We start from the raw sequence: 144,179 nt of genomic DNA, 5'->3' as shown, positions 1-144,179 counted from the left end.
AAAACAAACTCTTTACAGACGAGAACATAGGAATGCAGCGGCACAGCACGGAGTCGTAGAAAGCATTCTCATGTGCTCCACGCTGCTCAGGAAGACCAGCATTTAACGTCACACAGAAGAGGTGACTACAGCGGGCGCGCAGGTTTGGATCCGGCAAGGACGAGAAGGAATCGAGCTGTGTATTTTGAAAACCTAAATATGGATGGGCGGGCTAACCTCGCGTATTCTGAATAAAACAATCTGCCTATTTTCCCCGCTGGCCAGGAAGCTCCTTCCGTGATTCACAGAAAAGTACAGTGTCGCGATCAAATTATAAACGAGAGCAAGCGTTATATCTCAGATGAACTTTGCCCCCATTATCTCTTTGTCAAAGCCACGACAGACATAACAGTGCCTAAAACCTCCTAGCGCTCGTTATACTTTCCACACGTTTGGATGAGATTTCTACTGACAAGTTTTCAGTTAGTTTTTAACGGTTAAGTTGTATCCGTTTATTTCTCCTCTAAAATATTAATTCCAAATTTGACGCTAGGATAATGAGATTCAAACGTTTGCTGAGTGATAGGAGAAAGGTAGCAAGTGGGAAACACCTTTTATTGGTCATCTTGAAAATTTGTGGCATGCAAAGAAAATGCGAGCGCCTACGAAGGAGCACACAACCCAGGGGATGGAACACCCTCAGGGAGACGTTAGGGGTTAGGCCTAGTTTCTGCCGTTTGGGATGTCCATCGATTTCTGTGGTCGTATCGAGTTCTGACAAATAAGAACTGTGCGAACATCCGCCGTACCATGATCATGTTGATAGAACGATATTATCTGAGGAAAGTTTTCATAATAGCAGTTTACCGGTTTATACCAAGTACAGTAGGAAAGTAACGTGACTCATCTCTGCCGCGACTTAATGACTCTTACAGATAATGTAACTGGTTGCTGTTTCAACACCTAGTTATTCCCAGGGATACGTGTAATGTGTGACTGACGAGGTTATGAAACTTCCGGGCAGATTAAAACTGTGTGCCAGACCGAGACTCGAACTCGGGACCTTTGCCTTTCGCGGGCAAGTGCTCTACCAACTGAGCTACCCAAGCACGACTCACGGCCCCTCCTCAAAGCTTTACTTCTGCCAGTACCTCGTCTCCTACTTTCCAAACTTTACAGAAGCTCTCCTGCGAACCTGCAGAACTAGCACTCCTGAAAGAAAGGATATTGCGGAGACATGGCTTAGCCACAGCCTGGGGGATGTTTCCAGAATGAGATTTTCACTCTGCAGCGGAGTGTGCGCTGATATGAAACTTACTGGCAGATTAAAACTGTGTGCCAGACCATGAAGTTTCATATCAGCGCACACTCCGCTGCAGAGTGAAAATCTCATTCTGGAAACATCCCCCAGGCTGTGGCTAAGCCATGCCTCCGCAATATCTTTTCTTTCTAGAGTGCTAGTTCTGCAGGTTCGCAGGAGAGCTTCTGTAAAGTTTGGAAAGTAGGAGACGAGGTACTGGCAGAAGTAAAGCTTTGAGGAGGGGCCGTGAGTCGTGCTTGGGTAGCTCTGTTGGTAGAGCACTTGCCCGCGAAAGGCAAAGGTCCCGAGTTCGAGTCTCGGTCTGGCACACAGCTTTAATCTGCCAGGAAGTTTCATATCAGCGCACACTCCACTGCAGAGGGAAAATCTCATTCTGGAAACGAGGTTATGTTCATTTCAGAAATGCTGTCTGCGATGCATAATCATTGTGTGTGCCTCTTTAGTATTAATAAATGGAAATGAATTTATAGATTTAGCATCAACCGATAAGACATATCTTGCCTCACTTTATGCCATTTGACCGGTTTGTTGACTTCATTTTAATTGATCCACATATCCATTTGAGGGCTATATATATGACGTAATGTCTTTGCCGCCCATGAAAGAATTAAAGAGGTCTTCGGATAAGAGAGAAGCAGGTGTATGAATATCAAGAACTCAGGCGGTCCTACGCAAAAAGGGAAAGCTGTAAGGTGGAAGGAGTATATAGAGGATCTGTACAAGGCAGATGAACTTGAAGCCAATATTATAGAAAGGGAAGTGGACGTAGATGAAGATGAGATGGGAGATATGATACTGATCTAAGTCGAAACAAGGCCCCAGAAGTAGACGACATTCCATCAGAAAAACTGAGCTAGCCATGACAAAAATCTTCCATCTGGTGTGCACTATATATCACACATGCGAAATACCCTCACTCTTCAAGAAGAATGTAATAATTGCAAATCCAACGAAAGTAGTTGCTGACAGATGTGAAAATTACCGAACTATCAGTTTCATAAGTGATGGCTGCTAAATACTAAGACGAAATCTTCACAGAAGAATGGAAAAACTAGTAGAAGCCGACCTCGGGGAAGGTTAGTTTGGATCCCGGAAAAATATAGGAAAACGCGAGGCAATATTCATCCCACGTATTATCTTAGAAAATAGATTAAGGAAAGGCAAACCAACGTTCGAAGCATTTGTAGAGTTAGAGAATACTCCCTTTGAAATTCTGAAAGTTGCAGGGTTCAAAAACAGGGAGCGAAAGGCTATTTACAACTTGTACAGAAACCAGACGGCAGTTATAAGTCGAGAGGTACGAAAGGGAAGCAGTGGTTGAGAAGGGAGTGAGACAGGGTTGTAGCCTCTCCAAGATGTTATTCAATCAGTATATTGAGCAAGCAGTAAAGAAAAATTTGGAGTATAAATTACAGTCCAGGGAGAAGAAATAAAACTTTGAGTTTTGCCACTGACATTGTAGTCCTGCCAGAGACAGCTAAGGACTTGAAAGAGCAGTTGAACGGAATGGGCATCGTCTTGCCAGGAGCATACAAGATGAACACCAACAAAAGCAAAACAGGGATAATGGAATTTAGTCTAATTAGATCCGTTAATGCTGAGGATTAGGAAACGAGACACTTAAAGCAGTGGGCGAGTTATGCTATTTGGGCACCAAAATAACTGATGATGGCCGAAGTAGAGAGGGTATGTATGTTGACTGGGAATCACAAGAATAGCATTTCTTAAAAAGAGAAATTTGTTAACATCGAGTGTAGACTTAAGTGTTAGGAAGACTCTTCTGAAAGAATTTGTATGGAGTGTACCCATGATTGGAAGTGAAGCATGGACGATAAACAGTCGAGACAGGAAGGGAATAGAGGCTTTTTAAATGTGGTGCTGCAGAAGAAGTATACGAAAATAGAAATTATAAGTGCTTTACATTAGAATAACTTGTTTTACCAAGACACTGATCTGAATATGTAAAAAGATTATAAATACAGAATATGGTTGTGACTGTGGTATCCATACTTAAACACTAATTAAAGCAACAACTCATTACACTTCAGTTGGTAAATTCGCTGAAATTAGGGAACCTATTGCTGCCTTTTCTTTCTTTGAAAGTGAGAACCTGCCAACTCATACTCGTTATTTACATATGTATTACGAAAAGTATTAACAAGAAGTCGCGGCTCCCCTGCCCCCCCCCCCCCTCCCAATGTTAAAGATGTGCCGTTTGTGTGAAGCACGTTCTAATTTGTTCTAAAATGATAGTGCAGATGTCACTGCTGATTAGGCAGCTAGTAAGAAGTAATAATGCTGAAACCAACAGCTCTCCTCCTGGGTAACTGAGCGAGGTTGTGCAGGAAGGAGCCGGCCGTTGTGGCCGAGCGGTTCTAGGCGCTTCAGTCTGAAACCGCACGACCTCTACAGTCGCAGGTTCGAATCCTGCCTCGGGCATGGATGTGTGTGATGCCCTCAGGTTAGTTAGGTTGAAGTAGTTCTAAGTTCTAGGGGACTGATGACCTCAGAAGTTAAGTCGCTTAGTTGGTTGGTTGGTTGTTTTGGGGAAGGAGACCAGACAGCGAGGTCATCGGTCTCATCGGATTAGGGAAGGATGGGGAAGGATGGGGAAGGAACTCGGCCGTGCCCTTTGAAAGGAACCATCCTGGCATTTGCCTGGAGCGATTTAGGGAAATCACGGAAAACCTAAATCAGGATGGCCAGACGCGGGATTGAACCAGTCGCTTAGTGCTCAGAGCCATTTGAACCTTTTTTTTTTTTTTTTTTTTTTTTTTTTTTTTTTTTTTTTTTTTTTTTTTTTTTTTTTTTCAGGAAGGAGTCAGGTTGGGTTCCCCTTCTCTCATCCAGATGGTGGTTTCGCTAAAGCAGTTAAGGTAGACGCGTTTGCTGCAGTGGAAAGGATAACAGCGACCTACTTCTCCGTGCTATAGTTGGAGTCAGTGGTGTCCTTTGCGCTCTGCTCTGAATACTGTAGCTAATGCGGGCATTAAACGTTAATCGTAGCGAGTTGTTTAGTGAACGTTTATTGCATTTGTTGCGACTTATCATGGCTGATGGTGGTGGTATGTGATACTGTCCGCATAAGCGAGCGAGAGACATTTTAATGTGCAGCACATATGCTTTTTTCAAGCGGAAAGCATGTACATACTGCAACGGTCGCTTGGAATCGGCAACAACGCAATACTCGTCGGTGCCCCGACGTGCGCCAACCACCATCGTTCGTGAATCGGACTTCAGACCATTCCGAGTCTGCGCTCCGTATCTAACGACCCCGCCGTCGACAGAGCGTAAGAACCCTCCTCACAGCCGGCCAGTGTGGCCGAGCGGTTCTAGGCGCTTCTGTCTGGAACCGCGCGTCCGATACGGCCGCAGGTTCGAATCCTGCCTCGGGCATGGATGTGTGTAATTCAAAATGGTTCAAATGGCTCTGAGCACTATGGGACTTAACATCTGTGGTCATCAGTCCCCTAGAACTTAGAACTACTTAAACCTAACTAACCTAAGGACATCACACACATCCATGCCCGAGGCAGGATTCGAACCTGCGACCGTAGCAGTCGCGCGGTTGATGTGTGTAATGTCCTTAGGTTAGTTAGGTTTAAGTAGTTCTAGGGGACTGATGACCTCAGATGTTAAGTCCCATAGTGCTCAGAGCCATTTGAACCATTTGAACCCTCCTCACATCTGCGGTAGCCACTGACTGAAGCACCCCTACCCACAGCGGCGTGTCATGATCCCAGCGAATGTCCCAGTGTGCAACAAACGTGAGCACCATAAATGCTCTTCGTTGTCACTGCACGTACTCTGGGACGGACTAAAGGCTTGCGTCCGGTTCCTGGGGGCGCAGTGTTGGCCTGGTCTTCATTAACAGCGCTGCCGGCCTTGGCTCGCACTTCCCTTTATTCCTCACGTCGAACAACGGTTAGCCAGTGCACGGGGCACGCGCTGACGCGGAGGTATAAATCACCATCAGCCACGCCGGCTGCGGCTGGCGGCGACAGCGGCAATTGACCCGCCGCGGAGGCGACTGGACTGTCGGAACAGTGATGCCGCTCCTCATAATAGACTGGCGACGTCAACACGGCGGGCCAGCGCCGCGTCCGCCACACAAGCGAATCCTCTGCAGCACGACGAAACCAGGCGTGGTCAGATTGGACATCTTTCTCCAAAAATAAAGCAAGCTGACCAGCAAATTACGCTCATGCCCAGAAAAAAAAATTGAATACCTTGAACGACTAGAGATAGGACGTTCATGTTCTGCAGAAACGATTAGCATCTCAGTCACTTCGGTTCAGCAAATGTCCTATTGGCTAGTAAGCACAGCGTCCCCCATGGGCTCTGATAACTTGTTTCATGTGTGATGGCGCCGACGCGTATAAGGCGCGAATGGCGTCCTGTGGCATAGCCAACGATGCTGCATTCTCCTGTTTCCAAAGCTCATCTGTGGTGGTTGTCATTGTATCATGGCAGTGCTCCCGTCGTTTCATCATACCCCACACATTTTCGATTGGGGCACGTCTGGTGATCTCGCGGGCGCTGACATCCTGTGACACCAAGAAGGCACGTGTTGGTGCAGCAACATGTGGGCGTGCATTGTCTTGCTGAAAAATGGCGTCCAGGGTGTTGTGCAGAAAGGGTATGGCTATTGGTCGCAGGATGTGATTCACGTACGTCAAACTGATCACAGCGTCCTGGACATGCACCAGCTGTGATTTGTGGTTGTACCCAATAGCACTCCACACCATGCGGCCTTTAGTTGGCGCCGCATGTCTTGTGCGAATGCAGTGACTGTGATGCCGCTCCCACTGTCTACGGCGAACCAAAATGCGGCCATCATTTTCAAACAAACACGACCTGGATTCATCCGAAAATAACACCTGATGCCATTCCTTTCCCCGGTGACATTGTTCCATACACCACTGCCGGTTAGCATGTTTCTGCACATTCGTCAAAGGTAGGCGGAGAAGTGGACGACGCGCATGTAACCCATGCCGGAAAAAACGGCGACGGTTTGTCACCCTTGGTAGTGTACGAAGTTGTAGACTGTTCCACTGTCGCGACAGAGCGGAGGAGGACGCAGATCTGTCCTGGAATCCCATTCGGATGAGGTATCGATCTACTCGGGGATGTTGCGACCCGACCCAATCTCGTCGTGTTCTACGGCCTCCCGTGAACCATTCTGCACTGTCGAAACACTTCGTCCCACACGAGCAGGAATTTCCCGGATAGATGCAACACATTCTCTTGTGCCAAAAATGCGCCCTCTTTCAAGCTCACTGATTTGAAGGTACGGTTCGCACATACGTCTACGAGGCATCCCGCAAGTTTGCTCAAGTCACATTGATCCATTACCTTCGGTTTATAGCGACAACGAGAGACACAGGCTCATTTTCCCAGTAGGTGCTGTTGCGCCCAGAGATAGATGCTGACCTTGAACCCGCGGGGCGACGTGGTTTCAGATGCTAATCATTTCTGCAGAACTCACTAATGTACATGTCCTGTGAACATTAACGTCCTATTTATAGTCGTTCAAGGTATTCTGCTTTTTCTGGACATGAGTGTACGATAGAACGAAATACGAGAAACTTAAGGACGAAAGTAACTTCGGCAGGATGTGTCACTGCCAAGTAACCTAGCTCGACGAAACTTGGACCACACATAGGAAGAACTGTTACAATATAGCGCAGAAGATAACTGAAAGAAATACGCAGAGAGACGCACATACCTGACATATTTATTCAAAGATAGTACAAAGGGCATTCAAAAGGTTTTGCACACTCGTCTCTGAGTTTTCTATTTTTTCTAGGAGGAGAATGAAAATTTTTGTGAACATACTTGGAACATTTAGCTATACATTGAGCCTACTCAATGTAGCATCCACCAGCTGTGACGCACCTGGCCCAACGTTCTTTCCATGATGTAAATGCACTTCGGTATGTTTACGCAATTACATAGTTGGATAACTTCACACTTATGAAACTGTATTTTGTATGCACTTTGTGAACTCTTCATACTTTTTCAGAACCATTGTGATACTATGAGAGCTTTGAATGATGTATTTGGTATGAGATCATGATTTTTAAAGTATGTTTGAGGTAGATGACACTATTGAAATGAGCAGAGAATATTTTTTAGGGTTTGAAATTATTGCAGAAAGCTACGACGTTTTTGAGATTTGGCTGAGGTTTTATGATATTATTACGATGACAATGTCTATTATGCTGTTGAGGTATGTTTATGATCAATAAGCTGATGCTATATGAGGAATTCGATTATGCTATGTATTTATTATGATGAAATATTGAAGTATCGACGAATATGCATATAGGTAATAAGGTAAGAAATAATGAGTAGTGGTTAGGCACTCTGATTTGAGAAAAAGGATGTTGGAAACCAAGAATCGTACTTTAACAGTTATGAAATGTGTGTAAATGCGTGAATGTATCACAATGCCGGCGAAAATTTTTTGGACACTGTTATATTTATAGGATTTTGTTTCTACACATCTCTACTGTAATTTCTCGACTTGTGAAATTTTATTTGTATCAAACTGTCACTGTAGCGGAAACTTCTGTTGTAAATTTCCGTAAGAAAGCTAAGTGACCTCGACGTAATGCGTCGTTGACGCCCAGCTGTGCGTTGCCTGGAGAAAAAGCCATTAGGTGGAGAAAAAAGAGCCCATTAACCTCGATATTGACAGTTCTTTGTAGAAAGGATCGCAAATACGACACGCTCAAACTTGAAAACATGATTACACTGTAGAGTTCTTAATTTATGATATTTACTGAAATGAAATGATGAAAAACATTTCACGTCTATTGCCTTGCTAGTTGAAAGATTGCTTACTGCATTATGAAATGCCATATGGCTAGTGAATGACGTTTCACGCCTTGCTTTGCCTATTTTGTTTAATATCTAGTTTCTAGCTGCACTGCAGCATTGGTTAAAATAAAATTTTATAAATGTACTAATATAAATATTTTATGCCTACAGATCCAGTAAATAATAACTTTATGATCTGCTTAAAAAAAAAAAGAAGGAGCACAAAAAGACATTTCCCTTCACAGGAACTGCATACAGAATTTTCTTTTCAAGTACTTGGTAATTTGATTTGTAGAATAAGTTGTGGTGCACCACTTTAATTACATAGACATTAAGATGTGAATATACATTTCCCTAATCTGCATTGTTGCCTTTAGTGTAATATTTTTTCTGCTTGAGCTTTGTCATGTTTAGGTACAAGTTATAGCATTTGCTGCTGCTGTTTGCCAGGCATAGTGTTGCTGGATTTGGCTTTGTATTACTCTGTTAAGCCAGTTTTACTACAGATTTATTTTTCTTGTTTGCTGCACATTGCCTTATGTTAGTTGTAATATTGCAATTGCTTTGCTAATTTATATATACTGCTGCTTGCTTTGCCAATCTCCATTTTTTTGTCATTGCTGTTTGTGTTAATTTGTTATGTGCTGCTGCATTGCCTCGTCCCTTGGTATATATATCTGAGCTCAGTAGATTTAAGTTAGCTTAAGAGGGGGTAGGCTATATAAGAAACTAACTATGATGAATTGGAAGAAATGCATTGAGAAGCTATAAGCAAATGGTTTGGCCAAAAAAGTAGTGTACAGTGGAGAAGAACTATTTTTGAAAGAGGATGTGAACAGAATACAGAAAGCATGCTTGGATAGTTTTTTTTTTGGTGGAAACAAATGTTGAAATAAGAGAAAAGATCTACAGAATGAAGTTTTGGGTTGGACTGCAGTACCAAATGTCACACTGAAAACAAACCCTGTCCTGTACTTTTGTGTTATTACACCATATGAATTTGTGTTTTTCTTGTCTTTATGTGTTTAGCTAATAAGATTTATGTTGTAGAATTTTTCTTATAATATGTTATTTACTTTGTAAAGATGCTTAGACATTATTTATTCTGTTTTGTTTTAATGCTGATGTGTGAAGTTGATGTTTCAAAAGTTATTCTGATCTTTTATGTATGTACTAATGTCATAATTCTTGTAACACTGATGTACTTGTTTATTTCTATTCTTTTGTAAAGTCTGTTTTACTACAAATGTTATCTGTATTGTTATGTTCTTTAATGATGTATTTTGTACCTTTGTTATTGTATTCTTATGTTATAAAATTGTAATTGACACCAGTTCATCAAATTAAGTAACTTGTAAGTTACATTTCACTGCACACGTTTCTGTTGGTCATAGTACATGGACAATATGTGAGAAGTAGGGACTGCTAGTGTTTGCACGTGTGTTGATAATTCACCAAGGGACTGGTTAACAGCATTGCTGGTTCTAAGGATAATTCCAAAAACTTTGTGAGTGCACAAGTGGTGGTTTATGGACTTGCTATATAGTACAAGACTCTTCGATGGTGATTGTGCACCTGCACAGTCGCAACAGATGGCTGCTGGCCATCTCTACAAGGACTGAAGTGGGTCTGCACCTTTGATGATCCACCAATACCATTATTTCTACAAGGACTGCAGTGGGTCTGCATCTCTGGTGGCCCACCAGTACCATACTCTCTACCAAGACTATAGTGGGTCTGCTCTGTGATGACCTACCTACCAATATTCTTCAAAACTTCGAATGACTCTGCTGTGGGTTTGCTCTGTTGTGGCCCATTACCTGTCTGCATGTCAAGAGTCAGCACTGTCTTTCCATTGGAAGGACAACGCTACTTCTTCAAGACTGCATGGAAATCCACTACTTCCGTGTGCATTTTCTTTTACTGCTCAGACTTTGAGAAAAACACTGCAATTTTACTGTGATGAACGATCAGAACTGTCTTTATGGACTGTGAGAAAGTTTTAGCTTTTGACGAAATTGTATCGATAAGTGTGTGCATTTGATTTCTTTGTTATAGTAATTACGAAAAAAATTTTCAAATCTGTATTGGCCACTGCCAAAACAATTTGTAAAATTTTTTGTGGGGAGCATGGGGGCTATGTAAGTAGGCTGTTTAGGTTTTTATATTGGTAACGCCACGTAGCGCTCTGCATGAAAATCACTGGCTGTACTGTGTGCAGTCTGTGGCTAGTTTGCATTGTTGTTGGCTATTGTAGTGTTGGGCAGTTGGCTGTTAACAGCGCGTAGCATTGCGCAGTTGGAGGTGAGCCGCCAGCAGTGGTGGATGTGGGGAGTGAGATGGCGGTGTTTTGAGAACGGATGATCTGGACAGAGACAGTAAATTTGTAAGACTGGATATCATGAACTGATATATACATATATATTATGACTTTTGAACACTATTAAGGTAAATACATTGTTTGTTCTCTATCAAAATCTTTCATTTGCTAACTATGCCTATCAGTAGTTAGTGCCTTCAGTAGTTTGAATCTTTTATTTAGCTGGCGGTAGTGGCGCTCGCTGTATTGCAGTAGCTTGAGTAACGAAGATTTTTGTGAGGTAAGTGATTTGTGAAAGGTATACGTTAATGTTAGTCAGGGTCATTCTTTTGTAGGGATGATTGAAAGTCATATTCCGTTGCGCTAAAAGTATTGTGTGTCAGTTTAAGCACAGTCATGTATAATTTTTCTAAGGGGACGTTTCATTATTACAAGGGCCGTTCAGAAAGTAACCTCTGGTTGATTTAAAAAATACATCAAGTTAAATAAAAATATTTTAATATATACATCTTACAACTACATCTTTGCACTATTTTTCTACATAGTCTCCATAGCGATTGAGGCACTTATCGTATCTCTTCACAAGCTTTGAAATTCCTTCTGCATAAAAATCACCCGCTTGTGCCTGGAGCCAGCCTGTGACCGCATCTTTGAGCTCTTCGTCGTCATCAAACCGCTGTGACCCGAGCCATTTCTTCAAATGCATGAAGAGGTGATAATCACTTGGCGCCAGGTCTGGGCTGTAAGGTGGATGGTTGATAACGTCCCACTTGAAGGACTCAAGAAGGGCCGTTGTTCTGCGAGCAGAGTGAGGACGGGCGTTATCGTGCAAAAAAACGATATCGGAAGTCAGCATACCACGGCGTTTGTTCTGTATAGCCCGTCGTAACTTTTTTATTGTTTCACAGTACACGTCTTGATTAATGGTCGTACCACGTTCCATGAATTCAACCAACAACACCCCTTTGGCATCCCAAAACACCGTTGCCATCAGTTTTCTGGCAGAAAAATCTTGTGAGGCTTTTCTTGGTTTGGTAGGCGAATTTCAATGTGCCCACATCTTTGATTGTTCTTTTGTCTCAGGGTTCACGTACTTAATCCAGGTTTCGTCACCGGTCACGATTCTGTTTAACAATGGTTCTCCTTCGTCCTCATAACGTGACAGAAAGTCTAATGCAGAGGCCATTCTTTGAGTTTTGTGGTGGTCGGTAAGAATTTTGGGCACCCATCGTGCACAGAACTTACGGTAACCCAATCTTGCTGTCACTATCTCGTACAAGAGAGTCTTAGAAATCTGTGGAAAACCAGTAGACAACTCCGACATTGAGAAACGTCGATTTTCACGAACTTTTGCATCAACTGTCTGAACGAGTTCGTCAGTCACCGATGATGGTCTACCACTCCTCTCTTCATCATGAACGTTTTCTCGTCCACTTTTAAATAAACGTACCCATTCACGGACAACTCCTTCACTCATAACTCTTGGTCCGTACACGGCACAAAGCTCACGATGAATAGCTGCTGCAGAATATCCTTTGGCTGTAAAAAACCTTATGACAGCACACACTTCACATTTGGCGGGGTTTTCTATTGCAGCACACATTTCAAACTGCCACAAAAACTAAACTAGCGCAGGTACGACGTTCACTCGACCACGGCTTGATGCCGACTGACCTGTTGAGTGCGTGAACGCACAGATGGCGTCGCTACTCCCCCCACAACCCGCACTGTGACCAATCGGATGTCACTTTCTGAACCGCCCTCGTACATATTCGTGTAGTACGTAAAGGAATATGAATGTTTTAGTTGTACCATTTTTTTCGCTTTGTGATAGATGGCGCTGTAATAGTCACAAACATAGAAGTACGTGGTATCACGTAACATTGGCTCAAATGGTTCAAATGGCTCTGAGCACTATGGGACTTAACATCTGTGGTCATCAGTCCCCTAGAACTTAAACTACTTAAACCTAACCAACCTAAGGAATCACACCCATCCATGCCCAAGGCAGGATTCGAACCTGCGACCGTAGCAGTCGCGCGGTTCCGGACTGCGCGCCTAGAACCGCTAGACCACCGCGGCCGGCCACGTAACATTCCCCAGTGCTTCGTGATACATTACCCATGTTAAAATGGACCGTTTACCAACTGCGGAAAAGGTCGATATCGTGTTGATATATGGCTATTGTGATCAAAATGCCTAAACGGCGTGTGCTAAGTATGCTGCTCGGTATCCTGGACAATATCATCCCAGTGTCCGGACCGTTCGCCGGATAGTTACGTTATTTAAGGAAACAGGAAGTGTTGAGCCACATATGAAATGTCAACCATGACCTGCAACAAATGATGATGCCCAAGTAGGCGTTTTAGCTGCTGTCGCGGCTAATCCGCACATCAGTAGCAGACAAATTGCGCGAGAATCGGGAATCTCAAAAATGTCGGTGTTGAGAATGCTACATCAACATCGATTGCAGCCGTACCATATTTCTATGCACCACGAATAGCATGGCGACGACTTTGAACGTCGTGTACAGTTCTGCCAATGGGCACAAGAGAAATTACGGGACGATGACAGATTTTTTGCACGCGTTCTATTTAGCGACGAAGCGTCATTCACCAACAGCGGTAACGTAAACCGGCGTAATATTCACTATTGGGCAACGGAAAATCCACGATGGCTGCGACAAGTGGAAAATCAGCGACGTTGGCGGGTTAATGTATGGTGCGGCATTATGGGAGGAAGGCTAATTGGCCCCCATTTTTATCGATGGCAATCTAAATGGTGCAATGTATGGTATTGTCGTATGTAATGTTCTACCGATGTTACTACATGATGTTTCACTGCATGACAGAATGGCGATGTACTTCCAACATGATGGATGTCCGGCACATAACTCGCGTGCGGTTGAAGCGGTATTGAATAGCATATTTCATGACCGGTGGATTGGTCGTCGAAGCACCATACCATGGGTCGCACGTTCACCTGATCTGACGTCCCCAGATTTCTTTCTGTGAGGAATGTTGAACGATATTTGTTATCGTGATCTACCGGCAACGCCCGACAACATGCGTCAATGCATGTGCGAACATTACGGAAGGCGAACTACTCGCTGTTGAGAGGAATGTCGTTACAAGCTTTGCCAAATGCATTGAGGTTGACGGACATCATTTTGAGCATTTATTGCATTAATGTGGTATTTACAGGTAATCACGCTGTAACAGCATGCGTTCTCAGAAATGATAAGTTCACAACGGTACATGTATCACATTGGAACAACCGATATAAAATGTTCAAACGTACCTACGTTCTGTATTTTAATTTAAAAAACCGACCTGTTACCAACTGTTCGTCTAAAATTGTGAGCCATATGTTTGTGACTGTTACAGCGCCATCTATCACAAAGCAAAAAAAGTGGTCCAACTAAAACATTCATATTTCTTTACGTACTACACGAATATGTAATAAAAATGGGGGTTCCTATTTAAAAAAACGCAGTTGATATCCGTTTGACCTATGGCAGCGCCATCTAGCGGGCCAGCCATAGCGCCATCTGGTTTCCCCCTTCAAGCTAGACAAGTTTCGTTGGTTGTAGTTGTTTCGTTTGACGCTTATTTCGTGAGATATTTGGCCCGGTCACGATCAATGGACCACCCTGTATAAGACAAGTGTCTGACGCAGTTGTTGGATCGGTTACTGCTGCTACAATGGCAGGTTATCAAGATTGAAGTGAGTTTGAACGTGGTGTTATAGTCGGCGTACGAGCTATGGGACACACCATCTCCGAGGTGGAGATGAAATTTTCTTGGTAATTTGTGGTAAGGTCTTATGGGACCAAACTGCTGAGGTCATCGGTCCTAAGCCTACACACTACTTAACCTAACTTAAACTATCTTACGCTATGGACAACACACAAGCCGGCCGTTGTGGCCGAGCGGTTCTATGCGCTTCAGTCCGGAACTGCGCTGCTGCTACAGTCGCAGGTTCGAATCCTGCCTCGGGCATTGATGTGTGTGATGTCCTTAGGTTAGTTAGGTTTAAGTAGTTCTAAGTCTAGGGGACTGATGACCTCAGATGTTAAGTCCCATAGTGCTCAGAGCCATTTGCACCATTTGACAACACACACACCCATGCCAAAGAGAGGACTCGAACCTCGGACGGGGGCAGCCGCACGGACCGTGACAAGACGCCCCTGACCGCGTGGCTACCCCGCGTGGCGGTTGAGATGAAATGTGTATTTTCCCGTAGTGTATTTTCCCGTACGACCATTTCACGAGCGTACCGTGAATGTCACGAATACGGTAAAACATCAAATCTCTGACATCGCTGCGGCCGGAAAAAGATCCTGCAAGAACGGGACCAACGACGACTGAAGAGAATCATTCAAGGTGACAACAGTGCAACTCTTCTGCAGATTTCAATTCTGGGCCTCCAACAAGTGACAGTGTGCGAATCAATCGACGGAAAATCATCGATACGGGCTTTCAGAGCCGAAGGTCCCCTCGTGTGCCCTTGATCACTCCAAGACAATAAGCTTTACGCCTCGCCTGGTCCCATCGACGCCGACATTGGACTGTTGATGACTGGAAACATGTTGGTCGTTGGACGAGTCTCGTTTCAAATTGTATCAAGCAGTTTGATGTGTACGGGTATGGAGACAACCTCACGAATCCATGAACCCTGTATGTCAGCAGAGGACTGCTCAAGCTGGTGGAGGCTCTGTAATAGCGTTGGGCGTGTGCAGTCGGAGTGATATGGGACCCCTGATACGTCTAGATACGACTCTGACAAGTGACATGTACGCACGCCTCCTGTCTGATCGCCTGCATCCATTCATGTCGATAGTATATTCTGACGGACTTGGGCTATTCCAGCAGGACAATGCGACACCCCACACGTCCAGAACTGCTACAGAGTGGCTCCAGGAACACTCTTCCGAGCTTACACACTTCCGCTGGCCACCACACTCCCCAGACATGAACATTATTGAGCATATCTGGGATGCCTTGCAACGTGCTGTTCAGGAGATCTTCACGCTCTCATACTCTTACGGATTTATGGACAGCCCTGTAGGACTCATGGTGTCAGTTTCCTCCAGCACTACTTCAGACAGTAGTCGAGTCCATGTCAAGTCGTGTTGCGGCACTTCTGCGAGCGGTCTCGTGGTTCTAGGCGCGCAGTCCGGAACCGTGCAACTGCTACGGTCGCAGGTTCGAATCCTGCCTCGGGCATGGATGTGTGTGATGTCCTTAGGTTAGTTAGGTTTAAGTAGTTCTAAGTTCTAGGGGACTTATGACCACAGCAGTTGAGTCCCATAGTGCTCAGAGCCATTTTTTGAACTTCTGCGAGCTCGCCGGGGCCCTACACGATATTAAGCAGGTGTACCAGTTTCCTTGACTCTCGAGCGTATTTTCTATCCAGTTTTAAAAGGACGCTAACTTCATTTTCTTTTTCATTTCTCAACTAGAATTTTGAAATGTTTCTGGGACTTTAAGACAAATATTTTTCTAATGGCCTTTTGTCTGCTATTCATCTTTTTTATTTTACACGTCTAGTTCCTCAGAAGCAAATCTTCATTGTCACGGGACAAACCAGTTCATGTAATTAACATAGATAAAATAAAACGTACACACGAATCCCATGCAGATGACAAGCTGTGAGTATATGTAACCACAATCAACAATATGACACAGAGATTAGTTTTTTTTTTGTTTTTTTTTTTTTTTTTCAGGAACTCCCCGATAGAACAAGTGTGGTGTTTCACGAGGAAATTCTTTAGTTTAGAATTGAATGTGCAAGGATTACTGCTAAGATATTTTAATTCTTGTGGTAGCTTATCGAAAATGGGTGCAACATAATACTGTACGCCTTTCTGGACATTAGTCAAGGAGGTGCGATCCAAATACAGGCGGGATTTTTGCTTAGTATTAACTGAGTGAAAGCTGCTAATTTTTGGGAATAGACTCATTACTGTTAACAACAAACGCCATTATAGGAAATATACAAGTGTACCAAAACGAACCATCCGATTAAAACAAATCGTAACTATTACGTTATCTGAGATATGCGCGTGAACAACGTACTGTTGCAAAGGGAAAATTCTCGAGTTTTACATGGTTCCCGCTGTGTAGCAGCAGTGTGCGCCCACTTCAGTTCTAGTAAAAATGGTGTCGGAACAACAGAAAGCGTTTTGTATTTTACTTTTCACGTAGTGCGGGTTATAATAACTGTTCAGCGTGACTTTCGTACTAGATATGGTGTGGATCCTCCTACAGCACAAAGCATTAGACGATGACATGAACAATTCTGAGAAACCGATTGTTTGTGTAAAGGCAAATCGCCTGGCAGTCCCCGAGTGTCTGACACAGACGTCGAACGTATCCGCCATTGTTTCACAAGAAGTCCGCAGAAATCTGTTCGCCGTCCAGCTCGACAGCTCAACATGCAGCCGATGTCCATCTAGCGAGTGTTGTGTCGACGTCTACACATGAAACCATACAAAGTTCAGCTACTACAAGCTCTTCGTCAGGGTGGCAAACAACAACGTGTGGAGTTCTGTAATTTCGTTCTTGGCAAGATGGAAGATGGCAGTTGTCTTCCACGCTTGATGTATAGTGACGAGGCAGCATTCCACTTAAATGGAAAGGTGAACCGTCATAATGTGAAAATATGGGGTACGGAAAAACCACATAAAGTTGTACAATACGAGAGGGATTCTCCAAAATTTAATGTGTTTTGTGCAGTGTATGGTCCATTTTTCTTTGCCGAGAACACTGTAACAGGAAGCGCAGATCTCTAAATGCTCGGGAACTTCCTTTTCCCACCGTTGGAGTCTGATCCGAACGACTTCATTTACCAACAGGATGGGACAATGCCACACTGACATCTGCATGTGTGGGAATTTTTAATTCAGTGGATTATTTAACGATGGAGCGGTCGCACTCGACCAAATGATTCGGCCTTACATTACTGGCCTCCAATGTCACCGGTCCTGACTGTATGTTATTATTTTGTGTGGGTTAGTGAAAGACTCTGTTTATGTGCCTCGGTTAGCAACAACAATGAATGAACTGAGACATCACATAACAGCAGCTGTGGAAGCTGCAGTGTGGGAACAATTTGAATACCACATTACAAATGCTGTGCATCTCAAGGGGGGCATATTGAACACCTATGAAAAGGTATTCAGGTGATACTGGCGAAAACTTCCTGAGCTCTGGTATTTAAGGCCCCTCCGGCGTGGCGAATTCACTTGGTGTTGCGCGTGCGCTACTTGAGCGCGTTCGATTCTGCTGCGCCGCGCGCCCTCCGTGGTGAACACTCGCCGCATCGATGTCAATTCGCTTGTCTTCCCGCGGTTCCATCACAGAACTACGCGAAGTGAATCCACCACGCATGTGCCGGAGGGGCCTTAAATACCAGACCGCAGGAAGTTTTCGCCAGTATCACCTGAAGATGACCAGAAGACTCTGCGCCGAAACATTGGGGCAGGAAGTTGCAAACATTGATTTATATGTTTATTAGTTTCAGAAAGATATATGTACCAAGTCGGATGATTCGCTTTGGTATATTCTGTATACTGAGAAGCCAATGTCGGAACTCCCAGACTCCTGAACAAAGGATCGACGAGAGGCGCGAACTTACATCCCATATTGCTCGAAATGCCTGTTTATGAGCCAAAAATCCTTAAGTCCGTCTCCGTAGCGCAGCGGTAGCCTTACCACCTACCACGCAAGGGGGCCCGGGTTCGATTCCCTGCAGGGGACCGGATGTTGTGTGTCCTTCATCATTATAGACACGCATACGCCGAAGTGGCGTCAACTAAAAAGACTTGCAATGTGGTGGCCGAACCCCGAAGGGGATATTCCGGCCAATGAATGCCACACGATGATTTTTTTTATCTTCCTGAACACATAGAGGTATTAATTGTAGGGACTCAATATTCATATGTCCATTCTGTGTAATCAAAATGTCGGGTTTAGTCGAATTGCATGTCAGAAACTGTAAAAAATGTGTTTTATTCTGATTCAGCATCAATTTGTTTTATACAGGATACAAATTTATTCCATAAATACCTGTATTTGACTCATTGTCAGTGTTGCACTCAATATTCTTCTGTACCAAATTAGTGTCATCAGCAAAAAGAAATATTTTAGGATCATCTCTCATACTAGAAGGCATATCATTTACATATATAAGGGACAGTAGTGGTCCCAGCACTGGCCCTGGGGCATCACACCACCCCTGACCCTACTTACCCGTGCCGCAATCACACGCCAACACATAGCCATTCTCATTACTGTGGAGAATGACCTTTTGCTGTCTGTTCTTAATGTATGAGAAGAACCAATCGTGATCTACTTCTCTAGTTCCATAATGGTGCACCTTCTGCAGTAACATTTTGCGATCAAGACAATAACAAAATTTTAGTATACACGTATGAACCGTGGCACCTTATTTTACTTCCCTTGGATAATTTCTGGCGCCACTGACTCGAGTTTTCTATCGATTTACTATTTGTTCAGTAAGCATCTGTGGTCGAAGTCGGCCTAGGTGGAAGTGCTGAGGGTGTGGTGTGTCTCTGGGTGGGAAGACAGTTGATCTGAGACAGTGAAGTTGCACGGTTACAGCCGAGTTGTTTGTGACATCGGGTTCCTGTGTGAGAGCTGAGCTGGGCTGTTTGAGCCAAGTTGGTCTGCGAAAGCCGCATCCGTCCGACACAGGAAACTGGCTGCTGGACGAGTGGTGTGTGGAGCGTGCCCGTCGGTTGGTGGGGTCTGCCTTCCTCGCGTCCGCCAGCTAGTGCGGGCTTCCGGCTGTGGAAAGTGGCAACTTTGTGGCCGCCCGATCGTTGGTTACGAACACCGCAATTAATCGGGTTGTATGGATTGGTTCGTCTGCTTCACCCTGGACCGATCTACCGAATACGCCATCCGACTGTTTGTTTAAAAATTACCATCTCAAGGCACCTCCTGCATCCATGCAGCGCCGACACCTTACACAAGATGAGTATTAAGTGTGGCCTCGTTTGACTACAGTAGTCTGAAAAGAGTAACTTTGTGGTGATATTTCTCCAAACTGTGGCCTTAATATTTAAATTGAAGTATTTATTTCTTTGATTTTAAGTTAAATTGTAACGTATCAGTAAACTGTTAATTGCATGAAATAATAACCAGTTGGCCGGCCGATGTGGCCGAGCGGTTCTATGCGCTACAGTCTGGAACCGCGCGACCGCTACGGTCGCAGGTTCGAATCCTGCCTCAGGCATGGATGTGTGTGATGTCCTTAGGTTAGTTACGTGTAAGTAGTTCTAAGTTCTAGGGGACTGATGACCTCAGAAGTTAAGTCCCATAGTGCTCAGAGCCTTAATAACCAGTTGATTGCGGGCCAGGTCTTTCCCGTTTTCCTTAACTCACGATTGTTCGGTTCAACGTATATACTAAAATATATGTAAACGTAAATTTTTTTATTGCTGTTGTTTACAGTAGTTGTAATTGTAGGTGAAACATTACTTTTCTTCCGACGCTGAAAATGTGTATCTGTTCAATGAAATTGTAAGATCAGAAATGTCCATGTAGCGACACACTCAGGAAATAGGTGTAGGGGAGCAGATGCAGGAATAATATATCGTCTTTCTAGGCGAGCTGCTTGTGGAGATGGTTTGTCACTGCCTTCATTCGACCTGTTATGAAGTGTCAAACGTGTAGGCTATATGTGTCGTGAGGATGCGTGCGATGTGTAGTGTCGGGTTTGTGTTGTTACGCACGAAGGGAAGGGAGAAGGTGCAACTCAGTGTCGGCACATAGGCGCCTACTCATGGAAGCCGACGAGCTTAACGTCCCTAGCCGACAGATGGACCATCACCGACAGCTTAAAGCGCCCTGACTTCGTGAGACACTACGCAGATGTTTGGAATTAAATGAAGGACTCTGGCGCAGAGACTGGCGGTCAGCAGCTTCACGCCACCATCTCTCCTCCGCTTGCTGGCCAAATATTGGTAGTGAAAATTTCATCCACCACCGGGATTCGAACCGGCTTACCTCCGAGTCGGGCGCCACCGTCCTCGCGTACGAAGCTAGATTGAAACTGTAAGTTAGATCGTTCCACCAAAAACAGTTTTTTCTAAACAAACCGATTCTGTAAAAAAGGATTCAGGTGTTCATACAGGTGTGCTAGGATCGGAGACAAACTGGAAGGACTACAGCAACTGACCACACGGTAAAGCAAACGGAAAGTATGACTTATGTATACGTAGCTATACTGAAATTCTGCTTCAGCCATGAACAGTGCAAATGTTTCACATCTAAACACTACAACTGTCACCGTTCCCAGAGCGATCCACATATTTTTATTATACAGCCTAATTCGACGAGGTGTAGGTTACTTAATCCGAGGCAGACAAAAAAGAAAAGGAGACACACTTTGTACTGTATTGTATTGTATGTTAATCGGGGACCTAGAAACGTCCCCGCCGCAGCCGCAGAGGTCCACAACCCCACCACGACTACCGCAGTCCACTTCACCCCTCCGCCGCCCCACACCGAACCCAGGGTTATTGTGCGGTTCGGTCCCCGGTGGACAGCCCAGGGAACGTCTCACACCAGACAAGTGTAACCCCTATGTTTGCGTGGTAGAGTAATGGTGGTGTACGCGTACGTGGAGAACTTGTTTGCGCAGCAATCGCCGGCGTAGTGTAACTGAGGCGGAATAAGGGGAACCAGCACGCATTCGCCGAGGCAGATGGAAAACCACCTAAAAACCATCCACACACAGACTGGCCGGTTCACCGGACCTCGACACAAATCCGCGGGTCGGATTCGTGCCGGGGACCAGGCGCTCCTTCCGCCCGGAAAGCCAACCGCGCGGGCTAGACATACTTTACAAAGAAATGAAGCACATCTAGATAAGAGTTGGCATGCTTTGCGCTTCCTGTTATACCGTGTTTAACATAACTGCTGGTGTCCGCTGCGGTACCACTATAGTGCTGAAATGGCTAAATAATAATAGGGAACTACGTGCTGGCACCTTGCCGAGTACGAATATGGCGGCTGCTGTTGGTAAATATGTATGAAACAAACATAGTAGCGACGCATTTTCGCAAAACAGTTTCAAACGGGTTCCTGGAACACAAACGCCGCAGCAGGGAAACAGGAATGTTAAGTGTGAAGGGTGTTTGCAAGCTCGGTGATGAGAGAGCGTGGTTGCGGCTGGAGCAAACACAAGATCCTGAGCACCGCAAAGGTTGCGCTTCCCCGCTGACTCACGATAAGAACTCTCGTCGCTGCCTCAACAAAGGAATGGCAGATAAATAACCAGCCCTCGCAGTCTAACTGGGTCGCGTTCCCTGCGCCGTCCTTCCGTTGTTATCCAGGAAAACAGCACAGGCAGTCATGTGCACCAGTAAACAAACTGTGGCAACTAAGTATGTAGACTGGTATAAAAATTGCGATTTTTTAAAAAAAAAAACGTCAGCACGCAATTTTGTTTCTTCTCCTCTGTTTCCACACAGTTGCATACAAGTCTTTCACTGTTCAAGTCAATGCTATAGCTCATTACATAGCGACCATTGCAGTAACACGTGTGCCATTGTTGTTGTCAGCGCTTCCACAGACGGAAAATCTGTTTCCTTTAACGCAGTTTCCATTTGGTGGTGAGTAGATAGAGGCTGCCTGCGGACAAGATCTGGCGAATATTGTGAGTGCCCATGAAGAGAAAGACACTTGGTTCTTAAGGCCTGCTTCTCAAATAGAAATGTCTGCACTAGTGTGTTCTTCAAAGATTGAGCACACATTCGAGAGAAACACATCTTTTAAATCTCGTTACTTTTTCACACACACACTCTCTTGCAAATAGTCTATGCAAGTAAACAGGTAAATACCGTGATCTATAATTACCGGGGGACGAGCGACACTACAACATTATCTACTGATAATCAATCATACGAAGTATCTTTACAAATATTTGAATTTCTCGACCAATTTTTGACTAATGGTGGGTTATACTGGACGGTGAATGTAAACAGAAATGAAAGTAACATCCAGTGAACCTCAAGTGTTAATAATAACACTTCATATATTTTCAATGTAAATAAAAGATTTATCAGACAAGGTCTACAACGCCTCGATTGTTTGACGACAATGCTATTTACTTTTATTTACTTTATTTATTAATTTAACATGATCAAATTAAGACCCTCAGGCCCTCTCTTACGTAGGACCAGAGTTTCACACATACAGTTACCTAAGAAATAACAATAAATTTTATGCGACAAATAGTAGTAAAATAGCATTAATCGAATTGAAAATGATTTCAGTGCATGTAAAAATGTGTGTGAATTCCTAATGGACCCAACTACTGAGGTCATCGGTACCTAGACTCCCACACTACTTAAACTAACTTATGCTAAGAAGGACACACACCCCCATCGAACCTCCGACGGGAGGGGCCAGGCAATCCGTCACATGGCGCCTCAAACCGCGCGGCCATTCCGCGCGGCGGTGCATGTGGAGACAATGTGACTAAACAGTACTGTCTAAGAACAAATGAAGTTAATACTGGCAGTACTTCCACCACAGCTATTGCTGTCACTAATAATAGTGATAGTGGTAGATACAAAAAGTATTTATACGTGTAGAAAACTGATATTATCTGATGTAGCAAATTCTGAGGGAGTGAACTTTAAATTGACTGCACCAGGTACGAGCACTGGGAAATGGGGAAGATCTGATTGTGAAGGGGGAAACAAGTGCGTACAAAGACAATGGTAGACATTGTTGTTGCTTCACTAGATACGTCAGTAATGCCTTTTGCAGCTGGAGATGATGTTCAGTTCTCTGGTGTAAAGATGGACGTTATTCCAGAGTCACCTTCCTGCTGCTGAAAAGCACTTCGAGAGAGTGGTTGAGTGATTGCACGGCACGGAGGATTTTGCTCTGATGGGAACGAGGATTTCTGCCACGTTGTTCGGGCAACGCGTCAAGATCGCGGAGAGATACACAATGTGATCAAAAGTATCCGTACACCCACAAAAACATACGTTTTTCATATTAGGTGCATTGTGCTTCCACCTACTGCCAGGTACTCCATATCAGCGACCTCAGTAGTCATAAGACATCATGAGAGAGCGGAATGGGGCGCTCCGCAGAACTCACGGGCTTCGAACGTGGTCAGATGATTGGGTGTCACTTGTGTCATACGTCTGTACGCGAGATTTCCACACTCCTAAACATCCCTAGGTCCACTGGTACCGACGTGATAGTGAAGTGGAAACGTGAAGGGACACGTACAGCACAAAAGCGTACTGGCCGACCTCGTCTGTTGACTGACAGAGACCGCCGACAGTTGAAGAGGATCGTAATGTGTAATAGCCAGACATCTATCGAGACCATCACACAGGAATTCCAAACTGCATCAGGATCCACTGCAAGTACTATGACAGTTAGGCGGGAAGTGAGAAAACTTGGATTTCGTGGTCAAGCGGTTGCTCGTCAGCCACACATCACGCTTGTAAATGCCAAAAGACGCCTCGCTTGGTGTAAGGAGCAAAACATTGGACGATTCAACAGTGGAAAAACGTTGTATGGAGTGACGAATCACGGAACACAATGTGGCGAAACAGTAAAATTCGGAGGCGGTGGTGTTATGGTGTGGTCGTGTTTGTCATGGAGGGGGCTTACATCCTTTATTGTTTTGCGTCGCACTATCACAGCAGAGGCCTACACTTATGTTTTAAGTACCTTCTTGCTTCTCACTGTTGAAGAGAAATTCGGAAATGGCGATTGCATCTTTCAACACGATCGAGCACATGTTCATAACGCACACCCTGTAATGGACTGGCCTGCATAGAGTCCTGACCTGAATCCTATAGAACATTTTTGCGATGTTTTGGAACTCCAACTTCGTGCCAAGCCTCACCGACCGATATCGACACCTCTCCTCAGTGTAGCACTCTGTTAAGAATGGGTTGCCATTTCCTACAAAACCTTCCAGCACCTGATTGAACGCATGCCTATGACAGTGGAAGCTGTCATCAAGGCTACGGGTGGGTCAACACCATATTGAATTCCAGCATTACCGAAGGAGGGCGCCGTTTCCAGGACGACAATGCGACAGCACCGGCCCCTATGTGAAGAGGATACAAGCGCCACAACCGACTGGTGACGCTTGAGTTCAATAGCAGCTTCAAGATAAGCCACTTGGATAGCAGCGTCAACGTTAGGCAGTCCGACGGCACTTATGGAAAGACTTTTGTCAATTAGCGATCAGAAGTCACTGCAAAGACTGATTATTTCGTATGTCACCCTTTGCTTGCGACACAGCTGTGTGATTGCCAAAGTTAAGTATGTGTAATTTTCTTATGTAATGAAACTCATTAATACGACTTGTTTGATTTTTTTGTCTAGCGAACCGAGTAATGCACGATTCCTAGGTACAACACTAATTTTGGCGAGAGGAAGGGGGATGGGGTAGTAGGTAACATCTGCTTGCACTCAGGGATAATGATCGCAGAAATGTTGGAAACCACTGGTCTACAAGCTGGGTAACGCGCAATCATGCTCCACTGTTGCTCTTTGTTGACAATATTTCTCTGTCTAGCTCATTTCAGTCTTGTAATGGCTTTATTAATTGTAATTTTGTAACTTTTACTTCGTTGCTCATAACCTGTGAGCTTGATATTGAATACTTCTCGATACTGAACATTCTTTCCTCCCGATTTCAGTGCTTAATATTCGCTTTGTTACCTTGCAAACCTTGAATGCAATATATGTCGCAATTTTGGAGTCGAATTGGGGTATTCCCTTTGTTATGACTGTGATACCGTCCTTCCTGTTCACCTACATCCCCATGATTAGCTACGATTAATCGGTAGCCCGGAACTGAACATCCAAAACTCTCAACAACGAAATTCTGCTCAAACTGTCGCACTGTCCCTCACTCCCCTCAACGTAAGGAACACTTCTCGACGATTTAAAATCCGAAACAGATCATTTACTGCTGCGCCACTCCTACAGATTCGAAAGTGTTTAAAACTTATTAATGTTAGGGTCGTGTTCTTGGAAATAAAGATGTAGTCTCGGAATAAAAACTCTCCTATCTTTCTTCACTCAAAGTAGGTCACTGTAAGAAAATGTGGTGCGTACCCTCTCCTCCCTTAAAAAGTATCGACTGTTTTTTCCATAACATACGATAAGTGTAATGCCTATTTTGTGGCGTCAGTGGACGCTACAGTCTATTCAAAACTGTTGTCAGTGACGCTTCACGCGTGAAATGGGGACGTTGTCACGACAAATACAGCACCCAGCCAGTTGTCACATCTCTCCCATCTCAGCGGCGATGAGTTAAGTGGGGCTTACTGGCAAAACAACCTGAGGTCTTCGGATCTGCAGACTGGCACTTAGCCGGGAACCCAAACTGCACATCACGGCATTAGTTTCTCATCAGGTACAGCGTCTTATGCACTGAATGAGAGATTCTGTTTGCGATGTGTGTACGTCCACTACTGAAATCGTAGCACGACAGCTCTATTAGTAACGAGACTGTGCCTTTTTTTCCTGCTACAAACAAACAAATTGCACAACGCAACGTTGACAAATCTTTGACAAGTAGTACATAGACCGAAATGTCACACACATTACAAATGGTATATGACAGCAAGAAAGAATTTAAAAAAAAATGTCGCCTTCACAATTCCCACCTCCCCAGTTAACTTTCGCTGGCCGCTGTTGGCGACGTTCTGTATTTCTTGCAAATAATAGCATCGTAAAGCAACATTATATTCGATTTTTACAGTCAGTACCGGAACAAACTGGCACTGCACTTGATTGACATTAAAAATTACGTAAGTCATATCAGTTTCGTTCAATCAAGATCTAGTCTACAAAAATTGATATGGAAGTTTATTGTGAAAATTATCGCCACAGATCCGATTTATAATACGAAACTTATAGCTACAGTGAGTCCAAAAAGTATTCGTTTGGTTGTAATTTTTTTAAAGAATTAAGTATATGTCACGTGAAAGGAAGGAAACATAAAATGTGAACATCCAGCCATATGCAATGAACCTTGGTAAGTCATTTTCATTGATGGACAAGGAAATAAATATATCCATAGCAATTACAAATTTGACAAAATGGACAATTTATTCAAGGGCTACTTCAAAAAGTATTCGTCAGCTCATATTTTTTTAAATTTTCAATCTGAAAATATGTTTTCAGTTACAAAAATTAATATTTTGTGGGGTTTCCCTCTGCAGCTATTACTGCTTGAAGTCGTCTGGGCATCGACTTGATCAAGTTTGCCGTCAGAGAGGCTGGAATTTTGTCCCAGTTGTCTTTTAGGTCTCTCTTGTTAGAAATGTGTCTTCTCCTGATGCTATCTTCCAGTAGATGTTCAGTAGGATTAATGTCTGGGCTCTGAGGAGGGGTGTTAAGTTGTACAGGAGCCACAGCCTTGTATTTAGAGCCGTGTGCTTTGGGTCGTTATCTTGTTGAAAAATTTAATTTCCTTGCAGACCTAATTTTTCGGCGCTAGGATTCAGATTGTCCTTTAAGATGTTGATATACATATGGTGATCCATTGTACCTTCTATGAAATGTAATTTTCGAACACCTTCAGCATTCATACAGCTCCACACCATCAGGGAGCCACCACTGTGTTTAACCGTTGGCAAGATTGCGTGGCAACATCTCCGCATTCTTCTTACACCACACCATTCGCCTGCCATCCGACCCGAATACGTTATATTTACTCTCATCAGAAAATATTACTCTGTTCCAGAAGTCTTCCTTTTTTAATCCATGTTCCATCGCAAAATGAAAACGTTCCTTTTGTATTCTGTTCACTGACCCAAAATTTCTTTGCATGCTACCCGGCCGTAATACCCATACGTTTTTAAGATATTTCTGATTGTGTTGGCACACACCTTCTTTCCCCTAGGCTCTAACTCCTCAGCCAACTTAAGGGCGCTGATTTTAGGTTTCTTCTTCATTTCCCACTAGATAAATCTCTATGTCTGCATCAGTCAAAGTGTGAGGGCGTGCGGTACGTGGTTCGTTTCTTAATGATTTTGTTGCTCAAAATCGATCTAGAATCGACTGAACCGTCGATCTAGGTCTACCGACTACTTTAGCAGTCCCTTAAGAAGATTTGCACTCATTATGTAAGCGCAGAATAAGTTTCCTTTCGATCAGCGTCGTCTCACTACCCTTAGGCCCATGGCGCTAATTGCACTGTATCGGAGCCGTTCAGAAACACAACTGGCGATAGAATGGGGCCGCGCACGGTTGACTCTAGTGTGTGCCGTGGGTCAGCGTTATATTTAATCACTGCGTGCAGAATTTCGGCCTGTTCACATGCTGGACGAATACTTTATGAACTGGCTCTTGTATTACATTTTCTATTTTGTTAACCTTGCTGTCGATTTGGATGTATTTCTTTCCATGCTTTTCAACAAAAATGTCTTACCGAGGTACTTCTTACACGACTGGCTCTTTAGATTTTGTATACATTTCTTTTCATTTTACACAGACTTTGGTTTCTAAATGATATGCAGCTAGACGAATACTTTTTGGACTCACTGTATGTTAAATTACGTATAATGGACAGACGAAGGATACGCAAAGGTACATCAAGAAATGCCTCGTTTCAACCTGCAAATAATTACCCGCCGGAACAGCCACTGGAAACGCTAAAAAGGTCTGAAATAGCACAGCAGTCACCAAATAGGGAACAAAACCTGCGTCTTGATCTCTGAACGTCGTGGGCCCTGCAAGTCCTGGGTTCCATCACCGATAGGAGCGGGCGACTTTTCCTCTTTCCAGTCCTACAGGACGGCCCCAGGTCCATTCATTCTCCTCTCAGATCAGTACCGCCGATCTATCCACGGGTGAGCGGTGGGGGGCAAGGTTGGGAGGGGGGTGGGGGGGGGGGGGGGCACGGTAGCGGAGCGATGGTCCCCAACCCTCCCGCTCCTAGTGTCGCTGTGAAACAAGACTGCATTCTTCTCGCAGTTCAAAAATGGTTCAAATGGCTCTGAGCACTATGGGACTTAACTGCTGAGGTCATCAGTCCCCTAGAACTTAGAACTGCTTGCACCTAACTAACCTAAGGACATCACACACATCCATGCCCGAGGCACGATTCGAACCTGCGGCCGTAGCGGTCGCGCGGTTCCAGACTGTAGCGCCTAGAACCGCTCGGCCACTCCGGCCGGCTTCTTCTCGCAGTCTAGCAAACAGTCCGGTCACGGGCTTGCAGCACAGACTTAAGTTTTTTGTTTTACGTACATGGCGTCCCATTTATCTTTTCCACCCTAAATAACTTTTTCTCCAGGAGCAAAATAAAGAAAAAAAGTATGAAGAAAATGTTGTATAGCTACCACAACAACGTTAACCAGCATCATTTCATTGCTTGTAACTTGGTTCGTGCGTTGATATGAACAGCAGTAAGTGTTTTTTAAATAGCATCCTACATTTTTATTCAGTTATTCATTCTGTGCATTGAAGAAGCAATGAAAGGTTCAGGAGTGGAATTAAAAGTCAAGGTCAAAGGATATCAGTGATACCATCCGCTGATGACATAGCTATCCTGAGTGAAAGTGAAGGAGAATTACATGATCTGCTAAATGGAATAGACAGTCTAATGAGTACAGAATATGGATTGAGAGTAAATCCAAGAAAGACGAAAGTAATGAGATGTAAAAGAAATGAGAACAGCGAGAAACTTAACATCAGGATCGATGGTTCAAATGGTTCAAATGGCTCTGAGCACTATGGGACTTAACTGCTGAGGTCATCAGTCCCCTAGAACTTAGAACTACTTAAACCTAACTAACCTAAGGACATCACACACATCCATGCCCGAGGCAGGATTCGAACCTGCGACCGTAGCAGCAGCGCAGTTCCAGACTGAATCGCCTAGAACCGCTCGGCCACAGCGGCCGGCCAGGATCGATGGTCACGAAGTACATGAAAATAAGGAATTGTGCTACCTAGGCAGCAAAGTAACCAATGACGGGCGGAGAAAGGAGGACTCAACAGCGAACTAGTGCTGGCAAAAAGGGAATTTTTTGGAAATTTGTGGTAAGGTCTTACGGAACCAAACTGCTGAGGTCATCGGTCCCTAAGCTTACGCACTACTTAATCTAACTTAAACTAACTTATGCTAAGGACAACACTCACACCCAGGCCCGAGGGAGGACTCGAACCTCCGACGGGAGCAGACGCGCTGACCGTGACAATGCGCCCCAGACAGCGCGGCGGCAAAAAGGGCATTCCTGGCCAAGAGAAGTCTACTAGTATCACAAATAGGCCTCAATTTGAGGAAGAAATTTCTGAGAACGTACGTTTGGAGCATAGCATTGTGAAACATGGACGGTGGGAAAACCGCAACAGAAGAGAATGGAAGCATTTTGAGACGTGGTGCCACAGACGAATGTTGAAAATTAGGTTGACTAATAAGGTAAGGAATGAGGAGGTTCTGTGCAGAATCGCAGAGGAAAGGAATATGTGGAAAACACTTACAACGAGGAGGGACAGGATGATAGGATATCTGTTATCAGAGAATGATTTCCACGATACGAGAGGGAGCTGCAGAGGAAAACAGAGATTTGGATACATCCAGCAAATAATCGACGATGTAGGTTGCAAGTGTTACTCTGAGATGAAGAGGTTGACATAGGTAAGGAATTCGTGGCGAGCCGCGTCAAACCAATTAGGAGTCACATCATTAAAAAAAATTATTCCCTCTCCTCAAGATCGTTCAGATGTGTATCACAGTCTGCCATTTATGTAAATATGACGTTATTAAAAACGTAACACAAAACTGACTATGGCTCTCGTGTACTAGCGTATACTGACGGTCCCAGGGTAACGTAACTCGTCCACTTGCTTGAGTTTGTAAATAAATTGAAACACAATTTTGACCACCCAAAATGAATAGCATTTCTACCTTCTCTTCTTTGGTGTACATTATCCTGACACGGAGCTTCAACTAAAGATGGTTGACAGGATGGCCGGTGAGCAGTGTTTCGATTTCTATTTTCTAAGGCAGAGATTGGAAACCAGCCCAGCGTTTGCCTAAGCGAGCGTGGAACACAGCCTAAAAACTACATTCAGGCTTACCAGATGTTTCAGAACAACAGTTGTTAATTCGCCGTGTTGATCCGATCCAGGAACAGTCATATCATGATAAGATTTCAAAGTGGTGTAAATATTGTCAACTTGCTTTGAAAGTTAAAAAATGTAAAACTGTGCACTTCACAAAACGAAAAAACGTGGTATTCTACTCCTATAGTATCAACGAGTCACTGTTGGATTGGCCACGTCATTCAAACATCTGGGTGTAACAATGTGTAGGGACCATAGGCTCAGCTGCAGGTAAAGCAGGTGGTAGACGTCCGTTTATTGGTAGAATACTGGAGAAATGCAATCAGTGTAGAAGGAAAGCTGCTTACAAATAACTCGTGTGATCCTTCCCACAATATTGCTCAAATGTGTGGGACCCATACCGAAGGGTACTAACATGGAATATTGAATGTATACAGAGGAGGGCAGCATGACTGGTCACAGGTTTGTTTGAGCCATGGGAGAGTGTAACAGATACGCTGAAGGAAACTGAATTTGCGGACGCTTGAAGATAGACGTAAGGTACCCTGAGAAAGGCTATTGACTAAGGTTCAAGAACTGACTTTAAATGATGATTCTAGGAATATACACTGAAGCGCCAAGGAAATTGTTATAGGCATGTGTATTCAAATACAGAGATATGAAAGCAGGCAGCATACGGCGCTGCGGTTGGCAACGCCTATGTAAGACAAATGTCTGGCGCGGTTGTTGCATAGGTTACTGCTGCTACAATGTCAGGTTATAAAGATTTAAGTGACTTTGAACGTGGTGTTACAGTCGCCGCACAAGCGATGGGACACAGCTTCTCCGAGGTAGCGATGAAGTGGGGATTTTCCCGTACGACCAATTCACAAGTGTACCGTGAATATCAGGAATTCGGTAAAACAACAAATCTTCGATACTGCTGTGGCCGGAAAAAGATCGCGCAAGAACGAGACCAACGACGACTGAAGACAATTGTTCAACGTGATAGAAGTGCAGCCCTTCCACAAATTGCTGCAGATTTTAACGCTGGGCCATTAACAAGTATCAGAGTGTGAACCATTCAACATCACTGATATGGGCTTTCGGAGCCGAAGGCCCGCTCGTGTATCCTTGATGACTGCACGACACAAAGCTTTACGCATCTCCTGGGCCCGTCAACACCTGCATTGCACTGATGACGACTGGAAACATGTTCCCCGGCCGAGCGGATGGACGTGTAGCGGTATGCAGACAACCTCATGAATTCATCGTCCCTGCATGTCAGCAGGGGACTGTTCAAGCTGGTGGAGGCTCTGTAATAGTGTGGGGCATGTGCAGTTGGAATGATATGGGACCCCTGATACGTGTAGATGCGATTCTGACATGTGACACGTACGTAAGCATCCTGTCTGATCACCTGCAACTATTGTCCGCCCCCTTTAGCTGAGTGGTCAGCGCGACAGAATGTGCAGTTGGAATGATATGGGACCCCTGATACGTGTAGATGCGATTCTGACATGTGACAAGTACGTAAGCATCCTGTCTGATCACCTGCAACTATTGTCCGCCCCCTTTAGCTGAGTGGTCAGCGCGACAGAATGTCAATCCTAAGGGCCCCGGTTCGATTCCCGGCTCGGTCGGAGATTTTCTCCGCTGAGGGACTGGGTGTTGTGTTGTCGTAATCATCATCATTTCATCCCCATCGACGCACAAGTTGCCGAAGTGGCGTCAAATTGATAGACTTGCACCCAGCGAACAGTCCACCCGACGGGAGGCCCTAGTCAACTATTCATGTCCGTTGTGCATTCAGACGGACTTGGGCAATTCCAGCAGGACAATGCGACACCCCACACATCCAGAATTCCTACAGAGTGGCTCCATGAACTTTCTTCTGAGTTTAAACACTACCGCTGGCTACCAAACTCCCCAGACTTGAGCATATATGGGATGCCTTGCAACGTGCTGTTCAGAACAGATCTCTATCCACTCTTACGGATTTAGGGACAGCCTTGCGGGATTCGTGATGTCAGTTCCCTCCAGTACTACTTCAGACATTAGTCGAGTCCATGCCACGTCGTGTTGCGGCACATCTGCGTGCTCGCGGGGGCCCTACACGATATAAGCAGGTGTACCAGTTTCTTCGGCTCTTCAGTCTACTACAACGTCCTACGTATCGCTCACATAGGGATCGCGAGGACAAGATTAGATTAATTACAGTACTCACACAGGCATGCAGACAATCATTCTTCCCGCGCTCAGTACGTGTGGACGGGCGGAAACCCTAATAACTGGTATAATGTGACGGTACTTCAGTTGTCTGCAGAGTAAGAATGTACACTACTGGCCATTAAAATTGCTACACCAAGAAGAAATGCAGATGATAAACGGGTATTCATTGGACAAATGTATTATACTAAAACTGACATGTGATTACATTTTCACGCAATTTGGGTACACAGATCCTGAGAAATCAGTACCCAGAACAACCATCTCTGGCCGTAACAACGGCCTTGATACGCTTGGGCATTGAGTCAAACAGCTTAGATGGCGTGTACAGCTACTGCTGCCCATGCAGCTTCAACACAATACCACAGTTCATCAAGAGTAGTGACTGGGGTATTGTGACGAGCCAGTTGCTCGGCCACCATTGACCAGACGTTTTCAATTGGTGAGAGATCTGGAGAATGTGCTGGCCAGGGCAGCAGTCGAACATTTTCTGTATCCAGAAAGGCCCGTATAGGACCTGCAACATGCGGTCGCGCATTATCCTGCTGAAATGTAGGGTTTCGCAGGGATCGAATGATGGGTAGAGCCACGGGTCGTAACACATCTTAAATGTAACGTCCACTGTTCAAAGTGCCGTCAATGCGAACAAGAGGTGACCGAGACGTGTAACCAATGGCACCCCATACCATCACGCCGGGTGATACGCCAGTATGGCGATGACGAATACACGCTTGCAATGTGCGTTCACAGCGATGTCGCCAAACACGGATGCGACCATCATGATGCTGTAAACAGAAGCTAGATTCATCCGAAAAAATGACGTTTTGCCATTCGTGCACCCAGGTTCGTCGTTGAGTACACCATCGCAGGCGCTTCTATCTGTGATGCAGCATCAAGGGTATCCGCAGCCATGGTCTCCGAGCTGATAGTCCATGGTGCTGCAAACGTCGTCGAACTGTTCGTGCAGATGTTTGTTGTCTTGCAAACGTCCCCACCTGTTGACTCAGGAATCGAGACGTGGCTGCACGATCCGTTACAGCCATGCGGATAAGATGCCTGTCATCTCGACTGCTAGTGATACGAGGCCGTTGGGATCCAGCACGGCTTCCGTATTACCCGCCTGAACCCACCGATTCCATATTCTGCTAACAGTGATTGGATCTCGACCAACGCGAGCAGCAATGTCGCGATACGATAAACCGCAATTGCGATAGGCTACAATCCGACCTTTATCAAAGTCGGAAACGTGATGGTACGCATGTCTCCTCCTTACACGAGGCATCACAACAACGTTTCACGAGGCAACACCGGTCAACTGCTGTTTGTGTATGAGAAATCGGTTGGAAGCTTTCCTCATGTCAGCACGTTGTAGGTGTCGCCATCGGCGCCAACCTTGTGTGAATGTTGGGAAAAGCTAATTATTTGCGTAATACAGCATCTTCTTCCTGTGGGTTAAATTTCGCGTCTGTAGCACGTCATCTTCGTAGTGTAGCAATTTTAATGACCAGTAGTGTAGATGCGCATGCCTAACCCTAGTCCCTGTAGCGCAAGCGAGTACGTTGCGCGTCGAGCTACGCGAGCTGGTCGAAATGGAGGGATCAGTTGACTTGGTGTAAAGCTGGCGGCGGTGACAGAGCTGATAAGGAGTTTCGCAGCATCCTCGAGCCGTCGGAGAAGCGAGCGACGCGAAAACTGGGCTACGCTTCTAGAAGGGGCAGAGGTCGGCCGGCAGGGAGGGACGTGTGGGCAGCGCGCGATGGCATCGCGTCCAGCATTCCCGGAGGCGGCGGGGGCGGGAGGGGGGCGGCGGTGGTAGGGGCGGAGGCGGCTGCGGCTGCGGCTGGACCAGCGAGCGGCCGGCGGGCGGGCGGCAGTCGGCGGCTGGAAGCGGCGCGGCCAACACGCGCTATCGTCTCCGTCCCCGTCACAGGTCAGTCCCCGTCTCTCTGCCCTACTAACAGCCCCAGGGGGCTCATCTCGCACTAACAACCACTAAGCGTCCCCACTAGGGACTGCTCTCGCCAGTAAACGCGCAGACCCCTCTAACACTCTTGGCGTCTAACTGGGCAGTTGACACGTAAGCACAGGCATGCACAAGGCGGGGCAATTGTATCACTTGTCATCTACATTTACATCTACATCCATACTCCGAAAGCCACCAGACGGAGTGTGGCGGAGGGTACCTTGAGTATCTCTATCGGTTCTCCCTTCTATTCCAGTCTCGTATTGTTCGTGGGAAGAAGGATTGTCGGTATGCCTCTGTGTGTGCTCTAATCTCTCTGATTTTATTCTCATGGTCTCTTCGCGAGATATACGTAGGAGGGAGCAATATACTGCTTGACTCCTCGTGAAGGTATGTTCTCGAAACTTCAACAAAAGCCCGTACCGAGCTACTGACCGTCTCTCCTGCAGAGTCTTCCACTGGAGTTTATCTATCATCTCCGTAACGCTTTCGCGATTACTAAATGATCCTGTAACGAAGCGCGCTGCTCTCCGTTGGATCTTCTCTATCTCTCCTATCAACACTATCTGGTACGGACCCCACACTGGTGAGCAGTATTCGAGCAGTGGGCGAACAAGCGTACTGTAACCTACTTCCTTTGTTTTCGGATTGCATTTCCTTAAGATTCTTCCAATGAATCTCAGTCTGGCATCTACTTTACCGACGATTAACTTTATATGATTATTCCATTTTAAATCACTCCTAATGCGTACTCCCAGATAATTTATGGAATTAACTGCTTCCAGTTGCTGATCTGCTATATTGTAGCTAAATGATAAGGGATCTTTCTATCTATGTATTCGCAGCACATTACACTTGTCTACATTGAGATTCAATTGCCATTCCCTGCACCATCCGTCAATTCGCTGCAGATCCTCCTGCATTTCAGTACAATTTTCCACTGTTACAACCTCTCGAAATACCACAGCATCATCCGCAAAAAGCCTCACTGAACTTCCCATGTCATCCACAAGGTCATTTACGTATACTGTGATTAGCAAAGGTCCTACGACACTCCCCTGCGACACACCTGAAATCACTCTTATTTCGGAAGACTTCTCTCCATTGAGAATGACATGCTGCGTTCTGTTATCTAGGAACTCTTCAATCCAATCCAGTCACCTGGAAGCTGGGGGTGTACCCTTTTTATTTTTTGCAACACGATCTCGCTTTCGTAGCAATATTTGTATGCCATTCTATTAAACTACAGATTTCGACCTACTCAGCGCTACGGGACATTCTGTGGTTTTAGCAATCACTATACTACTTGGATTTGTTTGGCTATAACGCGGTTCTCCAAATATTAGACCGTTTCCTTGCACGGCGGCAATTTCGTTACTGTGCTGCAGTCAAGGTAGATACTAAACTTTCCAGAAAAGGGCCTGAATAAAAAAAAAAAAAAAAAGAGTTGCCGATCTTTTCTGTGTAACCCCCCCCCCCCCCCCCCCTCCCTTTCCCGTACAGGCCTCATCGAGCTGAAGAGAAGTATCTGTCCAAGATCCGATAAATCCCAGCACTTCATGAACATGGTACCCCCGGCCACCGTCCTTGCCTAGTGCCCACAAGGACGTCCCTCCTCTTGCCGCACTACGTAATCACAACAGTAGTTTACCATTTGTCTGAGGACAAAGGGAACCCGTAAAGGCTTGCTGAACCTGCAGTCTCTATGCGACACAGCCGTTGTTGGAGGCTCCGAAAAACACGTCTATGCTTTCAGTACGTACGTACACTTATACATCCAAGGACCGAAACGAACCACTCGAAAAGACAGCAGAACAATGTTGAATTTCGAGCTCGGAAAAGTGCCTTCTCCAGGAACTGGGACCTTCTCGTAGTCTATCCCGTATAACAAAGCGCAACATCTAGTCACCGACTTACGAATCCTGCAGTCTAGTTGGTAGGGATCCCAAATAATGGTGTCAAACTGGGGGGGGGGGGGGACGACAGGTGCCTTGGTTCAGTCCTAGGCTGTTAGAAGTCGATTGTATTGCCCGATTTCAGGATGATTTTAAGACATTTCTCATGTTTATACAGCCAATGCTGATCCTAGGTTACGGCTTACCCAAAAGACCCGAAAAAAGCACCTTTGAAAAGACATTGGATTCGGCCTTGGCTTAAATCTTAAGAGAATGAAATGTCATATCACTGTATTGTAAATCTGGCATTCATATTCAAGTTCATAATATAAAAAAATGAAGTCAGGAACCTAAGTAACCTACCTTCACAAAAATATTCGTAGGATACAAAAATGGTTGAAATGGCTCTGAGCACCACGGGACTTAGCATTGGAGGTCATCAGTCCCCTAGAACAGCCGGCCGCGGTGGTCTCGCGGTTCTAGGCGCGCAGTCCGGAACCGCGCGACTGCTACGGTCGCAGGTTCGAATCCTGCCTCGGGCATGGATGTGTGTGATGTCCTTAGGTTAGTTAGGTTTAAGTAGTTCTAAGTTCTAGGGGACTGATGACCACAGCTGTTAAGTCCCATAGTGCTCAGAGCCATTTGAACCCCTAGAACTTAGAACTACTTAAACCTAACTAACCTAAGGACATCACACACACCCATGCCCGAGGCAGGATTCGAACCTGCGACCGTAGCGGTCGCGCGGTTCCAGACTGAAGCGCCTAGAACCGCTCGGCCACTCCGGCCGGCCGATAGGATACATATCAGTCGTTTGAAAATTCTAGTGCTCACTAAATAATAAAAGGCATGAAAATAATGTAATAAGTCCATTAAGATGCTCAAATGTGCAGTTGTGTAAGCAAACAGTGTTACATACAGATGGAATCACAGTTGTCTAAGAGTTTCCTTTTTTTTTAAATTTTGTTCCCCATTTCTTTCCTGTGACTACCATTCAGAAGAATTAATGCGGCATTTTTTGATGGTAATTTTTTTTTGTTTTTTTTCCCTGTCTAACAGCATTTCCTCGAGCACTTCGATTTTTTTTCTGTCTCGGATTCGTAATTTTCTATGTTAATCGTAACATAATTAGTTTACAAATAAAAATATTCTTCTGTTACTAACTCCTTGGATACCTTGGATTAAATAAAGAGAATGTAATGTCATGTCACTGTTTTATAAAGATGTCATTCATATTCACGTTTATAATTAAAAAAACAATACCTTCACAAAAAGTTATTGATAGGATACTTATCAGTCGTTTGAAGTATAATAAGATTCGTGAACGTACTGTCAAATTTAGTTCACACGGCAAGACAGGTTCTGAGATTCTCCGAAATACACTGCGCAACAGAATTAAAGCACCACTTTTTGGAATCCTGCTATTGCATCCCATTGAGACGCGTAAGTTTGACATTTGGCTTAAAGGTGCCCACAACCCTCCTCTGTAATGGAGTGTAAAAGCGTGGCGCATTACGACGTCGCCCTTTGGCTCGGCGTCGCTTCAAACAGTAAAGTGCCGACACGTGCGAAAGAAAGGCCAAAGATCGGAAGTTCTTGTGTGCTGTTAGGCGGGTTAATAATATCACATTGGCACCAAATTTCACCATAATTCTGCCCAGTGCCACTATGGACGTCTGAGACCATGGGGACGTCGTCACAGGGCCTCTTACCCACATTTCCCCATTTCTTTTGACGTCTCTGCGAACTGTCAAAAAGCCAATTCAGCCTGGCAGGTGCTCTAGCGTCTGAGGGCAACACCTTCGCCAGCCGTTGTCTGGGGTTTGCCTAGCCTGAAGCGCTAGAGCAGCTGCCCGGCCGAAATGTGTCGAAATTTCTAACAAGTACATTTGTACTGCCTGGGTGGTCTGAGGGTGTTCCCGAACTGGAGAGTCCTAGAAGAACCCTCTGCCATTTCATTCACGCACATTTTAACGTTGCATTCCCGCGTGATCATGCCACAGAAGGAAGGAAAAATAGGGGGCCGAAAAACTATGAGCACCCTTTCCTGCTTCGGATAACGTTCAAATTCGCTAGATGGTTTTGAACGGCCCCTACTCGTTCCAAAGTGTACGACGGTGCCAGCACTGTCAAAGGCTGTCAAGAACATCTACCTGTTGCTCGTCACACTGAGAACTGTTGTTTGCGACCACGAAATGTGTAGGAATCAACGACCCATGGATAGTGGTTGTTCCACTGACACCGATTATACCATCCCCAGAGGCTTTTCACGTACATTCGGTGTGCCTGAAATGCATGATTTCAAAACTAGATGTCGCTGTTGTAAACACCATCGCAAAGACGTCAAAAGAAGGGATGAAATGTGGGTCAGAGGGTCTCTGATGACATTCTCATAGGGTGACGCGTCCACGGTGACGTTGGGCAAAGTTGTGGTGAAGCTTGATGCCAAATTGACAGCATTAGTCGCTTTACAGCTCACGTGAACTTCCAGGCTGTCACTTTTTTTTCGATGTGTCGACATCTTGCTGTTTGAAGCCTTGCCGAGCCAAACGGTTACATCGCATGGCGCCATGTTTTTGCGCCATTACAGAGAAAGGTCGTGGGCGCCTTTGAGCGACATTTGAAACTTAGGCTTCGCAACGGGGGACAATTACGGTATTTCAAAAAAGAGATCCTTTAATTTTGTTGCAGAGTGTAGTTTTACAAAAAATGTCAGTTTTATAATCTTGTCCCCTCTCGAATCACTTTCTGCCGTCGACCCTGTCCGTGAGTTGCATTTTGTTATTCCCATATTCAATTATTTACCTCGGTCGTATTGAAGCCTGTCTTGTCCTCTGTGCTATATCAGACTGGACATCGTATATTTTATAGTGCGGGCATGCATACCGAAAAGACTTTCCGCCCTGGAGCGGAGTGTGCGCTGTTGCGAAACTTCGTGGCAGATTACGAATCAGTATTCGAACCCGGGACGTTGCCTTAACGTCTGACCTACCCGACCGTAAATCACGGTCTGCCGTCACAGCTCCACTCCCGCCAGTACCTCACAGCCTAAACAATGTATGTCATGTACTGGCTACACGCCCACGTGACGCTGCTAAATTTTTAGAACTGACAATGGCTGCTAAACGGAAACCGGTAATCGGTTTCAATAAAGTATTACGTGACTGAGACGCTGAGTTTGTCATATGGATGATACCTGTTTAATTATACTATTTCAGTGGGACTGCGAGCTCGCAACAGGTCAAGGTGGTTGTGGAGGAGAAGATTAGTGTTTAACGCCCCGTCGACAACGAGGTCATTAGAGACGGAGCACATACTTGGATTAGGGAAGGATGGGGAAGGAAATCGACCGTACCGTTTCGAAGGATCTATCCCGGCATTTGCCCGAAGCGATTTAGGAAAATCAGGGATGGCCGGACGCGGGTTTGAACCGTCGTCAGCCGGAATTCGAGTCCAGTGTGCTAACCACTGCGGCACCTCGCTCAGTTTGATGGTTGTATAATACGAAAAATTTTGTGGAAGAGATGGCGATTTACACTATTTTAAGAGCAGGGTTAGTTACAAGTTAGCCGGCCGGTGTGACCGAGCGGTTCTAGGCGCTTCATTCTGGAACTGCGCGACCGCTGCGGTCGCAGTTTCGAATCTTGCCTCGAGCATGGATGTGTGTGATGTCCTTAGGTTAGTTAGGTTTAAGTAGTTCTAAGTTCTAGGGGACTGATGACCACAGATGCTAAGTCCCATAGTGCTCAGAGCCATTTGAACCAGTTACAAGTTAAGCAGAAGAACGGAAAGTACATTAACATGTTAGCTGTTGGTTCCCATTGCAGGAGCCTAGGCTGACGGTCGTTAAGTGGTTTTTCTGACGTTTTACCAGCACGAGTGGCTGGCACTGTCAAAGATTCACCTCCGATTGGTGGTATCTAACATTGGAGCGTGAATCTTTCACATTCTGCTGGCGGAATTTCAAAGAAACCACTGAACGACAGTCGGCCGAAGATCTCGAGACGAGCGCCAGCCAACCACATCAAGAAGTGGCCGTGATAGCGCCAACAGTTTATAAAATGTGCATTACATAAAAATCGCGTACGATTTGTGGCTGTCACGGACGCTTCGGCACTCCATTTTGTAACTTAAGTTTATCTGAGTAATGCTCTCCGCATAACATACCGCACATTGAATGAGACTTTCACTCTGCAGCGGAGTGTGCGCTCATATGAAACTCCCTGGCAGATTAAAACTGTGTGCCGGACCGAGACCCGAACTCGGGACCTTTGCCTTTCGCGGGCAAGTGCTCTACCAATTGAGCTACCCATGCACGACTCACGCCCCGTCCTCACAGCTTTATTTCTGCCAGTACCTCGTCTCCTACTTTCCAGACTTTACAGAAGCTCTCCTGCTAACCTTGCAGAACTAGCACTCCTGGAAGAAAGGAAGTGCTTGGGTAGCTCAATTGGTAGAACACTTGCCCGCGAAAGGCAAAGGTCCTGAGCTCGAGTCTCGGTCCGGCACACAGTTTTAATGTGCCAGGAAGCTTCATACCGCACATCGCTCACTGGCTCTCAAGTCTGCAGTTAGATTACGTGGTACCCTGGGGCTTAGACCGCGCCGCAGCCGCTGCTTTGCGCTGCTGGGGCGTGGCAGCTGGAGCGGCGTTCACTATATCACAGTCACCCGGCGACAGCGACGGCCGTAGCCGCCCACGCAGGCAAGCAGACGTAAAAGGCGCTGTGAGCCCAGGCGAGCAGCTTTCCCCCTCGCAAACACCTGCGCCGCGACGTCCCACGAAACACACAGCGCTTGTACCTGCGCGAGCAAATGTATCTTAATAACGCAACGACGATGATCGCCTAGGGGCGAGTGTTGGCCTATGACTCTACTGCAGATAGATCGTGCCCCATCGTTGACACAAAGACCCATGAGACGCAGCCAAGTCTTGTGCAGAGGCGGTTTGCAGCCGCATGTTAGAAAGTACATCCAGCACTGCGGAAAGTGAACTGTATAACGAGACATTGTTCAAAATCATATGGCTCTGAGCACTATGGGACTTAACATCTGAGGTCATCAGTCCCCTAGAACTTAGAACTACTTAAATCTAACTAACCTAATGACATCACACACATCCATGCCCGAGGCAGGATTCGAACCTGCGATCGTAGCAGTCGCGTGGTTCCGGACTGAAGCGCCTAGAACCTCTCGGCCACACCAGCCGGCCGAGACATTGTAACACGCCACTTCTGTGAGCACATAGACACGTGTTCGGAGCAGAAATTTTTCTGATTTCTTCCCGACTTTTCTCATTATAGTTGGGGCAGTACAATGCGTAATCATAAAGATGTACAAAAGGGTTACTTTTTCGAAACCCCGTAACTGCCTCCCATTGCGATGTACAAGTGTGACATTTGCTTCAAACGTACTTATCTACATCTACATCTACATAGATGCTCCTGGAGAGTACACTGTAGCACTACTAGTCATTTCCTTTCCTCTTCCATTCGAAAATAGAGCGACGGAAAAACGACTATCTGTATGCTTCCGTATGAGCCCTAATTTCTCGTATCTTATCTTCGTGGTCCTTACGCACAATGTATGTTGGCGGCAGCATAATCGTTCGTCAGTCAGCTTCAAATGCCGTTTCTCTACATTTTCTCCAGGTTCTCGAAAAGAACATAGCCTTCCCTCCATGGATTCCCATTTGAGTTTCTTAACATCTCGATAATACTTGCGTGTTTTTCGAACCTACCGGTAACAAATCTAGCAGCCCGCCTCTGAATTGCTTCGATGTCTTCCTTCAATACGAGCTGGTACGGATCCCAAACACTCGAGCAGTACTCAAGAATAGGTCGCACCAGCGTGCTATATGCGGTCTCCTTTACAGGTGAACCACTCTTTCCTATAATTCTCCCAATAAACCGAAGTCGATCATTCGTATTTCCTACCACAGTTCTCTCATGCTCGTTCCATCTCGTATCGCTTTGCAACGTTATGCCCAGACATTTAAACAATTTCAGTGTGTCAAGCAGAACACTAGTAATACCGTGTCTGAACATTACAGGTTTCTTCTTCCTACTCATCGGCGTTAACTTACATTTTTACAAATTTAGCTTTTGCTGCCATTCATCACACCAACTGGAAATTTTGTCTACGTATTGTATCTTCCTACAGTCACTCAACTTCGACACCTTACCGTACACCACGGCGTCATCAGCAAACAACCACAGATTGCCGCCCACCCTGTCGGTCAAATCATTTATGTATACAGAGAACAACAGCGCTGCTATCTCACTTCCCTGGCGGAGGTTCGAGTCTTCCCTCGGGCATGGGTGTGTGTGTTTGTCCTTAGGATAATTATAATTTACGTTAAGTAGTGTGTAAGCTTAGTGACTGATGATCTTAGCAGTTAGTTAAGTCCCATAAGATTTCACACACATTTATTTTCACTTCCCTGGGGCACACTCGAGAATACCCTTGTCTCGGATGACCACCTGCTGTCGAGGACAACATACTGGGTTCTACTACTTAAGAAGTCTTCGAGCCACTCACACGTCTGTGAACTTATTCCATTTGCTCGTACCTTCGTTAACAGCTTGCAATGGGGCACCATCTCAAATGCTTTCCAGAAATCTATAAATATGGAATCTGCTTGTTGCCCTTTATCCGCAGTTCGCAGAGTATCATGTGAGAAAAAGGCAAGCTGAGTTTCCCAAGGGTAATGCTTTCTAAAAACATGCTGATTTTTGGACATATGCTTCTCAGTCTCAAGAAAGGTTATTATGTCCGAAGTCAGAATATGTTAAAGGATTCTGCAGCAAACAGAAGTTAGGGATACTGGTCTGTAATTTTGCAGGTCCGTTCTTTTACCTTTCTTATACACTGGAGTCACCTGCGCCTTTTTCTAGTCGCTTGAGGCTTATTGTTGGGCGACAGATTCACGCTAAATGTAAGCTAGGGAAGGGGCCTCTTCGTATAATTGAACTGGGATTCCATTAGGACCTGGTGATTTATTTTATATTTTATTAATCTTCCTCTACAAAGTACTTTGGTTTCATGCGACTCACCAAATGATATTTTCTTGTATGAAACTCTTCATCTCAGAGTAGCACTTCACTCTACATCCTTGGTTATTCGTTGGATATATTCCAGTATTTTTTTACACTCTACATGTGTCTCTTGTACCACGAAAGTTATTCCCAGACGTCTTAACACATGTCCCTTCACTTGTCAGTCTTTTGCCGCACATTTATTCCGTCGGCGTTTTTCCGTTGAACCCCTTCATGTCTTACCTTATTAGTCTACTTAATTTTCTAAATTCTTCTATTGCACCACATCTACATTTACATGATTACTCTGCAGTTCACATTTAACTGCTTGGCAGAGGGTTCATCGAACCACAGTCATACTATTTCCCTACCATTCCACTCCCGAACAGCGCGCGGGAAAAACGAACACCTAAACCTTTCTGTTCGAGCTCTGATTTCTCTTATTTTATTTTGATGATAATTCCTACCTATGTAGGCTGGGCTCAACAAATATTTTCGCATTCGGAAGAGAAAGTTGGTGACTGAAATTTCGTAAATAGATCTCGCCGCGACGAAAAACGTCTTTGCTTTAATGACTTCCATCCCAACTCGCATATCATATCTGCCACACTCTCTCCACTATTATGTGATAATACAAAACGAGCTGCCCTTTTTTTGCACCCTTTCGATGTCCTCCGTCAATCCCACCTGGTAAGGATCCCACACCGCGCAGCAATATTCTAACAGAGGACGAACGAGTGTAGTGTAAGCTGTCTCTTTAGTGGACTTGTTGCATCTTCTAAGTGTCCTGCCAATGAAACTCAACCTTTGTCTCGCCTTCCCCACAATATTATCTATGTGTTCTTTCCAACTGAAGTTGTTCGTAATTTTAACACCCAGGTACTTAGTTGAATTGACAGCCTTGAGAATTGTACTATTTATCGAGTAATCGAATTCTAACGGATTTCTTTTGGAACTCATGTGGATCACCTCACACTTTTCGTTATTTAGCGTCAACTGCCACCTGCCACACTATACAGCAATCTTTTCTAAATCGCTTTGCAACTGATACTGGTCTTCGGATGACCTTACTAGACGGTAAATTACAGCATCATCTGCGAACAACCTAAGAGAACTGCTCAGATTGTCACCCAGGTCATTTATATAGATCAGGAACAGCAGAGGTCCCAGGACGCTTCCCTGGGGAACACCTGATATCACTTCAGTTTTACTCGATGATTTGCCGTCTATTACTACGAAATGCGACATTCCTGACAGGAAATCACGAATCCAGTCGCACAACTGAGACGATACCCCATAGGCCCGCAGCTTGATTAGTAGTCGCTTGTGAGGAACGGTGTCAAAAGCTTTCCGGAAATCTAGAAAGACGGAATCAACTTGAGATCCCCTGTCGATAGCGGCCATTACTTCCTGCGAATAAAGAGCTTTAAAAGCTTCGATTTCGCCACTGTCATACAATGCTGTGCTCCAGTCGTAAATTCTCAGAAATTTCTTCCTCAATTTAAGGCCTATGTTTGACACCACCAGACTTCTTATGGCCAGGAATGCCCTCTTTGCTGTGCTAGTGTGCATTTTATGTCCCCCTCGCTTCGTCCATCATATGTTATTCTGCTTCTTAGGTATCATGACTCCTTCGTGGTCCTCAATTTTGTTGGTAAGTTTCTCAATAATCTCGTTACTGCTACTCCTTATTACTTCTGTCTTCCTTTGATTATCTCCCAATCCATATTCTGTCCTCAGTACACTGTTCATGCCACTCAGTATGGCCTGCAGTTCTTCTTCACGTTCAGTAAGGATAGCAATGTCATCAGCTAATCTTACCACTGATGTTTTTTAACTATGAATTTTAATCGCACGAATGAACTTATATATTTTAATTCCGTCATTGCTTCTTCGACTCAGAGTTTGAACAGAAGTGGAGCATAACTGCATTCCTCTGTTACACTCTATGCTCCGTCAAATACGACATAAAATGTAACGAAACTGTTGTACGGTTAAGAGATGAGTCGCTTCGACTAAACTATAAGTATACAGAGTTGTGTATCTTTTTTTTAAATTCTGAAACTAATTCCCCTATGATGATACAACAGTGATGTAAGCATTAAAAATAACACTGTATTTCTGCCATCAAGGCGGACCATGAGAATAAGGAGTCCTAGTCCACTGTAGTGAAGCACTTTCCTCGGAAATAATCTTATCAAGCAGGTCTATCTTAGAACGAACTGTAGGAGTTGTCTGCAGCTGTTCGCAGTACGGCGCGTCTTTCTATACCCGAGAGAGCGGCGACTTCGCAACTAGGTCGGCGCAGCACTCTTTCGCCCTCGGGATATCCTGCTTAAGTACTCGCAGTGGAATAGCCGTCTGTGTGCAATTGCCGGGGTCAGCTCTTTACACTAGCAGCCTATTACACGGTAATCAAAAATTGAAGAACTGCCAGCCTGCTTAACAGTGCATGAGAAACACAGAACAATTCACGGCAGAATTCGTGAGGCAAGTGTACGCACAGACGCACTTCCTTACGCACACGCTCACCTCATTGCACCCACGCAAATATCTCAGTTGCTCTCAAAATTCCACAAACGCCTGGCGTGTGCTCTATTTTACCATAGATCAGTTCAAAAATGGCTCCGAGCACTATGGGACTAAACTTCTGAGGTCATCAGTCCCCTAGAACTTAAAACTACTTAAACCTAACTAACCTGAGGACATCACACACATCCATGCCCGAGGCAGGATTCGAACCTGCGACCGTAGCGGTCGCGCGATTCCAGACTGTAGCGCCTAGAACCGCTCGGCCACCCCGGCAGGCAGAGATCTGTGTGTTGTCGTACACCAGAGGAGCAAAGAAGGAAGATTAGGTTTTTACGCCCCGTGGACAACGAGGTGATTAGAGATGGAGCAGTAGCTCATATAGGACATGGATGGCAAAGGAATTGTTCGTTCCATTTTCAAAGGGTACACAAGAATAAGGTGATGGAGCACAGGAATCTGTAGTTATTCCTGCCTCCTAATTCGCGCTCACGGATCGATGTAATTGTCGGTTCTGATGATGACGACTCGTATGATACAGGTTGGAGTGCAATTGTGCGTTGATGTTCGTCGTAAAAATTGTGTTAAATCGTGCTTCTATGAGGAAAAAGCTGTTCAAAGGGTTTCAAGAGCATCTTGTCAGCTAGCTTGCTGTATACTATAAATTATGAAACTGACAAGGGACGTGCTCTATGTCCAACGGCTACAGTCGATCAAAAGTTTTCAAAATACGCAAAAGCGTCAACTGCATCAGACATGAAGGTCATTCAACCGTAAAAAATCTGCGTTTGTGTACAACCGATGTTGAACAGCTCGCAGCATAGAACTCCACAATGCAATGACTTTGAATCAAACAGTCTGGAAACACCGAAAACGATGTAGCATGTCTACATGTTGATGCTTCAAGTATTGCACGTACTCATATATTGTTTCACACACCTGTTTAATTTTCTGATAAAGAAAGCCTCGTTTACGACACTTCTGAAACCGTTGCTCATAATTGTATTTTACACCGAACTGTTTCTTCAGCGACTTGGCTGCGTGTTCTCAAAAATTTCTTCTAGGTTACTTGGAATCTACGATGCGTTCTAGAGCTCATAGCCTAGTTTTTACTTCCGTACAGTCCACAAGAAACAGCCGTAACTTTATAAACATTTAGCATCGAGTCCTTTCGTACTTTTCCCCTAAGCGTTCTTGTAATGGTGGCACTCATGTTATCAATTTCTCTCTCTCTCTCTCTCTCTCCCCTTTCCTCTCTCTCTCCCTCTCTCTCTCTTTCTCTCTCTCTCTCTCTCCCCCTATTATTTTCTTTCTGTGTCAACTTGACATGTCACAGCCCAAGAGTCTGGAGGTGTTAACTTACTCACGGTTTTGTTTTCTAATATGAATGTACATCTTAAAGGTTGCGAGCCCTTGAATGCCATGGACCGTACTTAAATTATTTTCCGTCCCTATTTTATGTAGTTCGTATAGCACTCTCTGTAAATTATCTTCCCTATCTGCAACTAGAATCTGGTCATCAAACATAAGATAAAATTTCTCCATTTGAAGCTGTCCTCTACACTAAATTTCATAACCCATTGTTTCCATTCCCTCACAATGCTGTGTAAATGTAAATTCACAGTAACGGCGAAACAACATTCATGTCTGGCCGCTTTGTTGACATTTCGTTGGCTGATATTCCCAGGTTTAGCTTTACGGTGCGTTCATCTGTTTTCCACTGTATAGTAGATGTAGTGGTATTCGTCTTTCTTCGATAATACTCCACAGTTTTCCTCTTTGAACATTATCAGCAGCTTTACTATAGTCTTTAAAGACTATGTTGTTGTTGTTGTAGTCTTCAGTCCAGAGACTGGTTTGATGCAGCTCTCCATGGTACTCTATGCTGTGCAAGCTTCATCTCCCAGTACCACTGCAACCTACATCTTTCTGAATCTGTTTAGCGTATTCATCTCTTGGTCTCCCTCTACGATTTTTACCCTCCGTGCTGCCCTCCAATACTAAATTGCTGATCCCTTGATGCCTCAGAATATGTCCTACGAACCGATCTTCTAGTCAAGGTGTGCTACAAATTTCTCTTCTCCCCTATTCTATTCAATACCTCCTCATTAGTTATCTGATCTACTCATCTAATCTTCAGCATTCTTCTGTAGCACCACATTTCGAAAGCTTATATTCTCTTCTTGTCCAAACTATTTATCGTCCACGTTTCACTTCCATACATGGCTACACTCCATAAAAATACTTTCAGAAAAGACTTCCTGACACTTACATCTATACTCGATGTTAACAAATTTATCTTCTTCAGAAACTCTTTCCTTGCCATTGCCAGTCTACATTTTATATCCTCTCTACTTCAACCATCATCAGTTATTTTGCTCCCCAAATAGCAAAACTCCTTTACTACTTTAAGTGTCTCATTTCCTAATGTAATTCCCACAGCATCACTCGATTTAATTCGACTACATTTCATAATCCTCGTTTTGCTTTTGTTGATGTTCATCTTATATCCTGCTTTCAAGGCACTGTCCATTCCGTTCACCTGCTCTTCCAGGTCCTTTGCCGTCTCTGACAGAATTACAATGTCATCGGCGAACCTCGAAGTTTTTATTTTTTCTCCATGGATTTTAATGTCTATTCCGAATTTTTCTTTTGTTTCCTTTACTGCTTGCTCAGTATACAGACTGAATAACATCGGGGATAGGCTACAACCCCGTCTCACTCCATTTAAAGACTATAAAGGTTGTTAAACTGTATTATCTTTATTTTTTGTTATTTGCTTTAGTGAGAAAGAGTTGTCTATGCAGGAAACGTTGTATGCACTATGTAGATGGCGTCACTGTTACCTAATCTTCGGCCGGCCGGAGTGGCCGTGCGGTTCTAGGCGGTACAGTCTGGAGCCGAGTGACCGCTGCAGTCGCAGGTTTGAATCCGGCCCCGGGCATGGATATGTGTGATGTCCTTAGGTTACTTAGGTTTAATTAGTTCTAAGTTCTAGGCGACTGATGACCTTAGAAGTTAAGTCGCATAGTGCTCAGAGCCATTTGAACCATTTTGAACATAATCTTCGTGCAGCTGCGCTGAAGCCGCTAATCACTTGTGTATCCAAAAACTCGTAACACATCTCGTGCCAATTTGTCGTTTGTCGCCTCCAACCTTCAAGACCAGTATCTCGAGAGAGGCCGGTATGGGGGGTCCTACTTGCACGCAGTGGGCGGCAAACAGATGTAGCAGGCACTGCCCAGAGCCGGTGGCGCCGGGTGCAATGACCGGCCCAGCTAGGCTATCGCCGCCAGATGTACTGCCTGCTCCCCTTCCTGTGCTTCTCTGTCTCGGCTGCAGCTGCAATACGCAACCTGCTGCAGCTGCCAGTCTCAGCTACCAGCAATTCCGCAACTGAGCGATTAGTCTCTCCGACTGTCATCAGCATGTGCCGGGGTTCCATCTCTCATTCATCCGCCTAGCAAACAGAACACAGCATGTTGTTCTCAATGCAGAGACGTCTACAGATGTTGAAGTAACCTCTGGCGTGCCACAGGGGAGTGTTATGGGACCCTTGCTTTTCACAATATATATAAATGACCTAGTAGATAGTGTCGCAAGTTCCATGCGGCTTTTCGCGGATGATGCTGCAGTATACAGAGAAGTTGCAGCATTAGAAAATTGCAGCGGAATGCAGGAAGATATGCAGCGGATAGGCACTTGGTGCAGCGAGTGGCAACTGACACTTAACATAGACAAATATAATTTATTGCGAATACGTAGAAAGAAAGAACCTTTATTGTATGATTCTATGATAGCGGAAAAAACACTGGTAGCAGTTACTTCTGTAAAATATCTGGGAGTATGCGTACGGAACGATTTGAAGTGCAATGATCATATAAAATTAATTGTTGGTAAGGCGGGTACCAGGTTGAGATTCATTGGGGGAGTCCTTAGAAAATGTAGTCCATCAACAAAGGAGGTGGCTTACAAAACACTCGTTCGACCTATACTTGCGTATTGCTCATCAGTGTGGGATCCGTACCAGGCCGGGTTGACAGAGGAGATAGAGAAGATCCAAAGAAGAGCGGCGCGTTTCGTCACAGGGTTATTTGGTAAGCGTGATGGAGTTACGGAGATGTTTAGCAAACACAAGTGGCAGAGTCTGCAAGAGAGGTGCTCTGCATCGCGGTGCAGCTTGCTCGCCAGGTTTCGAGAGGGTGCGTTTCTGGATGAGGTATCGAATATATTGCTTCCCCCTACTTATACCACCCGAGGAGGTCACGAATGTAAAATCGTAGAGATTCGAGCGCGCACGGAGGCTTTGCGGCAGTCGTTCTTCCCGCGAACCATACGCGACTGGAACAAGAAAGGGACGTAATGACAGTGACACGTAAAGTGCCCTCCGCCACAGACCGTTAGGTGGCTTGTGGAGTATAGATGTAGATGTAGATGTAGAATTGAAACTGAAGACAACAGCGACAGCAAATTCTGCATAAGCGATTGGCTCGAGGATTCTTTAACTACTAGCTGTTACCCGTGGCTACGCTCCCATATCTTATAATTATTGCACGTGCGATAACATCAGCTGCTTTCACGTACCTGTCAGTTTGGGTAAGCGTAGAACGACGCATAAATGCGTCGATCCCTCCCCGCGCCTCCCCTCCAGCTTACACCCCGGAATGACGATGTGGCCCACACATAGCGTTGCAGTTGAGCAGTGCACGCAGTCGGGCGCCGGCAGGTGGGCACATCTATGCATCGTGCTGTTAATGTAGCCATACATGATACAGTGTGTACATTATGCAACAAATTTAATAAATTTTTAACACGGTTTATGTTCACTGAAGTAAAAAAATTATTCCATCTCCAACTTCACACTTTTAAGGGTCGACTTTTGCCTTTTTTTAGATTTTATAAAGTAGTCTACCTTCTTTCTGTCAACGGCCTTCCCGCAGTGGTAACACCGGTTCCCGTCACATCACCAAAGTTAGGCGCTATCTGGCTGGGCTAGCACTTGGATGGGTGACCATCCGGTCTGCCGAGCGCTGTTGGCAAACCTGGGTGCACTCAGCCCTTTTGAGGCAAACTGAGGAGCTACTTGATTGCCTCCATATCCGCATCCAGTGACGCCTGTGGCTGAGGATGACATGGCGGCCGGTCGGTACCGTTGGGCAATCATGCCCTGTTCGGGCTGAGTTTAGCTTAATTTTACCTTCTTCCTACCGGTTTAAGCTATCTCCATATCAAATTTCATCGCAATTGGTTCAGCGGTTCAATCGTGAAAACGTAACAGAGTTACTTTCCCCCAAATGGTCCGGAAGTATAGATTTAACACACCGAGGATTGTATAAGCATTATATTCATTATGCTCAATCTATAATGCAGAACGTATCAATCAATAAAAGCATTTTCACAAATATGATAAAGTTCAAAAGTCAAAGAATAAATAGCATTTTCAAAGAGTAAATATATTTCGCTAATTCGCGTAATATTCTGCAAACCAATAACTATCTTGTACTACACACTTTCTGAAGTAGCCTATTTCTTTCTTGCAACGGCCTTGCCGCAGTGGATATACCGGTTCCCGTCAGATCACCGAAGTTAAGCGCTCTCGGGCGTGGCCGGCACTTGGATGGGTGACCATCCGGGCCGCCATGTGCTGTTGCTATTTTTCGGGGTGCACGCAGCCTCGTGATGCCAACTTAGGATCTACTCGACCGAACAGTATCGGCTCCGGTCACAGAAAACCATCATAACGACCGGGAGAGTGGTGTGCCGACCACACGCCCCTCCTATCCGCATCCTCAGCTGAGGATGACACGGCGGTCGGATGGTCCCGATGGGCCATTTGTGGCCTGAAGACGTTCAATCGATCTCCATAGCAAATTTCATCAAAATCGGTTCAACAATTTAGTCGTGAAAACGTAACAGACACACTTTCGCTTTTATAAAGCTTTACATTACGATATCTTTTTTTTTCTTTTTTTCGTGATCCTATTTTCATGAAATGAAGCCTACGTTTTGCCCAAACCTATGCTCACATTACCTGTGAAAACCCCATGAAAAGTTGTCTATTATTTTTGGAGATTTCGTGTTCAGAGACGATGGTTTTAGATAAAAAATTTTATTACGGTATCTCCTTTCCGTGATACAATTTTGATTAAATAAAGCATATACGTTGCCGCGAGCTACGCTCAAGTCGCCTATGGAAACCCAATCAAAATGTGTCTAGTAGTTTTGGAGGTAGCGTGTTCAAACAGACAAACATGACGGTTTTACATTTTTATTATTAATATAGAATACGTAGAAGACAGAAGAGAAGCCAGTACGTCATACTCACGGCGAATGTTGCACAGAAGTGAACGTAAAATGGGGTGCATCCGAAAGAAGCGTAACACGACCTCTCGTGTTCTTAATACACGAGTAAACGATTTATCAGACAGGATCTGCGGGTGTATAAGACTGTTTGCTGGTGATTGTGAGCAGCTGCAGAAAGACGTCGACAAAATTTCCTCTTGATATAAGGGATGGCAGCTCTCTTTAAATGTAGATAAATGTAAGAAACACTTTTAACAGAGAGCAACAACCCGATGATACCTGATCACATGACCAGCTGTGAGTATCCAAAAAATGTTGAAATGTGTGTGAATTCCTAAGGGACCAAACCGCTTAGGTCATCGGCCCCTAGACTTAGACACTAAACTAAACTAACTTATGCTAAGAGCAACACACACACCCATGCCCGAGGGAGGACTCGAACCTCCGGCGGGAGGGGCCGATAAAGCCAATAAGAAGAAAAATCTAGATAGAGGGAAAGGACACACGCAAAACTACTAAAAGTAATACACCTCCGTCCTCCACAGAGGTGTGACCGCAGCATGCTGCATAATGACATGGAGTGTCCAAGGCCGTGACGGATTGAAATCTCGCCTACGATCAGAGTGGGGTGAGAACGTGTTATCTTTGGAATATCGCCTACTCGTCTTAGCAAGCAAAGTTGCTTATGTGACCGTTCCCAAAGTATTTACTGTTTAACAGTACTGATGGTTCTACTTTGGCTTCCAGTAACACAAGGAAGCTTAGAGATTTATGGTTCAAATGGCTCTGAGCACTATGGGGCTCAACTGCTGAGGTCATTAGTCCCCTAGAACTTAGAACTAGTTAAACCTAACTAACCTAAGGACATCACAAACATTCATGCCCGAGGCAGGATTCAAACCTGCGACCGTAGCGGTCTTGCGGTTCCAGACTGCAGCGCCTTTAACCGCATGGCCACTTCGGCCGGCTTTAGAGATTTAGGCAAGAGCTAACAGATTAGGTTGCGTTTCCGACATCCATGCCTGCAAATGCCATCCCTGCCTCCCTTCTCCAATATAATACTTTGCCTCCTCGGTCGCTGATAAGTTGGTAGGTTATTCTATTAATTGTTTGAATTCACGATGGAAAAACTTGGCAACCAGAACCGTTCTTTCGTAACAGTCTCACAGTGCAGTATAGATCCTAGGATTTATGATCATTTCTCTTCCGCAACAGTCAAGGAACTGAACAATACCTTATTGTTCTCTGTTACTGAGACAGCAGCAGAACTAGCTACACTGAATTCGTATCTTTTGCCACGTCTTTTTACGCGTTGGAAGGATGGGTTCAAAAAAGTGAGTAAAATGCAGGCGGTAAAAACGTAGTTCTTCAGAAACCATTAACAGAATACCAAGAAGGGTAGAATTATGAGTAAGTCACAAAAAATAGAAGCTAGCATTAAAATTTATATTGTTGGTGTTACAGCCGGTCGTAAACTTCAGTGTCACTTGTATGTGAGGAGAATGACAGAATAAAATTAAAACTGGTTGTAAAGAGAAATGAAAGCGTGAAAGAGCAACAAAGGATGCTCAAAAACTGTGGAAAGAAGAGGCTTGGAGCGGGAGAATATACAGGAAGGATGTAACGGAATCCTCGTCAGTTTCTTTTTTTGTGATTTTTGGACTATTCTTTCTAATTGACGCCACTTCGGCGGCTTGTTAGTCGAATCTAACTGTGCGCCAAAGCGACTTGTGACGATAACTGTGGCATAGAAAGTGATTACCACAATTCTCCCTACGTCAATGACGGTTTTCGAAACCGGAGCCAATGCTTCTCCTCCTTATAGTTCTTTAGTTGTACTCGCCAAACTGACAGGATCCCTTTCCACTGCTCCCACCAGGAAAATACCTGGCGGCACTGGAGACAGAACTTGAGCCCTCCGTGTTGCAGTCAGACACTCTGACCACTCAGATAAGGGGGCGAACTCAATTAAACAAATAAATCCATGAATATTATAAAAGTGTATGTGCACTGACGAGCCAGAACATTATGACCACCTGCTTAACAGCTTGTTTGTCCACCTTTGGAATAGAATATGTCACTGATTCTGCGTGTCAGAGATCCGAATGTTTGTTGGTAGGTTTGTAGAGGTATGTGGCATTAGATGTCTACGCACAGGTCAAATAACTCACGTGAATAACGGGCCGCTGATTTGCATACGCAGCGATGGCGCCCACTAGCGACCCAAATGGGTCCCGCAGGATTTACATCAGGCGAATTTGGTCGCTGAGACATCAATGTGAGTTTACTATAATGTCCTTCGAACCACTGTAGCACGGCTCCGGCTCCAAAACAATTACAGTGCTGAAAGATGACAACGCCGTCGGGAAGACATCAAGCACGACGGGTTGCTGGTGGTTCGCAGCTGTCAGCGTGTCTTCGATTACTACCACACATCCCATGCAAGCGCAGGATAATGCCTCCCATAGCATAATACTGTTCCCATCGCCTGCGTCCGCGGCGCGCTGTATGTTTCGAGCCGCCGTTCACCTCCATGATGGCGTTTGTGGACACGACCGTCGACAACCTAGCGTAGCAAAAATGTGATTTACGCGAAAAGCTGACACGTTTCCTCTGATCGAAGGCCAAGTCCCGATGATCCCGTGCCCAATGAAATCGTAATTGACTATATTCTTGGGTCAACACATAGGGGTGGTCTGCTGCAGAGGTGCATGTTCAACAATGTGTGCTCCGAAACACTTGTGCGTGCATCAGCATTGTGCTCTTTAGGCAGAGATGCCACAGACAGCTATGTAACCTACTTTACAGAACAGACAAGCCTCCAAACCCTACATTATGTGAAAAGACGTGGACGCCCAACCACTTAGCGCCACTGTCCTACTGCCTCTTTCCGTAGATGCACGTGAACATTCGACCAGCTTTGCCGTTTTGGAGATACTCGGTTCCGAGGCTCTGCGTAATTATAGTCTGCCCTTTGTCAAAGTCGCTTATCTCAATGGATTTCCCCATTTGCAGCCCATATCTTCACTAGGTTGATCCCCCGTCCGTGTCTGTTCCGATTACATACTTCTGATACCGCATCACTTGGCCGCAACGCCACCAGCGGGCATCCAACGTCGCGGTAGGCAGTGGTCATAATGTTTTGGCTTATCAGCGTATGTATGTGTTAGTCCGTTTTTTACACGTCTCCTCCTAAACCACTGCCCCGGTTTCAACCAAAGTTGGAACAGGCAACAACCACTGTGGTGGTAAGAACCACGTGCCTATCATAATTCATGAGATATGACATCATAAACAATGAGATGCGAGAAAAACTGCCGTCTCATGTATGACTTATAAACTTATTACTTCTGTGCTACTAACTCCATCCGCAATAAATTTCGCAGGCGGTAACCACATATGCCGCTAGAAGCACGTACATCTACATCCATACTCCGCAAGCCACCTGACGGGGTGTGGCGGAGGGTACTTTGAGTATCTCTATCCGTTCTCCCTTCTATTCCAAATTGTCGGTATGCCTCTGTGTGGGGTCTAATCTCTCTGATTTTATCCTCATGGTCTCTTCGCGAGATATACGTAGGAGGGAGCAATATACTGCTCGACTCCTCGGTGAAGGTATGTTCTCGAAACTTCAACAAAAGCCTGTACCGAGCTACTGAGCGTCTCTCCTGGAGAGTCTTCCACTGGAGTTTATCTATCATCTCCGTAACGCTTTCGCGATTACTAAATGATCCTGTAACGAAGCGCGTTGCACTCCGTTGGATCTTCTCTATCTCTTCTATCAACCCTATCCGGTACGGATCCCACACTGGCGAGCAATATCCAAGCAGTGGGCGAACAATATCATGGTACCATACATATTTCAGGAGGTATGACGTCATACACACAGACATGCAAGAAAAACTGCTACATTGTGCATGTCGTTTACATTTATTACTTATTTTGTACTAATTATATTCGCAAGACATTTTGCAGGCAGTATCGACATATTCCGCTGAATATACCTACATCATTAGATCACTGTATGACACATAGATCGGGAGACATGAATTCACAATCGCTGAGGATCGTGAAAAACTGCCACATCCTGCGTGGCGTTTAAATTTATTACTTCTTTGCTAGTATCTCTATTCGCAACATATTTCGCTGGCAGTACCCACATATGCCACTGACTGCACCTAAGAAATATAATCATCATAGTACGACACGTAGTTCAAGATATATGACGTCATGAACGTTGAGATATGTGCAAAACTACCGCGCATCACGCATCCAGTTTTAATACATTTATTCTCTACTGCTAAGACACTCCTACAGCCCGATCGACTTAGGAAAATCCCTAACACCTGGCAGCGCTTTTGACAGCTTTCAACCGCGAAGTGCAAGCGGCTGTGGGCGAAGACGATACCCATCTGTAGAGCTCCGAAGAGGCATTCCCGTAGAGGCGTTTACAAAATCGCGTTCTAGACACGCGAAGCAAAAACTGTGCGGGATTTTTTTAAGGACATCATATTTGTCGTTGACTGAAGAAATTATTTATTTCACAATTGCAAAGATAACAGAGTGTATAACGTTTAACAAGCGATGTCAAGCCAACAAATTATACGAGTCCTATGTTCGAGTCTCGGTCCGGCACACAGTTTTAATCTGCCAGGAAGTTTCATATCAGCGCAAACTCCGCTGCAGAGTGAAAATCTCATTCCGGAAACACCCCCAGGCTGTGGCTAAGCCATGTCTCCGCAATATCCTTTCTTCCAGGAGTGCTAGTTCTGCAAGGTTCGCAGGAGAGCTTCTGTGAAGTTGGAAAGTAGGGGACCAGGTACTGCCGGAAGTAAAGCTGTGAGAAGCGGACGTGAGTCATGCTTGGGTAGCTCAGTTGGTAGAGCACTTGCCCGCGAAAGGCAAAGGTCCCGAGTGCGAGTCTCGGTCCGGCACACAGTTTTAATCCCCCAGGAAGTTTCGTATTAGCGCACACTCCACTGCAGAGTTGAAAATCTCGTTCTGGAAAGTATACGAGTACACTCTGGTTCATTTTTCCATTCTTTCAGCTTTTGCAGCACCACTTCACAATGGCCCAAAAGCCGAAGTTGCAACTGTGAAATGAATAGTTACTGTCAACGGCGAATATGAATTCCTTTAAAAAAAATTCTACATGACTGTGAACCTCGACCGTGAGAAGTTAATTTGTGTGGGATCAAGTTTCTTAATTTGGACACTGTACCTATACATTTGTACATTGTGCATATTTTTCGACACTTTTTTCGATACAAACACAGTCAAATTTTTTGTTTTCGTTTCTAATAGAAAATTGACGAAATGAATAACCGGGCAATGCCGAGTTTGTCAGCTAGTATGAATATAAACCGAAGAGTGGAATATACAGCATTTTGAAGTAGTACTTGGTGTCGTGTGCGAAGATGTTTGTGCTTGTGGTGACAGTAAAAAAATAACACCTTTTGCGAACCGGTCTGGGTAGGCAGGGAGGGCGACGAGCGCAGTGCAGTTTCCGGAGTCCTGTTTCTGCAGCGGCGTGAGGTGGCACGTTCTCGAGTTCTGCAGCGTCTGCTGGCGGCTGCTCCGTGACCGCGAAGGCCACACCACCAAGCTCCTCGCTGTCAGCTCTCCGGTAACGCCGTATCCCACGTGCGTGCTGCGGAATAACACGCAAGCGCCGGCCTCTGGCTTCGTGGAAGGTGCAGCTCTTGGGACCAGGCTGTCTCACTCCACACAATTTGCTTTCACCAACCGTACGTCTACGTCTACACACAAACTCCGCAGGCCACTTTGCCGTGCATGGCGGAGGAAACCTTGTACCAGTACTAATCATCCAGTTTCGTGGTCGACTCGCTAATGGAACCAGATAAAAACATATGTCTTTATGCCTCCCTACGAGCTCTAATTTCTCGTATCTTATCTTCGTGGTCCTTGCGCGGAATGTTAGCAGCAGTGGAATCGTTCTGCAGTCAGATTCAAATGCCACTTCTCTAAATTTTCTCAATAGTGTTCCTCGAAAATAACGTCGACTTCCGGCCAGGAATTTCCATTTGAGTTCCAGATGCACCTCATTAACACTTGCGTGTTGTTCGAACCTACCGCCTCCGAATTGTTTCGATGTCTTCCTTCAGTTCGACCCGATGGGGATCCCAAACACTCGAGCAGTACTCAAGAATGCGTCCCACTAATGTTCTATACGCGGACCACTTTATAGCTGACCTATACTTTTGTAAAATTCTCCCAATGAATCGAAGTCGACCATTCGCCTTCCCTACTACCGTCCTTACGTGCTTGTTCCATTTCATACTGCCTAGACATTCAATCATTGTGACTGTGTCAAGCAGCACACCACCAGGACCAGTACAGTATTCGATCAAGTTTCTCTTACTCATCTCCATTAACTTGCATTTTCCTACAGCTAGCCCTCGCTGTCATTCATCACACCAAATAGAAATTCTGTCCAATAACCCTGTACCCTCCTAGAGTTGCTCAACAACGACACCTCCTGTACAGCATAGAGTCATCAGCGACCAATCTCAGATTGCTGCCCAGCGTATTAGCCAAATAATTTATGTACAAGGGGCGTTTGAAATTTCCGTGCAGAAATAAAAACTACATACATGTTTGCGGTAAACTTTTTTTATTTTTCGATATAGCTTTCTTTTCGACTTAAACACTTCATCCAACGCTGTTCTAATTTGTTGATCACTTCCGAATAATAGGAATTGTCCAAGTCTGCAAAATAGCTATTAGTTGCTGCAATCACCCCCTTGTTTGAATAAAACCTTTGTCTCGCCAGCTATTTCTTCAATTTGGGGAACAAATAATAGTCCGAGGGAGCCAAGTCTGGAGAATAGGGGGGATGTGAAACGAGTTGGAATCCTATTTCCATTAACTTTGCGACCACAACTGCTGAGGTTTGTGCTGGTGCATTGTAGCGATGGAAAAGGACTTTTTTGCGGTCCAATCGCCGGCGTTTTTCTTGCTGCTCGGATTTCAAACGGTCCAATATCGATGAATAATATTCACCTGTAATAGTTTTACCCTTTTCCAGATAGTCGTTGTGGATTATCCCTTGCGAGTGCCAAAAGACTGTCGCCGTAACCTTTCCGGCCGAAGGAATGGTCTTCGCCTTTTTTGGTGCAGATTCTCCCTTGGTAACCCATTATTTAGATTCTTGTTCGGTCTCAGAAGTATAGTAATGTATCCATGTTTCATCCACAATGACGAAACGACGCTTAAAGTCTTGCGGATTCTTCATGAACAGCTGCAAACCATCCTTGCAACACTTCACACGATTCCGTTTTTGGTCAAGCGTGTGCAATCGGGGAACTCATCTTGCGGATAGCTTTCTCATGTAAAAATGTTTATGCAAAATATTATGTACCCGTTCATTCGAGATACCCACAACACTAGCAATCTCACGCACTTTAACTCTTCTGCCGTCCGTCACCATATCATGGATTTATCAATGATTTCTGGAGTCGAAACCTCTACAGAGCGTCCAGGACTAAACTGTTCTAACCGAAGGTGCAGAGTCACCGTAATGTTTATGAAGCTGCTCTTTAGCCTCCTGAGGCGTTTTGCCTTTCATAAAGTAATCTTTAATCACCACACGAAATTCTTTTTCGTTCATTTTTTGACAATCACTCGATTTCCTTGATACACACGAATGCCAAACACAAAGAAATAGACCAATATGGCCTAAACTTGATGTGCATTCTTGCTAAAGAAGCTACTAACTAAACGTGACCTCGATACGCGCCGGCGGTGCCATCTCTCGGACTTTGCACGGACTTTTCAAACGCCCCTTGTGTCTACATCTACATCTACATCCATACTCCGCAAGCCACATGACGGTGTGTGGCGGAGGGTACCTTGAGTACCTCTATCGGCTCTCCCTTCTATTCCAGTCTCGTATTGTTCGTGGAAAGAAGGATTGTCGGTATGCCTCTGTGTGGGCTCTAATCTCTCTGATTTTTTTCCTCATGGTCTCTTCGCGAGATATACGTAGGAGGGAGCAATATACTGCTTGACTCCTCGTTGAAGGTATGTTCTCGAAACTTCAACAAAAGCCCGTACCGAGCCACTGAGCGTCTCTCCTGCAGAGTCTTTCACTGGAGTTTATCTATCATCTCCGAAACGCTTTCACGATTACTAAATGATTCTGTAACGAAGCGCGCTGCTCTCCGTTGGATCTTCTCTATCTCTTCTATCAACCCTGTCTGGTACGGATCCCACACTGCTGAGCAGTATTCAAGCTGTGGGCGAACAAGTCTACTGTAACCTATTTCCTTTGTTTTCGGATTGCATTTAATTAGGATTCTTCGAATGAATCTCAGTCTGGCATCTGCTTTACCGACGATCAACTTTATATGATCATTCCATTTTAAATCACTCCTAATGCGTACTCCCAGATAATTTGTGGAATTAACTGCCTCCAGTTGCTGACCTGCTATATTGTAGCGAAATGATAAGGGATCTTTCTTTCTATGTATTCGCAGCACATTACACTTGTCTACATTGAGATTCAATTGCCATTCCCTGCACCATGCGTCAATTCGCTGCAGATTCTCCTGCATTTCAGTACAATTTTCCATTGTTACAACCTCTCGATATACCACAGCATCATCCGCAAAAAGCCTCAGTGAACTTCCGATGTCATCCACAAGGTCATTTATGTATATTGTGAATAACAACGGTCCTACGACATTCCCCTGCACACCTGAAATCACTCTTACTTCGGATGTCCTCTCCATTGAGAAAAACAGCGGTCCTACCTGACGACACCCTTGTCTCTGACTAACACTCACCGTCGAGGACAACATACTGGGTTCTGTTACTTAAGAAGTCTTCGAGCGGCTCTCATATCTGCGTACCTGTTCCACACGGTCGAACCTTCGTTAACTGTCTAATCTGCGTGTTACCTTCATCCATGGTTCGCATAATATCGTGAGAGAAAAAGGCAATCTCAGTTTCGCAGGAGGGATGCATTCTAAATCCGTGCTGATTTGTGGACAGAAACTTTCGTGCGTCAAGGAAACTTAGAATACGCTAAAGAATTCTGCAGCAAACCACGCCATTCGCATTAGTAGGATGATAGTATTGGAGCTCGCACGTTATCTCTCCCTCCCACATGTGTACTAGTGCGACTATATGGCGATCTGATAGAAATTTGCTTCGCTTGTTGCGACATCTCTTAATGCTTCAACGACAACAACACGTCTGACAGAAAAACCTAATCGGACTCGATTCCGAGTCCGGCAGACAGATGTAAAGAAGATCTGCAGGATGTGTTGGATGGTTCAAATGGCTTTAAGCACTATGAGACTTAACATCTGAGGTCATCAGTCCTCTAGACTTAGAACCACTTAAACCTAACCAACCTAAGGACATCACACACTTCTTTGCCCGAGGCAGGATTCGAACCTGCGACCGTAGCAGCAGCGCGGTTCCAGTCTGAAGCCCCTAGAACCGCTCGGCCACAGCGGCCGGCGCGTTGAATGGAATGAACAGTAATGAGTACAGAATACGGATTGAGAGGAAATCGAAGAAAGACGTAAGTATTGAGAAGTAGCAGAAATGAGAAAAGAGAGAAACTTAACATTAACATTACCGATCACAAACTAGACGAAGTTAAGGAATCTCTGCTACCTAGGCAGCAGGAATAACCTGTGGCGCACGGAGCAAGGAGGGCATCAAAAGCAGACTAGCACTGCCGAAAAAGGTATTCCTGGCCAAGAGAAGGCTATTAGTATCAATCACAAGCCTTATTTTGAGGAAGGAATTTCTGAGAATGTATGTCTGGAGCATAGCATTGTATGGTATTGAATTATGGACTGTAGGAAAACCAGAACAGAAGAGAATCGAGGCCTTCGGGATGTGGTGCTACAGACGAATGTTGAAAATTAGGTAAGGAATGGGGAGGTTTTACACAGAATCGGCGAGGAAAGGAATATACGGAAAACACAGCCAAGAAGAAGGGACAGGATGATAGGACATTTGTGAAGGCATCAGGGAATAACATCCATTGTGATAGAGAGAGCTGTAGGCGGTAAAAACTGTAGACGAGGACAGAGATTGGAATGTATCCAGTAAATAATTGAGGACGTAGGTTATAATTGCCACTCCTCTGAGATGATTAGGTTGGCACAGGAGGGGAATTCGTGACGTGTTGCCATCAAACCAGGCTGATGACTCAAAAAAAAAAAGTGACTGTAGGGGTGCCAAGAAAGTTCATTTCAGTTTACGCTCCGTAGTTTGATTTTCATTTGGAACAACAAGAAGGACGAACTTGTGAATCAACGCTAACATGACACGCAGTTGGTTCCCTTGATCTATAATTTACACTGCAAATTGTGAAAAGAAAGTTCAAATGTGTGTGAAATCTTATGGGACTCAACTGCTAAGGTCATCAGTCCCTAAGCTTACACACTACTTAACCTAAATTATCCTAAGGACAAACACACACACCCATGCCCGAGGGAGGCCTCGAACCTCCGCCGGGAACAGCCGCACAGTCGATGACTGCAGCGCCCTAGACCACTCGCCTAATCCCGGGCGGCGCAAATAGGGAACACAGAGAGACAGATATTCTCGTCTTTGTAATTTCCGAAAGGCATTGCAAGCTGTCAAGTGATAATAAATTTGCGGTGATTTTCTTATTCTTAAAACATATTTACTGTGGAAGGAAATGTTACATGCTTTCACATATCTTTCGGCGCAACCAAACGCTGCACAAGAATTGATCATTGTAATAAAGAAACCTTTACTGAAAATACTGCAACCAAGACAAAAATGAGTTGAGCGATATTCCAAAACTACGGTTGCAGGTTCGAATCCTGCCTCGGGCATGGATGTCTGTGATGTCCTTATGTTAGTTGGGTTTAAGCAGTTCTAAGTTCTAGGGGACTGATGACCTCAGAAGTTAAGTCCCATAGTGCTCAGAGACATTTGATATTCCAAAATTTCTCTGCAACTGGCTGCCGCGACTAGACAGCTGATCCAGATGTTGGTTTCAATTTATTGACGTCATGCGTGGTCTATGTCATCTTTGGTCCGAGGCTTAGAGTTAGAACGTGGCTGTACCTAACCACGTTACAAACTAAGATCCCGTTTCGGTCGCGATACACGGATACATTTTAAGAGTAATGCATGGGTTTTGCGACCTTGCTCACTTGTTAGCTACTGTTCTTTCCTTTAAGTGAACGAACTTCCACCTTTCTGAGTTAGAAGGTTACTTTTTTTATTGCTGTTCTATAGGATACAATTCTATACGAGAACTTCTACGTCTACATCTACATCTACATCCATACTCCGCAAGCCACCTGACGGTGTGTGGCGGAGGGTACCTTGAGTACCCCTATCGGTTCTCCCTTCTATTTCAGTCTCGTATTGTTCGTGGAAAGAAGGATTGTCGGTATGCCTCTGTGTGGGCTCTAATCTCTCTGATTTTATCCTCATGGTCTCTTCGCGAGATATACGTAGGAGGGAGCAATATACTGCTTGACTCCTCGGTGAAGGTATGTTCTCGAAACTTCAACAAAAGCCCGTACCGAGCCACTGAGCGTCTCTCCTGCAGAGTCTTCCACTGGAGTTTATCTATCATCTCCGTAACGCTTTCACGATTACTAAATGATCCTGTAACGAAGCGCGTTGCTCTCCGTTGGATCTTCTCTATATCTTCTATCAACCCTATCTGGTACGGATCCCACACTGCTGAGCAGTATTCAAGCAGTGGGTGAACGAGTGTACTATAACCTACTTCCTTTGTTTTCGGATTGCATTTCCTTCGGATTCTTCCAATGAATCTCAGTCTGGCATCTGCTTTACCGACGATCAAATTTATGTGATCATTCCATTTTAAATCACTCCTAATGCGTACTCCCAGATAATTTATGGAATTAACAGCTTCCAGTTGCTGACCTGCTATATTGTAGCTAAATGATATGGGATCTTTCTTTCTATGTATTCGCAGCACATTACACTTGTCTACATTAAGATTCAATTGCCATTCCCTGCACCATGCGTCAATTCGCTGCAGATCCTCCTACATTTCAGTACAATTTTCCATTGTTACAACCTCTCGATATACCACAGCATTATCCGCACAAAGCCTCAGTGAACTTCCGATGTCATCCACAAGGTCATTTATGTATATTGTGAATAGCAACGGTCTTACGACACTCCCCTGCGGCACACCTGAAATCACTCTTACTTCGGAAGGCTTCTCTCCATTGAGAATGACATGCTGCGTTCTGATATCTAGGAACTCTTCAATCCAATCACACAATTGGTCTGATAGTCCATATGCTCTTACTTTGTTCATTAAACCACTGTGGGGAACTGTATCGAACGCCTTGCGGAAGTCAAGAAACACGGCATCTACCTGGGAACCCGTGTCTATGGCCCTCTGAATCTCGTGGACGAATAGCGCGACCTGGGTTTCACACGATCGCCTTTTTCGAAACCTATGCTGATTCCTATAGAGTAGATTTCTAGTCTCCAGAAAAGTCATTATGCTTGAACATAATACGAGTTCCAAAATTCTACAACTGGTCGACGTTAGAGATATAGGTCTATAGCTCTGCACATCTGTTCGACGTCCCTTCCTGAAAACGGAGATGACCTGTGCCCTTTTCCAATCCTTTGGAACGCTACGCTCTTCTAGAGACCTACGGTACACCGCTGCAAGAAGGGGGGCACAGTTTTATTGTGCAGAATACTGAACTCGCATTTTCTGTTACTCGTTTGCCTCCCAACAGCTGACAGGTCGTATGAGTATTCACCGCAGTCCCAACAGACAGACAATGCACGTTTTAGAAGCCTACTGCAGAGGCTAAGCTGACCCACTCCGTAGGCAGCAGACAGCGCCCAAGCGTGCCCACACACACACATACACACGCGCACAGGCCTGCTAGGGAGCGGCGAGCCAGCTGGAATGTGCGCCGCCGCCTCCACAAAAAAACGAAACCCCTCCGCCTGCCGACTCGCAACGTTTACACAGTTCCATGTGGGACGAAAGCACTTCCTCGGTTCTCAAAGTAACTCGCCGTCGGGAAGCGCATCGTGAGCTCACAGATGGTGAGAGATGAGGCAAGCCGAGTTCACATTTGTTTGGCATTCATTCTCCGGCCGCTTAAGAGGCAGGCACGACCGCGTCTTGTGACTCAGAGAAACCTACTGTGGACAGTTACAGAGCCTGGTATCTCAGTGGTGACATCACTGACAAAACGTATTAAAGTTTGCCTAGTAGAAGCCCATATTCTCTACCGATTGCGCTGTAATAGATTTTATAATCGTCGCAACTAGCGGTGTTACTTGAGATACGAAAGTCACAATACTACTGTCTGCCATTTTACAGGTTGTAATCGCAATGTGAACATCTAACACCCTGTAAAAGGCTGAAGATCCAGAACCAAAGTTCGATAAATTTTTGTAGGCTAAAGAACGAGTATTCTTCTGGATTTTAGCTAATAGTCTTAACTATTGTTGTTGTTGTGGTCTTCAGTCCTGAGACTGGTTTGATGCAAGCTGCTTCATCTCCCAGTACGTACTGCAGCCTACATCCTTCTGAATCTGCTTAGTGTATTCATCTCTTGGTCTCCCTCTACGATTTTTACCCTCCACGCTGCCCTCCAATACGAAATTGGTGATTTCTTGATGCCTCAGAACATGTCCTACCAACCGATCCCTTCTTCTAGTCAAGTCGTGCCACAAACTCCTCTTCTCCCCAATTCTATTCAATACCTCCTCATTAGTTATGTGATCTACCCATCTAATCTTCAGCATTCTTCTGTAGCGCCACATTTCAAAAGCTTCTATTCTCTTCTTGTCCAAACCATTTATCGTCCACGTTTCACTTCCATGCATGGCTACACTCCATACAAATACTTTCAGAAACAACTTCCTGACACTCTATTATTATTATGAAAGTTAATTCCCCGTTATAGAGAGCGCTAAAATACAATTTTCATGGCGTTTTTTTCCCTCTCTGTTTTCTTCCGAAAAACCTCTCACATATTCACTGTGTTTCTTCTTCCTCTCTTCTGTCCACTTCATTTCTGTTTGTTCACTTTGGGCGTTTGCTGAAATTTCTGGTTTCTGATTTTTTCTCTGTATTTTTCCCTGTCTGTCATGTCTTCTGTGGAGATGTTCAGTTTATTGAGGTCTTCCATGGTTTTCTTTATCGAGTTGGTTTTCACTGTATTAATTGTCACTATGTTAAAAATTTTCTTGGGCAGTCTATTTTCGTTCGCCATATGTATGTGTATGTAGAACTTTGATTTTCCTTTTCTGAGTCGTTTGTAATCGTCTCTGTCTGTTCATAAAGTTCTTTTGTCGGTCTCTTTATCCAGATCGCCTTTTTCTAATCTAGCCCGTAGATCTTTCTCAGTATTTTCCTCTCTTGTTTTTCCAGCTCCTTAATTTTCGTCCTTCCCTTGATTGTTGTTGTTTCTGAGACATACTTGGCCCCTGGTAAGTCTACTATACTGTAGTGTCGTAATTTGGCATTGGTGGAAATACTGTTTTCTGTATAATCTCTCCCAGGTATTTGAAACTATCTATTTATGTCAGCTTTCCATACTTTGTTACCAGTGGGTGGATTTTGTATCCGTGTTTTGCGTTTTGTCACACAAGATTTGTAGTGCTGTTTTGGCTGAGATTTCATACAGTATCTCTAGAGCTTCCTTGCATTCTTTTCCGTTATTTGTTATGATGGCTGTATCATCGGCAAAGGCCAGATATTTTATGTTGACGGATATATACTTGTCTCCCCATCTTTACACCATTGACTCCTTTGTCCCATGCCCTGATTATTTTCTCCAAAACCAATTTAAATATAACGGTTGACAGGTCATCGCCCTGCCTCACTCCTGTCTTGATTTCGAATCGTACCGAACTCTCTCCCATAAACTTCACTTTGGATGTTGTATTTGTTCGTGTTTCTGGTTTCGTTGTCCACTTTCATTTCTTCCAGTGTGTGGTAGAGTGTTTCTCCATCCGTGGAGTCGTAGCCCTTGTCGAAGTTGACGAATGTTATTGTGGTGTTCCTTAACTATTATGGTTCAAATGGCTATAAGCACTATGGGACTTAACATCTGAGGTCATCAATCCCCTAGACTTAAACTACTTAAACCTAACTAACCTAAGGACATCACACACATCCATGCCCGAGGCAGGATTCGAACTATTATTATTATTATTTCATTTAGTTCTTTAAAGAGCACATAATAAACCACTAGTTAGTTTCCTTGTTCATTTTATCTTTCCAAAATTTCATCTTATCGCTATGAGCCGTCGTCGTTCAAGTGTCCATTTCTTTTTTTAATTTCAGACTGTTTTCTCAAGGCTGTTTGGGAGTGATGTTTGTCGTAAAAGTCACACACAAACTGCCACACTTTGTAAACAAAGTGACAATTTATATGTGATGTATTGCGACAGAGAAAGGCGCCTGTGGCCAATGGAGATAGTACCACAGGTTACCCCAAATGACTGCTACGGTCGCAGGTTCGAATCCTGCCTCGGGCATGGATGTGTGTGATGTCCTTAGGTTAGGTAGGTTTAAGTAATTCTAAGTTCTAGGGGACTGATGACCACAGATGTTAAGTCCCATAGTACTCAGAGCCATTTGAACCATTTTTTTTACCCCAAATGTTGTTACACAACATACACATGTCATATTAATACGTATAATTCCATTCGATAATGGAGGTTTAAACCATTGAAACGCGTTGTGGAAATAAATTAAAGAGCTCGAGAGTGGTTACCAGCAAACCCAGTGAGAATGACGATGGGCGAGACAGACGTCATTGTGACGGACCACTAATCAGTCGATAAAAGGCCTCATATTTTTAAAACAAATTTCGACAGCTGCTCCGAACTCGTGAAATCTGAAAGTCGGTCACGGACGCTCGTGGAGTGATAAGGGCAGATCCAGAGAGACCAGGATGCAGAGTTTTCATAGTTTCATTTTCGCGCATGCACGTAACATTTGTACGTTAATTTATTCCAAGCTGATATTATTTGGCGCCGGTATTTGTTACGTAGTTTCGTTAAGTGCCGAAGCAAGTGCTGGCTGAAGGAAAGGATTTAGTGAGAATAAGCAATAGACCCATGTATATGGGAAATTTTTATTTTGATTTGCCCCTCGCACCTTCACATCGTTCAGTTCCCATCTTCAGACGATTTTAATTGCGAAGATTTCCGAATACATTGCAAAGCAACAGTCGTAGGTTCAACGGCAATTACGTTTGAAAGCTGGCAACAGCGCTACTAGGTGACCAAGATCTTCTGTCAAACGCAGTATAGGGGTAATTATTAACGGCAGAGGAAGCTGAATCAGTGTGAATTCTTGTACACGGGGAACAAGCTAGTCATTCTGAAGCCCTACTGTTAATTCCTTAACGGGTCTCAAATACGTAAGAAATTTCGAAAGTTGCTAGGAAGTTGAGAAATACGGAATTGTCACGGGCCCTTTTGAGAGAAGGAGGCAGGTCCAGCTAGACGTGAACACGAAATGTTGTTGGTACTCCCGAATTTCGATGCTTCATTTCAGCGCAGATACAAATGATTTTACGGGAGCAGCTGTGCTGAAATAATAAATAATTGGCAGTTGTGTCTTCCAAAGTCGAGTGGCCGTGTTTTTGTTCAAACTGATGCTATTATTCGGCAGTAGTTTTTGTTAATCCATGGATCGAAGAAACGGACTTGGTGAGATATTACCCGTTTGTTTAATGATTTTTCTAATGTTTCGCCAGCAGGAGTGACTTGTTCAGATTCACCCCACATTACTAGTGGCGGACTGGGGTCGAGACCGCGGACGGAGATTATACAAGGTGGTCCGCGACAGTCTGAAAAGCTTGTAACCTCTGGCGTGCCACAGGGAAGTGTTATGGGACCATTGCTTTTCACAATATATATAAATGACCTAGTAGATAAGTGTCGGAAGTTCCATGCGGCTTTTCGCGGATGATGCTGTAGTATACAGAGAAGTTGCAGCATTAGAAAATTGCAGTGAAATGCAGGAAGATCTGCAGCGGAAAGGCACTTTGTGCAGGGAGTGGCAACTGACCCTTAACATAGACAAATGTAACGTATTGCGAATACATAGAAAGAAGGATCCTTTATTGTATGATTATATGATAGCTGAACAAACACTGGTAGCAGTTACTTCTGTAAAATATCTGGGAGTATGCGTGCGGAACGATTTGAAGTGCAATGATCATATAAAATTAATTGTTGGTAAGGCGGGTACCAGGTTGTGATTAATTGGGGGAGTCCTTAGAAAATGTAGTCCATCAACAAAGGAGGTGGCTTACAAAACACTCGTTTGACCTATACTTAAGTATTGCTCATCAGTGTGGGATCCGTACCAGGTCGGGTTGACAGAGGAGATAGAGAAGATCCAAAGAAGAGCGGCGCGTTTCGTCACAGGGTTATTTGGTAAGCGTGATAGCGTTACGGAGATGTTTAGCAAACTCAAGTGGCAGACTCTGCAAGAAAGGCGCTCTGCATCGCGGTGTAGCTTGCTCGCCAGGTTTCGAGAGGGTGCGTTTCTGGATGAGGTATCGAATATATTGCTTCCCCCTAGTTATACCTCCCGAGGAGATCACGAATGTAAAATTAGAGAGATTCGAGCGCTCACGGAGGCTTTCCGGCAATCGTTCTTTCCGCGTACCGTACGCGACTGGAACAGGAAAGGGAGGTAATGACAGTGGCACGTAAAGTGCCCTCCGCCACACACCATTGGGTGGCTTGCGGAGTATAAATGTAGATGTAGATGCAGATGTAAGAGTGTTGCAGGGTAAGTTGTGCTGAGAAGTAATTGTTAAGAAAATAATTCCATACAGTGCACTGTTTCGGAGTTAATTACCATTGAGGTTAGCCAATCAGGCCGCTGCGCGCACAAATTCATGAGACCTATCAGATAAAATTAGTATCAGTTGCTCTCGAAGCGGTAGATGACAGCGCACGAGACTGCTCAGCCTTTGGCTCGGGTTCGATCCTTACTACCGCCCCAGGACCAATTTTCGTATAGCTTTCTTGTTCGTTTTTTAGTGAAGCAAACTAAGAATACGTTTGGAGGCACCGTCTCTGAAGGGGCGCTTGAATTTGCGCTTGCAACGGTCCGATTGGCAAACTTCAATGCTAATTAACTCGGAAGCGGCATAACGTATCGAATTTTTTTCTTAGCAATTATTACTCGGCAGAACTCACCGTGACTGTTCCTGACTACCCCTTCTACAGAGTAAGCCAGAACTCCACCAACAAAAGCTAGCGGGGTAGCGTAGTGGTTAGTACACTGGACTCCCATTCTGGAGGACGACGATTGAAACCAGCGTCCGGCTATCCTGATTTAGGTTTCCTGTGTTTTCCCTAAATCGGTTACGGCGAATTCCGGGATGGCTCCTTGGAAAGGACACGGCTGCTTTCCTTCTCCATCCTTCCCTAATCCGAGCTTATGCTCCGTCTCTAATGACCTCGCTGTTGACGGGATGTTAAACACTAATCTCCTCCTCCTCCACCGCCGACAAACACTCAGAGGTTGTTCAAGAGTACTTTCTGTGCATTTTGGTACAACAGATCCAGGATCTATGGCGGCTGGTTACACAGTTATTGCATTTCGGGTGGTTTCTTGCCCCTATTAGCTTCGTATCTGTATTGCATTGAAAATAGTGCAAAACTGTGCAATTTTCGATGGCACGAGCTACGTGTGTTGTTTCCGTTCGCTCACGGTAATTGCTGTTGACAACAGTAATGCCGTCATTAACTTGTTGCCCGCAAGTTTGCATTCGAAACTGCTCAGTTCTGTCCAGGGTTTTGTTTTCCGGCTGTGCTAGTTGTACGTTGACACCGATACACAGCATTACTGTGGACAGGTTTACTGGTAAAGAGTTTGGCAGATATGCACTTCGTGTATGTGATCACTGAATGCAGAGGAAACCAGCACGACGACGCTGTTCTGTTTTTGTGACTACATCACAGCACCTTAGCGGACGGGAGTTGTTGCATTACTTCCCCCAGCACTACACCTCCACGCCTTCCATGTCCTCACCCAACGAAACTTTAATCGCCTTCCCTTACCCGACCATGAAATCCGCCCTGGTAATTACCCGTCCTACCAGATCTAAGAGATCCCTTATCACCCCCTTCACCCTCCCCTTCTCAGGGCGCCCATCCCCTGCACTCACGTTTTGGTTCGGAGCGTCATCTCTCTCCACTCTTCCCCCATCCTTCCTCCAACATCCACCCACACAAACACCCTCCTATGCCCTACGCTTGGTGATTTCCCTAAATCACTCCAGGCAAATGCCGGGATGGTTCCTCTGAAAGGGCACGGCCGACTTCCTTCCCCATCCTTCCCTAATTCGATGAGACCGATGACCACGCTGTCTGGTCTCCTTCCCCAAACAACCAACCAACCCTACGCTTGAGCGCGAAGTTCCCATGTACCCTTCTCCCTTCCAGCATACATCCACTCACCGCTTCACCCATCTACGTATCCATTTTAAATCAACCAACACAATGGCCTTTTCGTTTCACTTTATGCAAATGTGTATCTGTTTTTATGTATTCGTGTGCAACACTCATTTTCCATTTCATTTGTGTCTATAATCTGATTAATCAACAAATCTGCCTTTTATATTTTTCAACTTATGCAACTGAAGATCTGTGTTTTTATTGCGCAAAAAATTCATTTTCGTCAACCGCCATGTCCAGTTTTTAGACCATGTTTTTAAAATCGTTACTGCCATGTTGCTGAAGAGCGGAAAAGTGTATTCGCTGACAGGCCGAACCCCGCCCCCTGCCCATTTGAGACAAGGGGAATGAAAAAACAATAAAGAAAAAACTGCATTACTCTCTGTTTGTGATGTACGTTTTGATTATTGCATATTATAGGCTTCTCCACTGTCGTTAAGGTATTTTCACAGAAACTAGATGACTGTGGTAACAAACCGAATAAATCACAATTACACTGTTACTCTGTAACGAGCCACCAGTGATTACAGGTCTCTTATACCAAAATACTCAGAAGGTATCCCTGAATAACCCCCGAAACTTTGTCAGCAGAGCTGGGGTTATACCTATCGCACCAACGTCCGAGGATCTCCCCCTGGTCATTACCGCCGTGGTTCTCCCATTCTCCCCTTCTTACGTGCAAAGGTCGTTTGCTGTGGTACGACAATCAAGATTCCGATTACGCTAAGAATTCATTCTTTCTTGTTTGTGAATCTCTACGGCTTTCCTTAGCAAAGGGCGTAGTAGCTCTCCTCCATAGCGACAACCTTCTTGGTGGCGGATTTTGTTATGTGATCGGCTGCACATTCTACATCTACATGGATACTCTGCTAATCACATTTAAGTGCCTGGCAGAGGATTCATCGAACCACCTCCACAATTCTCTATTATTCCAATCTCGTATAGCGCGCGGAAAGAATGAACACTTCCGTACGGGCTCTGATTTCCCATATTTTATCATGGTGATCGTTCCTCCCTATGTAGGTAGGTGTCAACAAAATATTTTCGCATTCGGAGGAGAAAGTTGGTGATTGGAATTTCGTGAGAAGATTCCGTCGCAGCGAAATACGCCTTTCTTTTAATGATGTCCAGCCCAAATCCTGTATCATTTCTTTGACACTCTCTCCCATATTTCGCAATAATACAAAACGTGCTGCCTTTCTTTGAACTTTTTCGATGTACTCCGTTAGTCCTATCTGGCAAGGATCCCACACCGCGCAGCAGTATTCTAAAAGAGGACGGACAAGCATAGTGCAGGCAGTCTCCTTAGTAGGTCTGTTACATTTTCTAAGTGTCCTGCCAGTAAAACACAGCCTTTGGTTAGCCTTCCCCACAACATTTTCTATGTGTTCTTTCCAATTTAAGCTGTTCGTAATTGTAATACCTAGGTATTTAGCTGAATTTACGGCTTTTAGATTAGACTGATTTATCGTGTAACCGAAGTTTATCGGATTCCTTCTAGCACTCATGTGGATGACCTCACACTTTTCGTTATTTACGGTCAACTGCCACTTTTCGCACCATTCAGATATTTTTTCTAAATCGTTTTGCAATTTGTTTTGATCTTCTGATGACTTTATTAGTAAATAAACGACACCGTGGTCTGCAAACAATCGAACACGGCTGCTCAGATTGTCTCCCAAATCGTTTATATAGATAAGGAACAGCATAGGGCCTATAACACTACCTTGGGGAACGCCTGAAATCACTTCTGTTTTACTCGATGACTTTCCGTCAATTACAACGAACTGTGACCTCTCTGACAGGAAATCGCAAATCCAGTCACATAACTGAGACGATATTCCATAATCACGCAATTTTACTGTGGTACAGTGTCAAAAGCCTTCCGGAAGTGCAGGAATACGAAATCGATCTGAAATCCCTTGTCAATAACACTCAGCACTTCATGTGAATAAGGAGCTAGTTGTGTTTCACAGGAACGATGTTTTCTAAACCCATGTTGACTATGTGTCAATAGACCTTTCCTTCGAGGTAATTCATAATGTTCGAACACAATATATGTTCTAAAGCCCTGCTGTATATCGACGTTAAGGATATGGGCCTGTAATTTAGTGGATTACTCCTACTACCTTTCTTGAATATTGGTGTGTGCTGTGCAACTTTCCAGTCTTTGGGCATGGATCTTTCGTCGAGCGAACGGTTGTATATGATTGTTAAGACTGGAGCTAATGCATCAGCATACTCCGAAAGGAACCTAATTGGTATAAAGTCTGGACCAGAAGACTTTTATTAAGTGATTTGAGTTGCTTCACTATTCCGAGGATATTTACTTCTACGTTACTCATGTTGGCAGCTGTTCTCGATTCGACTTCTGGAATATTTACTTCGTCTTCCTTTGTGAAGGCATTTCGGAAGACTGTGTTTAGTAAATCTGCTTTGGCAGCACATTGCACATGCTCCGCGACGACCGAATTCATCACCTGCAGTACTAGCATCACCCAACATAAATGGCGTATATTACTATTCCCGATCCACACTAGACAGTAGGCCCGCTACAACTAGCTGAGAAAGTCAATACAAAGGTCGTGAGAAAGCAAAAAATGTTCAAATGTGTGTGAAATCTTATGGGACTTAACTGCTAAGGTCATCAGTCCCTAAGCTTACACACTACTTAAGCTAAATTATCCTAAGGACAAACACACACGCCCATGCCCGAGGGAGGACTCGAACCTCCGCCGGGACGGAGAAAGCAACTGCATAGCACATTCAATAGGACAATGCCTAGTCAATTGGCAATCTCTGGGTCGGGGACAAGGTCGTGCGCTGGCTTGCGGAGTACAAAGACATATGAACGTGACTGCCTCCCGATGTCTGCCCAATGGGCGAGGTTATCCGTAGATTCAAGGAGGGTATGGAGCAGCTACGTACTGTGCGCCTGCCAGTAGAAGTCGCAGCAGCTTGTCGGAATGTCATGTGGTGTCGAAGATGCAACGTGAACTACATTTTTGTATCAACACATTCACCCACTTAAAATACTTAGAGGGTCCCACACACCAGCGATAAATCGCTGGCAATCTCGGAAGCGACACTGATCGCATTCTAGCCGCCGCGACAGACGAGCGATTTAGCAAGCAGGCAGTATTTCCAGCGCCATGTTCTGCTGCAGAAAATAAACTTTATTGGGCAGCAGATCTAAGCATTTCTCACTTTTAATTTATCGTATGTTCTTTGGAGTTAGTTTTCGATAGTGCTTCCTCTTTTCTGAACAACCAGATACAGTCAAGTGTGAAATCCTTATTCCAGGTGGCCATACTAAATGAACCACCCTACACAATACAACTACATTAACCATTAACGACTGTCAGTTAGTAGAACACAGCCTTGTTTTCAGCACTATTCGCAGACAAATTGTGTAGCATCAGAGATTGGCAGACAAATTGTGTAGCATCAGAGATTGGCAGACAAATTGTGTAACATCAGAGATTGTCAGCTATTGTAAACTGTTCAAAAAAATTAGGACAACATTTTTAGCCATCCTCATTATTTTTGCAGGAACGTTTGAAGTAAAACAGAATTTTTGTTCTGGTAAATCATTTATTTAACAGAAATATATATATATATATATATCCTATTCTCTTCTCATTACACACATCTGTTCTATGACCAGAAATTCAACACACTGTCTGTCGTAAACCAATGTGGAAACTCCTTCACTTAAATCACATAAGGCACAAAAAGAAACATTTCAGTACATGGTAGGCCCTCCATGTGCCCGTACTACTGCCTCACATCTTCGAGGTGTGCTCCTGAGGCGTCCACAAACATTTTGTTGTGGAATTTTTTCCCTCTCCTCAATAAGGACCTCTGCAAGTTATTCAAATCTGAGGTGCAATGGGCATAACTTGACCCAGCAGAATCTCGTTGATGTACCACTGAGCATCAAGTCGGCGTTTGAGCATTTGAAAGTCCGATCAATTGTGATGCCACACCTCACCACGAATGAGCCGCAGTCAAATCTGTCCATTTCCTGGATTGCTGCTTCGTCGTGACGTTCATCGCAGCAATGATATACACGTAGACGTTCGTCACACCATGGTAGACGAAATCAGGATTAGTTTGCTGACAATACATAGCGCCAGTGATGCAGTTGCCAGCGCCTATACTCCGAAGCAAATCGAAGTCGACCTCATATGTGTCGAGCAGTTAATCGAGGGACGTGATGGTGTCTTCTTAGTTATAATCCAGTCTCTCAGAGAGTGTTGCGTATTGTATGGTCACTGGCACTGCAACCAGTTACTGCTCTTACCCAGTCGCAGTGTGCCGGCGGACAGAACAATTACCACATATCGGTCGTCACTGGCCGATGTTTTCCGTTTTAACCCTTGCCCTGGCTTTCTTGTATGTGTACCAGTTTCACGAAATCGTTTCCAGACCCTCCCAACAACGGATGAAGCCACATTGAGGTCTGTAGACGCTCCAATTCGCGCGGAGTGGCCGCGCGGTTAGAGGCGTCATGTCACGGATTGCGCTGCCGCTCCCGCCGGAGGTTCGAGTCCTCCCTCGGGCATGGGTGTGTGTGTGTTGTTCTTAGCGCAAGGTAGTGTAAGTAGTGTGTAAGTCTAGGGACCTACTACCTCAGCAGTTTCGTCCCTTAGGAATTAACACACATTTGAATAATTGAACACTGCGCGAATAGTCTATCGTTCCTACAGTAATGCCACTGCCCCAATGCGTTCTGCCTCAGTCACATGCCTCATGGTGACTGATGAAACCTATAAAGAGAGTATACTTACACACACGAGATGACAGCGTAAGACATTACTCATTCATTTCATTCTTAGGCATAGCACGATATATTTGAATACTGCCACTAAGCCATGACACCCAAACGTATTGTGGAGGATTGTTCTCATTATTAAAACACGTCGGAAGACGAAGGACAATAGTAAATAACTTAATCACAAGTGTGTATATATAGATATACTGGGTGATCAAAAAGTCAGTATAAATTTGAAAACTTAATAAACCACGGAATAACGTAGATAGAGAGGTAAAAATTGACACACATGCTTGGAATGACATGGGGTTTTATTAGAACAAAAAAAAAAAACAAAAAACAAAGAACAAAGTTCACAAAATGTACGACAGATGGCGCTGGACAGCAGGTAACTGCTACCGTGACGAGTGAGAGGTACGCCGATATGTTACAGAATCGCATCATCCCCAGCCTGGCTGATAAACACCTGCTGGAACGTACGATGTTCATGCAGGATGGCGCTCCACCCCGTATTGCTGGATGCGTGAAAGATCTCCTGCGCGCGTCGTTTGGTAATGATCGTGTGCTCAGCCGCCACTTTCGTCTTGTTTGGTTTCCCAGGTCCCCAGACCTCAGTCCGTGCGATTATTAGCTTTGGGGTTACCTGAAGCCGCAAGTGCATCGTGATCGACCGACATCTCTAGGGATGCTGAAAGACAACATCCGACGCCAATGCCTCACCATAACTCCGGACATGCTTGACAGTGCTGTTCACAACATTATTCCTCGACTACAGCTATTGTTGAGGAATGACAGTGGACATATTGAGCATTTCCTGTAAAGGAAAAAAATGGTTCAAATGGCTCTGAGCACTATGCGTTAACTTCTGAGGTCATCAGTCGCCTAGAACTTAGAACTAATTAAACCTAACTAACCTAAGGACATCACACACATCCATGCCCGAGGCAGGATCCGAACCTGCGACCGTAGTGGTCGCTCGGCTCCAGACTAGCGCCTAGAACCGCACAGCCACTCCGACCGGCTCCTGTAAAGAACATCATCTTTGCTTTGTCTTACTTTGTTACGCTAATTATTGCTATCCTGATCAGATGAAGCGCCATCTGTCGGACATTTTTTGAACTTTTGTATTTTTTTGTATTTTTTTTTTTTTTTTTTTTTTTTTTTTTGTTCTAATAAAACCCCATGTCATTCCAATCATGAGTGTCAACTTGTACCTCTCTATCTACATTATTCCGTGATTTATTCAGTTTTCAAATTTATACTGACTTTTTGATCACCCGGTATATTAATCACGCACTACGAACATGGTGCACTAGGGCAAAATCTTGCCCATGTAATTGCTTTGAGCGGCGTTAAACATTTGCATAAGTAAATGGGTCACTGCTACCCAGCGACACTCTGACTATTTGTAGCCGGCGCTTCATCAGATTACTTCGGAATCACGACCGATCAGCATCAGCGCTCCATCGTAGTGATTTGCCCCGACACGTTGCATGGGGGCTTAATTATAAAAATGCAATAATTTTATTCGCTGTGTGTCCGGTTACGAAGTCTCGTAACCGGTTGGCCCTGACTAGTATTAGTACGCAATCTGACTGCATAAAATAACAAGAAAGTCTGAAAGGAAATTTCCGTTAACACAATAGATTAATTAAGTCCCCTGCAACTATAGAAGCTACGAAAGAACAAAGCACAAGTGTAACTGTTCTGTGTGTGGTAGTGTAATTCAACATACATGTATCTGGCACGGTTCTTCCTCAATCCGACAAGATATTTTAAACACCATTTACAATGAACTAATTGAAAAACCAGAAATACTATAATTGCACATAGAAACCAGAATTACAAGTCTAATACATGAACACGAGCCAGATGCTTTGTTGACTGAACCTGTGACCAAGAGGCATTGTCATTAAGGAAATGTGAAATAATTATTTTTTTTACCTCCATTTATATTGACGAAAAATACACTGTGATCATTGCAACATCTTCCATCTATACATTACACCAACCGAGCAGCATCTACTGTCTCGTCCAACAGAACATCAACTCCACACGACATCCTCTGAACTAGTACTGCTCTCGACATCCTCCCAACAAGTACTGCCCACGGCAACCACTGAAATACTACTGCCCCAGTGGAGGCGGCGGAATAAGAATCTTTGGTGCAATCTCTGGCGCTGTGACTCAGTGTAGCCACCTTTCAACGTGCGGGTCTGCTTACTGATCGCAAGACAGATTGCCGCGATTCGTCGCTGGTATTTGGGGACCTTTACAATGAGACGGACTGTTGCGATCTGCCGCTCGTGCGTGCAGCGATACACGAGTTGCGCATGCGCAGAGGACGGGCATTTTTTTCTCAGTCGCGTCCCTCGCCCCTGTGACAGCGGACAACTCGTGGCAAAGGCCCAAGGTACATTGTAGGGAGGTCAGGGCCCGTGCTATGCCGCGGGCAGAAGGAAGCAGAGGCATCGTTCTCAGACGGCAAGGAGTGCGTGCGCGCCTCGATAGGCAGTAATGAGGTTCATGCGGTGATGTCAGCGGCCGGGCCCGGAATAGCGGCGGCGGCAGAGTGAGCTCAGCGTTGCGCAAACCGCCGCCGCCGCCTCCAGGGCGTGACCTCAGCCGCTGACGCCGCCTCCGTCTCCGTGACCACATGGGCCGCGCCCTGCGCTCCAGCCCGCACGCGTCGCCGCAGCAAATCTGAAAAGGTCGCCCCGAGGGGACCGCATCTCAGTTAGCTACACTTCCCAACCCTTCTTCCCAGCGTGTCACGGAAAAGACGCTCTCCACCGTCAACCGTGTGACACGCTGAGGGTAAAACAAAACTGGCTCGGCAAATAATTACAATAAGACTGACGTGGCATTGTCATTTGTTAATCAGTGCCACAGAAGATACCAACGTCGATGCCATCGAGCCCCTCCTGATTCCACATCAAGTAGGCTTCAGACAGGGCAAATGCTGCACGTCACAGGTGCTAAAATTAACGCAACACATAGAGGATGAAACTTCCTGGCAGATTAAAACTGTGTGTCCGACCGAGACTCGAACTCGGGACCTTTGCCTTTCGCGGGCAAGTGCTCTACCATCTGAGCTACCGAAGCACGACTCACGCCCGGTACTCACAGCTTTACTTCTGCCAGTACCTCGTCTCTTACTTTCCAAACTTTACAGAAGCTCTCCTGCGAACCTGCAGAACTAGCACTCCAGAAAGAAAGGAGGATGTTTCCAGAATGAGATTTTCACTCTGCAGCGGAGTGTGCGCTGATATGCACACAGTTTTAATCTGCCAGGAAGTTTCATATCACCGCACACTCCGCTGCAGAGTGAAAATCTCATACATAGAGGATGGGTTCGAGAACAGGTTGATCACCGGGGCTGTCTTCCTAGACCTATCAGCAGCCTACGACACAGTCAACCGCCGACTGCTCCTGGGGAAAATATACGCAATGAGTAGGGACTATAGACTAACCTTACTGATTGGAAACCTACTCCAGAATCGAAGATTCTTCGTGGATTTTCAGTGACAGAGAAGCCGGTGGAGGATACAGAAAAATGGCCTCCCCTAAGGAAGCGTACTGGCCCCAACACTTTTTAATATATATACTAATGACCAGCCCCTACCCCAAGGCGCCGAAAGCTTCATATATGCAGATGATTGCGCCATTAGCGCTCAAGCAGACAGCTTTGAAACTGTTGAACAGAATCTGTCAGAAGCCCTCCAACAGCTTACCACCTACTATAAGGGGAACCATCTCAAACCCAACCCAGGGAAAACCCAATCCTGCGTCTTCCAACCAAAGAACAGACAATGAGCAAGACTACAACTTAACTGGGAAGGAGTGCCCCTGGAACATTGCGAAAACCCAAAATACTTAGGCATCACCTTGGATAGAGCACTCAGCTATAAAAAGCACTGCATGAACACTAAACACAAAGTAGCCGCGAGAAACAACATTGTGCGCAAACTAACGGGCACTACATGGGGGGCACAGCCTGGGATAGTGAGAACCACAGCTCTTGCTTTGTGCTATTCAACAGCGGAGTACGCGTCCCCGGTGTGGTACAATTCTAGCCACGCCAAGCAAGTGGACATACCGCTTAATGAATCCTGCCGCATCATCACAGGCTGTCTGAGACCAACCCCGACTGATAAATTGTACTGCCTGGCAGGCGTGGCCCCACCAGATGTTTGAAGGAAAGTGGCGGCCAGGAAGGAAAAGACAAAGGCGTTGACCTCACCAGCCCACCCGCTGTACAAACACCAGCCAGCCAGCCGTCGACTAAATCTAGAAAAAGCTTCCTGCACACAGCAGAAAACATCGTCGGGACACCGCAGCATGTGAGGCTGGCAATGTGGCGAGAAGAAAACGCGCACCTTGGGGAATGGAGATAGTGCCACAGGTTACCCCGAATGACTGCTACGGTCGCAGCTTCGAATCCTGCCTCGGGCATGGATGTGTGTGATGTCCTTAGGTTAGTTAGGTTTAAGTAATTCTAAGTTCTAGGGGACTGATGACCTTAGAAGTTAAGTCCCATAGTGCTCAGAGCCATTTGAACCATTTTTTGAGAAAACGATGAATTAAAACGGCATGCTTGGTATAAAAATTTTGCCGCGTGAACCACATACATTTATTAATACTCACACTGTTTTTCTTTCCTTTTTATTAATTTTCTTTTTTTGGGAGGTGGAAGTGGGGGGGGGGGGGGGGGGCGCTCGCCAGCGAGAACAAGTGTCGAAAATGTTTGAAATTGTGTGTAAAGTTTGTTGGAAGTCGGTAAGTGGTCTAATTCTCAAATACTACAAGAATATAGTCCGCTGACTCAAGACATACAGACAGTTTCTAACTTTAATACTTGATGCCTTGTTGTTCAAATGTTCAAATGTGTGTGAAATCTTATGGGACTTAACTGCTAAGCTCATCAGTCCCTAAGCTTACACACTACTTAACCTAAACTATCCTAAGGACAAACACACACACCCATGCCCGAGGAGGACTCGAACCTCCGCCGGGACCAGCCGCACAGTCCATGACTGCAGCGCCTAAGACCGCTCGGCTAATCCCGCGCGGCTGATGTCTTGTTGTGTTAAAGCTTTAATGTGAGGTTCTACTTGTTAATGAGAAGATCGTGACGGCGTTTTAAATTTTTAAAATTGGTCAATAATTACGTGAATTATTTAAAATTAAATTTTCTTTGCCCCGGTAGGCGTTAGGTAGGTAACCTGCAACTCTGACTGTGCATCATTTTAGTCTTTTCGTAGTACAGATCCTCCTTCGGATCACATTCGAGCTAATCATTTATTACAGCAGGTGGCTACATTCCGTACGGTTACTCAGCGACGATTTCTTCGTGATGTAGCGTGCAGTGCAGTGCAGTGTGGAGGGCCACTCGGCGACGGAGTGGAGCATTTTGCAGGCAGCGCACGCTGCGCTGTTTGCTTTAACAGGCCTTCCCTCCCGCGCCCCTGCCAGCTTGCCTGCCGCAGTGACGTCATCACGTCAGCCTGTCACAGCAGCTGCAGCTGTGCGCTGCTAGCAGGCCAGGCGTGTGCTGCTGCCACGCTGGCACTCGCGACGTGGCCACTTCACCAAACACTGTATAGCCCACTTCCAAAGCCTTGCACCTCTCAGTTACACTGGACCGGTTGGAGAACGTTTTCTCGCACAATCGCCCTCCCACACCCTCCATCCTCTCAGACATCAGTTGCGTTTCCTTGAGATCTTGGAAAGACCTCTTAAAAATAAATCTAATTCCTGTGATCTTGATAATGGGTTGTTTATTTTCGCTTTTAATATAAGTACTATATAGACATAACTCTGCAACAGAAATAAATTCCTGAATCTCAATCCAGTGCTAAATACTAAAATCCGAAAAAAATTAATTCCTTTTAAGGTAATTCCTGAGATCTTCAAAACCTTGTAGTGAAACCAGAAAGAACAAACCCTATTGTATTGAATAAAAACGTGCTTTCTATTAAACTGAATGAAACGAATAGAAATTTAAGATTTTTGTTATTATTCTACTTTAATTATGAAACATTTTAATTCTATAATTTACGAATTATTTTAAAAAAATGGCTCTGAGCACTATGGGACTTAACTGCTGAGGTCATCAGTCCCCTAGAACTTAGAACTACTTAAACCTAACTAACCTAAGGACATCACATACATCCATGCCCGAGGCAGCATTCGAACCTGCGACCGTAGCGATCGCGCGGTTCCAGACTGTAGCGCCTAGAACCGCTCGGCCACTTCGGTCGGCCGAATTATTTCATTTTCCATCGGGAAATGCCGGTTAGAAATACAAAAAAAATCGCATAATTTTTCTAGCGAGGTGTTAAACGTAACACACTGTTTAACTGCGTACGCTGTGTGTTGGGTATGAAGAATACTCATTAGTTAGTTTAAATGCGAACATTTTAGGTTAGGCTTTACCGTGACTATAATTGTTATCGAATGGAACAACAAGTTTACTGTTTGTTTATATCCACAATGCGTTTCGAAGTTTTAAACCTCCATCATCCAGTGGTTTTACATGTGTTAGTATGACATGTGTGCGTTTTGGAAGGAAGTAAGGAAAGAAAATTGGGTTTAACGTGTCGTCGACATCGAGATAATTAGAGACGCGTATAGCACGTGCTAAAAAATATGCTTACCATTTTGGTATCAAAGTTCAGAAATCGCTCTGAGCACTATGGGACTTAACATCTGAGGTCATCAGTCCCTTAGAACTTAGAACTACTTAAACGTAACTAACCTAAGGACATCACACACATCCATGCCTGAGGCAGGATTCGGAGCTGCGACCGTAGCGGTCACGCGATTCGAGACTGAAGCGCCTAGAACCGCTCGGCCACCACGACCGGCTATTAGAAACGGAGCACAAGCTCGTATTCCGACAAGGATGTGTAAGCAAACTGGCAATGCCCTATCAGAGCAACCGTCTTGGCATTTGCCCGGAGCGATTTAGGGAAATTACGGAAAACCTAAATCTGGATGGCCAGACACGGGTTTGAACCGTCTCCCTCCTGGATGCGAGTCCACTGCGCCACCTTTCTCGGTATGTATGTGTTGTGTTACTATTGGAGTAATACATGACACTGTCTAGTGGAGAAACAAAAACACTATTTCAGAACATGCTTTTGGGTTTCTTTTTTACTAAAAATTGAACGTATAAAGGTGAAAATAAAACAATTAAATAGAATACCTTCAGTGACCACAGGCTCCTTTCTCTGAGGTGACACATCACATGTAAATTGCCACCATCAGTACGTGGTTAAATTTTAGAAAATGTACCGTAGAAGTAGTTGAAAACTCTTAAACATGGTCAAAATTTTATATGTGTGCAACTGTAAAGGAAAACACGTATTTGTGTTTCACGTTGTTGTTGGTGTGGTCTTCAGTCCAGAGACTGACTTGGTGCATTTCTCCATGCTAATTTATCCTGTGCACGCCCCTTCATCCCCGAGTAACTACTGCAGCGTACATCCTTCTGGATCTGCTTGGTCTACCTCGACGATTTTATAACCCCCTCCCCCCCACCGCGCTTCCCGCTTTCCACGAGTACTGAACTGGTGATCCGGTGATCCCTTGATGCCTCAGAATGTGTCCTACCAACGGATCCCTTCTTCTATTCAGGCTGTGCCACAAATTCCTCTTCTCCCCAATTCTATTCAGTACTTACTCATTAGTTACGTGGTCTACCTATCTAATCTTCAGCATTCTTCTGTAGCACCACATTTCAAAAGCTTCTGTTCTCTTCTTGTCTAAACTGTTTATCGTTAGGGTTGCCATACGCCACGGATTTCACGGACAGTCCGCGATTTTAGGGTAAATGAAAACATCCGGGCCGAAAAGGCAAATGTCCGCGATATTTGCTGGATTTGAAGTCAACTTCCGGTAATTTCAAAAATTGCTGTCAAAGAAGCATCAATATGTTATCTCTTTGCCTTCACATTATATAAAATCCAAACAGAACAGAACAGCTCTCGAGATATGGAAACAATGTGCAGTCAGGCTCAGGCGTACGGTACATCCTCTTCGATTTGCGAGATTGCGAGTTGTCGATACAGTGGGCGATCAGTCATCTCTGGCAATGAAGAGTACTATCCTCTTTGATTAGCTTGTTGAATGTTCGCATGGTTTGTTGTGCTTGCGATTTCGTTGTGTTATATTGTATTAAATAGTTGTTATTATTTGCCTGGTGGTTTAATAATGTCAGCTAGACGGAAGCTTAAGTACAGGGAGGAATATACTGAACAGTTTTTAGTGACTCGAAAGTTGCAGTAAACTTCTCCAGCGGCAAAACTAAAACAAAAGCCATCGTTAATAAAGTGATATCACCGTTCATTGAAGACAGAACAAGGAACAGTCTATCGAAGGCCAATTATGACAGTATTAGCACTGATGCTAGCAACCACAAGTATTTGAAAATATTTCCTGTTCTTGTGCAGTACTTTGATTATGACGAAGCTGTCCAAAGTAGATTGTTAAATTTAAATGAATGTGACAGTGAGGATTCTAGTACAATAACTGAGTGTGTATACAGTGCCATTTTACAACATGGGCTTAGTGATAAGGTATCTGCTTTTGGTGGAGATAACACAAATTCTACCTTTGGGGGCGTTGCGAGAAAAGGAGAAAACAATGTGTACAAGAAACTTCAGAAGAAACTGAATAGGGAAATTTTAGGAGTAGGTTGTCCAGCTCATATTTTGCATAATGCAATTCATACTGGTGTAGATGTCCTCTCTTATGATAATGAGAGCATTATCATAAAGGTTTTTAATTATTTCTCCATATATACTGTTCGTGTAGCATCACAAAAAGAATTTTCATAATTTGTTGAAGTGACACATCAGGACCAACCAGGTGGTTCACCATGTTTCCTGCTATAGAGGTTCATCCACATGTTTAAGGCACTTAAGTCTTACTTTCTTTCACTTGATACATGTCCTTCCCTTCTCAAGAAATTCTTTTCTGATTCTGTTGGTGAAATGTATCTGCTCTTCTTGTATGCACAAATGAATCCTTTCCAGAGGGCAGTTAGCAGCATTGAGAGGGAAGACATATCAGTGAATGAGGTAAGACTGGAGCTAGAAAATAGACTGCAAATTTTAGGACAGAGAAAACAGTGTGTTTTCGTTACAGCTAAAGACTGTACCTTCATGGGAAAATGTTGAAAAGACATTCAAGTGGATGCATGAAAACACAAGCTGTAAATTGAATGAGTCCCTTCTCTTTGATCAAGTACTGAAATTAAAGTGTGTTTTGGGGGAGGTCAAAGATGAAAGTTTTGAGAATATGATGTCACTTAAGAAATGGGTGTTCTTCATTCACAATTGTATTTCTAGTGAGCAGTATTCAGAGTTGCTGAAAATTGTGGAATTTTATTTCTCCATTCCCAGTCATAACGCCAATGTAGAGAGAGTCTTTTCCCTCACGAATTCTCAGTGGACAGAAGAAAGGAATAGGTTAACAGTAAAATCAGTTAATGCAATGATGCAAATACAGTACAATATGAAAAATGTAAGTTGCAGTGAATTTCATAAACTGTTTGAGAACCAGATTAAGTTCCTTTCATCTATTCAAGGTTCTGAGAAATACGATTGGTAAAAGAAAAGCTCAGACAATAGAACTTCGTGTACTGAATAATGTTATGCATATTCTTATTTTTTGTAATAAATGCTTTCTTAAAGAAGCAGTCCTTCCTAAACTCTGGATCATTAATTAAATGCACATTTCCCTTAGCTTATGGGCATGAGGACTCCTTATTCCTCTTATTTCCTTCGATCGGCTCCGGTGACCGTAAGTTTTGTCCTGGTTTTGGATTCCGAGATTATGGCAACGATAAATTATCGTCCATGTTTCAATTCCATACATGGCTACATTCCTTAAAAATACTTTCAGAGAGAACTTCCTGACACTTAAATGTATTCTCGATGTTAACAAATTTCTTTTCTTCAAAAACGCGTTTCTTGCCATTGTCAGTTTACATTTTATATCCTCCCTATTTCGACCATCATCAGTTATTTCGCTTCCCAAATAGCAAAATTCATCTTTAAGTGCCTCGTTTCCTAATCTAATTCCTTCAGCATCATCTGATTTAATTCGACCACATTCCATTATCCTCGTTTTGCTTTTGTTGATGTTCATGTTGTATCCTCCTTTCAAGACACTGTAAATTCCGTTAAACTGCTCTTCCAGGTCCTTTGCTGTCTCTGACAGAATTACAATGGCATCGGCAAACCTCAACAACAGCGCTACGAGCTTTCAGGGATCAGGTTACGCTGTCTTTGCAGACCACTGTAAGGACCCAAACTGAGACAATAAAAATATTGACCAGAATATAAATGAAAATTGGTATTAAATTGTAAATTATAAAATAACGGAAGATGTCGTCTCATGTAACTCGTAAACATGTTAGGTATTATCAATACCCAAATCAGTGGAATGCTCGCGTGCCGAGTTAATTGGAAACAGAATTTAGTTTATTCGCAATAACAAGTACACGAGATACTCTCTTTCTGCAGTTTTTTCGATTTCATAGACGTATACAACTGCTGTCGGTACGAATACAACTTCCCTGTAACAGTAAATAGCCCCTCTTACAGCGTAATTGCAGAGGAAGCAATTACTGCCGGCATTCGCTTCCTCGGACACGGGGCGTACTCTACAACCAAGTGCAATGCCGTATATCAACAGCTGCAAAGCCAAGCAGTCGCTGCGATTCCACGAACTCTCGCCAGAAATAGAAATCGTGAGCTGCACCGGTAGTGACTTTACGACTTCCCGAAAAGTGAAAGTTACGTACCCTCCATGCAGCCTAAGATGACTTCTTGCCCACGGTGGCATCCCAGACCTTTTCTTTCTTTCCATCTTTCTGAGAATAATCTGTTAACGACAGTTCAGTTTGACATTTTTAATGGCTCCTCCACTGAGAAAGCAATATACGATCGGACATATGGACTTCTGATAGATTTCCAAGATGTTCGATTGTGCAGAATAGATCATAAAATTCCAGTAGGGAACTTAAAATTGTTTGGGGTTAAAGGCGTTCACCTTACGTGGTTGCGGTCTTAATAAAAAATAGAAAACAGACGGCCACACAGCAAATGAAACGACGGAAATAACACAAAATTGAGTGTGGGGTAACGTTAAATGTGTTCCGCGAAGTTCAGTACTTGGCGCGCTAGTTCTCGATCTAAAAAAGTAATTTATCCGGAATATTGGAAGACTGTTCAAAAAACGATCAACTTTGCTGATGACATAAATATATTCATTAAGCATCACACCCATAAAATACACAGCCAGGCTGGCTTCATCTCAAAATATCGAGCACAGTTAAAGTGTTGCATACAGTAATCTGTACACCACAATCAACTGAGATTGCTGAATGCCCACATCGTGGTTCCTTGAGTTGTTAGTTGTGTTGGAAGGAATGTCGAGATGATTTCATCCCTTTTAATTAGAGGCAGGGCCGTACACCATCGTGTTACAGCTGATTTTCCCGACAGCTGTTGTTTTCTTTCATCTCCTGGCATTCTTCGTCCCATTCAGAAATGACAGGCCTCAACTACAAGATTACAGGACGCTTAACAATAGCAAAAGCAATTAAACACCGTCTGGACAGGTCTTGAAGGCCCAACGATCCGACCGGCCGCCGTGTCATCCTCAAATCTTAGGCGTCACCGGATGCAAATGCGGAGGGACATGTGATCAGCACACCGCTCTTCCGGCAGTTTTCAGTTTTCGTGACCGGTGGCGCTATTTCTCGGTCAAGTAGGTCTTCAATAGGACTCACAAGGGCTGAGTGCACCCCTCTTCCAAGAGCACACCGCGACACTTAACAGCAGCACACCGAGTCCCATTATGCATGACTACTGCCTCTTCAGCTCTGATATCTGCAGCTTCGCCCTCACTGATTCATTCATAACCCTGTTATGTATAATCCGTTCACCATAAGAATAAACCTGATGTAAACATTGCACTATCTATTCTTCCGTGTTTGCTGGAACCTCATTGGACTTTACGTGGGACTGCAGCCAAGCTGTCTCGAGTACTGTCAAGTACGATAATAAGGGTACGTTTTGTGCTGTGCGTTACGCGCACATCGACTTGGCGACAATACGGGACAACACAGCTTTACCGGCGCACATAACTTGGACAGCACTGGCCGGTCAGCCTGCAGTGACGTGGCCAGCTGTAGTTCACACGTAAAAAGCGACGAGCAGAGGAGCAATACAGCTTTAAATGTCATATAGTTTTTAAGCAGAATGAAATAATACACTTTAAATCTCCCACAATACGCTCCTTAGACGACTAGACGAAAACCGCAGCACGGTATCGTTTTTATCTCAAGTACTATTGTAATTAAAAACAAGAATGATGAAAATTGCTGACTTAACCACATGGTAATTTTTCTGCATAAGCTGTGTGTAGCGTAAGAGAGTATTGAAGGACTTCGCCGTATAGTTAAATACTGAAGCCACTGAAGGTATTTCATACAAGCCAATCGTCTGGTAATCTCTTAGTCCTTCCTTATCCGAATCCGAGAAACACATTTCAGTTCTGGAAGTGTTACCTGCTACGTTGATAACGAGCCTATCAACAACAGAATCCATGAAGCCAATCAGGCGCAGCGTTTTCTCTTTTTTTATGACGAGCCGTTCTATATCCCGCCAGCGTTCGGCAGTGCCGTGTGAAAAAGCTGCGTGCGTTAGTTCCAGTACGTCTGGCAGCTTAACAGTCTGGTTACTTCTCGGGTCAAATCCCGCAGCTTGCCTCCAAATCAGTTCTGTTGGGTTCATATTGTAATGGTACAGTAGCAAATGTAAAAATGCAGCATTTGTATAACGTGCTCGATGCTGTAAATATGATTGCTTTTCATGTTTCTACGGTACTTACTCTGCGGTATAAAACGATGAGCATACTCCAAATAAAGAGGATTTAGTTTCTCATTTTTGCCTTAAAAATTAAATTATGTTTTCTTAATTTAAACAACTTTTATGAACAGTCTTTCAAAAAATGGTTCAAATGGCTCTGAGCACTATGGGACTTAACATCTGTGGTCATCAGTCCCCTAGAACTTAGAACTACTTAAACCTAACTAACCTAAGGACATCACACACATCCATGCCCGAGGCAGGATTCGAACCTGCGACCGTAGCAGTCACGCGGTTCCGGACTGCGCGCCTAGAACCGCTAGACCACCGCGGCCGGCAACAGTCTTTCATAAAACATCGATAATTAAGAATGGAAACAGGAATTTCGCGTTCAGTATGTAATTAGAAACAAGAAGACGTGCAATAGTCATAAAAAATTGTGATGAGTTTTATAATTACGAGATATGCGTATTTCAAACTGAACGAGAAAAAAAGTGACACCAGGGAGACTTGTACCCACGCACGAAAAAACTGCAGTTGGTTTGCATGCCATTACGCTAGCGACTACAATCCACATTCAGTACGAATAATTTGTCAACTGTATTGTATACAAGGCTCGGAAAACTTCAAAGCCGAATATCTCCGTACATTTATGAAATACATTAAGAACAACCTATTTCTCGGCACTTTTTAACCGTGTTCCACGCGCGTGTCTCACTACGGAACAGAAAGTAGCCTCAGCCATTTTCATACTGACTATTGACAGCGCGACAATCAGATTACAACCATGCAGAGGCTGTAACTGTGCACGATTTTTGAAATAAAAACTACGTAGCTAAAGCGTGATTAAGAAAAACGTTGATGGCTGTTAATACATTAGAATAGCTTAAAGTTTCATTTAACGTAACTTAGTAATAAGATACCTCTTACATAAGTAGGACCTACTTCCAAGAGCGTAACAACACCAGTGTACCTGTGCTACAGCTTCTGACCAATCATCGCGTTTGTGTTTGTTTACATCAGGTTTATTCTTATGATGAACGGATTACAGTCTACATGCATTCGGCTGTGGCAACTGCTTCTTGCTTCATTCCTACTGACTCTCACATACCCCTGTATCCATCAGAGCGACTCCTTTCTGCAGTACAATTGGAAAAAATGAAATGTGTACTGGGTATCCCAGACACTGCTTTGCCGGCCACAAATGGTGGATAGTCTGTAGACCACTGAATAGAAACAGATGAGGAATTTTTAACTCCTGACCATGCCTCACCAAATTTAAGGCCATTAGATTTCCGTACAAGACGCTAGAAGAGTTGCAACACGGAGAGGTTTACTGTTAAAATTCCTGGAGTGTACTGGACTCAGGCGACGTATTAAGTACTGCCGCGTACATTTCTAAATACCACGACGAGAAAATCAGAGAAATTTGAGCTCACAGGGGGATTCGCCGACAGCTGTTCAACTGTTCAACCCCCTCCCCTCCCCCACCCCCAAACACCATTAGCATTTGGGACAGGCAAGGGCATTGTGGTATCCGAAGTACCTTCTGCCAGACACCGAAATGTAGCCTATAGTACCACACCAACCTAGCACCGGTCGATTGTTATTCCACGTCGAATCTGCATGCATATGTTTTATTTACTGTGCATTACTAGTGATAATGTCTTTCATTATCCAGTGTCCCCACGTCATTCAATGGTCTCTATAGACAATTAGGGTATTTTTAAACTCCGCTTTCTGCGAAACACTATGTATTTCTTTTTGTGTTTACCCACACGTGTATCGACATCTGTGTGTCATCTTCCATGTGTCTCTATTTATTTGTGCAAAATTATACTAAGTCCGTGTTTCTTTTTATTTTCAGCCTAACAATTATCACATGTGCATTTTGCAAACACGAAAAGAACGTGATCTGGAGCTTCCAACCCCACCACGCCGATCATCTCTTGGCGGTGTTGTTGGGCTCTTGTGTTACTCATATACCTAACCAGAACTATTCACAGAAGAGCAATTCAGTTATGTACTGGGATTGTGCAAACAATACGCGCGAGCCGTTTGACTGATAGCTTGAACCGTTACGTGCCCGCATAGGAACGCGAAGAAGCGGTCGGAGGGGAAGGCCGGAAATTTCCTTCGTCTTACCAGTTAACTGCCAAACTGCGTTATAAATAGTTCGCCCTGAGTAAGCACTTCTTGCGGCCGTGCAGCAAAGTTTGCGTTGAGTGAAGCTCTATGAACGTCCCTCCGGATTCTACCTTCGCAGTCCGTACGTCCATGCCCTCCAACGACCAAAGATAAATAAATGATCCGTGGAAGATTTACTGTGTGCTAACTTTGTATTTGTTAACACGGAAACTGTTCTCACAGATATATTCTGGAAAATTTGGGCGTATACACAAAGTGACCACGCTTCCAAAGTACAAACGTGAAAGAAATACAGAAGTAAAACTTTAGCAGAAGCAAGAGAGTATCAAATAATGTAGGTCTACTATAAAGATTTTTATTTCCAATGAGAATGATCATGTTTCACTTTCGTCTCAGATAATCCTTTTCTTTGTTTCGCTATATTATTTCGGTGGGGAGCGGGGGTAGTGATGCTTCGTTGTTCCATTAAATAAAACAGTCGTTATGTTTTGTCTCGTCTGAGAAAGTTTTCAAATGTAATGATTACACTGTCGACCCGAATTCCCAATATCTCGCCAGCTTTTCATCGTACGGAAAAGTGTGTTGTGCCAGGAACGGAGACTGGAAACAAAGTTCAAAACTCAAGGTATACATTGGTAGTAATAAATTATTTTATCCACACTGGGCGAACTCCGTAAGTAATTACACGAAAAAACTGGTAAACAAAAATGTAACCAGGCAGTTTTACGCAATAAATATAAGCACACTGTTTCTAGGCACTACTCCTGTCTAAACTTCTAACGTACTTCCCAGCACGTGTCAATCTTCTAGACCATAAGTTTGCTATTCTGTATATAAATAAGAGTATTTTTCCTACTTCTGTTGAAAATAAAATCATTTTTCACGCAGTAACATCTGCAGCCGACTTTTGCGTGAAGTATAATTAATTTTATTACTATTTCTGAACACCACACATTTCAATTAAGTTTTGCTGCAGGTAAATAATAATATTTTTAAAAGTAACAATGAGGTAAGATGAAGATGTAGGTACCTCTACACAATACAGATTTTCTTTGTTAAATCTAATACAGTGTTAATGAAAATCGCAATATGCCACGTTTTCGCAATGATTATACTTTGCGAAAGTGTACTACCACTTGGAATGTAGAAAAAAGTCAACTTATTTCGTGCACTAAAGAGGCTGATTATGTTGCTTTTGCATTACCGTTGTGATGTGTGCTGGCGCCTGGGTAGTGTTAACACAAGACTAAACTTTGCTGAAAAGATGAGATGGGAATACGGACAAGATGACATAAGGTCAGCCAGATATGGCACTGATATCAATGAAATTCTGTTCATATATGCAGCTCAATAACGTTAAGCAGAGTACTTGGTCAGTGGCTCATTGATAAAAATGCCAGAGTACAGATCCAAAAGTCTCGACTTCGACTCCGATCAGTTCTATGATATTTACAATTCGCCTATCACTTCTTTCACCTCTGTCACTGAAATACCGAGTTGTACCTTGGTTCGGAATCTTACGTTAAACTGATGATCCCACTATAAGTGGGGGGGGGGGGGGGGGGGTAAGTCAGTTGAAAGTTCAGATGAAGGCAACGGCGTGTCACCTGCAGCAGAGATATTCATGCCTACTAAAGCACTGTGGTATTCAAAACAATCTTCGGACTGATGAGCTACAGTACCTGATATGCAGAGCAGCTCTGTTTAAAGGGCTTTAAAATACTTGTGTGAGTTTCATATAAAAACCATATCTTCATAAAATTCTTTCTTTTTGTGATTTTACTGCCAACAAGAATTTATTTGCAGATGTCAAAGGTTTGTTAGGAGTCCGTTATTCATATTCGCTATTTAATTAACAAGGGACTGAATTCAAATGTGACTTGTCTGTTGAGATATTCCGAAGGACGTCCCAAAACTAAAACAATAGATGAAAACATCGAAGAAGTATCCAACAGGGAAATGGACTTAGGGTACTGAAGGTCTACGAAAAATAAAACCATTGGTGCATCAGGAGAAAGAGTACAATACTCCACACAAAACAACTGACTAAGTAAGAACTTTGGTGCTCGATGTGTGCTGACTCAAAGCAAAAGCGAAAATGAATTTCTCAGCGATGTCTGGATCATTTTTAAAAGAATCAGACTTATTTTCAGCTGTGAATCGCCGTTCTGGATGACACACGGGTCCATTTCAGCTCACAGGGAAACGCTAATCAAAACAATGGCTCAAAAATGGTTCAAATGGCTCTGAGCACTATGGGACTTAACATCTGAGGTCATGAGTCGCCTAGAACTTAGAACTACTTAAACCTAACTAACCTAAGGACATCACGCACATCGAGACCCGAGGCAGGATTCGAACCTGCGACCGTAGCGGTCGCGCGGTTCCAGACTGAAGCGCCTAAAACCGCTCGGCCACACCGGCCGGCCTCAAAACAATGGATGGAAGCCATAAAAAGCTTATGGCCGGTGTTTTCTGATATGATCCTTATTTACTGTCTTGCAAAAAGTAAAACAACAAATGGCAGACAATACGACTGTCTTCTAAACGTGCTGCTCGAAAAAACTTGTAAGAAAAAGAAATAAAAATCTTCCATCAAGGCAATCAGCCCACAAAAATGTTTTGGCAATATAAAAAAAGAAATTTGAAATCCTAATTCTGGGTCATTTGTCCTGTCCGCTGGATTTAGCACCCTCTGAGATTCACCTGATCCCTCCTCTAAAGCAATTTGTGGCTGGACATATTTCAATAAGGAGGGCAATTTTACATACTTTCCAGAGACAATTCTTTACATGCTTGTGCAGATAAACAGGAATGTGATACGATATTTAGTGACGATAAATCCGACAGTTTTATCTTTACAGAGTCATGAATAAACACTGGTGTGGATTGTAACTTATCAGCCGAGTCTGATCGCTTGGCGAGATAGCTTGGTGGCTGTTGGTAACTGCTCATGACCACAGATATTTTGTTGAATACTAATGGCGCACCGCTCATCACTGATCGCTTTTTATTTTCCAACTTGAACGAAACTTGAGTAAGTTGTAACTACAATGGCCACTGAATTAGTAATTGTCGTTGTTGCTTTAATGGGATACAAACTTCCGAACAAAAGGAAACAAGCTAAAAGTCTGCATACTTCCCATACTTGGTTGGAGAACTTCAAACATAAGTAAGCAACTCATAGCCCGGCATGCGCGGCTTGTAAATATCAACAGCACTTCCACTCTGTTTCGTCTTTTCAGATTTCTTCATTACGAAACATTTTCCTAAGACTGTGGATCTGTTTTATGTTGTTCACATTACATTCTTTCTCAAATTTGTCCCATATTTGACTTACTTTTCATACGCTACGCGTTTAAAGTTCTTCTTTGTATAGTCCTTGTTTGTAATCAAGCACAAATACGAACACGATCTATTCAATTTAATTAAACCACTCACAAACTTCTGAAGGTGGAAAACGCTATAAAATACATGAGATGGTTACCAGCTATGCGGGACACATTTCTCGCTGTGACTCAGTCAACAATACATAAGTCCGGCGTGTTTTCGCGTTGTTGCAAATGACCTTCATATGTCTCGCCCTTGAAATATTCCACTATTAATTGACGTACATATTTATCAGCCGATAGTGAGTTCACTAATTACAGACTGATCATGTTTGTCCAAGGATTTGTGTATAAGTTGTCATAAAAAATCCGTCTAATTCTGTATAATGAGGAGCACCGTTATCTTAACGCAGAAATGTATCTATTCTATCGATATACAAATTAGGGACATCTGCATGTGGAGTGCACTTGGTACTATTGAGCTGTATTAAGCGAAAACATATTGACAGAACGCTCTCCACAGCCTATATCTTGCCTTGACAACCGAAGCGATTTCTTAAGCAGAGCTGCCACAACCTGTTTCACAGATAAATATTTGATGTGTTATGAATATTATTACAAGCAAAACACGGAAAGATTTGCCATGCGCTGAATTCAACGAACTAGGGAGAGCAGAACTTTGCGCTATTCCCATGTTGCCCTTGGCCGTTAGGTGGAGTTGGCCCGCTCCCCAACTCCCAGTTATTAACGGCTTTTTAAACGCGACAGCGCTAAGGTAGCAGATCGATTCGTTTGCAAAGTGTTTCGGAAGTTTATCAACATGGCAGGCGGTAAAATTTATTTATTTCGATTAGGAAGACAGTTTTAAGCCACTATGAAAACTAAGCAGCGGATATCTCGCAAAGAGAAATTGCGTTGCTCTTATAAGAACTGGGGATTACCGTATTAGACATGAATGTACTGTCGCTCTTTAATAAAACTTGAAAACAAAATCTATAATGTAAATAACATCATTTCAGTGCAAGCGCTATGAAAAAGAAAACTGAATATTTTAAAGGAGCTCTAGAAACTTCGTCACTGCCTGCCGCTTTGCACTACCCCAGCTGTTAAGAGATAAAGCAAGGAGTGCATAATTATGACGCCTTAGCTTCGTGCGCAAGAAGGCATAAAATATAATGTGCTGTAAAATGTATGTATGAAGATGGTCTAATGTTACTTTGTATATTTTCAAATTCTTTCAATATGTGATGGCTAAAAAGTGTGTATGCTAGAGGCCAAAAATAAATTAATAAAACTTAAACCGTCGACAAAGATAAAAAGTTGCAAAGTCTCTTGGATTCCGCCCGCCGACCACTCATTCGCTTGTGTTTTAGTGATATTTTTCTTAGAGCTCGCTCAGTTTGCAGCACATACTGTAGCTTGGAATCCACTATAAACGAGTTCCTCCACACTTTTCGCTTTAAAAGAGTTATATTCGCAGTGTCGTAAAGCTAACAGAGGCTAGAATATGCTCTTTTCGGCTCAGTCGCAGTTAGAAGGGGATCGGAATTTCATCCACTTTACGAACATCGTATTTCTCAGGAAGAAATGGGTCATCAGATACTTTCTTAGTATGTTCACTTGTTTTTCCTGAAGATACTTCAACTTGACGCACTTTCGAATTTAATTGCAACTAAAAGAAATTTAGGTAACAGCTTTCTTTGTTTCTCATGAGGACGAAGTTTCTCGTTGGGGACGAACCCACGGTCATCAATAGCATTCACTGCAGATGTCCACTCGGTATATGCTCACGGAAACTAGGAAACACGATTAGGCCTGGATTGAAAAACCTTTCTTTTGATTCTTTACGTATGATATGTCCTGCATTAGCCGATGAGCTTCGTGCCTAAATCTACGAAGGCACTTGGGAAGCCATGGTATGGCGTCCATTTCTTTTGCTCAACGAAATGGAAAACTGAAACGCAACTAACATAATACAATAACTCATCTAGTAAAATTTTAATAAACACAGCCAATAATGATACTGCAGACATTTCATTCTGAGTGACACGAATCTTCCATTTAAATTGCCAGGAAAACAAGGCTGATAGAGAGACGAAAACTTCAACCTGAAAGAGGCTGAAATCCTAATTCGAGAAAGAGAAGCAACTTCCGTTATGGCTTCACTGTAGAAAATTTTTCTTATATCGACTAGTTTTTAAATTTAATTTTTTTCCGTTTGGTAACCACCAGAGACTAATTTTGTCATATCCCAGGCGCCACAGAGTGGAAGTGGTAAATACGTGTTTTCAGAGTCATACAATATTTTCATGTTAGAAACGCTAAACAAATATTTTAAAGTCGTAAATCCCGAATTAACTGTCGATTTACATAGTACTGTAATTAATGCCATCCATATTTCAGTGCCACGAATGAAAGCTCGTGAACTTTGTAGTTAAAATGAGTGAATTCATGAAGAATTACCCAAACATGAATATGATAATGTTTGAAATCTAACCTCAAAAGCAGTTTCTCGATCAGCTCTGTTGTCTTACTCTTTCACTCTCGAAACAGGCATAATACACGATGAATTTCTTCAAGAAGTTATACAATATGGAGGCCAATAACAACCACCAAGAACAGTATGAAACAAAATATTCACTGACAATAATTATTCTGAAGTTGCATTGAACAGTTACGTTCAGCGCTCACAGAGATTCAATAGATCATAGATGCTACGTCACCAGGAAGTTCGCAGAAGTTTATCCAAAAGATGACAAATTTCTAATATCGCCTGTTTTTTGTGCAACTGATTCAGGGAGTCAGAGAACATATAAGTGCCTCAAAAAACTAAATTTGACGAAAATTACGCAAAACTTACTGTATCTCAAACGGCTGATAGGGATCAACTCAATGATTTTTAGGTAAATTACTTTGATACCGATCGGCCGGAGGGGCCGAGCGGTTCTAGGCGCTTCAGTCTGGAACCGCGCGACCGCTACGGTCGCAGGTTCGAATCCTGCCTCGGGCATGGATGTGTGTGATGTCCTTAGGTTAGTTAGGTTTAAGTAGTTCTAAGCTCTAGGGGACTGATGACCTCAGATGTTAAGTCCCACAGTGCTCAGAGCGATTTCTGGACTTTGATACCAAAATGGTATGCATACTTTTTACCACGTGCTATGCGCATATTTTTATGTTATTAGTATCAATACAATTATTTTGATTCAATGATCTAAAATTACAGTTTCCTTATGAGTAAATACAGGGTATTCAACGACTTATTCACAAGACAAAAATTTCATTCACATACCATACCAATAATGTTAAGTACGGTATCAGCTGAAAGTTAAAAATCTGAGGCAAAAATATTTAAACGAGTGAAGACAATCGTTTAGATAACAAAAATGAAAATCTGGAAAAAATGTCAAGTTAATAGCCCTCAAAGTGAATTAACAGAAATAAACTACTACTATGCGCGTCGGTCTTCACATATAATTTGGCCTTCTCTGTGTGATATAAGTCATTCCAGCTGTACCGCAAGGTACACCATTTCATTGAAATATTTGCAGTCACAGTCCATTGTGCGCCTTATGCACAGAAGCTACATTTCCTGAGGATCTCTTGTGTTCACGGTGGGAGCCCATGTGTTGCTTAAATTTGGTAACATGTGAAGCGCACGAGAGGGGGGTTGATAAGGGAATGAAACGGTTCCTTCCCGTTAAACATACTTTGCTGAAAATAAACAGGGCATTAATACCAATGCCTGCTTTCTACCATACAGCTGTGTGAAAGAGACATATCATTTCTGAATGAGAGCCCCTTAAGAGGATGGGTCTCCATGAAAGTGGAGCGTGCAGCAGCAAATAATGGCCAGCGTGTGACGTCCTTGCTCCCACGTGCCAGATACAGGCAGGCGCCCGCGTTCTCTGCCCACATGGTTGCCAAACATTAACGCCAACACCCAACGGCCGTCGCGAGATGACCAAACACGACAGCAGTTACTTGACGGAATGGAACCGCCTCAGGCGTTCCAACGAGCAAGTGGTGCATATGTTTAGACAACTAATTCACAATCTACCTAGGGTGTGATCCGCGTATGACCATTATGACTCTGGTTCTTCATGATTTTTCTCGAAATGACTGTAGGAGAATGCTTGAATGGTTACTGAAAAAGCCACACAGCCTATTCTGTTTATCTTGAGACACTGCTCGTCTCCTATATGTAAATAACGATAATATGGAACTTGTATTCCAATAAATATATTATATTATTGTCTTTTGTTATTTAATCTTTCTTTTCTATAAAAAAAAGACAGATTAAATAATATAATAAATTTGATCTTCACGTTACTAATATGTCACAAATACACGCTTCTCTGATTCCCATTTACAGGACTGCGTATGTAGGTCTTCACGTTTTCCCAGTGGGACGTTGTCATCTTGGAAAATCGGGTTTTCTCCAGTAATCTGCATTGTACTTGCACGATATTTCGACCGAGGGAGCACATGATGAAGATTGCGAGTTATGCGTTGTGGATGGGGCACACTTAGTCTCTTTCAGGCACGTAAATCTCAATGAGGAAGAAAAAACTCGTGAACTGCTCATTGAACACGCCCTCAGCAGAAGCTGATCGTGTGCTTCTGCCCACAGCAAGCACGTTCCTTACCGATTTGCTAAGGTTATGACGATACTGAATCAGAAGTAGTTTCCTGCCTTTCTTGTGCGTTATACATCACTGGTAGAGAGTTCGTGTCAAAAAATTAGTCACAGGAGACGAAACGCTAATACCATGTATACTGCCTCTCTCCTTAATGGCGTCAGTTTGGGGAGGAAGAGGGTCCAAAAGTTTCTGCAGGTATTCCATGTCCAGCTCACTGATGATTTGAAGCCACTGAGCTGCCAATAGTGAGGATGTTGATTTCTACATTGAACCCGGTGTTCCAAAGAGTTCCAGACATTTTCTATGCCCAGAGGCCTATGAACATGGATCCTGTTATCTTGGAAGACAGAAAGTCTCCACAGCACCAGTCTAAAAGAGGCAAACTCGCCACTCGTTGGACCACCAGTGATCTATTGTCCACTTTCTGTGATGTTTAGCCCAGTGAAGACATCCAGCTTCATGTGCTGCTGTAAGTAAAGGCTTTTTGCGAGCTGCCTGGTTCCAAATGTCAACTGCATGCGTTTTCCTCCGCAATGTTCGCTCAGAAACCGATTCGGATAGACCTACATTCATCCGCAGCAATTCCGGCCGAGTTTGAAAACGATTGTCATTGATACAGCCTGAAATTCCTCTCTGGCTCGTGTCATTTAAGATTCTTTTTTTTTCCTTTTTTTACGACCTCTGCTCTTATGCTGCGTTTTCGATTGGGAATGGAGCACCATTCCTTGTAGACATATTGAACAGCCTGCTTCACTACACCGACAAGTTGGGAAAATCCTTTCACAGTGTTACCACGAGCACATCCAAGCACGATGGCTCTGTTCTGCCAACCGTCACGTCTTCTCGTCCACCCTGTATACTGCACTGATTCCATACAACCGAATGTGCTGTCCACACGTCTTCACTGCCAAGACTTATGCCAGTGGTGGATGACCACTTGATCGCCTCGTACCAATTCTACACCATCTACAGACCTCCAAAATGAACAGTATTCTCCGTTAAGGGGGTGAGAAACATTATGACCATCTGTTTAATAGCCTGCTGGGCAAGCTTTCAATACAATGCAGCAGTGATTTTGCATGACGTGGATTCGACAACTTTTTGGTAGTTTCCTGAGGCACGTGCCAGTTCTCACAAACCATTGGCCGGAGGTTAGTGGGCGTGGAGTTGGTGCTCAGTAGAGTCCCAGATATGCTTATTGAGGTCACATCAGACCATTTTGATTGTTAAGACATCAATATGAGTTCACCATCATGGCCCCCCCCCCCTCCGCCGAACTGATGTAGCACGGCACATTCTGGCCTTGTGACAAGGACAGTTGTCGTACTGGAAGATGCCATTGCTTTTGGGGAAGCCATAGAGCATGAAGGGATACAAATGGTCCGCAAAAACGTTAATGTGGTCCGCATTTGTCATGATGCCTTCTACAGGGTGATTAATTATAATTAATTAATTAATTATTTCCCTACTTGAGCCAATGTAGATGAAAGACTATTTACTATATTTGACTTCGTAGGCCATATGGGTACACAAGTTTGTGTGAAAGATGTTCAGCCTGTGTGCTGCATGATTTGCTTTGATAGCAGTGTTACCGCAATGGCTTGCTGTTATGCGTTGGTACTGGTGCGGAGATGTAGCTTTGAAATACAAGCACCAGTGTGGATTACAATTGCAGAAACTGAAAGTGGGTCTGGATAACGTAAGCAGGACCTTACTAATAACCCTGTTTTATCACAGCAACAGCAATAATGTTGGCACTTTTGTGAGTACCGTCACATTGCTCATGAAGTCACTCGAAAAGTCTGTAACACATTTGGAGAAAACCGAATGATTTGCTAATTGTTCCAAACCGCGAGGCCACCACGAACACCAGATTTGAATCTGTGTGGTTTTTTTGCTGTGGGGTTACCAGAATGACAGAGTTTATCAATGGGACACTAACACACATCGGAGGTTGAAGATCAGTATAGTGACGGAAGTAGCCAACACCCCACCTGAGATGTTTCGAACAGCAGTAGAGCAATCTATAACGCGATTCCAGGCTGTCTTGGATGCAGATGAAAGAGCAACGTTTGTAATCTGGAACGTAAACAAGGTGCAATTAACAAATGTTACCTTCTCATGTGGAAATTAAAATGCGTTTGTTTGGGTTTATTCGTTATTCCTCTTTGCATCTCCTTACAAATGTTTCCAAAAAGTTTCATTGTCCTACAGTCAATCGTTTATCATGGGGGTCCTCTCCAGTAGCAAAAGTTTAATTGTAACCACCGTGTATTATTATTACCACAGGTGTCACGGAGGTCCAGTGTGGGCTGTAATTATCGTATAGCAGCGAAACTTTGTAATTATGCTAATCTTTTAATGCAGAACCGATTTACGCTGGAAAAAATTAGTTCCAATTTTCGCCACCAGCTGCAAATCTGGCGCTGTACATCATCTCGTGATTTAAGCTGCTTCGTTACTCCGAGAATATCTACTTCTATGTTTCTCGTCTTGGCAGTTGTTCTTGATTGGAATTCAGGAATATTTAGTTCTTGTTCTTTTGCGAAGGAGTTTCGAGAAACCGTGTTTAATAACTGCTTTAGTGGCAATGTCATCAGTGACTTCACCGTTGTCATCGCGCAGTTAAGGTATTGATTGCGTCTTGCCACTGGCGTGCTTTACGTATGACCAGAATCTCTTTGGGTTTTCTGCCAGATTTCGAGACAGAATTTCGTTGTGGAAATTATTAAAAGCGTCTCGCATTGAAGTACGCGCCACATTTCGAACTTCTGTAAAACTTTGCCAATCTTGGGGATTTTGCGTTCTTTTAAATTTGGCATGCTTTTTTCGTTTCTTCTGCAGCAACGATCTGACACGTTTTGTATACCGTAGGGGATCAGTACCATCAGTTATTCATTTATGTGGCATATATCTCTCAATTGCTGCCGATACTATCTCTTTGAAAACATTCCACAACTTTTCTACACTTACATGATCAGATCGGAAGGAGTGAAGACTGTCTCTTAAAAAGGCGTTAAGAACATTTTTATCAGCTTTTTGAAATAGATGTACTTTGCGTTTCTTTTTGATGCTTGTGGGTGTTACGGTATTCAGCCTAGCAGCAACTGCCTTGTGGTCGCTAATCCCTGTATTCGTCATGAATAATTTGGACTCCAGCTACCAGAACCGCTTTTTGGTCAGAAGTACATTCGGAAAAGACCACGCTCATATGGCCTTAATTAGCTGAAAAGCTTAGAAGATGTTGCAATTTGTGAACGACATAAAAATTCCATTAAATAAAAGCAAAAAAAATCTTTGCATGCCATACAGTCTACGCGAGTAAAGCAGCAGGAACTAAGCTAGGCCATTACATATGGAAACATTTGTATATGTCTTTCTTGCATTCAAAGCGCCAGATTTGCACCTGATGGCCAAAATTGGAATTAATTTTTTCCAGCATAAATCGGTTCCGCATTAACGCATTAAAGTATCTAGAAGTTTCGCTGGCGTGCGATAATTACAGCACATACTGGACCTCTATGAGTAGCTGCACTTTAATTATGACCACCCGGGAGATTGCTAGAATTTTGAAGAAGGAGGGCGTCTTGTACGAGGAGTCGGGCTGAAACTAGCGTCGGTGGCGCATTTATGTGAGCGGAAGGCAGAACTCGCGTTTGGCGCCCGCTGTCGACTCGCGGCCGGCGACGGTCCAGAAGCCGGTTTGGTGTGCCAGATGAGGCGCGGAGAGCAGAGAACAACGCGGCGTCGCGGAAGTGCGGCTCCAGATACGGGGCAGCGCGGAGGCGGTCTGGTTTCCGCCGGAAGGCGGGGGCGGACGGCCGATCTCACTGACTCGAGGCAGCGCACTCACGCCGCAGCGAGCTGCTTTCGCCGACGGAGAAAACCTCCGTAACCTCTGTTATTCGACTTTTATGGACTCACATTTTATACGCACCTGAAGATGGGGCACGTGTCCCGAAACTGGGTTGTGCTTTCCTTTCAGGTAACGAAAAATATGACTATAGCGCATCATATCGTTGATGATGGCTCCATACGCACTTCATTATGTATATAGATAATAATAATAATAGTGGTCTGGTGCAAGCCTTTCTAATGGCCGCCACTTCGGCGACTTACACGTCCATAAACTACCCCAGTTGTCCAACTGGAGAAAGGGGGCCCACAGTTTAACTTGAAATTCGAAACACTTGTTGCTTCTGGTGACTCCTCACATCGCTGAGAAGCGAAGGCTAGGTTATAAAGAAAATTGGAAGATCTGTGATGCGACCAAGATTCGATTCAACCACTTTCTTTTTTATTCCTCGCTTCGTTTGTCGTTGTTCTCGTAATTTGGTCTGGGCGGACGACAGGACACCCCTTCAAGTTCATCGCTGAATACCTGATACAGGTTTATATATATATTTTACAGAATATGCAGCCCTCTGAACAAAGACGCTGAGATACTATGTCAGCACCGTTAGGCCCAACTTGTACGAGGGTCACTCCAAAAGCAATGCACACTATTTTTTTTTTAAATCCATATTTTTTTCTACATGTTTGAAAGTTTTACAGTGTGTAGATACATCCTTTAGGAACAATATTTTCATTTCTACACATAATTCCCATCCCTCTCAACTGCCTTACACCATCTTGGAACCAGCGCCTGTATACCTGCACGGTAAAATTCTGGACCAACGGCCACTGTTTGGCAGCGTGCACAAGGGAGTCATCATCTTCAAACCTTGTGCCACTAAGTGAGTCTTTCAGTCACGATTCTTCCAAGAAATTCATCTCCACCATTCTCGTACTGTTCCAAAAGTTCGCTGCATTCCGTTTTTCTTGTTTCTTTGTGACCCACTGTCAACATACTGGGAACCCACCTGGCACAAACCTTTTTTAACGCCAACACTTTCAGTCTTCTGCAAACACGTCCTTGCCAAATCCTAACGTATCGTGACAATTCGTTCACAGTGATGCGTCTGTCAGCAGACACCAATTCGTTAACTCTCCGCACATTGTCTGGAGCGTGTGCATTACGAGGCCTGCCGCTGCGAGGACAATCCTCAAATTTTCCGTGCCCGCTCTCATCACGTAACCTGATTGCCCACCGACTAACTGAACTGCGATCGACAGCAGCATCTCCATATACCTTTTTCAACCTCTTGTGGAGGTTTCCCACTGTCTCATTTTCACAGCAGAGGAATTCTATGACAGCACGTTGCTTCTGTCGAACGTCAAGTGTAGCAGCCATCTTGAAGACATGCTGTGACGGCGCCACTCACGGGAACAGGTTGAACTAAGTTTGAAAACAAGCGGGAAGGATGTATCTACACACTGTAAAACTTTCACACATGCAGAATGAAAACTATTTTTACAAAAATAGAGTGCATTTCTTTTGGAGTGACCCTTGTATGTAGATACTTAACCCATAGGCTTTGATAATGAGTCTATGAGTACGAAAATATGTGATATATATATATATATATATATATATATATATATATATATATATATATATATATATCAGCATCTTTCGATTGCGTTGGCTTACAGGCTTAAATTATTTTCACCGCCATGGGACCATTGATCCTCGTATTTGACACAAATTTCAATTTGATAACTCTGCCCATTCCTGAGAAAAATCTACATCTACATCTACATAGACACACTGCAGGCCACTCTCAAATGGAGTGAGAGAAAAACGACTCTATGTATGCCTCTGTATGAGCCATAATTTCTCGTATCTTATCTTCGTGGTCCTTACGCGCAATGTATGTTGGCGGCAGTAGAATCGTTCGGCAGTCAGCTTCAAATGCCGATTCTCTAAATTTCCTCAATAGTTTCCCGAAAAGAACGCAGCCTTCCCACCAGGGATTCCCGTTTGAGTTCCTGAAGCATCTCCGTAAGACTTTAAGTTTTATTCGAATCTATTGGTAACAAACCTAGCAGCCCGCCTCTGAACTGCTTCGATATCTTCCTTCCATCCGACCTGCTACGGATCCCCGAATACTCGAGCAGTACTCAAGAATAGGTCGCACCAGCGTCCTACATGCGGTCTCCTTTACAGGTGAACCACTCTTTCCTAAAATTCTCCCAATAAACCCAAGTCGACCATTCGCCTTCCCTAACACAGTGTTCACATGCTCGTTCCACCTCATATCGCCTTGCAACGTTACGCCCAGATACTTAAACGACTTGACAGTGTCAAGATGGACATTAGTAATATTGTATCCGAATATTACAGGTTTGTTATTCCTACTCATCCGCATTAACTTACATTTTTCCACATTCATCATACCAACTGGAAATATGTCTAAGTCGACTTGTACCTTCCTACAGTCACTACACTTCGACACCTTACCATACACCACCGCATCATCAGCAAACAACCACAGATTGCTGCCCATCCTGTCGGTGAAATCATTTATGTATACAAAGAACAACAGCGCTGCTATCACACTTCCCTGGGGCACTCCCGAGAATACCCTTGTCTCGGATGACCACTCGCTGTCGAGGACAACATACTGGCTTAAGAAAGTCTTCGAGCCACTCACATATCTGTAAACTTATTCCATATGCTTGTACCTTCGTTAACAACCTGCAATGGGGTGCAGTGTCAAAAGCTTTCCGGAAATCTAGAAATATGGAATCTGCCTGTTGCCCTTCATCCATAGTTCGCTGTATATCATCTAAGAAAAAGGCAACCTGAGTTTTCAAGGGCGATGCTTTCTAAAACCATGCTGGTTCGTGGACATAAGCTTCTCAGTCTCAAGAAAGTTTACTATATTCGAACTGGGAATATTTGAAGGATTCTGCAGCAAACAGAAGTTAAGGATATTGGTCTGTAATTTTGCGGGTCCGTTCTTTTTTCCTTTTTATATATTGGAGTCACCTGCGCTTTTTTTCAGTCGCTTGGGACTTTGCGCTGGGCGAGAGATTCGTGGTAAATGCAAGCTGGGTAAGGGGCTAATGCTATGTAAAGAACTCTTTGTGACATCGAACTCGTAATTTTAATCGACACATACTATCTTGAGTTGAAAGAGAAAATTTACGGGTGTACAAACCTTCGTTTTACATCAAGGACAGCACAGAAAATTAAAATGTGCGCAGAGAGAATTTTTTATACATTCATTTGCAATTATCAGAATTCGAAATACAATCCTATACGGCTGTTGTAAAAATTTCGCTGATATTGCGTCCAAATGGCAGGGGAAATGTACCATTAATAAATGTGGGATTCACTGAATTCGCCTTAACAGACGAGGACGTTGCTTACAACAACCAACAACTCCATTTGCGTGACTTGCTTTTATACGTTAAATGTATTTATTGGATTAAATTCACGGATACGTGTATAAATGTTCTAATTTTGGCAATAAAAGGCTTTAAAGTTTCCAATGCTTGCTTTATGTTTGTATTCATCTTCCGAGCCCAAAAGCGGTAAGCTGGCCTCGTTTGATGGCGCGAATTTCGTGAACCGCAACGATCCTTCAAAAGCTTATCTTATTTCGTTGAACTCTGTTCCCCCCAGAGGTTAACGGCCGAAAATGAGAACTTGCAGTCTCAATCTGGGGCCTTCAAAACAACCAAACAAACTCTACCAGAAGAATTACGGAAATATACATACACAGGCCTCTTCCTGTAGATGTTCAGTAGAATGTAACAGCGTTTTTTTTTTTTTTTTCACTGGAGTGTACTACGTAACTGTCGGAAAATTCATTTACCCTTGCATATTCACAAGAAATATTACAGGTACAAAAAAAATACATTACTAGTGCGTTTATGGTAGCAGCAACGAATATTATAGGAAATATAGGTGTATTTAACAGAATAAACGTCGGACAATCTTGTGGATTTGCATTGAAGGAGTGCAGCATTGTCCATGTATTCTCGACTGCTCGACTGACATGGGATCAACCCACGTAAGGCTATAAAAAGTCAAACACATCTCGCTCTTTAGCAACAACTGCAAGGCACAACCTGCTCTATAAATCTTCAAAGTTCACAATGCGAGTTACGGGCTGCTTCGCCAAACACTATCTGGCACGCGACAGGGGCCAACAAGAGTTCGTCGGAGACACAACGCACGGTTTGACATCTCGTTTGACCTGACCATGTCCACCCGACCAATCCAAATTATACGATTACTTCATAGCCAGAGTTTGCCACATATTACAGCTGGCCAAGCCTATATGTCACAGCGAGAAAGCGATACTAAAAACCAAAATATTCCATGCATCGGTATCATATTTTCTGCCTTGTCTTCGCAAGTCGCAGTTAATTTTTTGATTGCAACCATCTTCATGGTCTTCTCGCAACCACTCATTAAAGTACGCATGTGAACTTGCTGACAGTTCCGATCGTTTAAAAATTAGCTATGAGCTTCTTTTCCTTTCCTCAGCTTGATTAATCTCTATGGTGCAAAAATAGGTAACTGACCCAAATACCGAAAAGTGTGGGGTCATCCACAATAAGTGCTAAAAGGAATCCGTTAAACTTCGGTTATACGATATTAATAAGTCAAATCTAAAGGCCGTAAGTTTAACTAAATACTTAGGAATTACATTTACGAACAACTTAAATTGGAAAGATCACGCAGAAAATGTTGTGGGGAAGGCAAACCAGAGACTGCGTTTTATTGGCAGGACACTTAGAAAATGTAACAGGTCTACCAAAGAGACTACTACGCTTGTCCGTCCTCTTTTAGAGTTTGCTGCGAGGCGTGGGCTCCCTTCCAGATAGGATTAACTGTGTGCATCGAGAAAGGTCAAAGGAGGGCAGCACGTTTTGCACTATCGCGAAATAGGGGAGAGAGTGTCACACATGATACAGGATTTAGGGTGGACATTATTAAAACAAAGGCGTTTTTCATTGCGTCGGAATCTTTCACGAAATTTCAATCACCAACTTTCTCCTCCGAATGCGAAAGTATTTTGTTGATGCCGACCTACATAGGGAGAAACGATCATAATAAAATAAGGAAAATCAGGGCTCGCGCGGAAAGATATGTGTTCGCTTTTACCGAGCGCTGTTCGGGATTGGAATAACAGAGAATTATTGTGAAGGTGGTTCGATGAACCCTCTGCCAAGCACTGAAGTGTGATTTGCAGAGTATCCTGTAGTGTAAATATAAGTTTCAAAACATTAATTCAGGTCGGAGTTCCAAAAATCGCGGTTTTTCTATTGTTCACACACTATTGTGTGTCACCTCGTGTGAACCTTTTCACTTCCTGGTGTCCCGAAAGCAACGAAAGTTTCAAAAACTGACGGCACATTTTTCACGTTGCCACGATTATTGGTGCGCTGCGATTCAGATTTCATGATGAACTCCTATTCGTCCTGGCTTCGAAAGAAGACGAGGGCTAACCAATAGTCCGGCTGAAGACTCTCTCAATTGACGTAGTTACTATCACTGCAGAAGCGATGGACAGTATAATTGTAGTTTCAGTTTTCGCTATATTTCCTGTTTTTCAACCAAGGCGACACTTGCCTGTTTACGTCGTAAATCAAATTACTGCGCGTTTTTAACTGCCCCTAAACCTACAATGCGTAATCCCTGTCCTTTCATTTGCGTTTTAACGTGCAAGCATGAATGAGGAGACCCATTTTCTGTTACGGCTTGCGCGTTTATTACGTCAACGTGTGCCTCGGCCGTAAGATTCTTGCGTTAAGATCAAATTGTTGCATCTCGTTCTCATTGAGCTTCTTCAATTCGGGGCGTGAACTTCATTTCTGAAGCTCCATTTTGTTGTAGAGCCTACACAACATAGGCAGTTTTGTTGTGATTTTTTGCGTCTGCAAATCAGCCGTTAGGGCCACATACGCGCCGTTTTTACCAAAGGGCCCTACATTTCGATGCCGCTTCTGAGGGTGTTTAGATCCTGAGAATTTCTGTTCACATCGGTACGGTACTTCCGTTGTTACAGGTAAACACGTAAATTAGTCAGCCACTATATTTCAGTTATTTAGCGCTTCTAAGCCGTATTTAACTGTCACTGGTGAACGACCTATTAACAATGTACGCAGCTGTACAGTTTCAAACAAGGCGGGAGTTTGTAGATAATTTTGGACCTAAAAACGTAGGCTGTGGCACGTTTTGTCGCGACAGAAGCATGGAGCGAACGAATATTGGGGAATGGACTACTGCTACCTCTTACTTGACAGCTCTGTAATGCCTAATGGTATTCTGTCTTTTGCACTACTCTTGACGAGTGCAGGCGAGAACTTTGAAACTAGTATAAGCCCCTATTTGTTAATCAAGAGACTTATATGAAGGTAGAGAGGCGTAACTTGCCAAACTATGCAGTCACGAAATTGGTTACACGTTTCTGTTGATTGCTATCAGATTTATATTTCCACTAATACTACTCTTTGCACGGTTATGTGCGTCTACTAGCGAACACCAAGCGTTACATAGAATACCAATGGTGACATTTTTTGGACAGAGTCCCTGAGTCTGAGTCATTTGAAGTGTCAAATTTCTCCAGCAGAGAAGAAGAAAGTTTTGCACTGCAGACGCTTGTGGCTACCTTATTAAATTCTTAATATCAAGCATTTGTATCATATGTCCATTTTCACCTCAGCAAAAAGAAAATAACAACACTGCAGTATTGAATCGCTTTTAATCCATAAATTCAAAGCATTCTGAAATCAGTCAGTATGTTCCTCTAACATCGCAAAGAGCTGTTCCTGTTGAGACATGTACACAGTCTGAATTGTAGCAGTTGATCAAACAGAGGGGTACATTCACTCGTTCACACATTGTCTTTCATAAATACCGTCACGTAGGAGAGCCTTCAGAGATGTGGAACGCTCAAGATCTACATTAACAGGCAAAAGCAACCACCACTGGGACAGTGTCACTGATGCTGTAGAAACTGAACTGACAGACTCTTGATGGAAAACGAACTATCCAGAGAAAGCATACTTATAAAGTTTCAAGAACCAGTTTTAAACGATGACTGTAGGAATGTACTACAACCCCATACATATTACTCACATAGGGATCGTGAGGCCAAGATAACTAGTACAATGGGATGTACCCTATGCCATGCACTTCTAGGTGGTTTGCAGAGCACAAATGATGACACAAGATTCTAGTTGTCAAACAAGGTATTCTGAAAAGTCCTAAATTTTGTCTGCACCTCTGATTGATTTCTCTTGTATAAGTGCAATTTGGGATGAAGATTTAACATTAAGGTCAGTCACTAAATAATAGGCCACCAACACGAGCAAAAGAGGCAACAGAAAATGATAGCATCAAGGTAGTAATTTAGACTTTATTTTTCGAAACTCAATAACAAAACATTGCTTATGCTTTATCAACTGCAATATCTGTATTTCATTCTGCCACTCAAATTTTTTATGTGTATGATTGCATTCTTTCATTACAGTCTGCTTCTTTACTGTTACAGACCCAGTGATCAAGATGAAGTCACATCTTCTACTACTGGCTCTTGTATTTTGCCTTTTGGTTTCTGATGCTTTTGCAGATAAAGTGGTAAGACAACCGATTACATTATTCTTTTCACTTCTGTTCGCATTTAAGCAGCACTAGAAGGAACAAGATTTCTGGGTGTGAAATTTAAAGATTAGGTAAATGAAAAAGAGATCTCCTGGCGATCGTAATAAAAATGCCACAGTTCATATTGCAGTATAATGGCAGCCTCTGAACTGTCTGAGATGTGTACTAATGGCAGCTTACTGGAAAGATACAAACACCCTCCAAAAGTAGTCCTTGTATCTAAATATATCAACAAGTGTGCCTCACAAACCACAATTCGAGGTCTATTCAAAAAATTCCGGAACTTTGTCCACAAAATTTTTCTACGTTTATCTTTTACTTACTGTGCATGGTCTCCGAAATTCTTTCCTCCACAATTGATACACCTCTCCCAACTACCTTTCCACTTCCGGAAGTAGTCTTGGCACAAGTCTTGATGGATTGCGCGAAGATGGTTCAAATGGCTCTGAGCACTATGGGACTTAGCATCTATGGTCATCAGTCCCCTAGAACTTAGAACTACTTAATCCTAACTAATCTAAGGACAGCACACAACACCCAGCCATCACGAGGCAGAGAAAATCCCTGACCCCGCCGGGAATCGAACCCGGGCGTGGGAAGCGAGAACGCTACCGCACGACCACGAGATGCGGGCGATTGCGCGAAGACCCGGCTGCGAATTTTCTCTTATCTATCGTCGCAAATATTCGTCCTTTCAACGGGGTTTTCAACTTTGGAAATAACAGATCCGCAGGGGCCAGGTCTGGAGAATACGGAGGATGAGGCAGCACAGTGATTTCGTTTCTTGTGCAACAGTAACGCACCAACAGGGACGAACTTGCGGGTCCGTTATCATGACGCAAGAGCCATGAATTGTCTCGCCACATTTCAGATCGTTTCCTTCTCACATTTGCTCGCAGGCTCCGCCACACATCCCCATAGTACCATCCATTATCAGTTTGTCCCTGTGGGACGAATCCAAGATTAACTAATCCTTCAAAGACAACTAATCCTTCAAAGAGAAAGAAAACTATCAGCGTGGCTTTGATATTTGACCTGACCTGACGAGCTTTTTTTAGTCTTGAAGAACCTTTCAGGACCCATTGTTGTTTTTGTTGTGGTCTTCAGTCCTGAGACTGGTTTGATGCAGCTCTCCATGCTACTCTATCCTGTGCAAGCTTCTTCATCTCCCAGTACCTACTGCAACCTACATCCTTCTGAATCTGCTTAATGTATTGATCTCTTGGTCTCCCTCTACGATTTTTACCCTCCAATGCTAAATTTGTGATCCCTTGATGCCTCAAAACATCCCTACCAACCGATCCCTTCTTCTAGTCAAGTTGTGCCACAAACTTCTCTTCTCCCCAATCCTATTCAATACCTCCTCATTAGTTACGTGATCTACCCACCTTATCTTCAGCATTGTTCTGTAGCACTACATTTCGAAAGCTTCTATTCTCTTCTTGTCCAAACTGGTTATCGTCCATGTTTCACTTCCATGCATGGCTACACTCCATACAAATACTTTCAGAAACGACTTCCTGACACTTAAATCTATACTCGATGTTAACAAATTTCTCTTCTTCAGAAACGCTTTCCTTGCCATTGCCAGTCTACATTTTATATCCTCTCTACTTCGACCATCATCAGTTATTTTACTCCCTAAATAGCAAAACTCCTTTACTACTTGAAGTGTCTCATTTCCTAATCTAATCCCCTCAGCATCACCCGATTTAATTTGACTACATTCCATTATCCTCGTTTTGCTTTTGTTGATGTTCATCTTATATCCTCCTTTCAAGACACTGTCCATTCCGTTCAACTGCTCTTCCAAGTCCTTTGCTGTCTCTGACGGAATTACAATGTCATCGGCGAACCTCAAAGTTTTTATTTCTTCTCCATGGATTTTAATACCTACCCCGAACTTTTCTTTTGTTTCTTTTACTGCTTGCTCAATATACAGGTTGAATAACATCGGGGAGAGGCTACAACCCTGTCTCACTCCTTTCCCAACCACTGCTTCCCTTTCATGCCCCTCGACTCTTATAACTGCCATCTGGTTTCTGTACAAATTGTAAATAGCCTTTCGCTCCCTGTATTTTACCTCTGCCACCTTCAGAATTTGAAAGATTGTTAAGATAAAACCTTGGTCTCAACATCATAACCGTAGACCCAGGTCTCATCACCAATTTTGATTCTCTTAAGGACCATCTCGTTCTCATTTGCGCGATCCAAAAGCTCTTCACAGATTGCGAGGCGGTCTTTCTGATTTATTTATTTACATTTTCTTTGCGTGGAGCCATCGTAATGATGGCTTTTGCAAACGTCAGACTTAATACTATGGTTATATTTACACATACAAAATACTCTATATTCTGTAGCTGTTGCTTCTTATGTCTATTTTTTACATTTATCATATTACAACTGATATGCTAATGCCTCATGCAAAATCACTACCTTTAAATTCGTTGAAACCGTATAAACATTTTTCTATTAGCAAATATTTTAATTTTGTTTTAAAAACATTTCCCGTGTACGTTCTTAGAGAGTTTGGGAGCTTGTTATACCAAATCAAACCACTGATATATGGACTTCTATTAGTCATTTTTAACGTTGTTCTGTTACGGAAATAGTTACACTATGTTCTAGTGTTGTGATCATGTACATCACTGTCCTTGATAGCTTCTGTTGGTTGACTTACAAAAAATACAACTGTTTTGAAGATGTACAGAGAATATATTGTCAGATATTTGTGCTGCACAAACACTTCACGACATGAATCTCTATGTCCCATCCCATGTATATGTCTTATTGCTCTTTTCTGTAGTATTCTTTTTAAATGTACATCAACTGCACAGCCCCATAGTTCAATTCCGTAATTGAGAAAGGGGTAAAGTGTTCCATAATATACTAATTTCAGTGCTTTGCTAGGAACTATCACTGCGAGCTGGCTGGGAGATATATGGCACTACTGACTTTTCCGGATACGAAATTAATGTGGTATGTCCACCGCAAATTTTCATCAACATACGCGCCCAGGAATTTACAGTTACCGTTTTCTGTTGCAGAGATATTACACACAATATTCATATTGTTGTGGTGAGAACTGCCTGTTTTAAATGTCAGTAATTGAGATTTGGTGACATTCACCTTGAGTCCCTGATCATTGAAGTATTTTGTTACTTCTGTTACACCACTAATAGCAAGAGATTCTAGCTCATTAGATTCACTCCCATAGAATAAGACTGACGTGTCGATCTTGACTCACGAGTCTTAGGACCAACGTGGCGGCGACACGATGGATTCCAAGATGCTGTGTCAGGATTTCATGACATGATCCAACTGAAATGTTACATTCTTCTGCAATATCTTGTACAGTCAATCTTCAATTGGCACGCGCAATTTCATTGATGCTCGTGACATGAGCGTCGCCGGTAGATATCGAAGGGAGTCCTGAACAAGGATCATCTTTAACTTCTGTCCGGCCGTTGTTAAACCGTGTGAACCATTCGTAACGCTGAGTGCGGCTTAACCCTAGGACTCACTCTGCTAAAATATCCCTAGTACTCCATCTGGGGTCATACATGACCCCAATCAATATATAATTGACTGTGTGTACTAATCATTCAGAGAACAACGTACTGTCGTTTAATACTGTTTGTTTACATTTTATTTATTATTTAGACACTTTTCACAGTTTTTTTAACAGGTATGTTCATAGTAGAATTAAATAACATATGGCAGAGTAATTACATATCAGAAGTTACAATATTACTCTAAGTCATAATTTGTTTCACTCATAAATGTTTCACAATGGCTTCAAATTTACAGAAAATGTGAGGAACAACTCAACAGGAAACATAATTCTAACCGGAATCCGTACCATAGTCATCTGCACATATTTTGCAAGTAGTAACTATTTCAGAATGTTCCTTGCAAACAAATTTGTTACACTTTTTGCATGTTGAACTGTATTTTGTGTCCTTTGATCGAGGACAAATGGAGCATCTGCCTCGCTGTCTCTTCTGATTGTCGGGTGTTACGTCTGGATGTCCATTGTCTAACAGATCATCAAATCCACACCGTATGATACTGCTAATAACATCCTTGTTCCTTGCTTGTGGTAAACTCAAACGACATTCCACTTGGGGCTTTGCCATTTCTTTGGACAACTTCATTAGAAAAAGACGTCTCTCTGTTTTTTCAACAGCAACACAGAAGAGTCTGTAGGCATTGAATGCAGATAGATCGACAAGATCATAAAATACTGCTAATGGCCAACGTTTTGTACCCTTTTTTACAGAATAGTAAGAGCTCATTTGATCTAGCGTATCAACACCTGATTTTGTTGAGTTGTAATACAACACTACTTCTGGTTTTCGTTTCAAGTTGTTTTCTTTGGGCACTTCAAATGATTGATGTTGTGTTGACAGTAGTAGCACAGCCTTATTTCTTTTTGGAACATACGAAACTAATAGGGTTTTACCACTGTATGCAAATCTGGTGGTGCATTCTTCCCTAGTTTTCGAAGGCAAAAACTCTTTTGGGACTTCTTTTCTTGTAGAACGTAGAGTACCTATAAGTGCCAACTTCATTTTCAACCATTCTTGGCCAAGGTCATAGCTCGTGAAAAAATTGTCAGTGGTAATACTCCTACCACTGCCAGCCAGATGATGCACTAAATCTAAGACCACTCTCTTGCCTTGATTCACTTCTCTCACATCACCACTCCTTCCAGTGTACATTTGAAGATTTGTCAGATAACCATGTACACAGTCTACTGCGCACCATATCTTGATGCCATACTTTCCTAGCTTTGAAAGAATGTAGACCTTGAAACTGCATCGACCTCTGTATACGCAAAGATGTTCATCAACAATAATGTTGCTGGAAGGTATAAATGATGTTTGACATTGCACGGCAAACAAATCAAATATTTCCTGTACAGCTTCAGCCTTATTTCCAGTCCTCCCTTTCCTTTCAAGTCTTGTGATGCGGTCGTCAAAATGAAGTGAATGCAGAATGTCCTGCTATCGCCTCCTCAACATAGTAGCACGGAATAGAGGAGTGCCATATTCAGAGTCCCAAAATTCGTCAATAGGTTTCCCCCGGCTCTTCTGTACGCCATACAGAATCAGCAAGCCTAAAAATGAAAGAAGCTCGCATCTGTCTGTATCACGCCAGTCAACTAATTTTCCAGACACTTTCAATTCATTTTGTGGTGTCACCGCCAGACACCACACTTGCTAGGTGGTAGCTTAAATCGGCCGCGGTCCATTTAGTACATGCCGGACCCGCGTGTCGCCACTGTGTGATCGCAGACCGAGCGCCACCACAAGGCAGGTCTCGTGATACGGACGAGCACTCGACCCCAGTTGTACGAACGACATTGCTAGCGACAATACGGACGAAGCCTTCCTCTCAGTTGCCGAGAGACAGTTAGAATAGCCTTCTGCTAAGTCCATGGCTACGACCTAGCAAGGCGCCAATTGTAACACTGCATGTATCTTACGAGTCTCATTTGTATAGTCAAGAGAGATGTATCACAAGGAGTGATTAAAAGTTAAGTATATTCCAAAGCTACGTATTTTCTTTATAGCAGTCATAACGTATCCTGTTCCAGACTTGACGCCAGTCGGCGCGTGTGTACGCGTGCCTGTCGGCTCCCTTCTCAGTGTGGCGTAACTAGCTTGTTACGCCACAACACATTTCCTCGTTGATTTGTGAACTGAACTATTACATCCAGCAATTCATTAGTAATAAACTGCCTGAAACAGTCAACAGCTGAGCTAACACTAACTGTACTAGGAATACCTGCTGAAAATCGTTGTATGTTGCGGATTGGAAATCTACAAATTGATGGTTCTTTTGTACTCCATGCAATATCCCGACCCCTGCTTACCAGTACTGCACTTTCATCTTCTCCACTGTCATCATTTTCAGCAAGAATATCATTTTCTTCTAATTCATGTAAACAAATTTCATCACTTTGGTCTACCTGTGTCTCTGTTCCATCATCTTCGGCATCACTACCTTCTGAATCACTACTGCAACGAAATAAGTCTTCCATAGCTTGTTCTACACTATAGCCAGGAGCAAAACGTATTCCATCCATGCTGAAATTACACTGCAACAACAAGCGTACAAACGAACTTCCAGTTTGAGGTTAGTTCTGAGTAACATCTGAATTCAGTGTTACCAACTCAAAATACCTAAGAAAGAGATTGATAGTTGATAATCTATACATTCTATGAATGTTACATATAATCTATCTGTGGTCATAATTGACCCCAACAGTAGTTTTTGTTAGTTATTGATTTAAATGTTGCGTCAAGCGCTCTAAAAATTTTTGTGAGAGAACTACAATACTGTGTGGTAAAAGTCATAAAATTCTGGATTTTTGCAAGAAATAGAAATATTATTTTATCCATAGTAAAGATGATTGGGGTCACCTATGACCCCAGAGTGAGTCCTAGGGTTAAGCACTCCACCGAATGGTTCCTGTATCATTTGCTGTGTCTCTTTAAAGTTTTTCTTGAGTTTCACGCAATATTTAATACAGATGCGTTGCTCCTCTAACTCTGCCACCTCGAAATTCGCAAACTGTGCGACCCAACGTTCCACTCATTACAACACTGAGAAAAACTGACAATGAAACTTGGGCAGTTACACATTAACTACATGCATGTGCAGGGATGCCAACTGTATTTCGCTCCAACACACTATTGGCGCAAAATTACGAATAGTCAGGAATTTTTTGAACATACCTTGTATGACATGTGAAAGACGAAGCATAGTGAATTACTACTATTTCATCCGCTTCTCCCTCTATTTACAGATACTATTTTGGATGAAAGGCTATTGTTTTGTGCCAATATAAGCCCCGAATTCTCTTATTTAGTATCTTGATCATTCCATGTGATGTAACTCAGAAATAATGTTTTTCTTCGTCTTTTAAACTGTGGTCTCTCAAACAATGGAAAATCCATAATGCAATGGAGCAATATTATGCAAAACATAGTTGCTACCCACCATATGGCGGAGAAGCTCAGTCGCAGATAGGCACAACAAAATGTGAGCGTTTGTCCACCAAGGCCATCGGAGGAAATAAACAACAATCACAAACACACCCTAACGCAAACCACGGCCTCAGCACTCAGAGACTGTGGTCAGAAGTGTGTGTGTGTGTGTGTGTGTGTGTGCGTGATAAAGGGCTTGTTGGCCAAAACCTCACTTTCTGACAGTCTTTTTATAGTGCCTAACTGCGACTCAGCAGCTCCCTTATATGGTAAGTAGCAAAAAATGTGGTCTCTGGATTTTAAGTGAAAATCTTTCTAATCAAAATCTTTTCTGTAGTGTCTTCCACTCTCTTGCATATATGATAATTCTTCCCTTTCAGGTACAAGTTGCTCTTATGCTAGTGGTACATTTGAGCCACGAACAATTAATGGCAGACAAAAAAAGAGGCTCTCAGAAACAAATTAATGTAGAATTTCAGTGCTCCTAATTATGTCACTACTGATTACTATGTTTCATATTCATAACATTACATAACTGAATCTGCAAAAACTATATTAGATCATGCAAATAAAGATACACAATCAAAAATTTTATGATGGGACAGGTTTTGTACTTGGTCCTCCCACATGGATATGATCTATCCAGCTGGGTGTCGAGAGCATTGAGGGTGCTGGGGCGGACACATTTGTTGCCTAGATTTGATGGGCAACAGAATATCACTTTGGGAAGGATAGCAGTATGGCGAGAATCTTCCCCATTTCAAGGCCGGATGGGAGACAGAGAACTTGATTCAGTTGTTCTAAGCTGTACTCAGTGACAAATAGAGCATTTGTTTATGTGATCAGTAGGTGAGCCAAGAGTGGTGTGTGTGTGTGTGTGTTAGAAGAGATAGAGAGAGAGAGAGATAGAGAGTGGAGAGAGAGAGAGAGAGAGAAGGCAATGGTTATCAGAAACTCTTCTTTTTGATGAATAGTGATCTGTCCTCATACAACTATTATAAATGTGGAAGTGCTATTTATCATGCTAGCAAGACATTTTAAAGAATGTTTTATGGGTGGATGTCACATTAAAATTCAAATTGTGAATAAAATTGAGTTACAGGTTGTGTGTTTAAGAAAAATGATCAGAGAATTAGAGAAAAAATTATACTGGTAATGCAATAAGAAATTATTTGACAGAATTGCTAGTGAGTACTTACCTTCAGAAGGTTGAATGTGTAGTAGCCTACTGCCAACAGAAATGTATAGAAGTAAAAATGATACACTTTCTAGCTCTCAGGGCTAATAGTTCCTTCTTTGCACAGCAGAGGGACAGGTCAAAGAAAGTAAACAAGAAATGGCAAGTCACTCAGACTATAGGATCAGAAGGATCTGCCTGTAGTCAGGATGGTAGTAGGCAAAGATGAAGGATGAGGTGTTAGAGAGAATTTTTATTTGGATGAATGATGGGTGGAGAGGGTTATATGGGCGCACGACAGCAAGGTCTTCAGCACCCGCTCAGTAACAGATTGAGACGGGTGTCAAGAAAATACTCAGAACAGTAAGATAAAACAGAATGTAAAACACATGTTTTTTATTTGGGTTGGGCTTGTTGAACAATACTGCCAACAGCTTGTTATAAATATAAAACCACTTATGCAGAGAAATCACAATATAAATATTTTGACAATGCTATTAAAGTATTTTACAATTTCTACATAGGTTGATACTTAAAGTTAATGAATCTTGACATATCAACAGTGGAAAAAATAGAACATAGAAAAGAGAATTCACCAGAGATTGTAAAGCATGCACCTGCAACCACAGATAGAACACCAAGTTTCACATAGGCATGCTACTACCTTTAAAAAAAAAAAAAAGAAAAAAAAGAGGGATTTTATAATTGAGGATCTTCCTGGTAAGCAGTTTTTATGTGCTTCGAAGTAACGGCAGGTAAACAGTCACAGAACAGTTATCCTCAATGCCTATCCAATGTAAATGGGAAGGAGTTGAACTATGGTTGGTACCTATGCATATCAAAGTACGAGGGATGACTGAAAAGTAATGTTCCACCTTCGGAACTCTTCAACAGTTGGCAGCATTGATATGTGGCAGGTTCGGTAGCCTCTTCTCTACAGCTCCAGTTGGCGGGAAGCCTTAGCATTGAATGGTCGTATTGTTACAGTGTATAATATGGAACCCTGCACAGACAGTCGGTCAATGCGATTTAAACAACATGCAGTCTTTGAATTCTTGACAGCAGAGGGTGTCACCCCAAAGAAGATTCATCATTGAATGAAAGAAGTTTACGATGACTGTGTCGATGTGAGTACTGTGTGTTGTTGGGTGAGTAAGTTTAAATATGTTGAGGTGGGAACATCTGACCTGCGTGACAAACAAAGAGTTGGATGTCCTATGACAGCAACCACTGAGTTCCATGAGCAAAATGTTGACAGACTGATTCAGGATTATTGCCATATCACTCAGAGAGAAACTGCAAGCACAATCGGCATTTCATAAGAACATGTGGGTCACATTATTGCTTTGCTGAGATATCAGAAGATCTGTGCACTTGGTGGTTGCTATCACAGGATGTCCAACTCTTTGTTTGTCACGCAGGTCAGATGTTCCCACCTCAACATCTTTAAACTTACTCACCCAACAATGCACAGTATTCATATCAACACAATCACCATAACCGTATTGGCTGACCGTCTGTGCAGGATTCCATATTTCACACTTTAACAACACAACCATTCAATGCTAAGGCTTCCCGCCAACTGGAGCCATAGAGAAGAGGCTACGGAACAAGCTAGTACCTGTGGCATACCAATGCTGCCCACTGTTGAAGTGTTATGAGGGTGGAGGCATTACTTTTCAGTCAACCCTCATAGTAATCAACTTCCTGCTCACCTGAAATTTTCAAAGCTAGGGGAGCTTTTAACTACCAGTTGAATCACTGTGCGGGATTGACTTTCCTGGCAAATTGAAAGATGCCAATCCCCTGCCAATTCTTCCTCACCGGTTCTGCATCCATAATTTGAAATCAGGAAATGGCAGACCGAGGTTCATTATGGGGCCTGAAACATTGTCCTCCTTCACCATCTGGTCAATCTTGTCATGTTAAGTCAATCCAAAATGAGCTGAGGCCCATAGAAAGGAGAGTCTCACACCTATTTGTTTATTTAGCAATGGTTCTTGTATAATTTCCAGTATTTGAATATTCATTTACGCTTCCTTTTTGAGTTTCCAGTAGACTGCAATATGTTTTTGAGACTAATACTACACCAGGCTCTGGAGCCCTGTACAGCAATCAAATTTGATAGCCTCTTGAACCACAGTAAAAAGTGAACAATATGGAGGCAAGACGAAATTGATGGAAATGTTTCAGCTCAGGGGACAAGAAATGCACATTCTGGTGCTAAAGTCTCTTTGAATTGATTCCAAAGCAATTTTTCATAAAACTATAATTGTCAATACCAAGGTTCTTCAACAGATATTGGAATGGAATTCCTAATGGGGTTATATAGCTATCTGTTTGAATCCAACAGTTGATGGTACACCCGAGTCTAATGCTGCCACTACGAGGTGGCAAAAGTTCAGCATTTCCAATGTTCACCCTATGAGCAGAACTCTTGTTTCACACTGGGTGATTAGTCTATTACTGGACTGTTGACTGTTCTGGCAACAAAAAAAAAATTCCGCAAAGTGCTGAAGTTGAAAATGCAGCAGAGGTTCAGCAGCTTCTACCAATAAAGGTGTTTCTTGGAATCAATTGCATTGCTTCAAAGCATTTCACTGTCATTGAAATTGTACTGCATCATGTTCATGAAGTGCACGTTTAGCAGCATTGTGATATGAAAAGCTCCACAATCAATACCTGAGTGGACGACACCCTTGTACACTACCAAAAAAATGTTGGACCTGCACTTCACCAACAGGAACAGATCTTATTGACATCTTCAACTTATTGTGTTAATATTGTTTCTTATTTTCTTGGTTACGGGTAATATGTGATCAGCCCATGTGAAGCACATGTCAGATACCATACCTAAAATTTTTAATTTCGTCATCAGTGTGAAGGAGATACCTCCTATATAAAATGCCTGAGCTGGTTGATCATATCCCTTTACAACTGAAGTTAACTACACCAGTTTTCTCAGTTGAAACTGTTGGGCTGTTAACATCCAACCAGTGGGTTAATCTGTAAATGACCTAGTCTAAAAGTAGGACAAGAGATAAAAGATTTTCATGGGTAGAGAAAAGCCATAATCATGTACTTACCATACAGGCCTGGTGATATGATAGTGTGCATTATCTCATGTCTGTATTAAAAATAGAAGAGGGCTGAGAATTGAGCCTTGAGACAGTGCTCATGACGACATTGTATGAGGGCTGAGTAATTTATTGTGGAATTTTACATATATAGTTCTGTGCTCTAGAAAGGTTTGAATGCCAAACACAGAATCTTTTGAAATCCCATATTGCTTAATTTTTGTAGTAGAATCAGCATTTGAAATTTTCATATGCACTCTTAATGGCAATGAAGGCTACTGTAAGATGTTGCCTATTCTTGATGCCCAAAGAATTTCAGACTACAGGATCCCTTTACCCTTTCAAAATGCAAATTGGTTTTCTGAATGTAAATTCTCGGATTCCAGCCACCACTCTAAATGAGCCTCAATAAGCCTTTCATGCATTTTTCCAATACATGCTGACAACACTATGGGTCTGTATAACATTGAATTTGCATGTGTTGCTTTCTGTTTGGAAACTGGAACAATTATTTGAGTTATCAAGTCAGGAACAAGAGTTTCTTCAATCCAGATACCATTAAAGGTTTGTAGAAGTGCCATCAGCCAAGTTGCCAAGAATAACTTCAAAGTTGACTTCCATACTGCCCTAATCCAGATTGCTGTTATGGTTTCTGAATTTACTTATTGTATTTCATACACCAGATTTCTTTGTATCTCTGTTCATATTTTCACAATAATTTAGCTAGTTGAGACTTTTTTTTTAAGCCTCTTAGTTTTAGCGTCTATTTTCTGGTATTGAAGATAATTGTCCCGATATGAGATCTTATACTATCTTCTGGTATTGAAGATAATCTTCCCAATATGAGATCTTATACCGCTTACAGGCTGGTCAGTGGTGGGTAATGACTTGAGAGCATTCTGTATTGCACCATACATGGAGTTTCAAACGTGTAACAAAGTAGAATGTTTCTGGGAATAGAGAGGCCTACTCCCTCATTTAATACTTTTAGGAATGCATAGACTATTATGTGCACTAGGTCTCTTGGCAGTGGTTGGGAAGGGAGTGAGACAGGGATGTAAACTCTCCCCAATGTTATTCAATCTGTATATTGAGCAAGCAGTGAAGGAAACAAAAGAAAAATTCGGAGTATGTATTAAAATCCATGGAGAAGAAATAAAAACTTTGAGGTTCGCCAATGACATTGTAATTCTGTCAGAGACAGCAAAGGGCTTAGAAGAGCAGTTGAACGGAATGGATAGTGTCTTGAAAAGAGGATATAAGATGAACATCAACAAAAGCAAAACAAGGATAATGGCATGTAGTCGAATTAAGTCGGGTGATGCTGAGGGAATCAGATTAGGAAATGAGACACTTAAAGTAGTAAAGGAGTTTTGCTATTTGGGGAGCAAAATAACTGATGATGGTCAAAGTAGAGAGGATATAAAATGTAGACTGGCAATGGCAAGGAAAGCGTTTCTGAAGAAGAGGAATTTGTTAATACCAAGTATAATGTCAGGAAGTCATTTCTGAAAGTGTTTGTATGAAGTGTGGCCATGTATGGAAATGAAACATGGACGATAAATAGTTTGGACAAGAAGAGAATAGAAGTTTTCGAAATGTGATGCTACAGAAGAATGCTGAAAATTAGATGGGTAGATCACGTAACTAATGAGGAAGTATTGAATAGAATTGGGGAGGAGTTTGTGGCACAACTTGACTAGAAGAAGGGATCGGTTGGTAGGACATGTTCTGAGGCATCAAGGGATCACCAATTTAGTATTGGAGGGCAGTGTGGAGGGTAAAAATCATAGAATGAGACCAAGAGATGAATACACTAAGCAGATTCAGAAGGATGTAGGCTGCAGTGGGTACTGGGGGATGAAGCAACTGGCACAGGATAGAGTAGCATGGAGAGCTGCATCAAACCAGTATCAGGACTGAAGACCACAACAACAAGGCCTCTTTCTGGTACTTTAGCAATTTTATTCTTCAGTGCTTCGTGGAAGAAATGTTAGTTTGCTCTGCTGATGTTCCACAGGCCATTAGGAACAAATTTCACAAGTCTTCCTATCACTTCTATTGTCAGAATAACAGGGACATGATCTATTCCTAATGTGTCATGCAGTATCGACCAGATAGAAACACTGGGAATTAGTGGCAAGTATAAGAAGAGAGCTACAGCAGAGCCACTTTTGTGAGTAAGAGATACCAGGGTAGGAGACCCATCATTGATGATTAGAACGTAATTATCTTCTATTACTTTGGCTAAGCTTTGTCCCAGACAGTCTTTATACAAATTCCCCCGTCTTTTGCTGTTGGCGCTGGAAACCTCACTGAGTACTAGAAGTGGCTCTAGTTATGACAACAGTGCATTCCATTCTGCTTCACTTATCTTTCTTCTCAGGGAACAATATTCCAATAAAAGGATGAATGATAGCATGTCATGTAATTCTTTGGAATCTTGTGGCATAGTACATTGTTAAGCAAAATGTCAGCTTCCATCTAGAGATGATAAGGATGGAGTGAGAAGTAAAGATAGGTTAGGGTGAAGAAGAGAAAGGCATAGTGCAATTAAGAATCAGGGAAACATTGTCTGTGATAAAAAGTGTACTGAGAAAAGAGGGTGGGGATATTCTAATAGAGATTAAGTCCAGAAGGGTGTTTTGAGAGATCCAGTTGGAATCTATTTTGTTTGTTTATCATTAATAAAATATAATAATCCATTACTAATTGACTCAATGTACAAAATTTTCATTATTTTTAGAGGAAACACAAGAAATACCGGCGAGTTCGCACTACAACTACTACCACAACAGAAGCCATTCAAGGAGCAGAGGACGGTGATGTTTTTTCAGTACTAGCACAGGATGAAGAAGAAGAAGAAAAAGCACAGGAGAATGAAGATTTAAAAAAGACACCAGAAGAGGAAGAAGAGGAGCCACAGCAACCAGACGATAATGAAGTCATAGCCATTGGTATGAATTTTATATGATGAAATATCAAATTCTAACTTGTCTGGTCACGTTTTGTGTATGAATGACAGAAACCGAGATACTAAAATGTAAGCTTTCATATACAATACTTTCCATGTGACATTTTACAGTTTTGCTCTACAGAATCACTCTTGAGTAGTTATTTTTACTTTTATGCATGCATAATATCTCTATAGTTTTGTAACAATTCCTTACTCTTGCCTGGTGTAGATCCTTGTGCAGAGAAGCACTGCGGAGCTGGTCAAGTGTGTGAAGTGAATGAACAAGGAGAAGGGCACTGTGTGTGTATTCCTGACTGTCCTGTCGAAGTGGATCCTCGCAGGAAGGTATTATTAGATGCTATTTAAAATTAGTATTTCACTTACTACATACTGTAGCAATGGTTGTTCTACTACAGATAGCTGGAAGCTACATCGTAACACATTCATGACCATTCTCTGCCAAACAATTATTTTGCTTCATGCTCAAACCCACAATGATCTAGTATACAAACACATTTAGCAGAACTCTTACGTAACTTTCGTTTTAAGAGTGAAATTTATTAGCACATTATGTTACTCAATGACCTTCTCAAGACTACATACACACTGAAATACAAAATACTCAGAGAACTGATAAAAGCACACTGCTGGAGCATCTACAGATCTTATGTAAACAGAAAGATGGACCTTCTATTGTTGATTCACAGATTTAGAAGACACTGTTGAATGGATAAATCTAAAACCTGCAATGCTAATGAGTCTCAGTGTTCCAGGAACAATGACAGCCATGCCATTAATCCTGTATTCTGAGTAAGAGACCTGTCTGTTGTTTCCACAAGTAGATGGTGTCGTTTTCCCATCATAAAACTTTTATCTACTGTACAAATATTGGTTCTAGTGCCCAAATGTTTGACACTGAATATGGTTTCCTCTATGTGATTATGTGACTCGTTCCTCCTTTTCTGTTTGTCATGTTCCTGTTCCACAAACTTCTATCTAGTTAACTGATATATCACATCTGCCTGTAATATTTGTCACAGCTCTTTCCCAGTTTGATAATAAATTGCTTTATTTTCTTGTGGCATATTTCTGGAAGTTGCAACAATTTGCTTGTGTGTGATTCGAAATTCATCACAATACCTAGAGTACTCAAACATCTTTAGTATACTTTGGTACCTTTTAAACTAATATGCCATCTCAAAATCATCCTTTACCTGACTGGATACTGCCTGTGTTATGAGACACTCAACCAGTTACATGAAATTTTTCTTACAGTGTATGAATGTACACCTAACAATATGTGTTGTTTCCTTTGTTCCCAAATTATTTACAATATGTGTTAACAGGTGTGTTCCAATCACAATGAGACTTGGGGCTCAGACTGTGAGGTCTACCAGATGCGTTGCTGGTGCAAGCATGGCATGGATGGCTGCCGGGGTGATGAATACTCTCATGTCCACATTGAATATTATGGTGAATGCAGAGACATGCCTGTGAGTTTTCTACAGTGAAAAATATATACTCTTCTTGAAACAAATAACAGACTGATGGAGTTTCCATCAGTAGCTTCGGTTTTGTGAGGATCATTTGTCCATCACTTCAGTTTCCTGATGCTTTGTGAGATTTGCCTACTCTTACTCTGGAGGTGACAGTCACTGAATTTCTTCGCACTGCCATGTCAGTTGATCCAGAGCACAATGAAGTAACCGCGGATGATTCTGAGTTCATGAAACGACCATATCTGCAGTGGACCTACAGATATCTCCCACACAATTACCTCCCAGTAGCATGGATTACAGGAGCACACTAAAACTCGTAATCCATGGAACTGGGAGGCCATTGTGTGGGAGAGATCTGAAGATCAACTGCAGATATGGTTGTTATATGAGCTTAGAAGTGACCGCAGTGCCTTCATCATGCTCTGGACCAACCCAGATGGCAGTGTGAATAATTTTGGTGACTATCAGTTCCAAAGTTAGAGAAGACAATCTTTGCAAATCTTCAGGAAACTGAAGCAATGGGAAGATGATTCTTGGAAAACCATAGCTATTGACAGAAACCCCATGACACAGATAACGTAATTATCAGAATAAACTGCAAAAAACTGATTTTTCATAAAACCCATGGTTTGATTGAAATATTTAATACTACTGTATCTAAAATTATGTTAAATAGGAATGCACACCTGATGAAATGGCTGACTTCCCACGCCGAATGCGTGACTGGCTTTTCAACATAATGCGTGATTTGGCTGACCGTCGTGAACTGACACCTCACTACCTGGAAATGGAACGCGAAGCTGAAAATAATATGACCCGCCGATGGACCAATGCTGCCATCTGGAAATGGTGTGACTTGGATGGACACCCACATGACAGGTAGAATATTAATATTTGATTCATGTTGTTTCATGAATACAAGCACTAAAGTCACATTAGCTGCAGTAAAATATATTTTTTCAGCTAAATATTTTTTGGTTCACAATTTAAAATAATGAATTAAAATTATTATGTTGTGATAACATCTTAACTAAGATACAGAAGGAGACTTCCATCACTCCAGTAGTGTCTTCATTCCCTCTGTCTCTCTCTGCTTTTATTACCACTTCTGCTCTCTCTTTTATTTTATTTTCTTTTTTTAACCTACAAACAAATAAATGCTATACAGATAAGTAACACACTGTAGAGTAAGAATGAGTGACAGAATTTAACTCACATAATTTGGTCATGTACTGTCCTCTATAATCATGTGATTCGCCCTTTATACAGTAATGAAACACTTCTTTCTACATATATGAAATAACTACACAGTTCACACACAACATTTATGTTTTTCTGTCTCCTAGATACATAACTGGCACTGCTTTAATTATTAAAGATAGTTTTGTCACTGGATGATGTGTTGAGGGAGCCTGGGCTGTATCAAAACATAAGTAATTTAAAAATCAGCTATTTGCCACTAAACACACACAGTTTTTAAATAATTTTATTCTCCATCACCAAGTGCACTTCTGAACTTGGACAGCATCATTAGATTTTATCTACACACACACACACACACACACACACACACACACACACTCACACACCTATCTATGCCTCTACATAGTGTCGGCTAGATGCACATTTCCGCAATTCAGCAGGTGGATTATGTTGTAGCGGGGTTTGTGTTGGGTGGGGTGGGTAGAGGAAGAGAGAGGTGGGAGGTAGGGAGAGGGGTTGGGTGTGGGTGGCTAGTGGTTCATCAGTTTGCTGGCTACAAATGTGGGAGGGGTGGCAGGTGCATGAGCTAGCCCTAGGCAGTGGGGAACAGTGCACACTGAAGGTGATGTCAACACGTGAATTTGGGAGGGAGTAACACGATGGAGGAAGGGGAAACTGTTGGGTGGAGGGTTTGGGGTAGTGGCTTACTGGAGATTAAGGCCAGGATGATAATGGGAGTGAAGGACGTGTTGCAAGGATCACGTCATCTGCATAGTTCAGAACAGCTAGTGATAGAGGAAAGGATCCAGATGGCCCAGGCTGTGAAGCAGCCACTGAAACTGATCGTGTTATGCTTATGTGCAAGTTTTGCCACCGGGTAGTCAGCTTTGTCCCTGCCAACTGTTTGGTGGTGGCCATTCATCCTAGTGGACAGCTGGTTGGTAGTCATACCAACATAAAAAGTTGTGCAGTGCTTGCAGCAGAATTGGTATAGGACAAGGTTGCTTACATGGGTGTCCTCGCCTCTGATGTGGCCTGACTTAGGTCTTTGATCAGTTACTTACTTATGTCCTTGATCACTGAAAGACATCTCAACTGATAAAAAGATACTTCACAAGATAACCAAAATCAACAGAGAGGAGCTAGTGTATTTTTTTTAAATTCAATAGCTGAAGTGATTTAGAAATGTAAAGGTTGACTTGAATCAGGAGTACATAATACATAAATGAAAAAAAGTAGTAGTAGTAGTAGTAGTAGTAGTAGTAGTAGTAGTGATGGTGGTGGTTTTAATCATTTGTAGATCACTTTTACAATCTTATTGGATATGTCTTGTTGATGTTACACTTTAGGAATAACAAAATAAAGTCATTCATATGTACAGTCATTTACATACTTAGAGGTCTACTATGACAAGTATGGGACAGTTAATTGGTCTTGGCATTACAGAAGGACCCATCCCAGCATTTGCCAGAAGTAACTTGGGGAAGTGATGGAAAAAATCCTGCAGAAGTTAATTCTAGTACTCATCAGTATGTGAACAAATGAAGTCAGTAGAAAAATGGATCCACTTTCTGTATCTAATGAATCACTGTTACTTGTAACTCTTTCAAATAATTTGTGTGTATCTCCTGATACAAGACACTGCACTACCATTCTGCAACTACACAGTCTGTACTACTTTTTAATCTATTTACTTTCTTGCCTTACAGTTTGCTTCCTGCAAAAGAACTACCCATTTTTGTTGCTCTAGTTTTCAAATTCAACCAGCCCATCATGTTTTTATCAGATCTAGACCAGTTGATTTGTCTTTTTTATATGTAGGAATATTCAATGAAGGTTCATCACATCATTCTAATGTGAAACAATTTTTAATATGATGATTTTAAGGTACAGGAATAATATATACCATGAATGTTCAGCATCATTCACCTTACCAACAGCAAGTAAGTTGACAATTGTTGAACAACAGTGTAGGTTCAGTATTGACATAATTATCTTCATATTCAGTATTTAATATGCAATTGTCAGATGTTTTTATATGCATACCGAATGTGATTTGCATAGATAATGTCCTACCTTATCACATATTTAATTTGTATCTTTGAAAAACTAAGAACGAAGGAAGCATATGAAAGAAATTACAAGTGATTGATATTACATTTAAGGGATAATGGCCATAACTGGACTTCCTCATATACTATGCTAAATTTTTGTAAATTAACTGACAAGACAGCACTGACCTGCAGCTGGGACAAAACTCATTTAGAGCAGAAATTGTTCAGGTGGCCCTATCTGGGGAAGTTCAGCCGCTAATTGCAAGTCTTATTTCATTCAACGCCACATTGGGTGACTTGCGTGCTGCTGATGAAGACAACATAACACCCAGTCCATGAGTCGAGAAAATCTCCAATCCGGCCGGGACTCGCACCTGGGCCCACTTGCATGGGAGGCAAGCATGTTACCATGCAGCTAAGCAGGCAGACTGTTTTGTACAAATATGACAGGTTACATAAGACATATTCAAATACTGGTCCAGCAAACTAGAGAAGATGATAGATTTGAGACACAGTATAACTGTAATGTGTGACTCTGCTAATATTTATGAAGAGGAGGGAAATATATAACATCACTTTTGGGAAAAAGAGGTGCGCGCACACGCACACACACACACACACACACACACACACCCACACACACACATACAGAGAGAGAGAGAGAGAGAGAGAGAGAGAGAGAGAGAGAGAGAGAGAGAGAGAGAGAGAATTATAACTTCTTTGTACTATTTGTCAAACCTATTTTATTGTTAGCTTACCACTTCTGAAATGGCAGATGTCAGGAGATTATACACTGAATGTGCTGTCGGTCCTTTGCTTAAAAAAAAGTAAGGGAACAATTTTGGGTCAGTCATAAGTGGCAGAGTGGTTTACAATCTGTAGTGAAGGATGAGTCTTCTCTACTTTTGTATTGATACTTGCTGCAAAGCACATACATAGTACCAAAGCACATACACTGCATGCATGAGGAAGGGTTGCTTGTGCCTCCAACACTGGTTGTCTCCCTGTGGTAGCTTATGAACTTCACAGACCTCACTTTCACCATTCCTTACACATCATGCTATTAGTGGCTAATGATCAAAAAATTGTAGGCACTCTAGTTCTTTTGATTGTACTGCATCACAGAATACAGCATTATAGGAGAGGTTGAAAATACCACTTCAGTTGTAAATTACTTTATTTTCACATGACTGGTTTCAGACTGTTATAAGCCCATCGTCAGGTGTCGTAGCTGTGCTGTGGTTCCTGAGTGCCGCATGTACCAGGCACAGTGTGCTGCCTATGAGCACTCATAGGCAGCACACGGCGCCTGGTACATGCGGCACTCAGGAACCACAGCACAGCTACGACACCTGACGATGGGCTTATAACAGTCTGAAACCAGTCATGTGAAAATAAAGTAATTTACAACTGAAGCGGTATTTTCAACCTCTGCTATAATGCGCAGTTGCGGATGCTCTTCCAACGGGATTGTTTGGAATACAGCATTGTTATGGAGAACTAAAAGCATGCAACTATGGTTATTTTAACTCGTATCATTCTAACAGCATTTCAATCGATTTTGGCTGGCTTTCATATTAGAGATGTACTCCCAATTTAATGCAGTAATATCTTTTCTTCTGCGATTCAGCAGTGTACTTCCTGTTGCACTGTTCCTTCATATTCTGTTAAAAAATACAGTCCTCTGTAACTCTTATGGAAAATGGTTGCTCATATAAGTCATGTAATGGTATTATTTAGTAACATTGTTTTTATTGAGAAATATGGGTTAGAGAACTTTTTTTTTTACTTTGAAATCTATGTCTGTCTGCAGGAGTGTGTCAAGGCATGAGCTGTTCCCAATCCGTGCTCCACTTATGGCTCTTGAGCACTGTATAGCACCTTTCCTTGACAGCTGTGATGTTAACGACGATCACACCATCTCCCTGGTAGAATGGGGGAAATGTCTTGAATTGGATCAGGTAAGGCACTTTCAGTCAGCATATCAATCTTAATAAACTGTCCTTCATGTGGAATGAAATAAATAAGTACATTTTCTTTTCCTTTAGGATGATCTGGATGAAAGGTGTGATGAACTGAGAGAAGGCTAAGGAGCTATACTCCTTGAAAGCTCCAATCCTGTTTGGCCTTTTTGTTTGGAGTAAAGTGTGGTACAAAGTAACTTCACACTTTTGAAATTGATAATACTTGCATTAGTACTATTCAGTACTTTGTGAAATCAAACATGTGGTGCTAAGCTTTTAGTTTTGTAAGTTAACGTGTTTTTAACACTATATATTTAAGATGTGCAACTGCCGTACTACTTCCGACCAACTAGACAAAAAGAAAAGTGCAGCATTGTGAAATATTTAGTTTTAGTGTTAAATGAAAACTGATTTAATTATTGTGATTATTATCTGACAACACTGCCATAGGTTTTAATAATAAGTTTTTTATTATTATACTGTACATTTGAAAATAAAATGTCAACAAAATACTTATACTTTGTTATTTACTGTATTACAACAAAAATTCTAATTACTTTCAGTAACCATATAGAACAAATGAGATTATCTTCAACACACTACAACATATGGGACTTCGTGAACAAATTTAATAATAGTTGTCTATTCTGCTGCTGTCATTTTTATTGCTTTCTTGCTGGTTTCTTGCATTTAAATATCCTTAATTTATTAGGATACTATCTACACTTTCACTCAAATTTATCTTCTTTATGCTTCTTTTTTTCATTTATGTTTCTCTTAATGTAGATTCTCATTTTGTCAACAAAGCTTCAGAGTTTTAACTGCAGAGGGGTTGACAGCCAAAACAAATTTTCTGGATGATAAGAAGCTGTCACATTAGCTATCATTGGATACAAAATGTCCTTTTATTTTGCAATCAGCATTTCTGTGCGCTTTTGGTAGTTATCACTGGATTGCAATTTCATGTACGTGAATGAAAGGAAAATTAGATAAATTGATTTCTGGATATTTATGATCAACCATTTACAGACAGTATGAGTGAAAAAGAGATGAGAAAACCAAAATTATCTCTGCTTCCCATTTTCTACTCCCCATTTTTAATCATTTGTCTTCTGATTGGTTTGATGCAGCCCATCACGACTTCCTCTCCTGCACTAACTTTTTCATTTCAGAGCAGCACTTAGGCCTAATGTTCTCAATTATTTGTTGGATATATTCCAATCTCTGTCTTTCCCTACAGTTTATGCACTCTATGGCTCCCTCTAGTTCCATGGAAGTTATTCCCTGGGTCTCAGTACATTTTCTATTACTCTGTCTAATCTTCTTGTCAGTGTTTTCCATATATTCCTTTCCTTCCTTTTCTTGCTGATTCTGTGGGGTAACTTCATTTCTTATCTTATCTATCAACTACATTTTCAGCATTTTTCTGTAACAATACATCTCAAATGCTTCAGTTGTTTTCTTTTGCAGTTTTCTCATAGTCCGTGATTCTCTTTCTTACAATTCTGTGTTCCAGAGATGTACATTCTCAGAAATTTCTTCCTAAAATGTTTGTTATGATCAGGCTTATTTTATAGAAGAATGGCCTCTTTGCCTGAACTAGTCTGCTTCTTATATCCTCCTTGCTTGGCCTGTCACGTGCTACATTGCTTCCACAGTAGCAGTGTTCCCTCAATTTGTCTCTTATGCTATCTCAGTTTTTCTCAGAGTTTATTGCTAATCTTATTTCTGATATACCTTATTACTTTCATCCTCCTTTGGTTTACTTTCAATCTTTATCCTTTTCTAATTAGACCATACATTCTATTCAGTATTCAGCAGGTTTGTCACTTTCATTGAGGATAACAGTGTCATCAGTGAACTTTATCATTGATACCCTTTCGCCCAGAATTCTAAATTCACTTCTAAAACTTTATTATAATTCCATCATTCTTCATTGCATAGGTTGAACAATACCGGGAGAAAGATTGCATCTTTGCCTTATGACCTCTTTAATTGGAGCACTTCTCTCTTGGTCTTTGATTTATATTGTTCCCTCTTGCTTCTTGTAGATATTGCATACTACATTCATCTTTCCCTAAAGTGTGTGTCAATTAATCAGAGTTCTTCAAACATCTTTCAACATTTTACACTGTCAAATGCTTTTTGTGTTGTGTTTGATGCCTCAGAAAATGTCCTACCAACCGATCCCTTCTTATAGTCAAGTTGTGCCACAAACTCCTCTTCTTCCCAATTCTATTCAATACCTCATCATTAGTTATGTGATCTATCCATCTAATCTTCAGCATTCTTCTGTAGCACCACATTTCGAAAGCTTCAATTCTCTTCTTGTCTAAACTATTTATCGTCGACGTTTCACTTCCATAGATGGCTACACTCCATACAAATACTTTCAGAAACGACTTCCTGACACTTAAATTTATACTCGATGTTAAAAAATTTCTCATCTTCAGAAATGGTTTCCTTGCCATTGCCAGTCTACATTTTATATCCTCTCTACTTCGACTCTCATCAGTTATTTTGCTCCCAAAATAGCAAAACTCATTTACTACTTTAAGCCTCTCATTTCCTAACATGGGTCAATAAATCCTAGAAAGTGTCTTCATTTTTCTTAAATCTTGCCACCACCATCAAGTAAAAAATCAGAACTCTCTGTCTGGTATCTTTACCTTTCTAAAGTCCAAATGACAGTCCTCTAATAGATCTTCAATTTTCAACAGTGTTAAGAAAAGGATAGATTGCTTCTCACAGTAAAGAAGACACTTTCAGCATTTTCTTTTCTGAAGAATGCTATTGCCAAAAGTTATATGAGTAACAGGTTTTTGGTTGTTCCTCAAGTCAGTGTGTCATTTTTAAAGTAAGTCGAAATCTATCCTTTGTATAATACTGCTGATATTCCAGCCTGGACATTCCTTTGTTAAATCTTCAATTTTGTTTTATATTATTCTTGTCAGCAATGCAAATCCATGAGCTGTTAACCCGATTGTGCAATAATTCTTGCATTTATTTGCCTTTGATATGTTTGAGATGGTGTGGATGATATTCTTATGAAAGTCCAGTGGTATACCTCCAGTGTCACAAATTTGACACACTAACTTGAATAATCATTTGATTGACTTTTCCCAATGATTTTAAAAATTCCAATGGAATGTGACCTGTGCCTTCAGCCTCATTTAATTGCAAGCCTTTCAAAATCCTTTCAGACTCTGGCTCTAATATTGTGTCTTCCAAATCTAGCCATTTCTTCTTCTATCGGATCAGCAGGCAATTCTTCCACCCTGTAAAAGCCCTCAATGTACTTTTTCCACCTGTCTACCCTATCTTCTGTGTTTATGAATGGAATTTCTTTTAATCTCTTTGCTCTTTGACACTCTTGCTTTTAATGTCACCAAAAGTTGTTTTGAGTTTTCTACATGCTGAACTTGTGCACCTAATGAAAATTTCCTTTCACGTTTCTTCTCAGTTTTCCTGCAGTCATTACTTTTTGTCTTCCCTGCACTTCCTCTTTTGCTTCCCAGCAAACTCTATTTGTTTCATTCCAAAGTGACTTGTAGTGGCATATTTCTACCTGAACAATTTTTTAAGTATTTCTTCTGTCATCCAAGATTTATTCCCATGTTGGCCCCTATTACCTGATCACTGTCCTCATATACTTTCTTTACCTCTTCATCTTCTGCTTCTGATGTTCACATTACATCTGAGCTATATAACTTACTCTGTCCTATCTTCCTACTCATAATGAGTCCTACTCCCATTACACCATTTGTTGATATGATCCTATATTCATCTGACCAGAAATCCTCATCTTCTTTCCATTTCACTTCACTGACCCCGCACTATATCTAGATTGAGTCTTTGTGTTTCCCTTTTAGATTTTTAAGCTTCCCTAACAAATTCACATTTTTAACATTCCACACTCTTACTCACAGAATGACAACATTTCATTGATTTTTCTCATGGTCACTCTACACTTCACAGTCCCCTTCCAGAGATCTGAATGGGGGACTACTACAGAATTTTTTTATTTATCTGTATTTGCTGTAACTGCTCGTTTGCACATTTCTGACATGGTTTTTGCATTTTTGTAAATACCATTTTTGACCATGTTACTATGATTTGGAAATGGGTCACAGCCCGAAATTAGTTATCGAGTGAATAAAAAAAGTGCAATTTGCAACTTTGGCTGGTTTTTCATTGTATTGATTAACAGAAGTTGTTGACTCACACCTATTCCAACATGCTGCAAGTTCGCCACAATTTTTTGCCAACAGAGAGATTATCAAGATACCTGTCCAGTTACATCTCCTGAGGATACACATTGTTTATCTTTAATGCAATAGTTTCCATTACCTTCTGTATCTCTTAGAAGGCTGACAGGGTTTCTAAATAAAGAAAACATAATAAGTGATGCACAACATGGATTCAGAACTGGCAGATCAACACAGCTATTTATAGCTTCTTAAATGAAATTCTAACTGCAGCAGACAACAAGCAACATGTGTCTGGCATATTTCTTGACCTTAGTAAAGCCTTCGATGTAATTGATCATAATACTCTGTTGCAGAAGCTAGGTAATTATGGAATACGAGGCCTGCCAAACAAATGGATACATTCCTACCTTCATGGCTGTCAACGGATCACTCAGATACAATACAGAGACACAAAAACACAAAAAATTTATAATTTTTACAGTAATGCACAAAACATTACATATGGAGTTCCTCAAGGGTCAGTCCTTGGGCCAATTCTTTTCATTCTTTTTGTTAATGATTTGTAAGAAAAAATAACTGAAGGGACAACAGCATTTTTTGCAGATGACACAAATATCCTAATCAAATCATGTGACGAGGAAAGCCTACAAAAACAGCTACAGGTATAATACAAAATTTAACATAATGTTTCAGAACAAACAAGCTAATAATAAATAATGAAAAAACAGTGACAGTCAATTTCCACAATTCACAGAAACTACATCCTGGAAGACCGATTCTTAAAACTGATGGAAAAACTGTCTCATCTGTGAGCGACACAAATTTTTTAGGTATACATATTCAGCAAAATCTAAAATGGGAGACACATCTTAATCATGTACATAAAAAGTTAAACACAAAATACAAGCCATGTGTCAGTGATCAAAATGTACCATGGCAGTATTCAGTCACTGCTGATGTACGGCATTATCTTTTGAGGAAACTCCGTAGGTACAAACAAAACATTTAGGCTACAGGAAAAGATTGTTAGAATAATAAACCATGCTAAGTATAGAGACTCCTGCAGACCAATATTTAAAAATCTCAATATACTGCCTCTTCCTTGCTTATATATGTATGAAATACTAAATTTCACAAAAGGAAGTATTTTAAAAGATGGAAATATCTTCAAGTATAACTGTGATTTCCACCCTCATGATACTAGGCAGAAGCATTACTTGCTTCTCAATACAGTAAGTACAAACATTTGTAAGAGAGGAGTGTATCATACTGGCATAATGCTGTACAATCACATGCCATCCTATTTGAAACAAATGCAAAACTTACAAAAGTTTAAAGTGAAACTGATAGAGTACTTGCTTGACCACTGCTTCTATTCTGTTTCCGAGTTTTTAGAGTACCAGGAAAGTATAGTGTAACTTCTCAAATATTCTTAACCAATCTATCATTTTATTTCATTATATTAATTTTGTCATCAATATTCAACATGGATTGAATAATTTTTAATTATTTATGTTGTCAAAATAACAATGTGTATGATGTTGTATATACTGTACCAACCTGACTTGTCCTAGATCATTTGTGCAAAATATTTACCAAAACACTATTTACAGGACCAATAAAGAAATACAAATACAAATATCCTCCTGCTGTTGATGATTGCTCACTCTTCTGCCATCAGGGACAGTTTCCCAACACAGGGGTGAGGAAGTGTCAAAATAACAATGTGTATGATGTTGTATATACCGTACCAACCTGACTTGTCCTACATCATTTGTGCAAAATATGTACCAAAACACTATTTACAGGACCAATAAAGAAATACAAATACAAATATCCTCCTGCTGTTAATGATTGCTCACTCTTCTGCCATCAGGGACAGTTTCCTACCACAGGGGTGAGGAAGTGATCCACTCCGCTGCCATCTTTTACAAGACTGTTGGCAGAATAAAGGTGACTCTTTATTCCGGAAGTCTCTACCTGTCATTGCTGATGACTTTTATTCAAAATCTAACCAGAAGCCTCTATCACTACCAGCATGTAAAGCTACAAATTTCAGTTGTAATAAATCTCTCACACTGAAAGTAACGCTTACTAGATGGCATAAAAAAATAACTCTCCAGACATTTTACAGACACAGTGTTTAATCAAAATATGCAGTAAATAAAAAATAAGATGCAACAATTTGAAGTTGAGCCCCAATCTTTGAAATGCACTTCAGTGTGATTACCATATCACTGTATAAAAGGACAGACTTGTATGAATTCTTCAGACTGTGAGTACAATTTAGTTACAATCAATGACGACAACAACTCTGAATTATCACCTAGTGGACTGACAGGGAATTTTGTTTGGAGACATAAACATAAACACAAATATTACATATGAAATGAGTTGTCCCTCATAAACATTCTTCACTGTTTAGACACGTCCTGGTTGTCAACAATGTAACAGTTACAGCATTGATAACTGACCGTGTGATGATGAGTAAAGACGGGATCAAAGTGTGATGTAGCTATATAAGATCTTGCACTTTCAAATAATTTCTTATAAGTAACAACTGTCTTTGCAACAGACCTCCAAAGGGGAAAACATTGCTTTTACTGTAATTTTACTCCTTCAGAATGATGTGGTGTAACACCCAAAAGGATTTTATTCATATTCAAACTATGGTCTGTACTGAACAAATAAGTATCTTCCTTCAACATATCCCAAGGAATTGGTTCATCAGAAAGCAATAGTATGTAATCCCACAGATCACCATCCAGGTTCTATATGCACTGGGCATCAGAAGGATCTAGTTTGTTTGGGATGATAAAGGTAGTCTTACACTTTGTGACTTCTGTTATTAGTCTACTTTCTAATATGGTTTAGCTCTAATGATCTTGAACTTAACATTAAAAAAAATAAGTTTATTCAATCAGAAACAGCAAGAGAACAACTGTAAAATTGTTGAAGGAATAATTTCAATGAGTAGAGTCATTATACTGAAAGCAAAAGTTCCTGGGCACCCCGCAATAACAAAAAGAGAAACTAGTCTTGTCATATTCATGTTCTGTGCTGTTAAGAAACCCTTGCTGTCAGTAAAATTTCATTATTTGCTGGCTGAAATCTCAACAATCCTGCTTAATTTGGGTACTCACCATCCCACCAGCTCTCCATCAGTAGCATCATTGACTGGACCATCTGCAGAAATTTGGTGCAGAGCACATTGGACGGTCTGAATCAGAAGCTGAGATAGTTCTACAACCATGCAGGCTGCAAATTCCTTGACATGTGTCATATGGTATGGAGCCTACGGGCCTACTACATACACATGAGGTGGTTACACTGGTAGCAGGGGCTGTATGGAGTAGATTTCACAGTTTCTTAGCTCAGAAAATTGTTAACAGGAGTACAGTCTGAAAGCATGCAGGTCAAATACAGGACGAGGGTAGACCCAGGGAACATTGGTATTATAACTGTAAATTTTTGGAGCTGCATTCGGAAACAATGAGAACTCCAACCAATCACAGAAAGTACTGAAGCAGAAATTATTATCCGTACTGCCAGCTGGCTGAAGCCAGAGATAAATTTACTTTAAGTTTTTTTCTTTAAAAAAAAAAAAAAAATCTTATGGGACCAAATTGCTGAAGTCATCGGTCCCTAAGCTTATGCAGTACTTAATTTAACTTAAACTAACTTACACTAAGGACAACACACACCCATGCCAAGGGAGGACTCGAACCTCCGATGGGGGGAGCTGCGCAGAACGTCACAAGGCGACTCAGACAATGCGGCTTTAAGTTTTACCATGAATCTAACGGTGTTTAGAAAATATACATTTAATTCAGTTAGTGGTGGCAAGTTTTGTTGCTTTTAAAAGTAGTTTATCTTGTAGTGAAACTGAAGTACATAGTTGCTGCGAGTTGGTGTGAGTAGAGGTTATATACTCTCAACAACCAGAATAAATTAATAATCGGTTCCTTTTTGCTGACCCCCACCCCCCACCTCAGAGGATACAGTAGGAGGGGGGTGTACAGTTTGTGGTGAAATTCAAAAACTGCAGTTGTTGCGCTAAAATATTTCCTGAAGCCATGCTGAGTTTATGTTAACAATTTGTTTTCCGTAAAATAAGCAGAGAGCTGAAAAAGGATCACTGTTTTAAAAACCTTAATGAGAGCAGAGATCAGTGATATTGGGCATTAGTTTGGAGCCTCTTCTGTATTTCCCTTCTTATGTACTATTTAAACAGTGCTTATTTTTAGACTACTAGGGGATCACTGTTTTCACTAATACAACAGTTTATGAGATAAGTTAGTGGTTTAACTATTTCTTCTATGTATTTTTAACTACAGCACTCAATGCACCATCCTATCCATCTGAGTATCTGTTCTTTAATGAGAGGATATCTTCCTTTTTTTCATTTCCCTTAACCTCCTCAAATTCATAATCTGCTGTTTGAGTGATGTAATTCGGTATCTCTTTGTGTCTTTCTTTAGTCATTGGTGGATTTCCTGTTGGTGAAATGAAATGTTAATTTAAAAGGCTACACACTGCTTTCAGGTCTTTTACAACATTACCATCCTATATAATGCATAAGGGTTTGCTATCTATATTTGTGAAGGTTTTTCGATTCTTATTGATAGATTTCTAGGAGGCCTTGCTTATATTAACATACTATCATATTTCATTACCTTGGATCTGTTTTCTAAGGCTTTGAAGTTCTACTTTAAAGGTTTTTTTAGCTCTGTTACATTTTTATTACAAGTTCAATGCCTTTACACCCAGTTTTGTGACAAACAAACCATGACTCTTGGTTCACAATAATACACTTGATCACACTTTGTTGCCTGTAAGTGAATTTTTGGCCAAAAACAATACTGTCATGAAGCCCCATCTTCCCAGGCATAGCCCCATTTGAATTTTTTCTGTTTGCAAAAATAAAAGAAAACCTTAAAAGATTGTTGTTTTATTAGCATAGAGGAGACTTAAAAATACATTCAGGAAGAGCTAAAAGCTATCCCAAAGATCAAGTTCCAGAAGTGTTGCAATGATTGGAAAAAGCATTGGTATAAATGAATAATATCTACTGGGGAATATTTTGAATGGATTAACACTGATGTAGAGAAATAGATAAAATTATTTCTACAAAACAAATTGTCCCATTATTTGTTTAACACACCTCGTACATGAAAATATTATTTTTTTTTTGAGGGGATCCACACCTGGATAAATTCACAGTTGTTTAAACATGTAACTGCAAGAAATACATGCATTAATTCAACATATGATTCAAGCTGCTTTCTTTCTTCATGTATAGTCTAGAATATTGCTCAGTAGGTCACCAGTGAGTGAAAATATCCTAAACACATTACTTAGTGATTTCTATGTCCCCAAAGTTGGCAATTATTCTATTGCCAAAAGTAACTGAACTTAAACGTTTTAGTAGGTATGGTTTCTGGGGTTTCAGTTTTCATTCACTGCACACTCAAGGATGTAGAACTTTTCACCCTATTAATTATTTTTTTCAGTTAACTATATTCCATGTAGTTTGGGGTATTTATGATAAAACAAAACTGATAAAATACTGAATAGCAGTGTTTGTTCAAAGTTTAAAGCTACCAGTAGTCCATATGTACAAAACCAGTTAAAAACAAAGACTACAGATAATATTTTCTGTGAAGAAGCGTTATACAAAGCTTGACAGCAATGGTAAAAAAAAAGTCTCCTTATTCACACAAAAGGTATCATGCATCATGAACAGTAATAGGCCCATGATCGTACTCAGCTTAAATCTTTAGACGAACATATAACTCGATACTTCAGACCTATGGCTGCAAACACCTGGAACACTTGATATTTTGATGTTGCAGAATGAGAATCTACTGATGGCTAAAAAACTGAAGTGCAGTCATGGAGGACCTAGTGCCAAAAACTGATCTCTGAAAGAAAAGTCAGAAACTAAAATTAATTCAACAGTCAGTGGGGTCTATAAAATTTTTTGCAGGGGTGAAGAAGATGGTGGGGGAAGACACTAAAATTTCCTTTTTTGCTGTAAATGAGTTAGTCAGTTCCGAGATATGTCATCCAATAAGAATTTAACTTTATAGCTGACACTAAAACTTTATTATATGCCAGAGAATTGTTGGTTATCAGTAAATATATACATAAAAATCCTTTACTCTTGCCTATGCATACAAGGAAAAAGCTGTGATGTATTATTTGAACGTAAGGGTGCCCATATCCGCAGCAAGTCCCCGTACAAATATCCCCCCCCCCCTTGCTCTTCAGGAAAGGAAAAATATAGTAGAGTCAGGCAGGCGTTTTTCTTTTAAGAAAATGATTTAAAAGTCGATAATAAACTGGTATTTAACAGGGGCGGAACTGGATCTTTATTGTGACTACTAACAAGTCACCATTCGTCTTCCTAAACGTTAAAAATACTCCGTAACACCAGATCTAGCATCGCGCCATGGTAGAACGAAAGCAGGAAGTTAAGTAAGCCATAGTGTTGGTACCGTTCAGATATTGGCAAGAACTGCGTCTAGAAAGCTCATAAAAATCGTATCGACAAATATGTTATAAAAATAAAGAATTCAAACGGGAGTGCTCGAAGCTTTTGTTACTCGAGGCGACTGCGCAGCCCATGACTGCATTCATACATTCAAACGCAACAATGCCCTTGATCGGTACCTCCTTAGGAAAAGATAAATGATCTGAACAGAAAATATTGTGAAGGACTCATCGACGTACGGCAAAGAAAAACATGATATTTTTAACGTGTCATGCTTTTCTTTCGGTTTGTGGAATCAAAACCCTTCTTCCGGATTCATAGTCAGTTAATGAAAATTCTCAATCAGTATCTGCCGCGAATATCACCCATACAAAGAACTACATCTCCAGTTACTTCTGATTCAACTTGGTATAGCAAATGTACTTCAATAGTTTGACGGACAAATCGTCCGTCAAAAGCATTTTACTTAACACTCACAAAGGAAACCGTTATGGATAGATCGCTGCAATTTTTAATTTACCACCGTCACAAAATTCATGAGATTCAATCGATAATACAGTATCAGTTTTTTCTCTCCGCGTAAAACTTAACATTGGACCAGCCTCATTCCTAACTCCTGCCCACGGTTATCCCGCAAGCTCCTGCCCAAATGTGTAAGAAAATGCCGAAAGTCTGTCTACGAATCACAGAGCTGTCCAAATATCGTCCTTAAGGGTGTGTTCACAGCGCAATAAAAACTATTGCATCAATATTTCTTATTCAGGCAATAATTATAATAAATCCAGTTAATGTCGACCTGCTACATATCTTGCATTTATTTGTTTATATTCCTGGAACTAACGTAATAAGTTGTTTTCCCCGCTCTTTCGTTCTCCTTCAGTTGACTGAATTGGCGATTCAGTGTTCGCCTCGGTAGCCAATGGAATAATAGACAAGAGAACAGCGAGTAGCGTAGTGCGAGAATTCAGATGTGATCTATGATCATGTTCAGTGCCATACAGCAGGTAGTTTCAAGCCCGTAAAACATGTGAGAAATGTCATATTTCACAGTTTTGTTAAACTCTTTTCCATTTCATGTCGGCAGATAACGTTTTGCACATGGCATTTTTGCACAGCTAACTAATGGTGATGGAAAAATAAAAACAGCTTCTGAAATGACAATATGAGAACGAATAATGTTTCTCGCAACACGACAGTTATGAGACTCATACTTTCAAGATTACTATTTGCTCATAAGGTATAGTTTGAAAGAAAACGATCTTGATGGCTGTATAAATAACAGACACTGAGTGACCTTTA

The 144,179-nt window shown here is 42.6% G+C and overlaps 1 protein-coding gene and 1 pseudogene across 1 annotated transcript; both read left to right on the top strand.

The window, feature by feature from the left end:
• Positions 1-34,555: 34,555 nt before the first annotated feature.
• On the top strand, positions 34,556-132,685 carry LOC126418310 (SPARC). The gene is made up of 8 exons (XM_050085183.1): positions 34,556-34,685; positions 111,136-111,221; positions 125,244-125,454; positions 125,683-125,798; positions 126,800-126,946; positions 127,629-127,831; positions 132,023-132,170; positions 132,258-132,685. Exons 2-8 carry the CDS (start codon positions 111,150-111,152, stop codon positions 132,297-132,299), a joined length of 939 nt encoding a protein of 312 aa, XP_049941140.1. The 5' UTR covers positions 34,556-34,685; positions 111,136-111,149; the 3' UTR covers positions 132,300-132,685.
• On the top strand, positions 51,715-51,832 carry LOC126428187 (5S ribosomal RNA; annotated as a pseudogene).
• Positions 132,686-144,179: the final 11,494 nt, after the last annotated feature.

This window comes from Schistocerca serialis, chromosome 1, assembly GCF_023864345.2.
Source record: "Schistocerca serialis cubense isolate TAMUIC-IGC-003099 chromosome 1, iqSchSeri2.2, whole genome shotgun sequence".
Lineage (NCBI taxonomy): Eukaryota > Metazoa > Arthropoda > Insecta > Orthoptera > Acrididae > Schistocerca > Schistocerca serialis.
The sequence above is the reverse complement of the archived record's forward strand: the minus strand, read 5'-3'. Positions and strand labels throughout refer to the sequence as shown.

Excerpts from the sequence above, each read along its gene's own strand:
- LOC126418310 (XM_050085183.1), top strand. The coding sequence starts at position 111,150 with ATGAAGTCACATCTTCTACTACTGGCTCTTGTATTTTGCCTTTTGGTT. Across the intron at positions 111,222-125,243 it reads ATGCTTTTGCAGATAAAGTG|AGGAAACACAAGAAATACCG; the intron begins GTAAGACAACCG and ends CATTATTTTTAG. Across the intron at positions 125,799-126,799 it reads AAGTGGATCCTCGCAGGAAG|GTGTGTTCCAATCACAATGA; the intron begins GTATTATTAGAT and ends ATGTGTTAACAG.